Source organism: Mustela putorius, unplaced genomic scaffold, assembly GCF_011764305.1.
Source record: "Mustela putorius furo isolate JIRA1106 unplaced genomic scaffold, ASM1176430v1.1 tig00003858_pilon_pilon_pilon, whole genome shotgun sequence".
NCBI lineage: Eukaryota > Metazoa > Chordata > Mammalia > Carnivora > Mustelidae > Mustela > Mustela putorius.
This window is the reverse complement of record NW_025422010.1, coordinates 46391145-46535323: the sequence shown is the minus strand read 5'-3', so window position 1 is coordinate 46535323 and position 144179 is coordinate 46391145. Positions and strand designations below refer to the sequence as shown.

General features: G+C 39.2%; 4 protein-coding genes across 12 annotated transcripts in view; 1 reads left to right on the top strand and 3 right to left on the bottom strand.

Moving 5' to 3' along the window:
• Nucleotides 1-39097: 39097 nt before the first annotated feature.
• On the bottom strand, nt 39098-52454 carry LOC101677722. The gene is made up of 9 exons (XM_013052715.2): nt 52371-52454; nt 50937-51164; nt 50230-50436; nt 46035-46265; nt 44992-45145; nt 43612-43721; nt 42452-42565; nt 41059-41205; nt 39098-40190 (listed from the first exon to the last, which is right to left on the bottom strand). The coding sequence occupies exons 1-9, from the start codon at nt 52452-52454 to the stop codon at nt 40056-40058; spliced, it is 1410 nt and encodes a 469-aa protein (XP_012908169.1). The 3' UTR covers nt 39098-40055.
• A 24473-nt stretch (nt 52455-76927) lies between these two features.
• Nucleotides 76928-101664, bottom strand: CUNH18orf54 (chromosome unknown C18orf54 homolog). 5 transcript variants are annotated; one of them, XM_045065644.1, is made up of 9 exons: nt 101564-101664; nt 100635-100701; nt 98690-99015; nt 96630-97421; nt 96145-96295; nt 92918-93020; nt 87373-87504; nt 85189-85259; nt 76928-78961 (listed from the first exon to the last, which is right to left on the bottom strand). In XM_045065644.1, the coding sequence occupies exons 3-9, from the start codon at nt 98970-98972 to the stop codon at nt 78889-78891; spliced, it is 1605 nt and encodes a 534-aa protein (XP_044921579.1). In that variant the 5' UTR covers nt 98973-99015; nt 100635-100701; nt 101564-101664; the 3' UTR covers nt 76928-78888. The 5 variants fall into 5 exon arrangements, with proteins under 5 accessions (XP_044921579.1, XP_044921577.1, XP_044921581.1 ...); XM_045065642.1 differs by having other exon boundaries at nt 101391-101571; XM_045065646.1 differs by having other exon boundaries at nt 97116-97421; nt 101391-101571.
• STARD6 (StAR related lipid transfer domain containing 6) lies at nt 101507-140568 on the top strand. Of its 3 annotated transcripts, none has more exons than XM_045065649.1 (9): nt 101507-101596; nt 102392-102451; nt 103070-103153; nt 104754-104847; nt 105034-105083; nt 111375-111501; nt 114414-114531; nt 117418-117511; nt 121197-121571. In XM_045065649.1, exons 4-9 carry the CDS (start codon nt 104758-104760, stop codon nt 121396-121398), a joined length of 681 nt encoding a protein of 226 aa, XP_044921584.1. In that variant the 5' UTR covers nt 101507-101596; nt 102392-102451; nt 103070-103153; nt 104754-104757; the 3' UTR covers nt 121399-121571. The 3 variants fall into 3 exon arrangements, with proteins under 3 accessions (XP_044921584.1, XP_044921582.1, XP_044921583.1); XM_045065647.1 differs by lacking the exon at nt 101507-101596 and adding an exon at nt 138812-140568 and having other exon boundaries at nt 101669-102451; nt 121197-121443; XM_045065648.1 differs by lacking the exon at nt 101507-101596 and adding an exon at nt 101669-101876 and having other exon boundaries at nt 102160-102451.
• A 1335-nt stretch (nt 140569-141903) lies between these two features.
• Nucleotides 141904-144179, bottom strand: part of POLI (DNA polymerase iota) — a 24028-nt gene continuing 21752 nt past the window's right edge. For 2 of the 3 annotated variants that reach the window (XM_045065639.1, XM_045065641.1), the window contains exon 10: nt 141905-144111. In XM_045065639.1, coding sequence (XP_044921574.1) covers nt 143296-144111 — 816 coding nt within the window. In that variant the 3' untranslated portion in view covers nt 141905-143295. Of the gene's footprint in view, nt 144112-144179 lie in introns of all 3 variants that reach the window. The other variant, XM_045065640.1, reaches the window with a different exon arrangement.

The following is a 144179-nucleotide window of genomic DNA, read 5'->3' as shown; positions in this document are numbered from 1 at the left end:
TTTTGTTTTCACAGATGAAGACCAACTGATGGGTAAAGTTGTCAGTTTAGTTTTATATTTTCCTACAGAAAGCAAAAAAAGGTCAAAACTGATACACAGTGAATTCACGATTCTCTTTACCAGCACAAAAAGTTGTCAAATGTTGAAGACCAAAGTCTAATTGCTGTATGAGATCTATACAGCCTTGACATATTGAGACGCATATTATCACCTTTCTCCACAGCAAAAACTAAACAAGACAAACAAAAAATTCTGGCTATGACACCAGAAACTTTAATAGATGAGAAAGCTACTCTACAAGGAGTCATGCTATCTTCCATCTGAGTCAGTATATCTACTCTCCAATATGCACAATTTCCAGATTCAATTTGTGTACTACATTATGAGCAAAATTCAGCCCTCTGGAATCTTAGCACACCCCTTAGGTAATCAACAGAAGTCTCATGCAATTAACCAAGGACGGATTTTGGCAAAAGTAAATGATTATTTCAGGGTGTTACAGGAAACAACCCCACACCTGAAAAACATGTCCCTCATGATTATTATAAGTGATTAAAGTATTTTTCTCTCTTCCTTACAAAAAAAAAGTGTAGCTATGTAAGTAACACAATGTTATTTTCTTAGTGTTATTACTTTTGTTATTTAATATAAACAAAAATCAGTATGTCATAACTTGCTATAAAAAATAAGATCAAGTCTCCATTTTCACACCGCTTCATCAAGCAGAGAGAATGCCAGTCAAGTCAGAATTGCTTTGGAAAGAAGAACCCACTTGTTTTGCCACCAGTGTTAACGTTTTTGCTCAATTCAATCTACTGGAGGTCCTTTGGGGGCTCATGTTCAGCACACATCTGAAGCTAACCAAGGCATATATTACTGGTTTCATTATTAATTCAACAGCCACCAATTATGGAATATTGATTGTGTATCAGGCTTTGTCTTAGGCTTGCTGCATAAATGGTTATAAATCCTTACAACTATGAATGATAGGAGTTATGTAAATTTTACTGGTAAGGAAAGCAGCACAGGGGGGCTGATTAACTGCCAAGACCACTCAGCAGGAAGCAGCAGTAACAGGATCAGGCCACATGCCTGTCAGATTCTGTTCACATATCCACGGTACATAGCATGACACTCAGATGTGTTAAAATATAACATAAATATTTTTGCTTCTCTCGGATTCTTTTTAATAAGAGTTCTTATTTTGTAAAACACTGGCTTTTTGTTTTGTTTCTTAAGTGGGGGCACAAACAGGTTATCAGACTATTTCTTCCTGTGATATCTGAATTTTCCCCCCAGTGTGTTCGTCTTTTATGGATGCAGATGTTCCGCCCCTGACCACGGACTCCCGCAGGGGGTACAGCTGCTCCTGCTGCTGTGGCATCTTGATCTTCAAGTTCTCCCCCTGCTTGTTCAGCTGGCGGCACCCAGCATGTGTCTTCTGGGGCTGCAGGGCACTTGTACTTCCTCCCGTTGTAGAATGTCCTCAGTTCTCCTGAGGAGTCTGGTTGGTGAGGGTGAGAATCCTGGTGATGGGTTTGCGAACATTGGGGTCCTGGAAGGGTAGGAAGCTCGCCTCTTGTCACTCTGGTGGCCCTCCCCAGGACAGCTCCACCTTTAGCTCTTCTTGCCCTTTAAGCAGCTCCTCCATTCTGGTGTGTAGGTCTTAACTTTTGGCCATGTCTGTACAATCCACCACCACTACCCCTGAGGGAAGGAGCAGTATTTGAAATACTTCAATAGACACTAAAATAAAAAAAATCCTGATCAAAATGTTAAAACCCAAGTAACAGGAGACAGCTAATTTTTTACAACTGTAAAAAAAAAAAAAAACTTGAAAATATATGTTAGGTTTAAGAATAAGATGATTATTGAAGTGAGGTACTTAGTTCTGCATAAAATTGTTTACCTATAACAAGGAAGAGTCTGTAATTCTAATTATACATTTTATAAAAAAGAAAGTTTTCTTAGAAGAGTCAAGTATTTTTTTTCTGCCAATTTAAGTCTTAAAGGGATTTTTAAAAATTACTACTATCTAGTGTGTGTCCACTCTATGCTAGGCCCTGGGCTTGGCAGAATACCTATATTACCTTCAAAGAAGAACAAACATTATTTCAATCCTTTTGATAGACGCATGGAATAAAATAAAAGAAGATATCTTTGACTGTAGTTTTGCCATTGTTCTGATTCATTTTTCAGATGAGTATTTCTTATCTGCCTTGTATTTTAAAAAATACTATATAGCATTAACTATTAATGTAGGAAGAACACTTCTGGAAATTAAGACAAACAAAAGATGATGCAGCCTGGCAAGTTCTGATTTCCAAGGAGCTGGCCAAGGGCAGGAATAGAATGAAAGAATCTAGAGAGAGCGCGCGAGAGAGAGATAAATAAAGAAAGAAGGGAGGGAGGGAGGAAAGAAAATCCTTTGACGAGCTCCGTGAGACATTAAATACCTTAAGTAAGCATTTGGCATTTGCAAAACTGCCGTCAGTTTTCAGATGAATTCCTTAATATGTTCCTGTTTGGTGGTGCTCTCTGTTGCCAAAAAATCCCTGATATGCAAAAAGCAGTGTTAGAATTCTATGGTATTGCTGAAAATTCTCACGTGTAGAATCTGTCATTCTGCCTTTGTTTCAAATAAACTAAAGCTGTATTTTGCAACTTGGAATAGATAACATTCACTTTGGAACTTATAAATATATTACTGCTCTTAAAATGGGAAATATGATTATTTATGATATAATCTACATCACTGCTGGAGGTAAACTCTGAAGTTTGCTTTTGTGTTTTATAGTCCCCTTCAGGTTTTTGTTTTCATTATTTGAGATAAGCAATACCTATTTTCTGAAACTCTGTTTCTCTTTGTACTGTTTTAAATGAAATGAAGCAATAACTAACAAGGCACTTTTACTTTATGTATTTTTTGTACTGTCCCATTTTTAATGTTTATACCATTCATTCTGGTTGCAATAACTGGAGTGATTTGAACTCAGAATTTTATGAAGACTACAAATGGATAATATGGAAATAACTGAAAAATACACTATACTCTAAAATGTTACATATGTATGTGTGTGTGTGTTTGTGTGTATGCATTTATAATGCAGTTAATTTATACTCAGCATACATATGTATTTTATACACACACAAACACACACACAAAGTGTGAGATTCAAAGTGTTTAGTTACTGGTGAAAAGAAATCAGGACATCTTTGCTCCTAGGCATTCTAGCCTCCTCCTTTTTCTGGGTTCTGTAAATGTTTTCTTGCCATGTGGCTCAGTTCTGCATTTAGTGTTCTGACTTTTTACTAAGACCCTGTTACAATAGGCAGAAAACCCACAGCTTTTCATTATAAATTTGCTCAAAGCTCATTTTAGGTCACTGTTTGTAATTTATTATTGTGACAGCATCCTCCAGAAATCTCACTCAACTACCTCCTCCCACTTACCCAGGACCATGGTGAGCTATTTTCTCCTTAAACTGAAAACAATGAGTGTTGGTTGTATGCACGGTATTTTCATCTGTGAAGAGATCTCTTCCAGGTAGAATCTGAGCTGACATCAGATTATCTATCTGCAGAAACATGGAATCCTGACATGCCCAGGGAACCCTATTAAGTCCACTACTCAACGGGTCTTCAGCCCAGGGCATTCCTTTATAATGACTTCAAGCTCTCTGACTGTGATCTATCCCATATGTAACCATGTAAGAAGCATGCTCCTTGTGTTGCACTGAACTACTCACTGTAGCATTAAACTACTACTTACTACCTCATGTTGAAGTTTATATCAGCAACCCTCTGTTTCTTGTTTTCTTTTTTTAAATAATAAGTAAAATATCATTAAAAGAATCCACTGTTCATAGAGGAATTTAGAACACCTGTTGGCCTCTGTCCAGGAGAGGCTGCTGGGTATGAACCCCTCCCCAGTTACCAGAAAAAGCCCCTGAAGCCCAGACCCAATAGCAATCCAGCAAATGTAGAAAAAAAATCTTTCATTTGTCAAACTGAACATGAACTATGTACTACACCAAATAGCCCTGAATGATGGTTTTTATTCTTCCCATTTTGCCACTGACAACACCAAAGCTCAGGGAAACTGAGAGGGTTTATGTAATTCTCCTGAAGATGTATTATGAAGGACTAACCTGGGTTCATCCTGGGAAATTAAAAAACAAAAGCAGACAAACAAGAAAATGAAGAAAAACAAACAAACCCCCAAACCCTAACATCTTGATCCATCCCCATCCCTGAGAGATTCTTATTTAAGAAGTAGGGCCTGGGGCCCGGCCTGCATTCCTAATGAACTCTGCTGGTGGTTCTCCTATGTCGGCTACTCTTTGAGAAACACTGACCGATGGAGCTCACAGACACAGCACTGCTGTGGGTTAGTGTTCAGTTCTCTCCAAACTGGCCATTTGGTATTTCAGATCAATTCAAAGAACCATAAAATCTAGCCATCGTGCCACCCTCCCAGCTAGCCCTGCACCAGCAGCAACCCGGCAGCCCACTCTGCAGATTTCAGACTGGCCGGGCTCCATCACTCCGTGAGCCAGTCCCAAATGATACATCTCCATACACACACACACACCCCTTATTGGTTCTGCTTCTCTAAAGAGCCCTGACAAATCCACAGACCTTAAATAACAGGCCACATTATAGAACTTATAGAACCTTTCTTCTGTAGGTGACAGTAAGATTTTGAAGATTTTTGAGCCCAGGAATGGCATGGCCAAGGCTAAGCCAGGCCACAGGAATCTCGGAGTGATGGGTGGAATCATTAGAAAGGAGAGACCGGAGAGAAGATGGCGGAGGAACAGGAGGACCCTGCATTGGTCTTGTCCCCACAAACACAACTTGGTAACTACCAAATAATTCTACATACCACAGAAATCAATCTGAAGACTGACCCAACTAAAGGGAGGGTAAAAAGAAGAAATCAGAGGCCAGTTAAGAAGTTACTATGAGGGTGCCTGGGTGGCTCAGTGGGTTAGGCCGCTGCCTTCGGCTCAGGTCATGATCTCAGGGTCCTGGGATCGAGTCCCGCATGGGGCTCTCTGCTCAACAGGGAGCCTGCTTCCTCCTCTCTCTCTCTCTCTGCCTGCCTCTCTGCCTACTTGTGATTTCTCTCTGTCAAATAAATAAATAAAATCTTTTTTTAAAAAAAAGTTACTATGAGTGTTTAGGGTGGTAGCATTGAGACAGAAAAGAGGGGGATAGCTGGAAATTTTATTTTATTTTTTTATTTTTTAAAGATTTTTATTTATTTATTTGTCAGGGAGAGAGAGAGCACAAGCAGGGAGAGGAGCAGGTAGGGCAGGCAGAGGGAAAAGCAGACTCCCCTCCAAGCAAGGAGCCGGACGTGGAACTCAATCCCAGGACTCTGGGATTATGCCCTGAGCCAAAGCAGAGGCCCAACTGACTGTGCCAAGCACCCCATTTTTATATTATTTATCTATTTTCCAGAGACAGAGACAGAGAGAGAGAGAGAGTGCATGAGCACAAGCAGGGGGAGTAGCAGGCAGAGGGAGAAGCAGGTTCCCTATTTAGTGGGACTCGATCCCAGGACCCTGGGATCATGACCTGAGCTGAAGGCTGATACTTAACCAACTGAGCCACCCAGGCGTCCTGATGAAGATTTTTAGAAACAGAATCAACAGAACTTGGTGACTGATTACAGGTGGAAACTGAGCAAGGATGAGAGAGAAAGCGGTGAGGACAAAGGTTTGACCAGGGATCTAAAAAACGATGATGGCCTTAATCTAAATAGGAATGTCAAGAAAAAGAACTGGTTTGTGGGGAAGTGCTCATTAGTTCAGGTTGGAAATACTGAATTTTATTTGCCAGTGGGACATCTAGGACACCTGGAAAATTGAGGTGACTATTAAAAAGAGGTATCATGGTAAAAACATATTGAGAAATTACTATATGCTAGTACAGTGTCTCACACTTCATGAGCCTAATCCACTATAATATCTACAAGCATCATTAGACAGAAACTCTCAAATATACATATATATATGTATATATACATATATATATATATATATATATATAATATTTCCCTTTGTCCAAAGGAAAGTGGAGCTTCAGGAGTTTAAGTCCCTTAGGAGACAGCATGCACAGTGAGGAAGAGTAAAAGGCCAATGTGGCTGGAAAGCTATGAGCAAGAGATGAAAGGGGTAGAAAACTAAAGACATGGCCAGGAGCCAAGTCACAGAGGGCCTCTGCAAGGCATCTGCATTGCTTCTAAGGGTGATGAGAAGTCACTGGGGCAGCAGAAGACCAGATTCTCGGTATAATTTAATGTTTCAGAAGATTCATTCTGACTGCAATGTGGGAATAGATTGCAGAAGGCAAAAGTAGACTCAAGGCATCAAGGTAGGAAACCCAGCCAGAAGAGATGATGCTTTGGACCACAGTAGGAGAAAGGGGAGTGGAGAGGAAAATATTTTGAAATTAGAACCTCTACGTTATATTTAGGAGCTCCCTGGGGCAGTAGAGAAAGAAAGAAGTCAAGGATCACTCCAGGGTGAGTCTCTGGACTCAGCAAGTGGGTGCTCGGCAGTGCCATTTACCTCTGTGGGTAGCACAATGAGAAAGACGGAAAATTTAGAAGGGGACACCATGAGTTCTATTTTGGACATGTAAAAGTTAACAGCGTAACTTAGTAGAAGTAACAATAACCCAAATATGGACACCCCAAACATATGCTGACAGAGCAGAATCTGAAACACTGAACAGCGCTCTAGATAAACAGTATCTCCCTGTTATCCACGGAGGATCATCTTTTTAAGGACTTAGTTATTTAAAATCTGTAGATAGGTTCACCTATCTACACCTATCTAACCAAACTGCACTGCACGAACATGGCATATGCCGAGCCCTAAGCAAAGCCTTGGGGAAGTGCAAGAGATGCATGAGAGGCTAACCTTTTCCTAGTGGAGAGGAAAGCCAATGGAGACTCTGGAATAACAACATGGACCAATATCTAATAAGAACTTACTGTGCTAAGTCATCACCTGCAAGTTCCCTTTAACCATATGGGATAGGTAGTATTATGGCCCTTGCCGTATGGAGAATTCATCTAAGTCCCATTCTAGAGAGGTTTATTTGGTGGGCGTATGCTGAACAGAATAGAGGGAGAAAGATGACATCCGGGAAGGCAGTCAGAACTCTCGTTACAATAGGCCATGTTTATTCATGAGAGATGACAGTAAAAATGAAGAAAATGGAAAAGAGAGAGCTTGAATAGAATGTAAGCCCCAAAAGGGAAGGAACCACATCTACCTTGCTGCACTCGGACGGCCTGGTACAAATACTGCAATGCAACAGACGATAAACACGTGCTAAAGGAGGAAGCGAAAGGGAGAGAGAAGGGAAGGCCGGGGTAGGGAGAAAGGAGAGGGAAGGTGGAGGAACATCACAAGGACGGAAAACTGGCTTCTGACATGTCTGTTTAGGAAGTAATTACACTGGAAATTTTTGCTGCCGGGCTGCCCAAATTTTCTGAGAGTCAATCTAGTTCTCCTTAAGCAAGCTCCAGTTTCTTCATCTAAGCTCGCCAGCCAGTACGGTGATGTTTTGGTCAGTGTCACAAATAGGTGTTGGCAATTTAATAGAATTACCACCAGGTGTAACTTCTTCCTCATTCTTCAAAGTATTCCCCGAATGTTTAAAGGTATGTTGTATGTAAGGTATGTAAAGGTTGTAATGGCGAGAGAAAACAAATAATCATCACAACTGTAAAATTTTATTATTGTTGCTTATGTGACAGCTTTACTATAGACCTCCATGTTTTCTCAAAATGATATATAGTTCCATGTGAGTTTGTTTAACAAGTAGAAATGAATCATGAACAGACCCCTCTACTCACAGACTTAATATTTTTTATCCAACATTTTTGCTATATAAATGATTTATTTTTAGGTAAGTAAGTAGCTACTTTTGCCCTAAAGGTACGTATCTGGACATGCAAATACCTGACATAAAATTTTTTTAAATGAAAGGATATACAAATTGAAAAAAAAATCTCTGGAAATTCAAATACCTCAGTAAAAAAATGTTCACGATATGCACTGAATTCAAGTGAGTCATGTTAAAAAAAAAAAAAAGCTAGCAAAGTTGTTTTCCATTCTGTCTTTTCAAGACTTCATTCTGTTGTTTCCTTGTTTGCTTTTCCTTTTTTTTTTTTTTTAATACCCCCTCTTCAAATTGTCATTTATATATGAGTTTGGGACTTTGGAGTCCAGTTTTATCACTCTGGAGAATCCCCATCACAAAAGAAAGTCCTGGATATTCCTGGAATATTGTCTTTACTGCCTGTCCCTACAGTGAACCGACTGTCATAGATATTCTCCCTTGAAATGAAATGAAACAATGTTTCCAGAAAGAACTGTCCCTGAGAACTCTGGGTATTCTACACTGAGCACTGTATAAATGTCATTGTGAGCAAAGGTTAAGAAATCAGGGATGACTCTGTTTGGGTAGCAGCACAGAGTACTGGTTACTGGCAGGGCCCTGGAGTTGGGCTACCCAGCTTCAGGTTCGGCCCCCCTGCTTGCTCTTCATTTCTCTGCCTCAGTTTCCTCTCTATACCATGGAGATGCTGATGATAATAACGTCACCTAACTCAGAAGACCATTGTGAGAGAGATATAAACAGCTTAATTTATGTGAAGCATGATGATGCCTGGCACTTACTTATCATACTTTTTAAAACACACACTGCTGGGGCACCTGGGTGGCTCAGTGGTGAAGCATCTGCCTTCAGCTCAGGTCATGATCCCAGGGTCCTGGAATGGGGCCCCGCATCGGGCTCCCTGCTCAGCAGGAAGTCTGCTTCTCCCTCCCCCACTCCCCCTGCTTGTGTTCCCTCTCTCGCTGTGTGTCTCTCTCTCTATCAAATAAATAAATAAAATAGCTTAATTAATTAGTTAACTAATTAATTAAAACACACACTGCTGGGACGCCTTGGTGGCTCAGTCAGTTAAGTGGCCGACTCTTGATTTCGGCTCCGGTCATGATCTAAGTGTCCCAGGATGGAGCCCTGCCTCAGGATCCCCACTCAGCAGGGAGTCTGCTGGAGGATTCTCCCTCTCCCTCTACCATAGCCATTCCCCATCTTTTCTAAAAATAAATAAATAAATAATTTGAAAACACACACTACTTAGAAACAAGCCACTTCCATGAAATTTAAAAAAAAAAAAGAAGAAACCTCAGTGATCTTGGATTTAACCAATATGAAGATTCTCACCCAGAAAAGTGACACTTCCTCTCATCTGAATTCATCTGAGACCTGAAGTTTTAATTAGGATGGGAATTGTCTACTGCTATGATATACAAAGTTCCAGGAAAAAAGTAAAAATTAAGAAATATATCTGGGAAGATATATCTGGGTTTGTTTTGGTAGACATTAGGAGACCTGGTAAATAATTGTTATTTGCTTTAATTTCATAATTTTTTAATAACATATAAAACTCTGAGCCTAGGCCTAGGTCTTATCCTGCCCCAATAAATCTTTCTTAAAACTTCCCTCTGGGGCGTCTGGGTGGCTCAGTCGTTAAATGGCTGCCTTCAGCTCGGGCCATGATCCGGGGGTCCTGGGATCAAGCCCCACATCAGGCTCCCACTCAGCAGGAAGCCTGCTTCTCCCTCTCCCACTCCTCCTGCTGTGTTCCCTCTCTCACTGTATCTCTCTGTGTCAAGTAAATAAATAAAATCTTTTTTAAAAAGTAAAATAAAATAAAAAATTCCCTGTAGCTAAGTGTCCTCTATTTCACATATGAGACACTTCCTCTCATCTGAATTCATCTGAGCTCTGAAGTTCTGATGGGCTCCTCTCCATTTTTCTTGCAGACCCAACCACCATACTTCAGGCGCTCAAAATGTTTGCTGATCAATGGTTAATAAGTCCTTAAAGTTGTGTAGCACTTTATAATTTATAAAGCATTCCCACATATACCACTGCATTTTGTCCTCATAAAAAAATGATGAACATTTTCCAGTTTAGGAAACTGGGGCAGGAAAAAATTAAATAATTCACCAAAGATCATAAAAAATTGTGATCCTCAGAGCCAGTCCAGCATTCTTCACACAACACAGTCCCCACAACGTGCTCCCCATCCTCAGCCCCCACCAGTGGGGGCCTCTCAGTGCATCATGGGTTTACATATTCAGGAGTTAAGTGCTTATCCAAGGCCAAGGTTTGGATTCCAAGTCCTGATTCCTAGACCCATGCTCCTTCCAGAGATGAGAGAGTGAGTTAGATATGGAAGGAAAAGGACAGCTGGAGAGTAAAGTCAATGACTCCCTTTGGTGTGAAAGATCAATATTTTCCCCTCAGATCGATTAGCCACGAATTAATTCTAGTGTAGCCTATATGAATTTCAGTCCACAAGCTCAGGTGTTCTAGAAATATTGCCATTTTATTGCTTTTTAATCAACTGAATATGGCACCAAGTCTGCATTTTCCTCTAACTCATATGAGCACCCCTTCCCTTCCTAGGTTGCACGAGCATCAATGGGGTCCCACATGAAGTGCAGAAAAGGCAGGAAGAGACTGGGTGAACATCTTCATCCTCCAAAGCCACAGTGGTCCTGCAAAGGCAGAAGCCCTGGTCTCCTTGCCATGAATGGGCCATTAGGGATCTTCTCCCGGACTGGCAGGCCTCAGGCCAAAGGTCTCTCTTCCGTTAGGTGCCATTTTTCCGAGGTCGTCCCGTTCTCTCAGCCGTTGCCCTGAAGCAGAGCATTTACTCCCACTCATGTGAGACCTCAAACCTTTCTCATCAGTTTGGGGAGAAGCCTCCACTTCGATTTCTCCAGGACCTGAAAGGCCTTTCTGTTTCCCTTCTGAAAGGACATTAATTCTTAAATCATCAACTCTTTTTTCTGAAGAAGGGAAGGGGGGAGGAGGAGAGGGAGGGCGGAAGGAGGTGCTGCTCCTCCTTTCCATCCCATAAAAATCTCCGAGCCAAAACAAAACAAAACTAGACCAGGAAATATTCCTACAACAGAGAAGGAGGGGAAACAACAAGCTAAAACAAGCAGCTGCTTTTTCATTCCTGCTACACTACTTTTGTTCCTAGGGCTTGGAAATAAGTCAGGCATGGATGCTAAACAATTTTTCATAAAACAGGATTTAACAAGCCTGGATCCTCAAAATATGAAGGTAAGCACAATAGAAATCACACATTTAGAGGTACTATGCAAATACAAACTTTCAACAGGCCCCGTGGATACAGTGCAAAGTTGTCAGATAAACGTGATCTCTCTTGTGGGAGAGGAGGAGGATAGAGGTGGTGGCGGCTGAGGCCTTGCCCAACGAGAGAAGTCCCTGACGAACCCACAGCCTCCTCTCTCCCCCACACTCTCCCCTTCTCTCTCACACCTTCAAATGTATCCACCTTTTCCTGTGATCACCAAAAGGGGAGTCCAAAAATATCTGACCTTTAGCTAAAGGAAGAGTTTTCGAATACCTATAAAGTACTATTTAGGGGCATAAGGATAAGGATGGAGAGAAAGAGGAGGAATGACATTATCAAAGTCTATTCCCCTAGAAGTCAGCAAAATATCATTACTCCAGTCTCCTTTTTCTAAGTGAAAGGAAAAATAGAAGGATGCTAAGGAATCCACTGGAACACTGTACTACAGGATTCCATGCCGAAAAATCATTTAAAACAAAGGAAGAAAAACTTCAAGGGCTCTCCTTTTCAAAGACATAAAGTTACAGACATTGTTTTAAAGCTTTTCAAAGACAAAATATCTCCCTTTGATATCCTTAACCTCCCTGATGTGTAGTTCATTATCATTAAGTGTTACAAATTCCTTAGGAGGGCCTGGGCCTTATTTAAATTATTTTGTTTACCATAAGACAGTTTGTTTTAATCTGAGATTGAAAAGTGTGTTGGGGAGCATCTGGGTGGCTCAATCAGTTAAGTGGCTGCCCTCAGCTCATCCCAAGGTCCTGGGATGAAGCCCCACACCAGGCTCCCTGCTCAGAGAGGAGCCTGCTTCTACCTTTCCCTATGCCTCCTGCTCTGCCTACTTGTGCTCTCTTTCTCTCTTTTTATTTTAATAAATAAAATCTTAAAAAAAAAAAAAGAATATATTGGACTTTGGATTATAATTCAGTATTACTTTATTTTGTTGCCCAAATTATTCCAGTGTTGTAAAATACAGTTTTAAAAAACCAAGTAATATCAATAATTTTAATACAGCAATTAAGACTATCCTATAAGATAGATAAAACCCATTTTACAAAAAGGAAACTGAGGCTCAGATATTTTAAGTAATTTTTCAAACTACATGGCTCCAAAGCAAATAAAATTTTACACACCAATGCCTGCAATGGCTGACAGAAGAAACTGGAGAAAGGCCAAACTCAATGTTTATACTGCACTTAAATGAAAAATGAATGGTCTCTTTAAACAGATTATTACAAGGCAGAAATGTAATATAAGCCGGGCGCCTGGGTGGCTCAGTGGGTTAAGCCGCTGCCTTCGGCTCAGGTCATGATCTCAGGGTCCTGGGATCGAGTCCCACATTGGGCTCTCTGCTCAGCAGGGAGCCTGCTTCCTTCTCTCTCTCTCTGTCTGCCTCTCAGTGTACTTGTAATTTCTCTCTGTCAAATAAATAAATAAAATCTTTAAAAAAAAAAAAAAAATGTAATATAAGCCAAACATAATCATTTAATATCATTCTATCTAGACATACATCAGCTCTTACCAATCACTGAAGAGCAAGATGCAGAGAAACACCAAATAAATGCCTATAAAGAACAAAAAAATATCTTTGGGGAGTAAACATAACAATACTAATACTGTTCACCAAGACATCACCAGCTGGCCCCATGTCTCTAAATTTTCAAAAAGTGAAAATTTGAATTTTCTCTTGCTCTCCTGTACCTCTAACTGTCCCATTTTTAAAAGCTCCCTTTAAAATCCTTGGACTACAGAGATTAATTGAATCAAGGGGCAGAGCTACAAAAAGCCATTTAGGAAGGAAGATGTAAGAGTCCAGGACAAACATAAATGTGCCTCGGCTTGCTCAGGGATTGTCCATGGTCTCCAGTGGGACAGCTTGAAGAGAAGAGGGTGTGGGGCGAAGCAGGGTGGCTCCAGCCGGCTTTATCCCAGGCCCTTGGGGCACACGGGGCCAGCCAAGCAGCTCTCAAAGGGACACCTGGGAAAAGGGAAGTTGAATTCACTGTTGGGCCTGAGACTCCTCCTTTCCTGTGCACTTATCCTACACACACAAAAAATCTAAATCCTTACAGCCAAAATTTTATCTCAAAGCCTGAGTAGCAGAGCCCACCAATGGCTGGGCCCTAAAATCAACTCTTAAATCTCCAAGACCCAGGCCATGTTCAAGACTGAAGAATGTAGAAGCCCTGGGAGTGAGACTCAGGCACTGGCATGCTAAATATCTCCCCAGGGATTCTAACAGCCTGCTGAATCCGAAAACGACTGTGTGGAGACCGAGGACCAGCTGCCAGGGACAGAGTAACTGTCCACTTTTACTTTGCTTCTGAGAAGGAAAAAGCCGATGATGATGTGAAGCAAAAACCACTGCAAAAGCATTTGTTGCATTCTTCTATTACATGTGTAATTGGTAATTTTAATGACATAATCTTTTAGACCCAAATTGTCCATAAGTTCTGAAAACTCCATTGATTGCAGCTACATGACTCTTTTGCTGAGAAAAGCAGATGCAAGGAGAGAAGAGAAAACAGAGCTATTAACCTAATAGAACCAGCGGTTGTCACGGAGGTTCTATTTTTCTACATCATGTATCTGTCTTGAGATAGTAGGGTATTCTCTCTGACTATCTTAGATATTCATGCTTTGATTCTGATTTTTAAGGAACAGAGGAACAGAGCTGCTGGGGAAATTTCCGGAAGTGAAGGTCTTGATTAAAAGTAACTATTTGGCAGCTGGCAGGAAGGATTCAATGCAGCCTCAGCTGGAGGAGAGCTGGGAGTAAACGGTGGCAAAGGAGACAGAGGAATCCAAGGACTCAGAAGAAAACTGCATGAAGCCAGATGAACCATTACCACCAGAGGATGCACAAACTCAGAGAATTTGCAAATCATAAGCGAACATTCTACCAAATATAATTAGAAATACAAATTTAACTACCACACCCACACAGACCCTATGGTTTACTCCAAAAACAAGCAAATACATATTTATATTTTGTTTCATTATGTCATTTTTTTAAAAGATTTTATTTATCCATTTGAGAAAGAGAGAGTGAGAGAGGATGAGAGGGGAGGTCAGAGGGCGAAGCAGACTGCTGGTCTGGGAGCTGGGAGCCTGATGCCGGACTCGATCCTGGGTCTCCAGAATCATGACCTGAGCCAAGGCAGTCTTAACCAACTAAGCCACCCTGGCGCCCTGTTTCATTATGTCCTTAGATGAGTTTGGAGAAACAGAAGTACTTTTATTTGACCTAGAGAGGAAAAGGTTCAAAGGTTTCAAAGCTTCTTAAAATAGCATAACAGTAGTCATTAGGGACAGATGGCCCTGATGTTTGGAAAGCCCAATGATTCTCCAAGAATGAGGAGAAACTCATGCTACTCCATATTAAGTATAAGGCTCCCTCTGCGCTGTGAGCTTCAGCGTCTGTGCACATAGTGACCCTTCAACAACATGTCTCTTTGCTAACTTAGATTTAGACTGTATCAAATCTAAGAGGCATTTCTGTCCCTATGAAGTGGGATATGGGTGTGTGCCTGTGTGTCTGAGTACACACACACATCCCCTTAATTACCTGAGTAGTTGGCTGGAGAATGAAGAGGCACAGCTTCACCTCCATAAAAGCCAAGGCTGGGGTCTTCTGCTCATGTCGCCTGTAACTCTAGATAGAACAACTCGGCTTTGGCAAAGGCGCAGCTGTGGGTTACTGTGTCCACCAACAGTACAGCGGGGGAGAACTAATTCTGTGAATGGATTTCACAGTTTCATTTGAAAGAATGGAAATGAACATTAGGATATTTCTCACTCTCTCTCTTTCTGAAATAAAGAAGGCGCACCTGAAGTAGGAAAACAAAGATTGTAGCTGGACAATATCTATTCGATAACAGCACCCCTCCCAAAGAGATTTAATAGTTTGGTCTTCAGGGAACCTGGGTGGCTAAGCCAGTTAAGTGCCTGACTCTTGGTTTGGGCTCAGGTCATGATCTCAGGGTCCTGAGATCAAGCCCCACGTTGGGCTCCATGCTGGGCTTGGAGCCTGCTTAAGATCCTCTCTCTCTCTCTCTGCCCCTTCCCCAGCTCATATTTTCTTTCTCTCCAAAAAAACAAATAGTTTAGTCTTTTCTAATGGACTCTGGGAACAGCCATACTTACCATCCAAGTATTACAATTCTATCCATTTTTATAATTCTGAGGCCCAGATTGATAACTATCATTCAAAAGTCATTCTTTGCTTCTCACAGTAATAGAACCTTTGAGTTTAAACTGGCTACTTGGTCACCCAGAACATAGACAAGATTCCTCAGCCTTCCCTACAGCTAGCTAGGACCATGTGACTATGTTTTGGCTTAATAGGATGATTGTATGAGTGATGTGTGCAACTTCCAGGCTTCCTTTTAAAAGACTCTGCTAGGATATAGAATGACAGTGCACCACCTTGGATCGTACATGAAGCTGCCCTGAAATGGCCGAGCGGTAAGCGAGAAGTCTGGGCCCCTGTCCCTGTGAGAAAGGAGAGCTGTGTAACAACTCAGGACTGTTTATATGGCAGAGAAACACACTCCCGTCTCAGGTAAGCCACTATGAATGTTGGGTCTCTGTTTCCACAACTAAACCCACATCCAAACTAACATAACCTCCAGTTTATTTCTTCAGTTATTTTTTTGTGTTGGCGACATGGAAAAGAATTAAGTCACAGAGCAGGAAGCACCATGTCCTTCTCCACCTCCTCGTTCTGTGCAGCAGCATCATATCGCAAGGACTACAGCTGTAGTGTCCAGGCCACTGATGGCCTCTGAAACACGCAGAGCCCCAGGGCCTGGCTGAGAGAAGTGAAAAAGAACATGTGCTACAGAGCAACAACGCGGAGGAAACATAACGTAAACCCACCTTTCCCTGAATATACTAAAGGGAGGTGAGACTTGGAGAGGGAGACTGACATGTAGGTTCCATCCAGTTTGGGACCAGCTGGGAGGAGAGCAGATAGGTTAGTGCATGAACTTCTGGGAGGAGGAGAGACTGGAGATCGTGTGTCTCCTCTGCTGCCGCTGAGCTCTATGACCCTGGGCAAGTGACTTAGCCTCCCTTAGCCTGACTTTCCTCATGTGTAAATGAAGTTAGTAATAGCTACGCAATAGGGTTATATTAAGGATTAAGTTAATGATGTACCTAAATATTTGGCACAATGCCTGGCATGTAAGTGCTCAATAAATAACCTTATTAAGGGGCGCCTAGATGGCTCAGTCATTAACCATCTGCCTTCAACTCAGGTCATGGGCCCAGGGTCCTGGGATCGAGCCCCACATCAGGCACCCTGCTCTGCAGGAAGCCTGCTTCTCCCTCTCCCACTCCTTCGCTTGTGTTCCCTCTCTCGCTGTGTCTCTCTCTGTCAAACAAATAAATAAAATCTTTTTTAAAAAATACATCTTAAAAAAAAATACAATAACCTTATTAAAAAACAAACAAAACAAAACAAAACAAAAAAAACCTCCTCACTCCAACCAGGAAAAAAAACCATTACCTTTCCTTAAAAATTAGTCCTTATTCACTCCTGCTCCAGATCACAATATACCACTCCTAAAGGACCCTCTGTCTTCCCCTCTCTGCAGGCTAAGTCTGAGTAGAATCTTACCATCCTCATAAGATCTTAGCAGCTTACCTTCCTTTTCCCAACTCTACAGATGCATTGTCTTGTCTGTATCACTCATTGCCACTTAATCCCACAGTTTTTCATTATAACTTAAGACTCTCATCTATATGAGGTCTGTCCTCCATTAGAGTCTAAACTTCAGAGTACGTTCTTTCCTTTTAGATCACTTATCCTATTTAGCCCAACATGGTGTGCTCCCAAAATTCTCATTAAAGGAATAAATGATACCCTTCAAACAAATGTGCATGTGTAGCTTACAGAGAGCCAAGTAGAATAAATGTCATTCTATTCATATACTGAGTAACCAAATGGCAGAATACCTTAAACTTTAAAAATCAAATTAATGGAATTTTGACATTTGCAATCATGAGCGAAGCCAACACTATGTACTTTAAATTTTTTTCCTTGACAGGAATAGTTCCTTCCCCAACAGCAGGTAAGTTCTAGCTGCAAATTCAGCTCCCTGCACAGCTGTTTTCCCTGCCATTTCAATGCCCATCATGGTGCTGCTATATTTTGTTGGGCTCTAATCAAGTAACATTCATTTATTTATTTCTCAAACATTTATATTTCTCAAACATTTATATGCTAAGCAACATTTACGGCATCAAAAATAAATAATTCAAGAAACTTCCAATCTAGAGTAGTTTACTACTCACTCACTTCTGGGTGAGCTTTAGTATCTCTGCCTGATTATCCCAAGAACAAATTCAGGGGAGGACAAGAAACACCTGCATCCACTGTAGGTCTAACTTCGTGGTACATTATCAACTCTTACTCTCCACAGGACTAGACTAGAATTAGTTTTGCACATATAAGTCAATGTCCCTGGCCATATAGTTAAGTACTTAACAATTATTAGCTACTAGTAGTAGCAGCAGTAAGTGTTCATATTATTAGAATTAGCTAGATTTTAAGTCATAAGGGTCAATGTAATGTCAAAAATAATTCACCCCAGCTCTGAGGATGAATTACACTTGAAAGCTAGGAAAGGGTGAAGATAAAAAGCACAATGTGGTAAGTTTGGTGCAGATGCCCACAACTGGGAACTTGTCAGTTAGCCTTTCACAAGCTAGAGTTAATTAGAAATGCAAAAGTTAAAATGCAATAAATTTGTTGAGTAAATATATTCCTGATGTATCTATCATGTGTTTTCACTGTTGCCACAGAACAGTAAAAATGGTGTTTACTGTGTGAGCAAAAATGCTCCAGTGGGATACATTTAATGAGTGATATGTGGAGCCCTATATATTTATGAACATTAGAAATACAAAAACAAAGAAATGCATTTGGATTATTTAGCACAAATGTTTGGAGAATTTGAAAGGATATCCAAGCGGTTAAGACAGTAAATTGTATTTATATGTATTTTATGATTCTAAAAAGTTTTCTTTTCTTTTTTTTTTTTTTTTTTTTTTCAAAAGAGATCACAAGTAGGCAGAGAGGCAGGCAGAGAGAGAGAGAGAGGAGGAAGCAGGCTCCCTGCTGAGCAGAGAGCCCGAAGCGGGACTCGATCCCAAGACCCCGAGATCATGACCTGAGCCGAAGGCAGCGGCTTAACCCACTGAGCCACCCAGGCGCCCCTAAAAAGTTTTCTAAGGGTACACAAAACAATGCAAATATTCTCAAAAGGTGCAACAACCACAACGATGCCTATAAATTTTCATAACTTCAGTGTAAATGAAGTTTATACAAAAGTGTTAGCAGTCAGTCACAAAATGAACTAATTTTTAAACAAAACAGAATTACGAAAATTGACTTGTTAAAAGGAGAGAAACCTACAGGTATACACTCAAGATTTCCCTGGTTTTAAGAGGAAGCCCAACCCTACATGGATAGATAACTAGAAGCTTCTGTTTGGGGAAAAGATATGAAATATGAAGTCATAATATAAAAATGTCAGCTATTCAAAGTCATGCCTATTTAATAGTAAGATGAATGGTATAGATTCGAAGCACCACAGGAGTTTAGCATGAAGAATTATCAGTGGTAAGGCCCTGGGAAGTCTTCCTTCATAGTAGGCTATGAGCTGTGTCCTTGAGGCAGGAAAAGCAATGATACTGAACTTCAGGGAAAGGAGACAAGACAAAGATTTTCAGGAACAATAAGCAAGTAAAATAAACAGATAAAATCTCATGCTGGTACGGCTAAATTTATCGCCCACTTTCCCCTTGAAGTCATTTCTAGGGGATGTAATGAGGTCTATGTGGTCCTGGCAGAGCCACCAGTGGCTTGGCAATTTCCACACCTAACCCAGAAAACTGAAGAAGTAGACAGAGAAAAAGAAGAACATATGGTGAAATTCTTTACGTATGGTGTACTTGCCATATCTTACAAACCCAAATGCCGTTCATTGCTTCAATCAGTAATTTATTCATTTATATTACCTTAGAAATAATTTAAAATTGCATTACTAAAGTTAGCTCAGAGGCACAGTACTCCTAAAGAGCAAAGTAAAGAAGTCAGTGAAAAAGAAAAGAGGTGCTTTTTCATGTTTGTATTGTTTGTGACTAAACTATGGCTCTGGGGTCAGCTTCCTGTCTGACGATGGTTTCTCAGCTCCTCCAGGCAGCCAGTTCCAGAAGCCCACCTTGGTTACCCCTCAACCATAGCACTGTTAGACTGCAACTCATCTCTTTCCATTTCTGTTCTCCCAAAGAGGCTGTGAGCTCCTCAAGGGCAGGGACCCTATTAAGGCTCAGGTTCTACAGCCAAACTGCCCAAGTCTGAATCCTGTCACTGTTACTCCCTAGTTGTATGGCTGTAGTAATTCATCTAACCTCTCTGGACTTTCTGATTTATCAACAGGGCCTATGAATTAATACATAAAAGCATTTTGCACAGTAAGTGTCTGTCAGTAATGAGCATTCAAGATATGTTAGCTATCTGATTCCTCCAGAGCCTAACGCAACATCTGGAATATAGTGTATACCCAGGAAACACCTAGAGAAGGATGAATGAATGAATGAATTTCTTGGTGGGGGAAGAGAGGAGTGACTTGTGTCCTTCTTCGCATCTCTCTCAGAACCTAATCTAGCACAGTGATGGATTAATATATCTGTATTTAAAGAAAGGCTACAAGGCAAGGATTTTACCTGAAATAAAGAAACAAAGCCATTGGGGTAGCACTCCAGATCCCCACAAGACTTTTGACCAGAGATCGTACCTTCAGATTGTTCTATTCAGGCATCTCTTTGGCTAACTACTTCATCTACCAACACATGAGATACACATGAACTTTACCTCCTATGACAGAGGCGTGAATACAGATGGGTATGTGAAAGAACCCATCTCCCACTCCTAAAATACTGATTGATGTTCTACAATATATACAATGGTGTCACTCCATCTTTCTTGAGCCTTTGCAATAATTCTTTAATAAGTCACAGAAGCAACAGAATTTTAGAGTTAATCATTGGTTTGTGAACTACACCCAAGAATCAGCAATTGGCAGGTGTAAACCTGTCCAGAATTTTATGGGTGGAGTGTAAGTGGTGTGGATAATTCCACTTGAATTATCACGAGTGTTACCAAGAAACAACTCATTCCCTACAAGATTGTACTGGTTTTAGTCAAATATATGAACTGTATCTTGACTAAATACTCTTGTATATAGAAGAAAGCTTCCATAAACATAAGGATGAAACTTTAATTCCAAAGAATGAAAACTGAGAAGAACACTGAAGTAAAATATATATATATTCTAGTTCTTGTGACTACCTTGTGATCCACAAGGCTAGGGACAAGGCAATAAACATCCCTGAAATGGAGCAGTAATACCTGTCTTGCCCACAATAAGGGGCCATTGTAACCATTTATTCATTCAACAAGCTTTTAGCAGGCACCTCCTACAGACCAGGCTGAGAGTAAAGCTCTTGGGTAAAATGATGCACTTGATGCAATCTCCCAAGAAATGTGTTTACACAGACTGCAAGATGTTACAGGATAGTAATATTATATTATCATAAGCACAGTTGTACTTATTCTTTAAGGAGAATAAAAATCTCTCAGCAGGCATTCAGGGGCTGTCCCCTACCCTACTCCACAGGAAAGCATCTGCATTCCCTCTGTATTTTGATTCTGCCTTCCCAAAAAGGCCTTCCCTGACCATCCTAACTAAAATCTCTCCTCTCACTGTTATTTTTTTTTTAACCATAGCACTTGTTTCCTTCATAGCAAATATTACTTGTTTACAAGTAAACATAGCAAATGTTTACTTGTTATTTATTTCTGCCACTAAACATTCCATGAAGCCAGGGATTTTGTTTTCCTTGTTGTCACGGTCTCAGCAATACCTAGTACAATGCCTGGAGCACACTGGGTGCTCAGTAAATATTTGTCCCATAAAAGAAAGAACAGGAAAACAATCATGTCATAAAAAGCCAGCCCAACGGAAGGGAAGCAAATGTGATGGCTTAGAAGTAGCAAGATTGAACATGAATCAACAGAGATTTTACACTCAAATTCTTGGTTAGAGTTAGTCTGCATTTATTGTTTATTCAGAGGTATAAAAAAGCACATGACTGCCCATACATGTTATTTTATTTAATTCTTATAAAAACAACCTTTTCAAGTATGTATTGTTAACCTCACCTTACAGATAAGTAAACTGAGGCTCAAGAGGACACCAGCTCAGGTGGTAAGTGACAGAGTCTGTTTTTTGTTATTACTGTTTTTATCACTTCATCCCTGCAGACTAATGATGGAGGAGAGAAAACAGCAGAGAGATTATGGCACAATGGCTTTGCAGAATAAGGAGATGAGAGGTGACGAGACAGTAAGAACTCAGCTCCCCAGAGATCGGAGCCCTGAGGCAGTGTCCTCATTTCATGAATGAAGAAACCCAGGCTTGCTCACTCAGGGAGAGTGATCTGCCTAAGTATTTGCATCCCGGGTTTCTCAGAAGGTCAATGGTGATTCCTGAGAATTCTTTCTCTCTATCTCTCATATACCATTTCCTTTTAAGGAAACTGTTTGAAAGGCACAAAGACCACACAGGAAAAGACAATGTCACTGCACTCAAAGAAATGGGATCTGGACTTTAGTACAGCCTGAGCTGGGTGCTTTACAACCAGATTTTCATGCGTGTGTATTAAACCCTTCTTTGGAAACTACAGCAATGGCCCAGAAGTCTGCAGGAAATTAGTTTGTTGCAGAATTTCACAGAGAGCCAGAGCCATAGCAATCTCCTTCAGTAAACACAAACTTGAGACTAACTGGTTGCAAAACCTTTTCTGGCGGTGTGTGAGCGCCATCTGGTGCCCAGAGGCAGGATGTCAGAATTCTGGTTTCAGGCTTGACATCCTAACCACAAAATGCCATCAAAATGGTCGAATCACTATATTGTACACCTGAAACTAATATAACAATGTATGCTAACAATACTAGAATTAAAATAAAAACTTATATAAATACAGAGCCACCTATTCAGATTCCATGAATTTCCTTGTCAATAACACATAAGCAAATAACATCCATTGTAACTACTAAAAGCCTCAATTGTAAATCTGATGTCCACATTTTCCTTTATACGAATTTTTATAGTTGTGGCCTGTGTCTTGTCAAAGCATAGCTCATATATTTATATTTATATTATGTCATCTCCAAGTTCCTTCGATTCAACTAGTATTTGTTGAGCACCTCTGTCTTGGATACCTCATGCCTGGTACTACGGAGGAAAAATGAAGGAGGGGGAAAAAACCCTGCCCCCAAGGAGTTCCCACTCTGGCAGTGGAAATAAAACATCCTGACAACTTAGGCCAGCAAGGTTAACATTGCAAGCATTAGATGAGAGATTGCAGGAAGCTAGAAGAGTATCTAGGAGGAGGCCCACTTTCTGCAGCTGAACGGACCAGGGAGATTTTACTGAATGCGGGCGGGCATGAGAACGCTTGTGGCCACTACTGCCCTAACTCAAGATAGGAAGGTAGCAATCCTCTCCTTCAGACTAGTGGGCTCAAAAAGGGAAGGATTATGTAGGTAAGACGGGCCAGCTACACTGAAAGATGGAGGTCAGGGAACGTCGAAGGGACCCAATAACACAGGGACCCAATAACACAGAAGGGTAAGAGAGAAGAATGCAACTCAGGCACAATAAGAATTTCCCCTTTTGTGACAGGATAACCCCCCAGGTGCTAATGATGGGACCCTCCCTCCTAATCCAAGGCAAAAATAATACCAATTATCTATGAGCTCCAGGTTCCTTAGACTGCAGATCCATCCCTGCAAGCGGGCTGGGAGTGAACTTGAGATATGAATTTAATAGTGCCTCCCTGAGAAAGAACAGAAGCCCCCTACCTCTGCACTGTGAGCTTAATTAGACATGCCTGTGCCTTCTTTCGGTCTTTCCGTTGCTTTCTGGCTATGGACCACAGTTCAGTAGTGGTCTTTTAACAGGTTCAAGTAAGCTGGGACACAGCAAGGCTTTCGGGGGACACATGGGCATGGATTCTAGTTCCCAAATGTCCATGTCTTTTCCTAAAAGTGAAAACCTTAGCAGGCCTCTGATGCGGGACCGGGCCTCCTACCACCTCCCCTTTGCCAATCCTCCTTTCCCTCCACACAAAGCAAAGACACAGCCTTCCCCAGCCCTGCCTGGGTTTGTCCTGGGTATGAAACACTTTCACTTCATTAAAACCATAGTTTGAGAAAGTGTCTCTCCTGAAACAGAATCCTGTGAGGACAAAGCAAAGCAAGTAAGGTAGGAAATAGTGGAGGTAAAGCCTTAGTCATTCAGTGACACACTGAAGGCAGTCTCAAGCCTTTGTCTTCTCTCTCTTGCTGATTTTCTACTTTAGGATGAGAATTCAGAAGTGGGATGGCTGTTATAGGAATGTATCTGCATGGAATTGAAAAACTTTAAGAAAGAAAGTCTTTGTCAGAAAGGAAGTCTGACTTGGCTATTTGGACTGGCAAGAAGGAAGTTTTCTTTAATTAATTATGTGGTGGGCATATTTTATGAATAGATGACTTAAATCTGCAGTTTCTAAAATATATTTGAAGCACATTTATGATATGCAAAAATCTGATAACTGTTTCATTTACAACTACTTAAGCTTATGATAAGATGTTTTTTTTAAATATCAACTATAAATGTGAAAGAGGAGATAAAGGTTTCCAAATTACTTGGAGATAGTGCCTACAAAACAAACAAACAAACAAACAAACAAAAAACAAGAGAGAGAGAGAGAAGTACTGTAATAACCCAAATTAAAAATTACCTAAGTCAAGTACTGGTAGTCATTTCTCACGTCCTTGAACCTGGACCTGCCTCTGTGTGACTTCTGCGCATCACAGGGCCTGCAGTCCTTCACAGAATGGGAACAACTGAGCTCGTGTGCAGAGGTCCTTCTCAGGGCTCTGGAGGAGGCGGGCCAAGCACAATCTCCTTCCTGTCACTTAACCCCAATTTGGGATTTGTTGTTCATTCATAAACACTTTCTATGGTACATAGTGTTTCTTTCTTTGTCTTTCATTTGTTAGTTTAATGTCCTTTGCTTAGAGACCAGATGGCCGTACCAAACCCTTCCAGCTTTCCTCCCTGCTTCTTTCCCTTTGATGGGGCATGGTGCGCCCAAGCTACACTCCACACAATGTGAGAGCTGCTAATCCGTGTTCCTTCAGAAGAGATTTCATGCTGTAGACTTGAGAAATGCTGAATACCTGTCCCCCTAAGATTCACAATTTATATTAGTACTGTCTCACCCATGTACACTGCTGGGACCTTGTCTGTGGTATTCACCTTGTCCACTTGGCAGGTGCTCAATGAATATGATTTGAATAGACCCGGACACCAGAGACCCTGAATGAAAGAGTCTATTAAGAACATCCATTGAGGGCGCCTGGGTGGCTCAGTGGGTTAAGCCGCTGCCTTCGGCTCAGGTCATGATCTCAGGGTCCTGGGATCTAGTCCCGAATCAGGCTCTCTGCTCAGCAGGGAGCCTGCTTCCTCCTCTCTCTCTCTCTCTCTCTCTCTCTGCCTGCCTCTCTGCCTGCTTGTGATCTCTCTCTCTGTCAAATAAATAAATAAATAAATAGGCACCACCACAAGGCACCACCACACTCACTGAGAACTGCCTCCTCTGGAAAGCACGTTATCCATTGAGGGGTGCCTGGGTGGCTCAGTGGGCTAAAGCCTCTGTCTTTGGCTTGGGTCATGATCCCAGGGTCCTGGGATTGAGCCCCACCTCAGGATCTCTGCTGGGTAGGGCGCCTGCTTCCTCTTCTCTCTCTGCCTGCCTCTCCACCTACTTGTGCTCTCTGTCTGTCAAATAAATAAATAAAATCTTTAAAAAAAAAAAGAAAAGAAAAAGAACACCTATTCAGGGTCACCTAGGTAGCTCGGGTTGAGTGCCCAACTCTTGGTTTCAGTACAGGTCATGACCTCAGGGTTGTGAGATGGAGGCCTGCATCTGAGCTTCCCACTCAGCCAGAGTCTACTTGAGACTGTTTTTCTCTCTCTCTCCCTCTGCCCCCCTCCCCCTGCTGGTGTGCTCACTTGCTCTCACACACTTCCTTTCTCTCTCTAAACTTAAAAAAAAAAAAAAGGAACACGCAGTAGGTATTGTTTAACCCACTGTTACCCGGATTATTTCATCCCAGAAATGTGTGTGTGGTATGTGTGTGTGTCACTAAAATGAAAAGCACAGACAATCCCAGAGACGGTAGTAAATTGTCTTGCTCTGGTAGGTTTCCTATGGCCTGGTTAAGAACAATTCCTTCTCCTGGCAACCCACGCTGCCTTGAGAACACTCTAGGTCAGCGGTATACAAAGGAACACAGGAAAACCCATTACCTATATTTTGCTGGCCATATAGAATTCTAAACCCCTCAAAGTCCCTTGCAGATTTCCTGAGAAACCCCAAGGACTGCTTCAAACGGACTAACAAACACGCTCCGGTCAGGTGTCATGAGGACCCACGACCACCATCTCCTCTCCTGTCATAAGGCACCACCACACTCACTGAGAACTGCCTCCTCTGGAAAGCACGTGTCATTTCTTCCAGGGACCTCTGCACCCTTCAGCCACTGCTACTGACATGGTTATGCCTGGAACCAACAATTCTGCTGCTGGGTACGAGCCCATTTGCCACACACTGCAGCCTATGCTGCTGATAAACACCTTGTCCGCTGGGCTGATGTTCTAGAGACCCTCTACACCCTCCGCAATCCTCAGTGTTACTGCATTCCATCAGTAAGTAGGGAGATCCTCTCTCATTGGTACTTACACTCTGTTAGCTACCGGCCAAAGGGGTGTCTCAGGCCCTATTAGAAATGGGCTTTGTTTGTAGCCACTAGGGAAGACTTTTCCGGAGACACATCTGAACCCGCAACAATGCATGCCCGTGGATAGCGATGCACCTCTTTCTGTCCTCCCAGGAGAGCTCTTCTCTCCTTTCTCACCTCCCACTTGCACCGTAATCAGGCTCCCACTCACCCCCCTCCAGTGCAGGGGCTTCTGAGAGAGCAGGGTGACCTTCTGAATGCTGACATCAGCACACTTTGTCGTCCACAGCAACCTGGACCACTCTATGACACTTGCCTCCCCTGATAATTCCCTCATTTTGAGATGCCTCCATTATAGTGGCTTTCTACCCTCAGTTTAGCTTCACAGGCATGTCCTCCCTAACGTGTCCACCCTCCAAAACACCCATTTTGTAATGGCAAGAGTAATTTTCTTGGCCTTGAAACATTAAGGACGTAAGTAACACAGTCATAAATTTAAATCTCTCCAAATTCCAGATCCATACATTCAACTGCCCAACAAAGAACTTCACTGAGAGTTCCATACGTGCTTAAAACTTAGCATGTCTAAATCTGAGCCCATACCAACCCTCCCTGCCACACCTCACACCTTGGCTGCTTTTCCTGTATTTCCTATTTCTGTTCATTTACCCAGAACTTCAATATGCTTTTCTGCACAATTATTTCAGTCTTCCCAACAGACTCACAGGCACATTACTATTAACTTTCAGATTTTCAGGGAGATAAAACTGAAATTTAGAAAGGAGACATACATTTTCTGAAGTCCCACCACTGATAAGACACAAAGCCAGGGTTTGGCCCTGGCTCTATCTAATTCCAAAACCCATACAATATAAATGGACTAAAAGAGCCCTGAACCTGGGGAACCTCCTCTTAATCTTCACACCCCCATTACCTAGTGCAGTGTCTGACACAGGGAAGGTCAGCAGTAAGTGTGTGATCCTTGAATTACTAAATACGTGTTTATCATCACATATTAGCAAGGCCTTGTGCTAAGAATCAAGGGAGAATGAATAAAAGACCAAACACGGGGGGCACCTGGGTGGCTCAGTGGGTTAAGCCTCTGCCTTCAGCTCAGATCATGATCCCAGAGTCCTGGGATTAAGCCCCGCATCAGGCTCTCTGCTCAGCGGGAAGCCTGCTTCCCTCTCTGTCTCTGCCTGCCTCTCTGCCTACTTGTGATCTCTGTCTGTCAAATAAATAAATAAAATCTTAAAAAAAAAAAAAAAAAAAAGACCAAACATGGACCCTGCTCTCAAAGAGGTACTGTCTTATTTAAAGAAAACAATACAAGTAAGATTCAGGAAAGCGTGACCCTGTCATCACTATTCTTTAACATTATTCTGTGATAGCTAACCAAATATTCAAAAACAAAATAGAGGGGGAAATATTGAAAAGCAGAAAAAATATTATTTGCCAAATGATGTGTTTAGCTGAAAAACCCAACTTTAAACATTTTTTTCTTCAAATAATCAAAGTTGAGGAAGGTGGTCAGTTACAAAATTAATCAAGGTCAACAGTTACCTAAATATCAAAAATAATAAAAATAATAATGAAAAAATAACTATATTTAAATAAAATTAAAAATACAAAAGACCAGCTTAATGAGAAGTGTGAGAACGCTACATGAGGAAAGCTATAAAATTCTTCTGAAATATATAAAATATTACTTAAATGGTTCAAAATATTGTGTTTCTACAGAAGGCAGCTTAGTACTTTCTGAATGTCAATACCTTTCAAATAATATGTTTAATACCACTCCAATTGAAAGCCCAACATATTTTTTTGAATAAGAAAAAATACCAAATTCATCTCGAAGAATAAAAATACAACAGCAGCTAAAAATTGTAGGAAGAAAGAGTAACCAAGTGAGACCTATCCTTCAAGATACTGAAACACATGGAGCAAGGCTATTACACAAAGGACAACCTAATCAACAGAATATAATGGAGAACCTGGAGGCAGAACCAAGACAGTGTACTTGGAATAAAAGTGACATTTCAAATCAATGAAGAAAGAAGAACTATTCAGTGATGGTGTTAGACCACATGCTAACTGATGAGATTCCCTATTTCATGCATCAGTTACCTTTTGCTACCTAACAAGGCAAGCTCCAAACCTGGGAGCTTTAAAAACAACAACAATGTATCTAGTCCACTTTTCTCTGGGTCAGCAGCTGGGGCTGGACTCAAAAAAGCAGCTCATCTGGTCTTGGCCGCACCTCTGTGTCTGCAGCTGTCAGCTACCACTCCACTGATGGTCTCAGATAACCCGACTCACTTCTCTGAAGTCAGCTTGCGGTGAGCTTGCTTGATGGAAAGCCAAGGGCCACATGCATCCCCTCAGCCTGCAGGCTTCCTCACAAGGTGGCTGACAGAGCAAGCAGAAGCATGGAAGGTCTCTTAAGGTTGAGTCTTGGAACCAGCACATCGTCACTCCCACTCCATTCGACTGGTCATAGTGAGTCACAAGGTCAGCCCAGACTGAAGAGGCTGGGAAACAGATTCTCCCTCCTCTTGGGTAGAACTGCAATAACTTACAGAAAGGGGTGTCTGCTGGGAAGGGGGGAGAGCTGTAGCCATTTTTGCAAGCTAGCACACATATTAAGTCTGAATGAACTCCAGACTACAGAACTGCAGAACTGCAGACTACAGAAACATTTCAATGTAATTATAAAAATCATAGAAAACTCAGAAGAAAATATGGATAAATATTCACATGAGAAGGGGTGAGAGGTACTTTCCTAAGCAGACTTCCCAACAGACTCACAGCCACAAACTCTATCTCATAAAAGGTTGACACAGTTGACTTTCTAAACATTTAAAACTCTCAAGACTAGCAAAACACCATAAAATAAGATTAAAAAGTTGGGGGGCCTGGGGTGGCTCAGTCTGTTAAGCATCTGACTCTGGCTCAGGTCATAATCTCAGGGTCCTGAGACCCAGCCAGAAAAAGGCTCTTCCTTCACAGGGAGTCTTTTTGTCCCTCTTGCCTTCTCCCAGCTCGTGCTTGTTCGTGCTGTCTCTCTCTCATCCTCTCCCTCTCTCTCAAGTAAATAAATAAAATATTTTTTTAAAAAGACAGGGAACAGTAAACCGGGTGCAAAGTTTAATACTAAGAAACGGTTAATTCAAAAAGAGTTTTTATAAGCTCTATGACAATTTAAAAATATAGGCAGAGGACAACTCATCGAAGTGAAAATCACATCCATAAAGATGTAAAAAGATGTACATACTCAATAGTAACTAAAGACATATATACTAAAACAATAATACCTAATTGTTTGCCTATGGGGTCGGCAGAGAATGTTCTCCATGATAATGCAGTGTTGTCAAAGAGTTTGGAGTCAAGAACACACTGGGGGTGAGAATGGAAATTAGCAGAATCCTTCTGGATGGCAGGTTTGGCAACAGCGGGGAAACATTTAAGTAGGCATCCCCCGAGCCCAGCGATCCTCCGCGCCCTTCGCCCACGAGGCCCCCCACTAACCCGCACCGCCTGTTGTACTGCGCGATTACCTGTCCCGCCAGCCTGCCCGGCTCTCCCTTGGCGGTCAGTTCGCAGCCCCCATCTTCGTCCTTTCGCATCATTTCCAGCCCCTTGCGGGGCTTGGGGCGTGCGCTGAAGTGGCTGGGTATGTCGCAGTGTCGCTGTCGCTCCCCCGCGGGCCCCGGGCCCCGAGCTCCCGCCAGCGCCACCGGGGAGGGACAGGTGCCGCGCTGGGCACGCAGCTCGCACGCCGAAGCCGTCCTCACGACGCGAAGCCCGTGCCTTAGGCACCCCGCCTCCCGCCCACTCAGGGGCTTTCAGCTTCCCCGACTCTTCGAGGAAGGCGGCCAGCGCCCTGAGGACTCCTGCCGCTGGTTCACGTGCCCACACTGACTGCAGGGACCGTGTGGCCCACAAGCCGGCCCACAAGCCAGCCCGCACGCCGCCAGAGCGAAGGCGGCCACGGCGTCTCCCGGCATGCAATTCGGGCGACAGGTCTCGCGAGAGTTCTGGGAGCGTCTCGAGAGTCTGCCCACTTGGGAATATTCCCAACATACCCGTATGCAAGAACGGGTGCGGAGAGACGTGTGGGGGGTGGCAGGTGTCTTCCCCTGTTAGCTGGAATGATTATTAAGAAAGGGAACTCTGGGCAAAATCCTGAAGGTGTGAGGGGGTTAGAAATCTGGTTGGAGTTATCCCCGCAGAGGGAATCCCCTGTCAAATGCCCTAATTCAGAAGCAAAAACGAGGGAGTTTGAGGCTCAGCCCAGAGGCTGGCGTGGTTGCAGTGGAGTGAGGAGGAGAAGTAGTAGAGACAAGGCCAGAGAAGGGAAGGGGTGAGGCGTGGAGGGGGAGACCAGGAAAGAGGAGGCAGGAAGGGCCAGGGGGGTGTGGCTGGAGGGGGCGGCCTGAAGGGCTGGGTCTGGGGTCTGGCATTGGAGGAGCAGATCCACTCTGACTACTTCGTAAAGAATAGACCGAAATGAAATGGAAAAGGCAGAAAGAAAGCCAAGTTAGGAAGATCCTGAAGCAAGATAGGAGAGAAGTTCTAGTGGCTCAGACCAAGGTGGTGACAGTGGAGCTGGTGAGAACTGGTCAGATCCGGGATTTTCTGACCAGCATTGGTGAGGATCTGGAAGGCAAGGAGTCCAGGAGACATAAGGGGCCTTTGGTGAAGGAAGTGGGATCACCACAAGCAGGAATTCTCTAAAACACAGTAATAAGTCCTATGGCATTCCAAGTGGTGATGGAGATGCCATAGCAAGTGACAGAGTAACCTGGACTGTGACATTAAGTGAGTAAGGTTTTTCTCTCCTTTAAACAAAGGTACTTGGGGAAAGGCTTTGGAGATTAATTCAAGTTCATATGCATTTCCTATTGTGGCTGCATCACTGATGGTTAGAGCCCCAGCCGTTCATCTAACCCATCATTCAGATTAAGCTGCCCTTACCAGCATCTGTCCCAAAATAATTAAAATTTCTCACCAATATTCTGCTCTTCAGACTTCAAACAATGGATTTTCTAATCCATTTGACTTTAATGTGTGGTATTTGGGGGATTTTTAGTGCCTGCATATACAGAATTTTCAACATTTTCATGCTGCAAGTCAAAATGGCTCCCATGCTCCAAGAAGAGGAGAATGGAAGAGACTTCCCTGAATGAGCTAAGCCTCTGGAGTGGTTTTTCCAAACAGTCAGCTAGTGTCACTGAATGTTAAGAGCAGACCCGCCAAAAGGATTCATACTCCTTGTATCATATTACACCACCCTGACTCCCCCTCCTGCAGTGACTGAGTTACAGGAGGGTCTGTATCTCCCTTAGCATTTAAAATCACAGCCACCTTTAATGACTCTGATTCCTCCTAAATTTCTCCCTGTTCAGCAAATACTATGATATATAAAGAAGTATCAGAAGAAATGCAAAATTATCTTGTAAATACCTTGTTTTATAACCACTTTTGCTGTAACTTAAAAATTTGAGTTGATTTCATTCCAGGGAATATTCTCCACCTTTGAGGCCAGCAGGATAAGTTACAAGAGTGGGGAGACACCTATTGATTTTCCTGATACTGCATTAGCTTTTGAAGTTGACTAACTCATACAGCTATTGGCTTTATCTCTGCATAGTACGGGAAGATGAATGAATTTGACTAGTGCTTAGTAAAAAGATGACCTAGTGAATTACAGAGCTACTATTATAAATTTCATACTGCAAAGGGACCTGAAAAAAAAAAAACAACTTTTTAAAATCAATTGCCCAGGGGCGCTTGGGTGGCTCAGTGGGTTAAAGCCTCTGCCTTGGGCTCAGGTTGTGATCCCAGGGTCCTGGGATCCAGCCCCACATCCAGCTCTCTGCTCAGCAGGAAGGCCTGCTTCCCTTCCTCTATCTCTGCCTGCCTCTCTGCCTACCTGTGATCTCTGTCAAATAAATAAATAAAATCTTTAAAAAAATAAAAAATAAAATCAGTTGCCCAGACTTGAATGGATCAAAGCCCTTGAGTTGTTTCATCTAAGTTGTGTGCTTATGCAGTTTAAATCTCTCTCACAAAAAATGTCAAAGTTATTCATGTATTTTAAAGCGTTCTTTCATTTCTCATGCACAAGCTCACCAGAAGAAGGAAAAAAAATCATGGACAAATTACCAGCCAAACAAACCATTCCTTTATGACAGCTGGTAATGGGTTCCTAGACCACATCCCTCCACAGCTCCCTCCCTAATTAGATAGGAAAGTGAGTCTTGTTTGGAAGAGTATTGCCATGGAATCTAACCCAGTTGGTGAATGGGCATCTACCACACTTCTGCTACCTGAGGAACTGGGCTGGGATGGGTTGGAGAGAGGAGAAGAATGTTAAAGAAAAAGATGCTACAGGGAAGAGTTCAGCTTGACCTCCTTTCTTATTAGTTCTGGGTTCTTCCTGTTTCTGAAACCGAAGTTCATCTGCTCTTGGCTTTAATGGCAATACTCAGAGAGACAAATGTTGATTGGAAAGGAAAGGTTGCTAAATTCAGGAAGCCAGCAACCTGGAAAGATGGCAGACTAATGTCCAAAGATCATTGCAGAAGTCCCAGACCAAACAGTTTTTTTCAGGGTAGGCCAGGGAGGTGATGAGGGTCAACGTGCAGGAGAAGAAGCATTCTCTACATGATCTCAAGCACACTTGCTGGTGTCAGCGTTGGCAATTTTCTAGCATGGTCAGGTTTGATCTGGGAACACCAAGTTCCTTGTTTCCCCAGCGTCAGTGTTCCGTTGAAATCTCAAGGAGGCTACAATTAGTCAAACTATAAGCCAGCGGGCGCAGATTAATGAGTTAGATAGACAGCCTTTGGGCTGCTTGGAACACAGTTACATTCCAGATAACCATGTAAAGCTGAAAGCGGGGACAGCATCAGCCATCAAAAATCACCAGCAAGATCTTAGAGTCACTCTGTGTACATGTCATGTACTGCCAGTCCTGAATTGAGGAGGTGAGACATCAAAGCCAAGGGTTTATCTGAAGAGAAAGGAAAAAAAAAATTAAGAAGCATAAAAATTAAGGAGAGGAGCCACAACATGAATGAGTTTCACAGAATATACAGTTGAGCAAAAGAAGTCAGGTACCAAAAAGCACATACAGTATGATTCTATTTACATAAAGTCCAAAAACAGGCACAAATAATTTTGCCATACTGGGGGCAATGACAGAACCTGATATCACCAGAGCACTTGCTTGAGCTGTTTGGATGGGTATGCTTGGTAAGCAGAAATCCATCAAGCTATAAATTTAGGATATGTACAGTTTTCTCCATGTATGCTATATTCAAAGAAGTTCAAAGTTAAAAACCTAAGGGGTAGCATCTGAAAATACGGGCCAAAGTAGAACGTGGCTGGTTAGAAAAGTATTCCATCCAAAAGCAAATACTTTATGGGGAACATTCAAGATAACTCATTGGAAGAAAGCTTAAGACTTATGTTCCAGCCCTTGGTCAAGTCAGAACATTTTAAAAAAACAAAACCAAACCACTAAACTCATACCTTTCCATTTTGTGTATTCCTGCTTCTCTCTGTCCTGTGGCTGTCTGTATGTTAAGAATTTTTTCCCTTACCAAGGCCAAGTGGGGACTATTGTACTATAAACCTATAAACCCATCTCCAAAGGCTTACTTTACAAAATAGGAGAAGGTATATTTGAGAGGACAATTCCTGACTAACAGGAATTTTTCTTCCCAACTTTCACCATCCATAACTATCTATGAACAGAGACAAATCATCTCCAGGGACAATATCATCTGAACAGTGCTCATACTCAGTAATATAAATAATTGTTCTATTTTTCACTTAATTTATTCCTTATGGTACTAACACCTACAGTACACTGCATCCTTAATATCAAAACAAAAACAAATTTAAAACCCTGCCTCCTGTGCTGCTTGGGTGGCTGAGTCCACTGAGCATCTGCCTCCGGCTCAGGTAATGATCTTGGGGTCCTAGGATTTTGCTCCATTCTAGTTTCCTGATGAGGGGGGAGTCTGCTTCTCTTGTTCCCGCTAATAAATAAGTAAAATCTTTAAAAATAAATAAATAAGGGTCACCTGGGTGGCTCAGTGGGTTAAGCCTCTGCCTTTAGCTCGGGTCATGACCCCAAAGTCCTGGGATCAAGCCCCTCATCAGGCTCTCTGCTCATCGGCGAGCTTGCTTCCTCCTCTCTCTCTGCCTGTCTCTCTGCCTACTTGTGATCTATCAAATAAATAAATAAAATCTTTTTAAATAAATAAATAAAAATAAAAATAAAAACCCAGGCTTTTGGCTGCTCAATTTCCTAAAAAGAGAGCCAAAAACAATGATGGTTACAAATTACTTTCCAAATTTTTTCGGGTGATAATTTAAAATTTTGAATCTTTTTATTGTCCTGATATCCACAGTGGGCTTTTAGATGTGTGCTAGTGCCTTGCCTGACACTGAGTGAGTCCAGGGCCCCCTCACTACTGCTGGATGGTACAATATCCCCATTAGCCTGCAGGTTGCATCTTGCTTGCTCTCAGGGGGAGCTACTCTGAACTGAGGAAAAGTCTGAAAGCAACAGGCTAAAATAAGAGTAATATATTGCCAACAGGATGAAACTTGGCATTACTGAACCAAGACATCTGTTGAGGCCACTTAGGGTTTCTTGTTAATATTTTTTAAAAAGTAGATCAAAACAGTTTTATCTGGATGTTTAAACTTTGGAGACTAGAATGAAGCCATGAACCCTCTCCCCACAGACAAAAAAAAGGAGGGGAAAAGAAATTTTACGAGAGTTGTGACAAATTTAAGCACCAAAGGATTAAAGACCCTGGAATGGGAATCACCAAAGGGGCTGTATGTTGCCTTCTCTGGAAATATGGCAGCGAAGATAGACTCAAATTCTCCACATCTTGGGTCTCTTGCGTATCTTACCACAATGCTAACCATATGGTAGAGGCACGGTTTTTTTTTAAATAAGCAAGAATCTCATAAAAATGAGCCTTGAGTAATATTTTAGGATTCCATCTATAGGAGGTACCTGAGAACAGACAAATTCATGGAGACAAATGACCAGGAATTGGAAGAAGAGATGAATGGGGCGTTAGTGTTTACAGGAGATAGTTTCCGTTTGGGATGATGAACAAGTTCTGGAGATGGATGGTAATAATGGCTGCACCACCATTTGAATGTCCTTAGTGTCACTGAATTGTACACTTAAACATGGTTCAATGGTAAATTTTATATTTTGTATATTCTAGCACAACTTTTTAAATTTTTAGTAAAAATTTAAAATGCACAAAAAGTTTAAAATAAAACATAAGCATTGAGTATTTGGCTACATAAGGATAGTGACCTGTGACCTCAGGAAGCTCTGGCCTCTTTATGGAAGTAGCTAGAACCTGGGCATCTGGTATGTGGAAGCCCCACAAAGGAGAAATCCTGGCATCAGGGGCTGCCTATCCATAGGTGACAGAAGCCATCTCTCCCATTTGAAGATGGTGTGTTTTCTAGTATCTAGTTCTGCTTCACGTGGAAGAATCTTTCATATATCTGAAGACAGTAACCAATAAAACACTACACAGGACAGGGGGTGTGGGTGAGACTCAAAAGTTCTGGACTTTGTTGCAACCTGGCTAAAGAACCCTTCTCAGGACTCAGTTTCCATTTCCACAAACTAAAGCAATGAGACCAAATGACACACGGCCTCTACCAGCTCTGTGATTTCATGGTTCTAAGTTATACTTTAGCTTCTTTCTCAGACAGTTCCAGCGTAAGTGCAATTGTAAGGGCCTATTTAGCCAGAGTGATGCCATCCGGTTAAACAGTGATTTTGTTGTTTATGCAGTAAAACTTAATCTGACCCTGCCCCCCTTCAGGGAACTTAGTTAAAAGCAAGTCCAGGAAACCAGTCCCAGGTAACAAAGCCCAAATACAAGGGTGGGTCAGGACAGGTGGAGACATCCAATCAGTGGGGGCGCATACTGTCTCCCTAGCTACCAAGGAGTATGGGCCCTGCCCTTTGGGCACCTTTTGGAGGCCAATTCTGACCAAGGTGATAGGCCAGTTTAAATATCTACTATAGGGTAAGTTGTAATTCAGTTGATTCAATTGGTCACTTATGTGTGACCTAGCATGACTGTGCAGCTTTCTCTGTGTGTTACAATCTCATTGGCCTCCTGTGCATGCCCAGGTCCAACCACATGGCCTTTGCTCTTAAAAGCTAGCCTGTAAGGCAGAGAGAGGTTGCCTCTTTGTAAGGTGCGGTCCCGGCCGGTCGGATTCTCGATGCTTGGCGGGAAATAAAGCTTGGCTTGACCTTCACTTTGTATCAGTCTCACTTCTTTGATTACGGACCCAACACAATGAAGAAAACAGGTTCCCATCTCATTAGTCGTCACTGTTTTGCTCTGAACTTTCAAGGGTCTTCTTTTCAAAGGAACAGTGATCCAAAATGAAAACACACCAGGTTCATAAAGCCAATATGAGTGCTGACTGTGGAGGAGACACCACTTGTGACTTGTAATCATAGCACAAAATCACTGTGACTTTTTTTGGAGGCTTTCTTTCTTTCTTAGTTTTTCAATTGCAGTATAGTTAACATACAGTGTTATATTAGCTTCAGGTGTACAATACAGTGATTCAACACTTCCATAAACCCATGGGCTCATCACGACAAGTGCACTTTTAATCCCCATCACCTATTTAATTCTTACAACCATACATAAAAACACATTCGAAATGGATTAAAGACCTAAATATGAGACCTGAAACCGTAAAAATTGTAGAAGAGAGCACAGGTAGTAATGTCTCCAATATCAGATGTAGCAACATATAGTATTTCTAGACAGGTCTCCCGAGGCAAGGGAAATAAAAGCAACAATAAACTATCGGGACGACATCAAAATAAAAAGCGTCTGCACAGCAAAGGAAACAATCAACAAAACCAAAATGCAACCCACTGAATGGGAGGGGATATTTGTAAATGGCATATTCGATAAAGGGTTAGTATCCAAAATATATAAAGATTTTTTTTAAATTTTTTAAAATATGTATTTATTTATTTGACAGAAAGAGGGACACACACACAGCGAGAGAGGGAACACAAGCAGGGAGAGGAGTAGAGGGAGAAGCAGGCTTCCTGCAGAGCAGGGAGCCCTACGCTGGGCTCAGTCCCAGGACCCTGGCATCATGATCTGAGCCCAAGGCAGACACTAACGACTGAGCCACCCAGGTGCCCCATAAAGATCTTTTTGTTTTTTAAAGCAATAATATACTGCTGAATCATTTTCGAACGTTAAGAAAATACAGTCATTGGGAATCAAGTTGTATAGTAACATTGAACTATTTTCTTTTTCCTTAATCAGCCGGGTGATAAAAAGCAGCCTGATTGCTTTTCAATAGGGAAGGATGAGAGTATGAACAAAGACACTTTTTATAACCACCTCCACGACTTAGAAGCAATAAGGAACATTCAGGGCTGTTTACCTAACCTGTAGGTCCTCTATTCAAATTAATTCATTCCATTCAGTTATTCAAAGTGCTGTTAGAAAGGAAAGCTCTTTTTAAAGATTTCTTAAAACAGTTAAGAACAACTGACACCACTTCAAATGAATTAACTCTGTCTATATTATAGACTGTATATATAAAATGGTTAAGATGGGTTCAGGTTAAAGAAGTTTTCAGATGTCTGGGTTTTGCATGAATGATGCCAAATGATCAGTCTAATTGAGCAGTTCACTCTTTAATCTATTGATTTGGTAATTAATAAAGTTGATATAACAAAAAGCTTAAAAGCACTTGAGTGTAAGTGGACTAAGTCACCTTAGAGAATAAAATGGTATGAAAACTAGAAATCAGCATCCCAATAGAAGTTAAAAATACATCCCCCCATAAAATAACATACTGACAATATTCCAATTGAATTGGCTTCATTAGATGTTTTTATTTTTAAGATTTTTCTTTTTTAAATACATAGTGGATTGGATTCCTAAGTCATATTTCAAAGATCCATACAGGGAAACCAATAATGCTTCAAATACATAAGACCTTAAGAACAGATTTCCTTCAAAATTACAATGGCAAAATATACAAAGATGTGTAAAATCTTTATAAAATAAAACCTAATACAGTATTTCCTGGTATAAGAGAATGGATTATGAACTAGTTTATAGTATACAAAACAGTTCCTAAAGTAAAACAAAACTTATATAGATAAAATCTGTCTACACACATTGCTAGTTTCCTTGTATGACTATTTCCCCTCTACCTGGACAGCCTCTTTCCATATACCTATTTCCTTGTGCTGTTCCTTGCATCTTCTCAACTATGTTCCTATTCCTGGACATGAACTCATTCCCTATAAAGTCTCTTCAAAACAATACTGCCACCACAAAACTCCCATTGCTACCAAGTTCTGATCTTGCCTGCCTCTCCCAGAAAAAGGCAATAGGGAAATACACAATAGCTCCAAGTGGTAACGGGCCTTCTGTTGTCTGATTAGGTACATTATGTAGATGGCTACTTCCTCATGCTAGAAGTGAGCTATTCCTGATTTTCACTGAATTCAGTACTTGTAGGCAACAGAACTAGCACTCCAGACAGGAAGATACAGAAATAAAAAACAAAGACAGAGAAAGAAGGGAACATATAGATCTTTTCAGCCTGGCAACAAACATCCTAAGACATCTAAAAGTTCCATTAGGTATCAGGAGAGTATCTGAAGGGGGGGAGGGGGTCAAAAGCATTAAAACTTAGTTACAATGACTTGAGAATTTTATATCGGACTAACGCCAGTTAGTCTACAGTTTATATAGTTAGTCTTAACTGGCATTAGTTTTGTATACTCCAGAACTAACAGCTGTACCCAAGTATAATGCAGGGGTACCAAATGCCTGTTAAGGGTTGCCTGGGTGGCTCAATGGGTTAAAGCCTCTGCCTTCAGTTCAGGTCATGGTCTCAGGGTCCTGGGATCAAGCCCTGCATGGGGCTCTCTGCTCAGCGGGGAGCCTGCTTCCTCCTCTCTCCCTGCCTGCCTCTCTTGACTACTTGTAATCTATCAAATAAATAAATAAAATATTTTTAAAAAACAAAAACAAATACCTGTTAAAATAAATTGTAAACAAAACCCAGCACAGATTAAATCTGAACAAGTTATTTTCTACTTAACACAATGACCCTCAACTTGGAGACCACCAGCCCCTACCAGCTTCCAATGAGGGCAAGAGGTTCTTGAATCCACATACATAGCCAGCATTGCCAATGGACTAAATATACCATATGCTTCTCAAATATAGGGCTGACTGCTCCTCAAATGTAAATAGTTGCTGATGTGATTGATGAAATTCAATATATTCAAAGAAAGTATTGAATTTATAATTAGTTCATCACTGGATATTTTATTTTCTCAGCTAATATACAGAAAATATACAACCAGTCAAATGAGTGAGTCATTGAAAATTTTGCCATCGTAAAAAGTTACTTCATACAACAAAAGGGTTAGGGATCACCAGCCTCTGAACTCTCCAGACAAGGTTTGAGGTATCTGATTCCAGCACCTTGTACATAGGCTGAATTCCTTTCATGGTGATGAATGACAAAAATACATGCATGGTAGTAAGACTTGCTGATAGGGATAAAAAAATGACTTTTCACTTAGAGTAATAAAATTTGAAGTAACAAAAGGAAAACAAATAAATACATACACATACACTAAAACCCATACAAAAATATATGAATTTAATATATTGGGTCTCCTCCATAGATCTACTAATCTACACAGAGGATACTGAAATGCTCCCTTAGCATCCACTGCCTAGCATCACTGTCAGCTAAATGAGCTCACAGGGCTGTTTTGCACCTGCTTTCCCACTTCTGCTCTATAAAGAGCTTCAGGTTTATTAGCAAAGTGGTCCTTCTTTAAAAACAATAAGAACAAATGAGGAAGGAAGAATAAGTATGAACTCATTGGCAAATCTACGGCAGGTTGATTGCCTGGTCCTCCTTGAATTTGGGGATCTTCTTAAATTCACTTTGCTTCTTGAAGAAAAGTTGGGCCAGGATGTGGTCTGCTGTGGCCTGGAGATAATCGTCCATGTCAAGAGTTTGCAACTGGTAGTGGAAACCAAAACAGGATACATCAGCACCAAAGTACTCAGATTCCTACAAAGATCTTACAGCCATCATGGCACTTGCAAGCCAGTGGGGTACTTGGCTGTATAACTTTATGGCCACCATGAACTCCTGGGAATGGTCACCTTGTAAGCCTGTCTTCCTTTGCCCCACAGAGCTCAACTTTTCAATTCCAAGAATAAGGAAAGTCCAGTTGATGGCTAGAGGTGTTGAGGCATTGGAAACCTTCTCTGGACGGGATGTCTATCCTACTGAAAGGGAGTTCCTTTGATAAGGGAAGACCCTCTCTGTCTTCCCATGAGCAGGGACTAGAAACAAAAGGGCTTCTCAGGGTTCCATGCCCAGCAGCCCACAACAGAGGCAAACACTGCTGCCAAATAATGGGCCTTCCTACTCCACAGCCAGACACAGCCCACCTCCTCTGGGTTGATAATGTCTGCCTATCTGGCCTGGCTGTCCAGTGGGTTGGGTCTGACCATCTGTCCTTGTTTTCTCTATCAAGCTCTTTCCTCTCTGATGCTAACTCTCTCAGTCAGCCTCTCTCAATTTGGCCTTCTGGAACTATCTCGCTGTGTGTTTCTGTCTCTCTCTCTGTGTGTCTGTGTGTGTGTTTTTCTCAGGTGGTTTGGAACTTGGGGAATTAGGAGAAAATGTGATATACATAATCCCTTTATCACCAGATGAGATTATTTGGTTCTCCTCCTCTTCACATATGTTCTGCCTTTCATTCATTTATTCATTCAGCTCACGTTTACTGAGGGCCTCCTGTGGTCCAGATACCTTGCTTAGCAGGATATTTTGCCATCAGAGACACTCACCAGTCTCTCTAGAACTGTCTTATACTCACCTGGTCTCCGGTGCTGAAGGCAAGAAGGAAAAGCAAATCCTCATCACATGTGCTCTTAATGTAATGTTGGGTTCCCATGGGGAAAAATACCACATCTCCAATGTGAACATCAAACTCCACGATACCCTGAGTATTAATAATGCCCACCTAAAGAGGGGGGGACAAACTGTGTTGAAGTTAAGCAAATAGAATCAAATAATCATTAAAGAGAAGTATTAATAATGAAGAATAAATGAATAAAAACATTTAGTTATAAAGGGACTTCTTAGGGAGGGTAAATAGGACAAAATAGAGGCCATCTTTTACATAAAATCTCCTGTTTCTGAGATGTAGCCCCCCCAGAAGTCAAAAGACACTCTATTTAAGTAGATGTCCTCAAAACGCATTAGTGAATTCAACACTGTGGAACATCGTGCAATAAGAGCATCGATCACTATGTTCTAGTGAAGAATTATAAATCCCCTAATCAAGCAGAAGGCTCACATCTCACTGTTTTTCTGCCCTTATGCCCTCCTCCTGACTTGCTCAGGAAAATTCAGCCTTCCAGCACAGCAGCACCCTAATAGCTCCCCTTAAAAGGATCAGAAATGAAATGTGCACACATATGCACGCCTGTGAGCATACAGCACACCAAAAATAACATCTGATCCTTGAAACAGAATTTGGGAGTGACTACAATGCCCTTTTCCAATGTATCCAAGCCTTCACCTATAAAAACAAAAAACTTTTGCTAAGGAAGATCTAGCAAGTGCAATTCAGTCTGGTTTGGTTCTTTCCATCAGGATAGAGACAGGAACAAGCTAGAAGTCCACTTAGACCTGGGTAGGCCATCGCTGACTTCCCCAGGGAGCCCTGTGATGGTCCAGAAGAACTACGGTCAAGTCACTACCATAATGTGCTATTCAGTTTGGCTTTTCTCATGATAACCATATAACTGACCATCCAAACCAAGACTCTCTGAAGAGTCACCAGTTTCACCCAGATAAGTGTACACCAGGAGGATCCTGCATAAACAAAGTACGTGGCCACCCTTAGTACGTCAATGTACGTCACACTGAGAGGACGCCAGTGATGTCACAGTCCCCAAAGAGCAGCACACTAAACCTTGTATTCCCTAAAAATGCGAAACTCTGAAAATGTAAAATGTTTCAAACCCTTCACCCTACGTGATAACTTCTTTCTCATTTCTGACACGGGCTGAGCCTCTTCTCATGCTAATATCAAAGTCAGAAGCTATCCAGCATGGCCTGCATGGTATTTTCTATGGAAACGGTCTAGAAAGCCATTAGCACCAAGTCTTTCAATGTTACCAACCAAAACAAAGAAAAACCTCCTGTTTGCTTCTTTCTGCATTAAAAAGGAAAGTTCAAGAAGTTGTCCATGGAGAAATTACCTTTGCACATCCACTTATTACATATCCCATTTCATTTGCATTAAAATGAAAATGCGGCTGTCGTAATCCGTTGTTATAAATTCTGAGTGTACACAAAGTGAGAGCATTCTGATGCTTGAAAAAGGAAAAGACATACAAATCCAGTTATTTAGCAAACATCCCACTCAGCAACTTAACCATTCAACTTAACCATCCTAATTACAGCTTCTCTTTCTGCAGCCCTCACTGAGAACATGACAATTTTTTTTAATCCCTTATATTTATTACATCTCTTGTTCCTTAAAACAACCTTGTAAGGTTGGTAGTGTTCATCCCTCCTTTTTTGCAGGTGAGGAATTTGAAATATAGATTGGCTAAGCCATTTACTTAGGGTTGGACAGTGGTGGACCTGGGATTTCAATCAGGGGATTTGATGGCCCCGTTGAACTCATCGTCATTATGCAATGCAGCCAGTTGAGCTTTTTTTTTTTTTTTTAAGATTTTCTTTATTTATTTGACAGACAGAGATCACAAGTAGGCAGAGAGGCAGGCAGAGAGAGAGAGAGAGAGAGAGAGGAGGAGGAAGCAGGCTCCCCATAGAGCAAAGAGCCCGATGCGGGGCTCGATTCCAGAACCCTGGGATCATGACCTGAGCCCAAGGCAGAGGCTTCAACCCACTGAGCCACCCAGGCACCCCCAGTTGAGCATTTAAAAACAAATGAAAGAGAAATCTCACAAGCATCCAGTCTTTTCATTAATGTAACTATCCAGACCAGGAAGTTAGGCTCCCCAATTCACACTATGGTCTCAATGAATAGTTTCCATTAATCAAATCTAGTAATGTTTGACTAGATTTTTCCTTTGCCTTTCTTCCAAAAGAAGGCTGAATCTAATCTAAATCTCATATTTCCATCCATCTTAGTGATCATCAAATTTTTTTTTCTTGGGGCACCTAAGTGGCTCTGTTGGTTAAGCATCTGTGTTCAGCTCAGGTCACGATCCTGGGGTCCTGGGATTGAGCCCCAAGTTGGTCTCCTTGTTCAGCAGGGAGTCTGTTTCTCCCTCTCCCTTTGCCCCTCCCCATCGCTCCCCCTGCCAGCCTCTACCAAGCTCTCTTGCTCTCTCTTTCTCGGACAAATAAGTAGAATCTGTAAAAAAAAAAAAAAAATTTTCTCAATTACCTGATTCAGGAATTCACCAAAAATTTTTTCATGGTAGCTTAGTTCGCTTCCATTTTTCCAGTATTGTGCCAGTTGTATTACTCCTCCTGGAAATTGATATTCTTTTGAACCTGAGTCAGAGGAAGTTTAAAAAACAAGACAAAAGTAAGGCATCCACAAAGTGGATGAAAGGAATCAAAAGGTACAAACTTCTAGTTATAAAATAAGTAAGTCACAGGGATGTAATGTACAGTATTCCAACTATAAATAATAATACTATACTGCATATTTGAAAGTTGCTAAGATCTTAAAATTTCTCATTACAGGGGCACCTGGGTGATTCAGTCATTAAGTCTTCGGCTCAGGTCATGATCCCAATGATCTCAGTCCTGGGATTGAGCCCCATATCAGGTTCCCTGCTCGGCAGGAAGTCTGCTTCTCCCTCTCCCACTCCCCCTGCTTGTGTTCCCTCTCTTGCTATGTCTTTCTCTGACAAATAAATAAATAAAATTGTTTTAAAAAAATTCTCATTACAAGAAAAAAGATTCTATGTATAGTAACTTCAATAAAATAATTTTTTAAAAAATACAAAACCTAATTTAAAAATTTAAAACTTAATTTAAAATCTCCTATTTGAGGGGGGCCTGGGTGGCTCAGTGGTTTAAAGCCTCTGCCTTCCCCTCAAGGTCCTGGGATGGAGCCCCACATCAGGCTCTCTGCTCAGCAGGGAGCCTGCTTCCCCCTCTCTTTCTCTGCCTGCCTCTCTGCCTACTTGTGATCTCTGTGTGTCAAATAAACAAACAAAATCTTTTAAAACTAAAAATAAAATAAAATCTCCTATTTGAAACCCCTTAATTGCTCCTCTTTCCCAACAAAATGAAGTATAAACTCCTCAGCATGGCTTCTGAAACCTGCATTCTTTTTTTTTTTTTTTTAAAGATTTCATTTATTTATTTGACAGACAGAGAACACAAGTAGACAGAGGCAGGCAGAGAGAGAGGAAGGGAAGCAGGCCCCCTGCTGAGCAGAGAGCCCGATATGGGACTCGATCCCAGGACCCTGAAATCATGACCTGAGCCAAAGGCAGCGGCTTAACCCACTGAGCCACCCAGGCGCCCTGAAACCTGCATTCTTAAACCCTCTTCTCTCATCAGCCTCTTCTCCTGACGCACCTCCAGTCCCAACACACACCCCTCACTTTGAAATCTTCTACTACGTTCTCTTTAGCTTCCATTCTTTTTCTCTCATTTCCTATTCTTTAAAGAAATGTGTTTTTTCAAACTCCTCTTTACTTTACCTACTATAAAAAACAAAACAAAACACATTACATCAATCCAACGCCTATGTAATCACATATACCAACACTTAACTAGAAAGATTTTGCAAAATAACATACTATACCTTTAAGGTCATAAAAATATCTCCACACAAGACTCTCTGGAGACTGAACATAACTAGGATTTATAACCAGTTCTGCCAAGTTGGGGGGAAGGTTGACACCCTGGTCCTCTTTCTGCTTCTGGAACGTTCTAATGAAATTAATTCCACCTTCAGGCTGAAACACATAAGAAATCATACATGGTATTTGTGAAACATTCCACAAATTTTAGTAATAGAAGGGTAGGTAGCTGAGGATAGGGCACCATTGTGGTTTTCAGTGGTCCAGTCAAAGAAACTGACCTCAGTCAACCTGAGACTGTGATAGTCATAAAAATCCTCCAAGTTTTCAATGCATGTTGGTTTTTAATGTGTTGATGTTTTATAATCATTATAATCCTATAAAAATACACACTCATTTTCATATTTACAAATATTCTCTTAATGACTCATTTTTTCCACTTCTCCCTATAACATTCAATCAAGATCTGCTGTGAGGTCAATTTCAAAATCTCTAGATAGATTTCTAAATCTGTCACAGAATTTCTTCCAGTTGCTACTTATGGCCATTACCAATTCTTCTGATCACCCATTTGTATCGTTAGCATCTGCATCTGGCCCTCTCCCTCTACACCCAGCCCTATGAGCAGCCCCTCCATGATAACTGAAGTATTTAGAAAGACCAAAGCAGCTTTCCTTCAGGAAAACAATGGGCTTCTCTGCATTGAATTAGGAAAACACAATTACATCATCTGCAGCAAACTTCTCCCTGAATGAGCGTGTATCTTTTCAGAGATCAAACTACAGTCATTTTTATTAACGCTATCAAAACTTTTCTACCAATTCATTATAGTTTCCTGTAGAACTCCTTCATAAAGGAAAGTAAAAACTAAGTCAGTTTCAACAAGTCATGTATCTTTAATAGGAATACAAGTTATGTTCTTGAGTTCATTACCCAAATCTTACCCTACTAACTGCTACCCTAGAAACACAAATACTCATGCTTTCTTTGTACCTATGTAATGCAAACCCTCAAAGAAGGATTTGTGTTCAGTAGTGGTACAGACCTTAAGTGACCTGGAAGCAATATCTTCAGGTACAGAAAAAAATACATCATCAACATCCAGTGTCTGAAGTTCATCATGTGTGGAAAAGAAGAGTAAGAAAAAGCAGTCTTCGTTCCCCACATTCTTGATCCAGTGTAGAGTATTTTTAGGGAAGAAGATCACTTGGCCAGCTGTAACATTGTATGTAGTAACTACACCACCATCATCAACCACCCCAATCCATGCCGTCCCCTGAAACATAACAGAAAACACGTACAATGTCACTTTAGAGCAATGTTTCTCAAATCTTTTTCATTACACCTTTTTTTCTCAATTTTTTAAAATATATTTTTTAAAGATTTCCTTTATTTATTTGAGAGAGAGAATGAGAGAGAACATGAGACGGGAGAAGGTCAGAAGGAGAAGCAGACTCCCCATGGGTTGGGAGCCTGATGCGGGATTCCATCCCCAGACTCCAGGATCAGGACCTGAGCTGAAGGCAGTTGCTCAACCAACTGGGCCACCCAGGGGCCCTCATTACATCTCTTATAAGGTACCATTTTAATCTTTTATAACTAATTACCATCCTATGAAATTTTGACACTACAGATGTGCTATTAATCTGGGTACACCTTACATTCATCGTGCTTGTGCACTACATGCATATCTGACCTTTACACATAAAAAAAGTGAGGCGTTTTACCTTCTAAAGTTTTTGCTCCCCTCCCCAGGGGGCAATATCACTTCTATTGAGAATTTAGAATTCTAAGTTCATGCTTCAGAGTTTGAAAAGACTACAAGCACATGTGTGCGTATTCACAGGTGGTCATGCTGACGTGCACGTCCGTTTATGTCCATGTTTCCATATGTATGCATACGGATGCACATTATTTCCTAGATAAAAAGTCTGCACACAATTTTAATAATAATACTAATAGTAATAACACAGTGCTTTTACTCTGTGTCCAGATATTCTTCTAAGGCACTTTACCTGTCTTAACTCAATCATCCCTTGTATCAACGCTATGAAGCAGGTACTATTATTATCCTCATTTTATAGAGAATCTGTAAAGAATCTGAATCTGAATACTGAATACTGAATAAATAATCTGAATACTGAATCTGAATACTGAATACTGAATACTAAATCTGTAAAGAATGACCAATATTCCCAAGATTACTCTGCTAGTCAATGGCAAAGGTGGGAATTGGGCCTCCAGCAGTCTAGCTACAAAGTCTACACTTTTTTGAATTGTGTTAAGAACATTTAACATGAGACCAACCCTCTTAAATTTCTAAGTGTTCAATACAGTATTGTTAATGACAAACAAATTGCTGTACAGAAGATCCCTAAAACTTAATTCTCTAGTCAAAATATCTAGAAATAGAGATAGAATGGTGCTTGTCAGAGGCTGGAGGGAAGTCTATACTTGTAATGCATACTACACCATGCTTTGATTCCACCTATACAAAATCCTTTTTCTCATTCTTTAATCATCTCTAACAATATTATTCTGTAAAGTAAGTAGAAAAGTTAATATTATTTCTTCCAGAGTTGGTCATTAGGGAAGCATCTACAAGAAGTCTTTTGTGGGGCATATGCACCCTAATGTTTATAGCAGCAATGTCCACAATAGCCAAACTATGGAAAGAGCCTAAGTGTCCCTCAACAGATGAATGGATAAAGAAGATATGGTGTACACACACACACACACAAACACACACACACACACTGGAATACTATATAGCCATCAAAAAGCCCCCAATCCTGCCATTTGCAACAATGTGGATGGAACTAGAGGGTATTGTGCTAAATGAAATAAGTCAATCAGAGAGGGACTATTATCATATGATCTCACTGATTTGAGGAATCTGAGAAACAAGACAGAGGATCATAGGGGAAGGGAAGAAAAAATGAAACAAGACAAAACTAGAGAGGGTGACAAATCCTAAGAGACTCTTGGTCTCAGGAAACAAACTGAGGGTTGCTGGAGTGGCCGGGGGTGGGAGGGATGGGGTGGGGGGAAATGGACACTGGGGAGGGTCTGTGCTATGGTGAGTGCTGTGAATTGGGTAAGACTGATGAATCACAGACCCATACCCCTGAAACAAATAATACATTTTTTGTTAATAAATAAATAAATACACTATCTCTGAGAAAGGCAAAAAAAAAAAAAAAAAAAAAAAAGGAGTCTTTGTTGTATCTACACAGATGTGTACAACTCAGTTCCAGATGAGTGTTAAAGAGACAGGAGAAAGGTGAACCTCTAAAGTGCTCTCTCCAAGTCCACGGCAGCAGTGTGTCTCTATGCATACCAGGGTACCAATTACTCCAAACCCACAGCAGAAGCAGCCCCGTGGCCAATGGGCCATGCACAACAGGGCCATGCACTCTGGTCACCCCAGCGGCCCTGAACCTGGTGGCCCTGCCTCCCTCCGGGCTACTCCTTTCACGGCTTTCATGAAGACACTCGGATACGAAAGCAACATCCGTGGGTGAGTATGCAGTAGAGAGACTTCCTTCACATCCTATTGACTGGCTCCTTACCATGTATGTGAGGGATCCTACAATTTCTCTGGGATCTAAACAATATTCTAGCCACATTTATTTCCTTTCGAGTTGAACTTTTTTATATTTTTGTAAGTAAGATGTAATTGACTCACAACATCCTATTAGTTTCAGGTGTATGACACAAAGATGTGACACTCATATTACACTGTGAAACAATCCCCACCAGTCTAGTTTTAACATCCATCACCCTCGCTAGAATTTTTTCTTCTGATGGGAACTTATAAGATCTACTTATTTGCCCACTTACAAATTTACAATTCAATATTATGAAATATAGTCACCATGCTGTATATTACATCCCATGATTTATTTATTTTATAACTGGAAGTTTATACCTCTTGACCACCTTCTAGCTCACATTTAGGAGATCACATTAGAAACTCTCTCTGGACTTTCCAGAACAGTTCTCCAGACTGAGCTGGATTCCAGGCCTGTTATCTACTGGAACGTGCTCCGGGCTAATTTCCACTAATTTCCCTACTTGAGATTTGTTTTAATTTAAGGGTCTCCTTCCACTTACGTGCCTTTCCTTCCTCCTGTTATTCTGCCACTGCTCAGCCAGAGCCATGGAAACTAATCTTTTGGAGACTGTCCTCTTTTTTTTTTTAAGATTTATTTATTTATGGGGGATGGGCCAAGGGAGAGAGAGAGAGGGCCTAGCAGACTCTGCACTGAGCGCAGAGCCTAACAGAGGGTTCCATCTCATCCCCTGAGATCAAACCCTGAGCCAAAACCAGGGGTTAGACATTTAACGGACTGCACCACCCAGGTGCCCCAAGACAGTCCTCTTTTACATATTCTGTATATGTGGAAAAAGACAAAATGGCAGAAAACATGGACTTGTCCCAGGCCAACAACTACAATTTATCTTTAGAAAACTCAATCCTTCTGAGCCTCTGTTCATAAGAAATAAGAAGTTTGGTCTCAGACAGATGAAACTCTAATCTCTCTTTCTGTTGTAAATTCTAAAACTGAATGAATTGCATAAACAAGGGGTATTACTAACACCAACAGAAATATGTCACTTAACACTGGCTGATCTATTATTAGGATCACCAGGGTAAAACCAAAGTCTGAAGTACCGTGAGCAAGCACTTAGTCACTATCCCTCTCCCAGTATCTGGACTACAGAATGCAACAATCAATACTTTCTAGAATTAATGAAATATTTGAAATTCAAGTGAGAACGCTCATTTCACCTCTAGCTCTCTATCACTTGACTCCTAGACAGTTCTATCAAGTCTGAACCACAAAAGTGCCTCTAATTGGCCTGATCTTGGGGACTCCAGGCTGAACATCAGCAAACTGCTTTTTTCCTTAGAAGAAAGCAGCCATCTCTTTGATCACTGGATCAGAGCTACAAGTTTTAGCTTTGGCTCAAAAGATGGAAAAGTGATCTTATTTTAACAATAGCAAATGAAAAATTATTTCATGCTGAAGAAAGAGGTTCACAGTGATGCCAAGAATAATTACAACAAACAGGTTAATGCTTCAGGCCATTGCTAACAAATCTAATTGAATACACAGCCCAAGCCTGGGTGTTGTCTGTCACTTAGCTAAGTAGGTTTTACAACAACTAAAATAATAGCTTGAGGACACACAGCATAAACACTGAGGCGCAGAACACAGGCAAACTGGTTATACCTGTACAAGGTAGCCATGTTCATTAGCATTGAAGTGCCAGTGAGGGGCCCGGAGACCGTTGCTTTTTATTCTCAGGGTCCCCAGAGTCATCTGTGATCTCTGACTGTTCAAGCTGCTGCCAAAGGCCTCTTCTTCAATGCTGAGGTAGTCTTTGACATTGTTCCTATACCGGGCCCACTGGATTGCACCGCCAGGGAATTCAAAGACCTGAAATGTCAGACAAGCAACCGTCAACACGGAGGTCATCTGAGGAACAAGAGGCCACTGTGGCCTGCAGAGTAAGAGGCAGGCAAAACAGAAAAGACAGTGGTGAGCGGATGAAGACTGGAGGCCCAGAAGAGAAGAGGAAGAATAGGTCTACAAGACTCTAGGAATGACAGTAGTGCCTACAGAATGGTGGGTTGAGACCCTGTTAGACATGAAAAGAACATGTATCTTGACAAGAGAATAGAGAGCTTTGCATTTGTCTGTCTGCAGTCCTCCCCTCTGGGCTGACACAGAGCTATCAGTGACAGAAAATCTCTTCCTGGGGCCAGTGTCAAGCCAACACTTCTCTCCTCTGTGGCTCACCTCCCTTCCTCTAGATGGCCCACAGTCCGTTCCTTCCAGTGAAAAGAGAACAAAGCTTAGTAAACAGGCAATGGGAGGTTTGTTTTGAAATCACTGTTAGAATAGATGATCCTTTTTGCTAAATGTGTGATTCATACCTTGGATTTAGGCAAATGATTAAGAAACTGGTATTTTGGATCAACAGCCTTTTGCACTACGGGAACCGTTGTTTGCAGAGGCCGGACTTCCAGGTGGACTTGTGAATGTGGCTGAGAGTTGTGAACATAAACCAAGGAAAGTATCAGTACTCCTACTGCCGTGGTGACGGTACAGGCCAAGAGACACACCAGGAAAACGCTCATCAGTGACCACTGCCTCTTCTTCTCCTAAGAGAAATTTTAAAGCCATTATTTTCCACTCTTGATGCATTAAAAATATTGCATCCTTTCTCACTTTGGCTTATATTTTCTTTTACTTAAAAAATGCACTTCTGGGATAAATACACTCAGTAAAATAATACATGTGTAAATATGAGTGTAAGTAAATACAAATGTACACACACACACACACACACACACACACATCCCATTTACCTTGCCTGACACCCAAATAAATAAGAAAAACAATAAACATAGGAAAAGCTGAGGCACAGAATAAATGATTAGAAAATTAAGGAGCCAGTTAAGTTTGTACAGAAAATGCGTTCGAGTGCAGCCAATCAGCTCCTGTTTACCAGTCCCTTCACCTGAAAATTAAAGAGATTATAAAGACTAGATTTCAAGAATCGTTTAGTTCCAGAATAATCCATGCAATCACATGAACAGGTAATAGGCCTGGGGAAAGTAACGTACCAGTAAACAACTGGCCTGATAGATCTTCGCCTCACTCTCCCTCCCTCCTTCACTTAAATAGCTTCATTAGACACCCCCTTCCATGGATGACCTGTCTCAGCTACTACTAACTCATCTACCAAGTCCAAGTCCAATATTTCCATGTACTGCTGTGTTACTATTTCCTCGTTATCACATTACAAATACATGCTACAAACAACAGTATTATTTCTGTGAGTTACCATCCACATTGCTGAAAGCTACCAAAAGAATACACACCTTAACTTTTGAACCAATTTGCCCTCATTCCTCTGACCACAAAATGGCATTTATAAGTGCTAATGTCATGGTTTCCTGTCCACTGCCCTCTGAATTCCTCTCTAAGCAGGCATAGCTTTGATTACTAATAAATCGAACACAGATGTTAGCATGTCAACATCCTTAAATGGTATATTTTGTATAGTATAATCATTGATTAACATTCGCAATTTTACATTGTATGAGGATATTATACTGAACAATAACCAATTCACTAATACCATGAACAACAAATTCATGAAAAGTTGAACCCCTTACAAAGCTAATGGAGATGTGAGCTAGGAGTTGATAAGACGGAAAGCAAATCAAGAAATGTCCAGAGCAGGAGATGCTACCTTTCAAAAGAGGGTCACTTGAGGAAAGCTGGTCTAAAAAGGGATTCTTTCCTGACCCTGCATAAAGGTTTGGAGGGAGCTAATCTCAAGGTGTCAGTCTGAACCTTACCATTCTGGAGATGGTGTCCATCTTCCTCGTAGAAAAAGTATTCTGTGCTGCATCTTCATGCATCTCAAAGGCTGAGTTGTCCATTTGTAACAGAAGCAGCCAACTCACTGAGAAAGAAAAAGGGGGAGATAGAGCTTTAGTCGATGGGGAGATCCCTGAGAGGTAAGGAATGACAACTCTCCAGTAAGGGACTACTAATATATAGCTGAAAGTTAAGGAAACAAAATAAGGAAGTTATAATCTCCGTTTAAGGGAAAAACACACACACACACACACACACACACACACACACAACACACACAGAAAAACCCCAGAAAGAATTGCCAAATTAGAGACCAATAAAATACTTTCGTTGGTCCTCATGTCTTTGCCTACTGATGACGCAAACACAGATAATGATAACTGACATTTCCTTCTCTCACGGTGCGCCAGGCACTGTACTAATCACCTCCGTTACATGACTGAACTCTTACAGCAACTCTCAGGTACTCCCAGCCTTCCTATTTTGTGGACAAGGAAACTGAGACAAGGAAACACAGTCACTGCCCTGTTGATATCAGCATCGGAGCAAAGCATCATCTCTCGGAAGATTTTTCATGACACTGGTTCTCTACAGTTTCAGGGTGGGTGCATTGTCTAGTACAACCTTTTTTCACCCAAATCGGTCCTGCCTCTAAAACAACGGACTGATTTTCCCATGTGCTTTCTTGAATAATTTTGTTCCCTGAAAATTAAATCTTCATTCACAATTAACTTGCATCATATTTTCTGGTGATGAGGGGTGGCCCGAGTCACCTAAAAACCATTCCTATAATCCACAAAACATTAACCATCCTTCCTTCCTTTCTATCTTATCTGTCTTCCTCCAGTGGATGTGGCTGAATGCCTACTGTGTTCCAAGCTGTTTACCACTCCTGTGAAACAACACGAGGCCTCTGAATAGCTTCTAGTAGGAGAAATGGAAAGGAAAACACTACCAAAGACTGTGCTGTGCTCTGACAGAAGTATGCACAAGGCTCTGTGAGGATAGAGAAGACAGTGATCGTGTTTGAGATGAGGCTTCTCCAAAGTCAGAATTTTGAGCTGAGGCTTTGAGTCCCAACACGGCTTCACTAGGTAGGCCCAGTTAGTCCATCACATTCTAGTCCATATTTCTGGCTTGTCTCTAAGAAGCTCCGGAATATGGGATAACAATGTAGACGCTCTCTGGGTTAGCCAGCTCAGGCTCTGACAAGGCTGCAGGTGGTCACTCTTTGAGGCGATGGACAGCTGACACTGGGGCCTTCCTATCACATCTCCTCAAATCTAAGATCCCCCAGGGCACCATACAAGCTAGCCTTTCCCCACCAAGACCTGGAACTGAAATGAATGGTACTGATTTTGAGGTCATAAAGTATTTCAAATAATTATTTTTCTGTGGAGCCAGTAAGGTGATGTCATCGTGTTATCGGGTTGTTGTATATCTTGTTATATATTTTGTGTACCATAAAATACAGTGTTTTTCCTGTTCAGTGTTCCCTGTGCATTTGTTAACTGGAATACATTTCACACCCTAACATCTCTGAAAATGGGATGTGTTTTACAAAGGATGGTCTCTAAGACTAAAGGAAAGTATGCCAGTTTTCCTTCGTCTTATCAGCAAATGGTACTATATGATCTTCAAAGCAAGTTTTACACAATTTTTTATTTTACCATCTTTCTTTCTCAGGAGTATGAAAACACAGTCCTCTGTCACCAGCAGTATCTAGGAGCTACATTTAGCATTTATGTAAATGGCAAGACAAGCAAATCATCAACCAAACTATATGAAAACTCACTTTAGCACTAAATCAAAGAATGCTGAAGCTGGATGGGGTCCTTTTCCTCTTTGAAGATAAGAAAACAGAGGGCTGGGACCTGGGTGGTGCAGCTGCTTAAGCACCAGACTCTTGGTTTGGCCCAGGTCGTGATCTCAGGGTCCTCGGATTGAGCCCATGTTAGTCTCCACATGGAGTCTGCTTGAGATTCTCTCTCCCTCTCCCTTTGCTCTTCCTGCTCATGCTCTCTTGCTCTCTAAAATAGATAAATTAATTGGGAGAAAGAAAGTGAGAGAGAGAGAGAGAAAGAAAGGAAACAGGGATCCGAGAGACTAAGTATTTTTCTTAAAGTAACACAGTAAGTCACTGGCAGACCCAGAACAAATGTCCTTCTCTCTCAATTTCAGCCAAAGATTTTCCTGTTTCGTTTTGCTGTAGGGGAACTTCGTGCCTTTGATATACATGTAAATAGCGAATTGAACCAAAAGAGCTAAAAGGCGGAATATCATCAAAATTTTAAGATATATGAATGCAACTCTGTGGTGCAGAACCTCGGTGTGAGTATGCTAGCCATTCACATAACCCTCAGAAGTGGGGTAGTTTCTACTAAACCAGAAATTCTTGGCAGACTGGGAAGTAAGTAGGCAGAACTGCTCACTGAAGCGGAGTCTACAACTAGTAGCCAAATCACCAAGCCAGTGCCAGACAGTCATTAAAAGGGAAAGACTGGTGACCCCATTTTTCAAACACCCCATTTTTGTAACATACCTAATCACACATCTAATAGTCATTTTCATTTTTTTTTTAAAGATTTCATTTATTCATTTGAAGAGAGAGACATATCGAGAGAGGGAACACAAGCAGGAGGAGTGGGAGAAGGTAAAAGAAGCAGGCTTCCCGCCAGGGGGAGAGTCCCCTGTGGGGCTGGATCCCAGGACACTGGGATCATGACCTGAGCCGAAGGCAGAGGCTTAATGTCTGAGCCACCCAGGCACCCCTAATAATCATTTTTAAATAAGAGCCATACTACTTGGGGTGCCTGGGTGGCTCAGGGGGTTAAGCCTCTGCCTTCAGCTTAAGTCATGATCTCAGGTCTCAGGTGGTGGGATCAAGACCTGCATTGGGCTCTCTGCTCAGCGGGGGGCCTGCTTCCCCCTCCCCCTCTGCCTGCCTCTCTGCCTACTTGTGATCTCTCTCTCTCTGTCAAATAAATCTCTCTCTCTCTGTCAAATAAATAAATAAAATCTTAAAAAAAAAAAAAAGAGGCATACTACTTACATGTTGTGGTCAAAGACAAACATGGGTCAATGCCACACAATTGGGAGGAAGAGTTAACAAATGCATGCCCAAGTCACTTTTGCCGTGACTTCAAAATGTTTAAGCTATTGTACTTCCAAACATAAGTACCTGAAAATATTTCCTAAGGTTCACTTATACTGTCAAATATAATAATTGCTCAATTGAAACATAATTAGGAGATACAAACATTTGTTATTCACCAGTGGGCAGGATTATCCCCCAAATATTTGACCACCTGTAGGGCACAGGCAATGAGCAGTTAGAAGAGAAGCAGTTAGCTGGTGTGGCCACCAGATAAATGTGTACTAGGTGAACCTCAGTCCTGCCAATAGCTACAACCAGGGCACGAGTTTATAGTAGAATGGTTAAGAGTACACATTCTGGAGACAGACCACCAAGGTTTGAATCCTCACTCTGCACTCACTAGCTCTGATATGATGTTCCAAGGACAGATTAATTCTGGTCTATGGTAGCCTTCCCAATAATGCATAACCCTCAGTCGAATCATGACAAAACATCAAACAAACCCAGACTGAGGGACATTTTACAAAATTACGGAGTATAATCACTGACTCTTCAAAAGTGCCAAGGTCATAAAAGGCAAGGAAAGGCAAGAACTGTCATAAATGGCAAGAGACTAAGGAACCATTACAACTAGATGGATTGGACCCTGGAATAGAAAAAGGACATTATGGGTTAAAAACTAGTGAAATCTGAATAAAGTCTGTAGTTTATTTAACGGTATCATGTCAGATTTTGAAAACTGTTCTCTTGTTGTGTAGACGCTGATAGAAGGAGAAGCCAGAAGAAAGCTGCTCAGGGGATATCTGCAACTCCAAAGTCTAGAGTCTATGATTATCTTAAAATAAAAAGTAAAAAAGAAGAGAAAAAAAAAGAAGGGAGGAAGGACAGAAGGTGGGCGGAAGAGAGAAAAGAAGGAAGAGGGAGGGAAGGAAGGAAAATCCTGAAAAATAACAATTACCTCTTTATGGGGCCATGGCTAGTTTATACTTCCCAACATCCTCAACAGATGTGGTCATGCAACTGAGTTTTAGTCAGTGAGATTTGAGTGGAAATGCTGTTTGTCATTTCCAAGCTCAGACTTAAAAAAAAAAAAAAAGGTTTGAGCCCCCCCAGCCCATCGTGCCTTTTCTGCCTTTCACCAACTGGATGCACAGATGCCCTTTGGGATGGCAAAGCCACTAGAGGGAAGGAGTCTAAGTCCCCAGTTCACTGTGTAGATAAAACCACCTACCAAACAAGAACTCCCATCTCAAGCTCTTGCATAAAAATAAATAATAAAGGTTTCTTTTCCATTGCACCAGGATACATCTAGGGCAGTCTATCTTTTACCAAAAACTAAGACAAACATATTTATACCCTTCCAAGCCCTTATTTTCACTGAGGTTTGCTGCCAGGTTTACTTTTGCTTGATGTTTATCTCCATCCCAAGGGCTGGGAGCACACGAACAATCAATCTGGCAAGGGCTAAGTCTGCTGACTGCACCATCAAAGAGGAGTCCTTGGGTGGCTCATTCAGTTGGGTGTCCCACTCTTGATTTCAGCTCACATCATGGTTTCTAGGTTATGAGATCTTGCCCTGTGTCAGGCTCTGCACTGGGCATGGAGTCTGACTGGGATTCCCTCCTCCCTCTGCCCCCACTTCTCATTCTCACAAAAAAAAAAAAAAAAAAAAAAATCTATAAAGGGACAAACTGAATATACATTAAGATACATAGGTGCCCGGGTGGCTCACTTGGTTAAGCATCTGCCTTTGACTCAGGTCATGATCTCAGGGTCCTGGAATCAAGCCCTGCATTGGGCTCTCTGCTCCCTCTCACTCTCCCTCTGTGCTCTTTCTCTCTCAAAAAAATAAATTAATTAAAAAAAAAATGAAGATACAACTTTTCATTAAATAACTTGAGTTTATTTTCCTGGAACACATCCAATCAGAAAAGAATATTGTTTTCCTTCGATAAACTGGGCCAACTAGATTTTGCATGCTGCTCTGGTAGGAAGAAAAGACAGGGCCTCTAAGTTCCATTAAGAACGTTTCCCCAAATTCCCCCCGAAGTTATCTGTCTTCTATAATCATTGTGGTAGAAAAGACTGATAAGACAGTGTTGGGCAATTCTTTCTGATTACTTCTTTTGAAATCTCTACCAGTAACAAGACTGATCCTTATTCTCATTATGCAAATGAGATATCTGGATATCAGAGGTATATGAGGACATGCTATATCCCAGACACTGCAGAGATTACCAAAGTCATACATGACATAGACCCTTGCCTCAAAGACTACAATGTAATGATTCATTCCAGCCAACAGATGCAGAAGGAAGATTGAACTGGGAAAATGTAATGTTTTATGGCTCCCTGATAAGACAGGGAAATCACCTTACTCACCCCACAGATAAAACTTCTACAATTACCTTAAAATGCTTTGTATCCTCAAAATTAATGCCATCCACTTAAATTCCAGATCTTAGTGGGGAAAGGCTCAATACATACTCCCCCGCTCCCACATCCCACCATTATCCATCCCAGGATGTTCTCAGGAAGAACTCTAGCATTACAGGTGTTATGTGGGTATGAGCTTCTACAGTAAGTGTCAGAGAACACTGGAAATGAGCTCTGAACTTGGGAAGTGAAGAAAATGAAAATATTCTACTCACTCAACTCTACAGGACAATCTGATCTTGGACTAACCTCACTAAATCAGTTTCCCCATGTGTACAAAATTAAAGACAGATTAAATGGTTTTATGACAATCTGGCTCCACCCACTTGAATTGAGGATATAATTATTTTGAACAACAGCATTAAACTGCTAGCTTCCAAACACTCCCATTTTTTCAAGATTCCATTGACATAATGATTCAAGATATTCAACATTCCGGGCCGCCTGGGTGGCTAGCAGCCCCACATCGGGCTCTCTGCTCAGCAGGGAGCCTGCTTCCCTCTCTCTCTCTCTCTCTGCCTGCCTCTCCATCTACTTGTGATTTCTCTCTGTCAAATTAATAAATAAAATCTTTAAAAAAAAAAAAGATATTCAACATTCCAAGTTTTCTGCAAAATAAATTGCTGCGTATGTAATTTATAGTGCCAATCTGTGGAGGCTGAGAAAAAGGGCCATCCCACCTCAGGTTTAGCCGTAGCATAAGCACAGCCATCTTAGCTCCGGCAGCCATCTCAGACTCCTGTGCCCAAGGGCTGAACTTTCCCCTAATTTAGTTTAGTTCTAAGGACCCCCATCCTGCTTTGGTTCCAGAGACCCCCACCCTGCTTTAGTAACAGGAACCCATAAATACCCCTGCCTTAACTAAGATCAGGGTCCAAGTCCCTACTCTGCTGTGTCAGGTATACTTGGGCCCAAGCTTAAGCTTGTCAAATAAACCCTCGTGTGATTGCATCGGTGTTGGCTCCTTGGTGGTCTCTCGGACCGAAAACTCGGGTACAACAAATCTAACAGAATATTAACAGAGAAAGACAACTCCAGGAAAGCCATCAAGTGATTATATGACCAACAAAATCAACTGAATTCAACTCCAGAAAACTTGTTATAGCTGAAGGGGAGCAAATTTTGCCACCCCAAGATATGCCTCTTTGGCATATTGGTTATTTTAAGCGGGTTATTTTTTAAAAAACAGTGGAAGTGAGAGAAACTGAAAACCAAGTAGAAGTTACCCTTCCTAAAAGGTATTTACATTCGTAAGGGAAATCTCATTTGGAAGGGTGTTTCTCCCTTGCTATGCCAGGAAGAAAGGGGATGACTCAATCTTTAGAAACTCTTATCAAGGAGAAGGCTTGGAATTAAATTTGCATAACAATCTTACTCTTCTTTACTTTGTTTTTCCTAGTTACCTCGCATAACTGACTTGCCACCCCCAACATCTTCTTTTGTCTTTAGCTAAAGATGGTATTTAAGTTGATGGTTTCAGTCATTATGGGGAGTTACTCAGTTTTTCTGGGTTTCTCCAATGTATGTTGGAGGTATAAGTGTTATTATAAACTTTTGTTTGATTTTCTCCTATTACTGCCTCATGTTAATTCTTAGCCCAGCCAGAATGATCTTGAAGGGCATTCATTCAACAAATATTAAGTGCCCCATATGTGCCAGCTGTCCTTCTAGTTGCTTGGGATATATCAGTAAATGAAAAAGACAAAAGTCCCCTGCCCATGTGCAGAATCAGAACAGATCTTTAAAAAAAAAAAAAAAGTAGTAATTGACATTCTACATTAGAAAATGTTAAGTGTTACGAGAAAAAAAAAAAGCAGAGGAGAAGCAAAGTGTGTGCTATGGAAAGAAGCAATTTTAAGAAGGTAATCAAAATTTCCTTAAAAAGGGAGGCTCAGCTTTATTGGTGCCAAGCTATGTGCCTATAGGAAAGGAATATAAATTGTGTCTTTTTTTTTTTAAAGAGTTTACTTATTTATTTGACAGACAAAGATCACAAGTAGGCAGAGAGGCAAGTGTTGTGCCCAAATTCCAAGACCCCCCAAAGACGACCACCAGAGTCCAGAGTCAAAGCCAAACAGCAAGGGTCGTTTATTACGAGTTCAAACCCGGATCTCCACGCACTCGTTGCCGGTGACGCTAAGAGGTCCCGAGCTCAGGATCACAGCACTTTTTATACACTATTTTTGGGGAGGCAGGGACTTAGCATACATCATAGTATCTTGTAACAAATCGCCACATACCGCGGGAAAATCAAAAAGGAACTCTATAATATAACTGATACGCTACAGAGCGGGAAAAGGCTGGGAACAGATTATTGGTTAGGTCAAAGGGCTGTCATTCTTCAAATTGTTTGGTTGGCACCGCTAGGGTATGTGTCACCTCAGGATTGGCCGGGGTCTCCCTGTCAAGCTGCGGGGCGCCCGATGGTTATTATCTCTTGCACGCAGAGCTGGATGGGGGGTCTGGGAGCAGTCATTTTGTCACGTCCAATTCTGGGTGGGGGTTTCTCTGGCGCCAGATGACTGTTCTCTCTCGGCCCAGAGCCGGGTCGGGGAGCAGCCACTCTGCCAGGTTCAGTTCTGGGGGGGGGATGTGTGGTTACAGAGTGCCTATAGAAAGTCTGCTGGTATTTTTCCATCTCCTCATGGGTTTGTAAGCGAAGGTACAGAAGCAGAAATAGCGGTAATGGTTATAATTTAGGCATCTCACAAGCAGAGAGTGAGAGGGAAGCAGGCTCTCCACTGAGCAGAGAGCCAGATGCGGGCCTCCATCCCAAGACCCTGGGATCATGACCTGAGCCAAAGGCAGAGGTTTTAACCCACTGAGCCACCCAGGTACCCCAAATTGTGTCTTTCTTACTGTTAGGGTAAATGTGTGTTAAAAAACAAAATTCAGGGGCCACTGGGTCGTTCAGTGGGTTGGGCCTCTGCCTGACTCTCTGCCTACTTGTGATCTCTGTCAAATAAATAAATAAAATCTTAAAAAAAAAAACACCGAAAAACAAAATTCAACAGAGTGAATTTTGAAGATCTATTTGGCTTTATTAAATGATTCATGAATAGGCAGCACCCCATTTGGAAAATAGCTTCACTGTGCTAAACAAAAGAAAGGTTTTCAAAGGCAGAGAGAGGGCATAAAAAAAGTAATTTATTAGCATGGAATGCATTGTTCAGGCAAGGTTGCCCTCTTAAGGGGAGCTTAAGGGGTCTTATCAATAAATTTTCCTTGTATTATCCAGAAAATTCCATGCTGATAGTGATGAGGGAGCAGGAGGCTGGCTGAGGAGGGAGCAGGGGCTGGCGCCTTGTACCCGCTCTCCACCCACTCCCCTTGGTAATATGTGTGACATTCCTCAGGCACCCCAGACTGCCCTAAAAGAACAACAAATGGTTATTTTGCAGAGATCACAGTCCTGTAAGGCAGGAGTCTCCCTTGGTTTGCAAATGTCCTTGAGATTTACAACAAAGAAGTTACCTTATCAATAGCCCAATTTCCAAGGACACATAACTCAGTTCCTCAAGCCCTAACATCACCCTCCCCTCCATTAAAAAAACTGAAGGAGGCGGAGGTAGAAAGAAAAGTAAATAAAGTTAAATTTCGTCTAAACCTAAATCTCACTCACAAGGACCCTTGATAGCAGGAATGTAACATTCCACCAGGAGACTCCCAGTTGTCTTTATGGTAATGCCTCATTAGAGGGAAAGTGGCCTTGGCTTGATAGTAACCAGGCCTTCAATATCCTGATAGTTTTCTTTACCCCAATAGCCCTTCTGAACACCCCTTTGTCCTCACCTACTCAACTCCTGTGTATATAACCAGCCACTCCTCACAGGCCCTGGGCAGTAGCTCTTCCTGCCCACGGGTCCTGTCCCCGTGCTTTAATAAACCACCATTTTGCACCAAAGATGTCTCAAGAATTCTTTCTTGGCATCGGCTCCGGACCTCAGCCCACCGAACCTCACCTAGGTTCTAGAACTTCATCAATAGGGTCAAGGTTACATTCTTGGGGGGTGGTGGCTGAAACTATAGTTAGGTTAGGTATTAAGTCTTAGTTTACTGACTTGGGGCTTTTACACAAGTGATACTGTTTTTGGGCTGTGGTTTTCTTTTTACCACAAACTTTAATCTTATGATCCTTTTTTTTTTTTAAACCTTTTAATTCACAAGGCTTTGGTAGAAAAGTATAAATTATTTCTTTAAAAACAATAAGCCTTCGGGATGCCTGGGTGGCTGAGTTGGTTAAGCAGCTGCCTTCGGCTCAGATCATGATCCCAGCGTCCTGGGATCGAGTCCCATCGGGCTCCTTGCTCAGCAGGGAGCCTGCTTCTCCCTCTGCCTCTGCCTGCCATTCTGTCTGCCTGTGCTCGCTCTCTCTCCCTCTCTCTGACAAATAAAATCTTAAAAAAAAAAAATAATAATAAGCCTTCAATAGCTACAATTTCATCTCCTGTCTACGTGGGCCCTTAGTATCTCTAAATACAGCAAGTACTTTCTGAATGCGGTTCATTGTTCTTTACCATTCACCACCAAGTGCCCCTTCCTAGCTCCCTTCTATCTAATATAACACCCCCAGAACTAGTAAGTGCTCCTATAATACATTACGTATGCTTCATTTGAAGTTCTCGTTTCAGCCAATGGTTAAATTATTTGTTACATGAATGCCTCCACTACCAGATTATAAACCACATGGAACAGAGACTCATCATCAAAGCCTAGCATACTACCTGGGTATTTAGTAGGCATACATGAATAAATGACTCATTCTCACATGCTCTCTTACATTCCATGCAATCATGTCTCGTCCCCCAAACCATTACCTACTAACGACCAATGTGCCCACCCTTCATCAGCTCCCTGTCTTAGCCTTCTAGAATACTGTTAAAGAGGAGGACATCTAGGGGCGTCTGGGTGGCTCAGTGGGTTAAAGCCTCTGCCTTCGGCTCAGGTCATGATTCCAGGGTCCTGGGATAGAGCCCCGCATAGAGCCCCGCATCCGGCTCTCTGCTCAGCAGGGAGCCTGCTTACCCCTCTCTCTCTGCCTGCCTCTCTGCCTACTTGTGATTTCTGTCTCTCAAATAAATAAATAAAATCTTAAAAAAAAAATAGGAGAACATCTAAGTGGTCAATGAAATCATATACAGAACTGTTTTTAAAAACAAAACATAACAAAACAGGTATGGTATAGCAATACAATTAGCTAAATAAGAAACATCTGTGTAAATTCGTATTACATTCCGAGCACTGTCACTACTAAAAACAGTCCAACAACATCTGTAGTTGTACTTTTGCCCTGCATCCATTCTTGCATTCTTCCCTAGTGTCCAGACCTTGGTCTCTAGTAACAGTCTCTGCTATTAAGAACAAGAACCCTTGATTCCTTGAAAGGAGGTTATGACTATGTCTCATGGCGGGGGGTGAAGAACGATCTGGAACATCCTTTGTTTCCAGAAAGCAATGATGTTTTCAATAATGCCTTCAAAGGAGGCTTTCAAAAGCCAGACTGTGATCATTTGAGCTTCAATTAAGTTCCATTGTGGTTAAGGGGAACATACTGTACCTGTAAAATGTTCAGTGATACTCTGATACTCAAAGATAAAAGGCAATATAAAGGGTGGATAGAATAGTTGTAATATAAAAGGATAATTAGAATATATTCTGTATTTTAATAAGTAGAAAAAGTACTAATATATAGGGATCCTTTTCTTCTGTTAATATCTGTTTATAAATTATAGATATGTGCATATTTCTATGTAGACACCAGGGGAAGGGAACAGTGAGTGAACTTAGTAATCCTAGGAAAAGCAGATGCTATACCCCAACCAGGAAGGACTGAGAGCACACATGTAAAACTAGAAGAGGGGCCCAACACTTAATCAGCACCTATGCTTACATATACTTATGAAGCAACAGAAGGGTTCACATGTGTCCCAAAAGGTTAAATTACCTAAATTTATAAGCAGAAGGCATAATTTTACAGCCAATTGTCATCTCCCAGGAGAAAAGAACTTCTAGATGATCCTACTAATTATAATAAAACTCTTTAAAGAATGCGTAGAGGCTGCTTTTAGACACACAGGCTTGAGCAACGGAATGCAGAAAAGGCCCCACAGGGACCACCTGACTGTTTACAGACAGGGTCATCAGGAGACCCATCTCAGAATATCCATATGCCTTAACTGATCAGTGGGCTGCTTTCAACCAGGAACGGTTACCAGAAAAGGCAGAATTCTGTCTGTCTCCATACCTTCTCATCTTCCTCCTTTAAAAACAGCCCCCACCCACTGCCTTGCAAGCAACCTCTCCTCTGCTGTCCTGCCTGCTGTTCCCTTGCAGCATATTCAATAAACTTTCATCTCCTTCGTTCTGCCTCAGGTGAATCCTTTCACTGCCTACACCACTGGCCTCTACTCAAATCCTCACAGCACATTTGGGGGCCCCCATCTGATCAGACAGACACCACCTTTTAGACACCAGGGAACACATACATTTTGAAAAACGCCAACACAGCAGGTCAATAAAGTATAACAGGACAATGGCTCAGGCATTCTAGGCCTTAGGCTGCAACTGAGTCCTGATAGAGCTATAGGTTTTCAATATACACTCAGAGGGTTACTCCTCAAGGCTATATTCCAGAAACATTCCTAACTCTTCCTGTAATGGGATAGATAGTACACATTTTAGTCTTCGTGATCCAAGAAGCAAAGTCAAAGGTATTATGTAAGTTTTCATCTACCAAGAAAGAAAATAAATTTCAAACTTTTTTTAAAATTAAAACTCAAAATAAAATAAAGAGTATAATTTTTTAAATAATTAAGTCTATTAATTGTTGGGAGCCATGAGGCCTGGTCGAGGGCATTGCCCCACTAGGTTAAGGTTTGAACTGAGGCAGGCCTAATCCAGCCGAGGGCCTGATAACCCCGCAGGTAAGCATGGTTGATAGTCTCTTGCCTTTTTCTCTGATCCCTGTAACTCTCTCAAATAAAGAACCCCTTGCTAATCTGCTGCAAACATCTCTCAGGCTTGTGGGCCGGAGCAACTTCAAGGAGGTAAATTATTCTGTATCTAGGACACTGGAGAACTTTAGATGTGTACCTCGATAGCTGATTCCTCCCTAGGCTGATGTTTGTCCAATGCTTTCACAGCTGAGCCATTGATATACACCCTGCTTCCTGCAAAGGTAATGCTTTCCGGTTCCTACTTCACTCCTATATACTTAGTTCCTCCATATAGCTTCTCGTTTTCCATTAACCTATATCCTGTTTTCCTGGAGACCCCAGAATAAGTTACCAAAAAGCACATATTTGTGCTATCTCCCACGGCTTTCTGAGGGACATGATTACTGAAGAAGCAAGACCCTGTCCCCCATCCCTGGCACCAGTCTGTACCCATTATAGCTTAACTAGAATAACTTGTGCTGAACAAAGAGAAATGATCTGATGAGTGCTTGAGTCCTTTGATGTCCTTTGCATGAATGTAACTCCCTACCCCCAAGTAAACTGCCTATATAAGAAGCTCTAAAATCAGAATAGAGTAGAGATGTACTCTACTCTATAATCAGAATCTATTCTGATTCTAAAATCAGAATAGAGTACAGTAGAGCCTGACTACTGACCAGAACTCACTCTGTGGCTCTCTCATTCCCCTCACCGACACCGTCCATCCTTTAGGGACACCTGGACCTGCCAAGGCTGGACCCCGGCAATTAATGAAGAAAACTGAATTCTTTGTAGGGAGATAACATTTTGCTTAATTGGGATTAAAAGTGAATGCCCCTTATCATCAAAACTAATCGTACGTGTTCATCTATTAATGCTGACCCATATGAGATTTTACACATCTCATCCTTGAAAACCCCTTTTCACACAGAAAGTGACTGACAGACACTGATATCAGCCCACAAGCATATTATTTTAGTTGAGCATATTTAACATTTGGGACACATTTACAGAATTCTATTAGATTCTTCACTGGATATTTGCCCTTTGTAGCTTGTCATTAATCACCTCCAATTGAAAGTAAGGTGAAAGTTCTTCAACTACACATGAATAGATTTTTTAATATGTAAATCTTCTTTGTATTTGCTGGGAGGTCCAAAATATGTTGCCAAAACTAGTTTGAGCTTCACAAATACATTCCCTGAAAATGTGTGTGGGAGTGGAAATCTTGCTGCTTATTTTAACATTTGGAAGTACAGAAGTGTTTGACATTACTTAAGATTCGAACATGAATTGTTATCAAAATGATTTGACCATGGTATATGATTTGCATATAATTGATGTTTCGTCCTGCAGTTTTAGGTTGAATTCATTAAGAAACATTCTGAAGTCTGCCTCAAAACTAACTTCCAAAGCCATTTGTTGTTCCATTACATTTGAGGCTGGTTCTTCTCATTAAGAAATATATCAATTTTGGTCCCAAGATCAAAAAAGTCACGAGAAACCTTTACCACTGCAGAGCCATCAAATTCATGTGTGGCAAAGCAAGAGAGAAGATTTAGCTTCAATTTCTGACATAAATTCACAGAACTGTTGGGTAAGCCCACAAGAATAAACAGATGCACCATAACATGGCTGGTTTGGTAACACATGGTAGACCTGCACACTTCCTGCAGAGCACCTGCTTATGCATAATAACCAAAAATAAGCTTTAGACATCTTACATTTTCACAAGATTTGTAGATTTGTACTATTAAGCTTTTTCTTCCCACTTCAAGCATCTTTTAAAGTTGTAATTCATCTTAGCAGATTCCACTTCATGTTTAACTATCATGATTAATTATTGTTTCTTTGAAATATTCCTCCTTTATTTACAACACATGAAGACTCTTCATGGAGACTAATTCTTTTGTCACTTCAAAGTCAGCACTGACTTCTGGAATAAAAAACTTAGTATCGATTTCATCTTTTGGACTCCTCAAGAACAACAACAAAAAAACCCATTAAAATCATTTGCCCTTATTTATTTTTTCCTGAGAGGCAGCAGGGGGGCAAAGAGAGAAGTGGGGGAAGGGCAAGGGTAAGGAAGAATCTTAACCCACCCCAGAGCTGACATGGGGCTCCGTCTCATGATTTTGAAATCATGACCTGAGTAGAATTCAAGAGTTGGATGCTTAATGGACTGAGCCACCCAGGTGCCCATCATTTGCCTTGATTTTTAATTTATTATTGATATTGCTCTTAAAGTCATCAACTCTTTGATCAACTATTCCCCCCAAAGGCAACAGTCTTACACAAGTTTATTTTCTCTGGACACATCCCTTCAGTTGCTGGAATCAATCACGATTTAACGAACCCGCTATCAATAAAGAAGTTTCCTTTATTTGGCTAACAAATAAGCCACTTAAAACACCATGGCTTTGGGGTGTCTGGGTGGCTCAGTGGGTTAAAGCCTCTGCCTTCAGCTCCGGTCATGATCTCAGGGTATGGGATCAAGCCCCTCATCAGGCTCTCTGTTCAGTGGGGAACCTGCTTCCCTTCCTCTCTCTCTCTGTCTACTTGTGATCTCTGTCAAGTAAATAAAATCTTTAAAATAAAAAAAAATGGCTTCAACCTCATTTTATTTTTGATTTTTATGAAGAAATTTGCTGTAGTTATTACAATTTTTTTTCTAATTTGACAGTTGCGTTTCAGTGAATTAGAGATATTACAATGAGTAGTCAATAATGTTGACGTAGATTGCATTCCTTTACTTGTCATAAAATACTCTTTTCAGTTTTATGCAATCATTTAAAAATGTGAAAAACATTCTTAGCTTGTAGACTGTACAAAGGTCACCAGCAGGGTAAAATTTGACCTGTGAGTCATAGTTTGCTCACCCCTGCTCTAGAACACACTTATTTCTCTCCATCATCTAGAAAGGTATATTACAAGAATCAGTTAGTCACCATTTATTGGGGAAGTCTGGGTGGCTCAGTAGTTAAGTGTCCAATTCTAGATCATGATCTCAGAGATCGAGCTCTACAACAGGCTCTGTGCTGGCCTGGAGCCCACTTAATCTTCTCCCTCCCTCGCTCTCTGCCCCTCCCCCAACACTCAATCACTCACTCTCTCCCTCTCTTTAAAAAATCATCATTCATTGCTTTCTCCTTCAGGAGCGGTAGATCCTGCTTCATTAAAAGGATGATTATTTCTACTAGATTGTTTATACTCTAGTTCCTGCAGAAGCAGTGGTTGTTCCCTTTTGAGTCAGTAGCTTTCAAGAAACTCCTTAGTCAGGGGAGCCTGGGTGGCTCAGTGGGTTAAGCCGCTGCCTTCGGGATCCCGCATCATGCTCTCTGCTCAGCGGGGAGCCTGCTCCCTCCTCTCTCTCTCTGCCTGCCTCTCTGCCTACTTGTGATCTCTCTCTGTCAAATAAATAAATAAAATCTTTAAAAAAAAAAAAAAAAAGAAACTCCTTAGTCGTTTCTAATTTTATCCCTTATTCAATTGTCAATATTAAAAGCATTCCTACCTTGCCCTTTTCGGTTGAGGTCAGAATGTATGGTCCTTGGATGCGATATTGTTTCAATTGCTGAACCAAAGCCCTGGTTTGGGTCATTCTCGACAAGTGAGGCCTTCCAACAGCCAGAGAAGCCCCTGCTATGTTAATGCTAAATTCAGACTTTTTTCATTTGACTCTGACACTGTGGGTCACAGAGAATGTTGTGAAAAACATATGCTATGAAATCTAGACATTTCTAGAATGTCTAAAACTGGGCTAGAGGGACTCCAGCTCCTAATAGGATTTTACATTTCAGGACCATACAAGGTGACTCAAAGGGGAACCCCTCCCTCACCATTCCCACTAGAGAAATCCCTAGCAGTCCCGTCATCCTGGCAGATCCTCCAGTCTCCTCCTCCTCCCTTATCTCTACACCTGACTCACCCTTTCATGTTTAGGGGCTCCCTCTTGCCGCCATCGCTAAGTGGAGGCCCCCGCACTGACATCCCACTGTATACAGACGGACAGAAGGAAATAGGGAGGAAACGATAAGTCACACACAGGCTAGGATGCATATGTTACATCATCCTCTGCAAAGCTACTTTGTAGACACAGGCACCAGGGAGCAATCTAATCCATGAAAAGATTAACCTAAGCAGGATCTGTTAGTTCAAAACAACGATGTTCCCAAACTTTGTATTTCACTTTTCGTTGCCCCTTCCCACCTTCTTGCTCTTTCCCCACTTCACCTCTCCTCTCCTCTCCCTGACTTGAAATGAAGAGGGGTTGGGAAAGTTGGCCACCGGTTTAGTCAACTAACTGCTCTATAACCATATGCAGAGGGAAGAGGCTTCCAGGATGATAAGTAACAAGAGCACCTCCCTTGGATCTCCACTCCCAGTTCATGATGTCGAGCCGATGTCTTGCTGAAGACCCAAAGCCAATTTTCTTTCCAGGGCCACCCCTTTACAATGGCAAAAGTATGTGCCAAGGCTCAAACACTCCTCCGTGATGCAATTCTGGGGAGGGTGACAAGGAAGAGACCTGGTACGATACATGTTCATGAGTGGTCTAAAGGACTCCTGGGGCTAACCTATACTGAAAAGAAGAGATTCAGGGTCAGAATCATAATTTCTTACGTCTAAAGAATATATCCAGTTTACAGAATGGAGAAAGATGCTTCTCCCTCCTTAAAAAAAAAAAAAAAAAAAAGGAAGACAAAAATTATACCTTGAAGTGGGAAGGAAGGGGAAGATAAGATCATTTCTTTTTATTTTATTTATTTGACAGAGATCACAGGTAGGCAGAGAGGCAGGCAGAGAGAGTGAGAGGGAAGCAGGCTCCCTGCCGAGCAGAGAGCCTGATGTGGGACTCAATCCCAGGACCCTGAGATCATGACCTGAACCGAAGGCAGCGGCTTAACTGACTGAGCCACCCAGGCGCCGCGAAAGATCATTTCTTAATGTACTCCCACACAGTCTTTAAGAGTTTTAACTGGAGAATGAATGCCAGGGGTTGAGCTCAAAACCAGATTAGGGGCAGTAAACCAGCCAGGCAGTTTCTTAATCTTGTCTTCAAAGGACACAGTGCCTCCTAGTGGGGAAAAAAATTAAGCAGCCCTTATTACTAACACTGAGCCTTAGCTATTTCTACAAAATATCCACGCAGGCAGCTAAATGGCAATAATTGTGATCCGCGGAAATTCTGAAATAATTGTATTTACCAATACAACCTGACGCGAGACACTTACTACGTGTGAGTCCCTGTGCTAAGCAAACATTTTACAAGGTATTACCTCATTAAATGCTGTGTGAGGTAGGTACCATTAACTCTGCTTTCTAAACTTAACTTAAAATGACTTGCCCAAGACACCCCAGCCAGTAAGGGCAAGGGGGTGGGGGGCGAGGGACAAAATTATTTTTTTTTTCAAAATTTTTAAATTTTAAACTGTCTTAAGAAAACTACATGCTCACAGGGGCGCCTGTGTGGCTCAGTGGGTTAAGCCTCTGCCTTCAGCTCAGGTCATGATCTCAGAGTCCTGGGATCGAGCCTCGCATCGGGCTCTCTGCTCGGTGGGGAGCCTGCTTCCTCTCCCCAGCTAGAGGTATCATCACATAAGCAGCTACTATTTACTGTGTCATATGTGCTAGGCATAACTGTACCGTTTAATCCTTAAAACTACAAAGTAGCTGTTACAAATGGAAGAGAAAACAAAAAAGACTCGGGCAAAGTCAAGTTGCTTGTTCACAATGAAGAGCTAATAAATGATGGAATCATATACTTGATAATACCGTGCAGGTTCCCCCGACTGTTCTTCCACAACATACGCTTCCAAGTCCGTGAATTCTGAATCAGACTATTTTACCGCTTAGGTACATTTGCACATTACCCTCTGCCTAGAATACTCTTCCACCCAATTTCTTTGATGACAAACTTGTTCATTTTTCTAGATCAACACAATTTCCCTCCTGAGTGAAATCATTCCTGATCTTTTCCAGGCCACTTAGCTGCTGCATCTTCTGTGCCTTTACAACAGTTTCTCCATCTTCATTTCTCTGAAACAATACTTAGTGGTTATAGTATAATTGTGTCCATTTATATCTTCCCACCATTGAGCTCCTGACAGACTTACGCCTTCTTATTCATCACCTCTCCCGTCGCATTCCTACCCTCCTCCGTCCACCTCCACACACATCTCGTACAGTGCCAGGAGCCAAATAAATGCTCGCTGGAGTAATAAACTATTAAAGAATCAAATGTAGAGTGCCCATTCTACTCTTTGCATCTTGCATACTGGTGCCACAATTAAAAAATTTCACCCAAAAGGGGAAAAAAAAAAAGATAAATATGAGATGGTGAACTCTTCATAATGTGTATGTATATCAAATCATCAAAATGCACATTTCAAGTATCTTACAATTTTGTCAATTATACATCAACAAAGCTTTTTAAAAAATTAGTCAGAGAAGGCAAGAAAAAATAAAGTGAAAAAAAGAGGGACAGAAACCAAGAAACAGACTCTTAACTGTAGAGAAAAAACTCAATTGTTACCAGAGGGGAGGTGGGTGGGGGGATGGGTGAAGTAGGTGATGAGGATTAGGGGTGCACTTGTCCTGATGAGCGCAGAGTGATGAAATTGTTGGATCACTATACTGTACACCAGAAACTAATATAACACTGTATGTTAACTACACTGGACTTAAAATTCCAAAAAAAAGGAAAAAAAAGTGTATGAGTATTAACTAGACTTATTGTGAAATACACATATATCAAATAAATTATGTTGTACACATGAAACTGTTATAACTCAATTTTTAAAAAATAAAAAAATAAAGCATATAATCTAGTTTTGCTATTAAGAAGGGCTCTGGATCATCTGTAAAATATAGGCTTTAAAAAACAAAATACTGAGGGGTGCCTGGGTGGCTCAGTGGGTTAACCCTCTGCCTTCGGCTCGGGTCATGATCTCGGGGTCCTGGGATCAAGCCCCGTACCAGGCTCTCTGCTCAGCGGGGACTCTGCTTCCCTCTCTCTCTCTGTCTGCCTCTCTGACTACTTGTGATCTCTGTCTGTTAAATAAATAAAAATAAAATCTTAAAAAAATATATTGAAAGCTAGAGAACATCCAAAAAGTGAACAATGAAGAAAGAAAACTTTGTCCAAAAAAAATACTTTAGAAATTAGAAACAGCCTGAAACATGGAAAGAGCACCACTCTTGTTGATTTCAACACGTGGAAGACTAAAATATCCATTGAGATGGTCTTGAGTGGCAAAATTAAAAGCAATATGGAGAAGACACAGCAAAGCAAAAAATAATTTAATTGAAGCAAAAATAAGACTATAAAATAAAGCATTCCAATTACAGGAAACTCCCCATTTCCAGAAAAGTTAATGTAAAAGTTATGTGGCTACCTTGATGAAAAATAATGGAAGGAATATACTAATTCCCATCTCTGACATTTAAGAGTATAATTCATGTAATTTCAGAATACTTATAATAGCCCAGATCTCCAGTTCAGAACTGTTTCACAGTTATCAAATTCATTAGATGCTTAGGGGCGCCTGGGTCGTGCAGTCAAATGTCAAGCTTGGTTTAGGTTCAGGTCATGATCTCAAGGTTGTGAGACCGCACCCCATACCAGGCTCAATGCTCAGCAAGGATACTGGTTAAAATCTACCCCCTCTGGGGTGCCTGGGTGGCTCAGTGGGTTAAGTCTCTGCCTTCAGCTCAGGTCATGATCTCGGGGTCCTGGGATCAAGCCCCACATTGGGCTCTGTTCGGTGGGGAGCCTGCTTCCCCACCTCCCTCTGCCTCCCTCTCTGCTTGCTTGTGATCTGTCAAATGAATAAAAATATTTAAAAATTCTCTCTCCCTTTCCCTCTGACCCACTCCCCTACACTATCTCTAAAGTAGATAAATCTTTTAAAAGAGAGATGTTTAAAACCTTGGCCCAAGTTTTCTTTTTGCCTATTTTCTAAACAACCTGACATTTTTGCTACCTTACCTTTATGCCTCCTTCTTGGTTTGAACAGGCTATGTAAGACATTGCAAAACAGGGAAAGCATATTTTCTGTATGATGCTCTCTCCTACCAAAACCTTTCTAGAATCTACCAATTTACAATCTCTCAGCTCCAAATTCACCCTGAAGGGGCTCTCCCACTGCATTCTGGCAGCTGCACAATCAGTAAACTGATTGGCGATGCTCTTCCCCAGTCATGATCCCAGAATATATGTTTCTCCTTGACACTCCTAAACCTGGGCCAGGCTGGTGATCACCTTCTTTCAACCCTTCCAGCACAAACACCTCATGCTCCCGCTCACCCTGAGACCCCTCCCTGTCTCTGTGTGCTCAAACACCCAGTAACTAGCTACAGCTTCCCTGAACATTGGAGGGTGGCTTCCTACTTGCCTAGTGACCAACTCTGGCCTAGGCAAACCAGTAAACTGTCACCCTGTGGGCTGTAGCTACCCCTTCTTCAGGGAAACCTGAACCCAAATCTTAGGTCCCCTGCTTCCAAAAGGTACTCAAGTACCTCTTCATTTGGTACTCTTCCTTAGCTCTGGGTTACCATATAGAATTCTCTTATCTTTTTTCTTTTGCCACAATTTAAAACTTTTTTTACATTAAGCTTCCCTTGTTATAATCACTACATGGTTTGTTTAGATTGGACGCAGACTGAGTTTCCTATCAAGCCAGGCTCAAAGAAGCAACACAATGAAAACCAGCCACTGAAAGTTTTCCTATACATAGTCCTAAACCTGTAAAATAATTTTTATATCTGATGAAATGCAAAATATGTAATATATATAAAATAATGCAATATATATATATAAACTAAAGTCTTTAGTTTTGAGGGTCAAAGGTTAGGTTTATAGATGTCATCCAAAATACACATATGTTGATACTATCTGATAAACAGTGAAACATCTGTTTATAGGTAAACTAAACCTATCAAAAAAATAGGTTTAATTTACTTCATTTTAAGGATTTGCAGAACACCACGTAAATAAAAAAATCGGTTTCTCCTTTCTTGAGCCTATAATCTTACAGAGATCTAGGCTTAAAATCATGAGTCATTTTAAGTTTACATGCTCCTGGTTATACAATGTTAAGAGGTGCTATCATTTTTTAAAAAAAGATTTTATTTATTTGACAGAGATCACATGAGGCAGAGAGGGGGAAGCAGGCTCCCTGCAGAGCAGAGAGCTCACGGGGCTCAATCCCAGGACCCTGAGATCATAACCTGAGGCGAAGGAAGGGACTTAACCATCTGAGACAACCAGGTGCCCTGAGGTGCTATCATTAAAGGAGATAAAAATCAATCCTCTGCTAAAATTAACAAGTCAGGAAATGACAGATGCTGGCGAGGATGCAGAGAAAGGGGAACCCTCCTACACTGTTAGTGGAAATGCAAGTCGGTGCAACCACTCTGGAAAACAGCGTGGAGGTTCCTCAAAAAGTTGAAAATAGAGCTACCTTACAACCCAGCAATTGCACTACTGGGTATTTACCCTAACGATACAAACATAGTGATCTTAAGGGACACGTGCACCCGAATGCTTACAGCAGCAATGTCCACAATAGCCAAACTATGGAAAGAACCTAGACGTCCATCAACAGATGAATGGATAAAGAAGATGTGGTACACACCACACACACACACACACACACACACACACAGTGGAATACTATGCAGCCATCAAAAGAAACAAAATCTTGCCATTTGCAATGACGTGGATGGAACTAGAGGGTGTTATGCTTAGCGAAATAAGTCTTTCAGAGAAAGACAACTATCATATGATCTCCCTAATATGAGGAAGTAAAGCTGCGGTGGAGGGGGGGTAGGGGTAGGAAAAGAATAAATGAAACAAGATGGGATCTGGAGGGAGACAAACCATAAGAGACTCTTAATATCACAAAACAAACTGAGGGGGGCCAGGCGGCAGGGGCTAGGGAGAGGGTGGTGGGGTTATGGACATTGGGGAGGGTATGTGCTATGGTGAGGGCTGTTAAGTATGTAAACCTGGTGAGTCACAGACTTGTACCCCTGGGGCTAATAATACATTATATGTTTATAAGTAAAAATTTAAAAAAATTAAAAATATAAGTATCATACAAAAAAAAATATCCTCTAACTTTTGAGACATTTTCTCCCTTGGAGATACAGTGTGGTAAAGAGACACAATTTAATACAAGAATAAAAAATATAATAGCTAAATGAGTGATGGGTATGGAAAAAGGAAAGCCTACCCATCAAGTCTTGAAAATTAAAGCAATGGTAGAGTAAGATTTACATAACCAGAATGAAAAAAAAAAAAAAAAAACTGTTTCAAGTATAGGAAAATATGCCCAAAGGTGAGAATACAGCCAGAAAGTCTGGGAGAATATGAGTAAAGCAATTTAGCTATAGGAAATTCCTGAAATAAATTAGTAATGTTATAGCAGTGGTGTTACAATAGTGTCTTGAAAGACCAGTCAGCCTGTCTCCAATGCAAGGGGTGAAAGTGAGGGGAAAGAATGTTTCATGTTGAAATAGGTATTAGGCAACAGGCACCTCTTAGTTAAGGTAATGAAGGGTGGATAGCTGTTATATTTGTTACATCGTTAGCAAAGTTACTACATTGTGAGAAAAGCTGTTATACAAGTCTGGTCTAGAGTAAGAACAATACAGAACAAACTGGGAGGGTAGAAAGATATTTTTCAAAATAGGAAAATGATCTTAGTCACAGGTGAAAATAAAGAAGAAAAAACCAAATAGGAAAAGAATAATTTCAAATGCCATGGGGGAAATGTAACAATATAACCTGAACATATGTTCAGGTTTAGGCCTAGGTTTGCACCAATCATTATATGACAGGCACTACAACCCAATAGGACACACAACCCTGTATAAAACACCCAATGGATACATAGAATGATACAGTCTTTCACTTTTGAAGAAACTTCATTTGCTCAGAAATTACCAATTTTATTAGCCTTTTGTTTTTGTTTGTTTTGTGTTTTTTTTTGTTTTGTTTGTTTGTTTGTTTTTGCCTTTTGCTTCTTTTGTCTCTTATCACAATACTTGCCTTTTGGCAAGTTCACTTGTCCATAGTACATCTCCATACAGCTCCATAATACATCCACCAAATGGGTTTTGAGACAGTTAACATCGGAAAAGGAAAGATGAAACAAAAGTTCAAATCCATGAGTGATTCCATGCATTCAAAACATGGGGGTGGGGGGGATCATGTCATGATTTATTTATCTTTTAAAAATATTTTGGGGGGCGCCTGGGTGGCTCAGTGGTTTTAGCCTCTGCCTTCAGCTCAGGTCATGATCTCGGGATCCTGGGATCGAGCCCCACATCAGGCTCTCTGCTCAGCGGGGAGCCTGCTTCCCCCCTCTCTCTGCCTGCCTCTCTGCCTACTTGTGATCTCTCTCTGTCTATCAAATAAATAAATAAAAATCTTTAAAAAAAATATTTTGGTAGAACTGTATATAATTTAATAAAATGTTATCCTAAACATTAAATATAACACCAAAAAAACACCCCACATTTATAAATTTCAACAAGAAATAACAAAACTTGGGGCACCTGGGTGGCTCAGTGGGTTTAGCCTCTGCCTTCGGCTCGGGTCATGATCTCAGGGTCCTGGGATCAAGTCCCATGTTGGGCTCTCTGCTCCGTGGGGAGCCTGCTTCCCCCCTTCTCTCTCTCTGCCTCTCTGCCTACTTGTGATTTCTCTCTGTCAAATAAATAAATAAAATCTTAAAACAAACAACAAAAAAGAAATAACAAAACTAGGCAGACATATAACCCAAACAAACTCAAAACAGTGCTCCTCGATTTTGTAAGAACTCTCTATGAAGCTGAAATGTGCTAACACAGAAATACTGAAAGTAAAGTTCCTACTGATAAGAACATACAACTGAGTTTTGAGTCTTTATATACTCATCACACCTTTACCCTTTGATCTCAAAGGAATTTTGGAATTAGGTTTGTCAAATTTTTTTTCATACTCAACTAAAAATTCCTTTTCTACCTAACACTTTGAAATATACCTAAAAGGGGTTGATAAAAAATTTATATTCTCACGGCAATTTTAAAAACCTTTAATTGTTCCATAGTCTGCTTTTAATTTTCAGCTCAGCAATCTAAATACTGTTGTCACCCTTTTACTCCTGGGAAACTCAAAATAAAGAATACTAAAATATTTCACATGTAATTAAATCAATTCTTTGGAGAATTTCATGACCATTTATCATTTAGATTTTTCTAAGTTGACTCTCCTATACATTTCTTTTTTTAAAAAGTTGGAATCAATCATTTTAAATTCCCTTTTTAGGTAAATGACTAAGCTTCCATATTTAACACAAAAGGAAAAATACTCCTTTAGTAACTACAATCAAGTTTCTTAAAATATTAGGTGTAATATAAAAATTTAGAAGGCTTATCTTATTTACAACTGGAGATATCTTCTCGCAAATGACAGTACTAACCAAATCAGTGCTGTTCAGTATTATAGCATAATCCCTTTGCAAATGCTTTTTAAGCATACTAATAAACATATATGCAATTAGATGTTTATTATGATGCATTCATCTTCTCTGCTTTCTATAGAATTTGTGTCACAGTGGATTTGTCTAAGCCTGGAACATGATCAACCCAGACCCACCTAGCATTCATCTACTTAAAATCTGCATTTTTTACAGCCACCATACTTTCATTGTCAAAGTAACATCTTATTTGATTACATGCAAACTGTATGTTTTGAAGCAATAATCAGAAAATAGAATGTTGGTAGCAGAAATACCTCCAGAGTAAACAAAACAAACTTAACGGCCAGTGAGTCTCAAACTGGGCAAAAACAATTGCATGGTGGTAACTCTGACTCACTGGTCAAAAAACAAAAAAACAAGGTTTATTATTGTATCTTTGCTAGATACTACAATTTGGGCAGTGTTAATTTGTACTGTTTGTATACAGACACTCATTCTTTCATTTCATCAGGCTTTTAAAATATGCTTTATGATTTAATTCCTAGTTTTGTTAGTAAAGGTGTTTTCTTGCTTATTAGTTTAGTTGGTTAGAAAATGCGAAACTATAGAGCTCTGTTGAGTTCCAGCTAAAGACAAATTTTATAGATTGCTTTAAACCATGTTTAGCTCTTACAAAATAGCCTTATAATACAGAGCTGCTTCTGGATTTTCCACATTCATTTTAAGTTTACTTAACAAACTGCATAAAGCAATTGGTCACTGATCTTAGAATTTTTACTAGTTTGAGCTAACCCCAAAACTAAAATCTGAGAATATCAAAATATTAAATTTTCAAATGTACTCCCAAAAAATATTTTGTAAACTCTTATGTGATATCAAGATTATCTTACACACACAAAAAAAAGAAAAAAAAAAGATTATCTTACACAGAATCAAAATCAATGCATTAGTTAAATGAGTTTTTCTTTTGGATTTCACAACATAAAACGTTCCTTTTGCACTGTATCATCCCATTATTAAACTGTTATTTGCATGTACCACATACCTTAAAATATTTATAAAAATTAAAGGTAACATATATGGAGAAGTTACACCATAACAATTTTGATATTCCTTTAGCCAACTTAAAAGTAGATGCTACTTGTATCAAAAAGTCTACTTAAAGAGATTCTGTATAGAAACCAGGAAGAGTTTCCTAATAATCCAGAGCCAGAAGATAAAATGATGCAGATGCTCAAGAAGATTAAGTCCACATAAGCTTCAATAGCAGACAACATCCATCTTTGAATATTGGACATTTGCTGGCCTGAAGACCAAAGTCAGACTGTAGGACACAGTGTGGGTCCTCTCAGTTCACATTCTGGTATCTTGGCATAAAATGAGGATAGGTCACAAAACCTACACACGTTTTCAAGTTTGTTTTTTAAAGAATATATAATACTTGAACCAATCACAGAATAATGCATGGCTTATAATTTCTTTGTCAGTTTAAGCAACAGGAAAAACAATACATCTTTGCTCTGTGATGACTATTTGTTGGACCGTTTTATTTTCCTCTTCACATTTTCGGTGACTGTTTCCCACTGGTATCATCAACCAGGTCTCTCAGGCGAGATAAATGGTGCAAAGCCCTTCATTAAAAAGTATAAAACACATTATAAACCAATATTAAGGACTGAAGAGACAATGCAGACAGCAACTAATGGTGGATTACATTGTTTATTAACTTCAAAATTAGTATGAAAAATGAATTTATAGAATAAGTATCAAACATTTAGAACTTTTCTTTATAAAACCTTGAGATCTGAATAACTGAGGGCTAAAATAATTCATTTAAATTTATAAACATTTACTTAAAAAAAAAATGTTTTTTGACATTCAAGGGTTTTTTTTTTGAATGTTTGCCAAGAAGTTTAATAATAATAGGTTTTGTTTGCATAACACTTAACATTTTGTTCATGTCATTTTTACAACAGCTTTGTGAAATTATACCTTTTCTTTTGGAATACTGTTTGTATCATTTAAGAAAGTACATTCATTAAGACGTATATTCAGGAGAGCTAAAATTTAAAAAATAGCACTGAATGATCAATTACAGTTGAGGAAAACTCATTTTTAATGAGCATAAAGGGAATCAAATGAAAATTTCATGGTATAATACCAACAACCTGGGTTTTTTCCCTCTAAAATAAAGCTAAGGGGGTGCATGGGTGGCTCAGTTGTTAAGCGTCTGCCTTCTGCTCATATCATGATCCCAGGGTCCTGGGATCGAGCCCCACATCAGGTTCCCTGCTCAGTGGGTAGTCTGCTTCTCCCTTCCAGCTCCCCCTGCTTGTGTTCCCTCTCTCATTGTATCTTTCTCTGTCAAATAAATAAAATCTTAAAAAGTAAAAATAGGGCGCCTGGGTGGCTCAGTGGGTTAAGCCACTGCCTTCGGCTCAGGTCATGATCTCAGGGTCCTGGGATCCAGGCCCGCATCGGGCTCTCTGCTCAGCAGGGAGTCTGCTTCCCTCTCTCTCTCTCTGCCTGCCTCTCCATCTACTTGTGATTTCTCTCTGTCAAATAAATAAATAAAATCTTTTTTAAAAAAAAGTAAAAATAAAAATAAAATAAAGCTAAGATTATAGGTCAAGTCTCAGTGGAGAAAACTTAATAATCTATCAAATAAAACCAAGAAAAGAGGGGCCCTTAATTTTCTAGTCTTGCTCAAAAAATATTCTTTTTTTCCTCTCCCCTATTATTCATTCAGATCCCTAAAGACCATCCAGAAAATGTCAGTTAACCATTTTTCAGGTCTCTGACAAATAAGAGACCAACAAAAATACGTAATGTAACAACTGTTAGTAATTTCTAAATTGAGTTAAAAGGTGATGACTACAAAACCCTATTTTTATGGTCTCTAACACAGGTTTCGTAAATGTGTATTAAATAAAATACTGCTAATTACTGCATTATATATATTTCCCTGCACCTTACTTCTTGGACAACTTTACTCAAATGTAACAAGAATCTCGATTTGGGGGCATCTGGGTGGCTGAGTGGGTTAAGCCTCTGCCTTTGGTTCAGGTCCTGAGCTCAGGGTCCTGGGATTGAGTCTCGGATCAGATCGGGCTCTCTGCTCAGCAGGGAGCCTGCTTCCCCCTCTTTTTCTGCTTGCCTCTCTGCCTGTGATCTCTTGTGATCTCTATCTGTCAAATAAATAAATAAAAGCTTTTTAAAAAATCTGGATTTTGCCACCCTTAACTTCAGTTAAGTTTTGAGATTCTCATCTTCATTAACTAAATGACAACAAATTACCCAAAGTTACTATACAGTCAGAGGTAAAATTAATTAGACTATCATTTCTACAGCCTATAGTAGTATCTCTTTATCAAAAATTATTTTCTTCCTAGAGACATACATTTATCAGAAAGAAGATAATGCATGAATATGCTTTGGACTTAGATTTATCTTTTTCTTTTCAGGCATATCATTTAGCAACCTATGATTCAAAAGAAGAAGGGAAGGGGCGCCTGGGTGGCTCAGTGGGTTAAAGCCTCTGCCTTTAGCTTGGGTCATCTCAGGGTCCTGGGATGGAGCCCTGCATCGGGCTCTCTGCTCAGCAGGGAGCCTGCTTCCCCCCTCCCCCCCGCCTGCCTCTCTGCTTATTTGTGATCTCTGTCAAATAAATAAATAAAATCTTAAAAAAAAAGAAGGGGCACCAAGTTGGCTCAGTCAGTGGAGTGTGGAGTGTGACTCTTGATCTCAGGGCCATGAGTTCAATCCCCACACTGGGTGTAGAGATTGCTTAAAAATAAAATCATAAAAAAAAGGAAGGAAAGAAAAGTGAGAGGGAGGGAGGTGTAAGCAGCTAGAGTCTTACCTTACTGTTTACAACTCTGAGGGCCACAGACCCCTTGGATTTAGAGGGTTTATGAAATTGGATGGGGGGGAATCCTCATCTTTATTTTCACGAAATGCTATCTGTAAATTAGCATTTCCTTCCATTATGAATGTAAGCAATAGACCAAAATCTGTGACCTCATGTCACAGAAATCAGAGGTATTTTTTATCACATGTAGTCACTGCAGGTATCTCAAAATACCTTTTATATTTACCACTACTTAAAAATTATAATAGTCATATATAATAGTTATAAAATTACATTGATTATTAACCCCATTGCTAAAGCATATATATTCTAAGTCTTTCTCCCTATAGTCTGAAAGTTTTTATGACACAACTGGCCAACTATTAGACAACTCTGAACCTTGTTGTTCATCCATTGAAGAGTGAAGTCTTCCTGGTGACCCTGAGATTGATGCTTTCCAATATTCCCTTACTCTGTTTGCTGATCAACATGTGAAAGGTAAATAAAAAACCACAGCATGGTTTAACACTTTTATTCAAGTGATGTAAAAGGCCCTCAAACTAATAGGTTTTTACAAAATGAAATTTAACTTATCTATATTTTAAATATCTTATTTAAATACATTATTTATGTCTTTACAAAACAATGTTAGGGAGAAAGAAGAACAATGGGAAGGAAAGGGAAGAGTGTAGTATGATGGGAATAAAAAAAAAAAAAAGCTACGTAGAAATGTAGCTTCAGTCCCCCTACACAATCAGTCAGCAGTTCCTTTGGTTTAACCTCTATCTACTTTGCTAAGAATAAGGCAATCAATCTACTTAGACAACAGGCTATCAGAAGGGATTTGCTATTATGTGTAGGGACAAGTGCAGAATAAAATTATAGAAGGAAGTTATTCTTGAGTTTCTTCTCTAAAAAAGTGAAAAAGGTAGTTAATGGGGGAAAATATCAATTTAAGAGTCATGTTACATACAACATTGAATAGTCATTCATCTTAGAAGTTGAAATAAAACTCATGTCTTATAGTGAGAAAGTATCTATCAATGAGCATTAGAATAAACAGAAATCAACCCACCGAAATCCAGTAATGGACTGATTATATGAAGGCAATTTAACTATATTTCAACTTACTCACTGATATCTTACATGAGGTTTCCTATTAGTACTGCTATATTGGCTGCTCTTAAGTACTGTTTACTGGCCTATATTCAGCCTAGTGTCCAGCAACAACTGAACAAACTGCCGACAAGTCCTAGGTTTTAGTAGAGTACATTAGAATAAGAGAGAAATCTTTACTCTAGGATAATGTTTTGCAAATCTGAGAGATAATTCTGTCTATTTCTAGCATATAATGAAGACTAGAAAATCGAGCAAGAGAAGAGAACTGAGAAACAGGACAACTTTCTAGCTATCATTAAGTCTTCAGAGCATGGCCCTTAGTATTGAGAACTATAAAATGTTACACATTCTTTTCTAAATTATATATAAAACAATATATTCCAAAGCCAATACAAATTATTTTTGGATGATTGATGATTTTACAATCCTTTATAGCATATAAGCAATATGCTATTACTCATTCTTCACAGCCAACCTGGGTAGAGCAGCTGGTGGCTTACATGACATATAAGATTCTAGAAAAGTCCCCTACTCAAAAACCACAAGTTTTTCATTTGCTAAGATGACAAGCTTCTCTTATTGAGGTTTTAGTTAATAAATTTTATTTAATAAATAACAGTTAATAAGGTTTTAGTTAATAATATGAGTTCCTAATATGTAATTGCATAGGACAAAGCTAAGAATTATAAGGATACAAAACAATTACAGTTTATATTCTTACTAAAAGCAAAATCCCTCCGGGAAAAAAACAAACCATTTTAAGCTACTCAATCATTTATACTTCAAGTCCAATCAGTCTTCCTAGAGAGCAGTTATTTCTAATGGAAGAACATAAGAAAACTGAGTGTCCAACAGAGTAAACAGAACCCATACTAGAGAGCTTGACGTTTCATAAGGCTAACGAAAGACATTTTAAAACTGGTTAGCTATCAAACTGTTAAAAACAAAAACTATTACTTGAGGGGTGGGGAAAGACCTATTTAGACTTTCCTTCTTGGGAGAGGTCATTAAAGCACCCAAGGTACAATCTGCAACTTCTGAAGAAGCTGAGTCTGTTTATTTTGAATTACGAAAAGATGACTATAAACCTAACCAGAAATATTTGAATTTCAAATTGTCCTCAAATTATCTACAGATTAAAAATAACGAAAACATGTACTAATATAACTTTTAAAAGTTTAAACTGACTTCATAACAGTACAAATGTCTTACAGATAATACCTTTGAAATGTAAGTAAAAACCAAATTAAGATTGCCCCAGCTTATCCACCAGAATCAATAGCTAAACAAAATATGAATCTTACGCTCTGAAAATGGCATTCTATATATAGGTAAGATTATTGGTTGTGTAAGCTAGAAAAAAGTTACTATTTTTTAAATGATTTTATTTATTTATTTGATAAACAAAGATCACAAGTAGGCAGAGAGGCAGGCAGAGAGAGAGAGGCAGAAGCAGGTTCCCTGCTGAGCAGAGAAGGATCCCAGGATCCTATGATCATGACCTGAGCTGAAGGCAGAGGCTGTAACCCACTGAGCCACCCAGGTGCCCCAAAAGTTACTATACTATTAAAAAAAATTCTGGAGGGGAGGGTTGCCTGAGTAGCTCAGAGGGTTAAGCCTCTGCCTTCAGCTCAGGTCCTGATCTCAGAGTCCTGAGATCGAGCTCCACATTGGGCACTCTGCTCAGTGAAGAGCCTGCTTCCCCCTCTTTCTCTGCCTACTTGTGATCTCTCTCTCTCTCTGTCAAATAAATAAATAAAATCTTAAAAAAAAATTCTGGGGCACCTGTGTGGCTCAGTCATTAAGCCTCTGTCTTCAGCTCAGGTCAAGATCCCAGGGTCCTGGGGTGGAGCCTCGCATGGGGCTCCCTGCTCAATGGGAAACCTGCTTCTCCCTCTCTCACTTCCCCTGCTTGTGTTCTCTATCTCTCTGTGTCTCCCTCTATCAAACAAATAAATAAAATCTTTAAAAAAAAATTATTTTAGCTAATAGTGAAAGTATCTACAATTAATACCAATTTTTATGGTAATTTAATTACTTATGGGCCAGTGTTCATCTTCACCAAGAAAAACATCTTCTAAGCTATGTACTTTAACTCAGAAAACACATTTAAGTCTGTGACACGAATTCAATATAAATGCTTTTAAGAGGGTCGCCTGGGTGGCTCTGTCAGTTAAGCAGTTAAGGTTAAGCGGCTGCCTTTGGCTCAGGTTATGACCCCAGGATCCTGGGATGGAGGCTCCCTGCTTAGTGGGGAGTCTGTTTCTCCCTCTCCCTCTGTCCCTGCCCCCTGCTTGTGCTCTCTTATGTTTGCTCTCTCTCTCTCAAATAAATAAATAAAATCCTTTTAAAAAGTGTTTAAATAAATAAATAAATGCTTTTAAGAGACTTGGAAAGCCTGAGGTCATCCACGAAGTTTAAATTTTAAAGCACAATGAGGTCTTTATCCTAAATAATCAGTTGAGACTCTGCACTAGCCTAAATGGATAATGTACCACTATCATTAATAAAAGGAGTGTTAGGAACACATGCTATAGAATCAAACTATTTGTTTTGAATCCCATTGCTACCTCTTACTAGCTATGTGACCTTGGATAGTTACTTTATTACTTGATCTTTATTACCTGATCTGAATTATGAAAATAATGATAGTACTTACCATCATAGGGTTGTAAAGATCACATGAATTATATTCAAAAGCACTGACACTGACACTTGGTAAGTGTTCAATAAATGTTAGTTTCATTATTCACTGATTCTTACTAGATAGGAACACTATACCCAAGGACTATGGGTATTTAATTCCACCTATCATCTTCTGATTGCAAAGAAATGGATAAAACCGGTATGTATCCATAATATATTCAGAAAGTAGTAGAGAAAACTTACTTTTGAAGTGACCTAGTAATAGGAAGCATACTTTCTTTCAACTGTAATTTAGAGAAATTATCTTCCGAAACCTATAAAAACACCAAATATAACAAGATATTGAAAATATTATGTAACTATAAACTTAAGTACCATTTAATATGAGAATAAAAAGAACAATAAAAAATATTGTCCGTATTTCCAAGGAAATAATTCTAGGAAGTAATTTTCAATGAAGCATTACCTATTTTCTCTTTATTCTAGGGATGCCTGGGTGGCTCAGTTGGTTAAGCATTCACCTCTGGCTCAGGTCATGATGCCAGGGTCCTGAGATCAACTCCCATGTTGGGTTCCCTGCTCAGTGGGGAGCTTGCTTCTCCCTCTCCTCACTCTCCCCATTCCCTGCTTGTGGTCTTTCTAATAAATAAAAACCTTTTATTTATTTTTAAAGATTTTATTTATTTTACAGAGAGAGGGACAGTGAGAGAGGGGGAAGCAAGGGGAGTGAGAGAGGGAGAAGCAGGCTTCCCGCTGAGCAGGGAGCCCAATGTGGGGCTCAATCCCAGGACCCTGGGATCATGACCTGAGCTGAAGGCAGATGCTTAATGACTGAGCCACCCAGGTGCCCCTAAATAAAAAATTTTTAAGAGATTTTATTTATTTATTTGACAGAGAGACACAGAGAGAGGAACAGAAGCAGGGGGAGTGGGAGAGGGAAAGCAGGCTTCCTGCCAAGCAGGGAGCCCAATGTGGGGATGGATCCCAGGGTCCTTGGCTCGTGACTGGAGCCAAAGGCAGATGCCTAACGACTGAGCCACCCAGGCGCCCCCCCTAAATAAAATGTTTAAAAAAATAAATAAATATTTGCTCTTGATTCTAAAAAGTAACTACTATTTAAGATTCATCTTTCAAGTATGCTTCTAAATGTATGTCCAATAAAAATAAAACCTTGACTTGAAATTATAACTGTAAGAACAAGGTTACATCTCAATGATGTCTAAAAAAGGATGGAATACACTCTATTTGTTAATCATTCAAATGTATAGACAAAAATTAAGTTAATACAATTCAGGGTGTGACAGTTTCGAAGAGGTGATCCATTAATTTGTAATTAAAACTGAATTTCAGGGGTGCCTGGGTGGCTCAGTGGGTTGGGGCCCCTGCCTTCGGCTCAGGTCATGGTCCCAGAGTCCTGGGATCGAGCCCCGCATCGGGCTCTCTGCTCAGTGGGGAGCCTGCTTCCTCCTCTCTCTCTGCCTGTTTCTCTGCCTACTTGTGATCTCCATCCGTCAAATAAATAAAGTCTTAAAAAAAAAAACTGAATTTCATAAAGCTCTAATGAATAAGAATAACAAAACAGTGACAATAAAAATATTTATTAAGTATACTTATTAATATACTTATATTTATTAAGCTATTTTTTAATCAGGTTCTAAGTACTACATAATAAGTACTTCACATAGTTTATCTCAATTTATCTTCTCAACTTCATTTTACAGAAGAGGAAGCAGAAACTAAAAAGGTTAAGTGATTTGTACAAATACTGCACTTGCTAGTTAAGTGGTAGAATTAGAATTCACAATCAGATTTGGGAGAATATAAACCCTCTGTAAACACTGTACTACTGTGAAGAAAATTCAATCCCTAGAGAAGAGCAGTCCAAAGCACAAAAATTTCTAAGTTCCTAGAAAATACACAAAAACCCAATGGTTTTAAATGATAAAATTTCATATCAACTATAAGAAAAGCCAAACTCATGGTAACAAAACAAAATTTCAGAAAACAAAAGTTATGTGGAGAAGTATAAGTTGAAAAGGTTTTCTAGGCCTCCCCAAATATAAATACAAAGAGTTGGATTATACAAATAATTTTGTAGAACGTTAAAAAACAACTCCTGTAATTCTCCCATACTACAGTTGTAACATTGTTAGATCTAAATAAGATGCTGTATTTCTAACCAATCATGAACTAAACATAACAATCCATTTAGGGTTACACACAACTACAGAAATCTATTAGTATTAATTTGAGTGAGTTAATTTCTGAAAAAAATAACAGCACAACTCTACAACATGTGTTTTGTGGCATGTTTATTAACATAAAACCATAGTGGTCAAGCTGAAAAAGATCTAGAACAAAATCATATCTTCATAGATCTCAATTCACATTCACAGGTCTCAATTCATAAATCAAGTTTGTACTTACTTGCTTAATCTCCTCTTCCAGTTCTGCTGTTTTATTCCGATTAAAACTTTCCTGTACTGCTTGAAGATTAAATAACATTTGTTTCAGGGCTTCAACAGGACCATGATGTTTCCCTCCAGAAAGGGTACAGCTCTGAGATTAAAATAGATGAATTTATGAACCAAGCAATTCAGGGAGGAAAAAGTCATATTTTGTATTATTTTCCCCCAATATAAAATTAGGTGCAAAAAAACAAACAATAAAAGTCAATAACATATTTTGAAAAAATCAAAATTATAACTCAACACCTCCCCTTACCCAGTCCCCAGATGAGTTACTTACAGACAACCATTATTAAAGTTTGGCAGTATTCTTTCTAGTCTCTGCTCTTTTCAAAGAAACAGTACACCTTCACATTTGCAATGCATTTATTCATACATTTAAAATCATAGATTTTTAGAAATGAAAGATCTTCAGAGCTCAGGTAGGTCAACATGCTTTTTGGGTATGTAAATGAAGGTGGTTATCAGCGGAATGAGGACTAGAATTTCAAATACAGCATTCTATAAACAATTTATGTTTTCACACAAAGAATGCTAGTTTATCACCTATTCATTGACCACACATTCCTCACTACCTAAAAAACACTCATATCTCAATTATCACTGATTTTATGTGTCCAAGGAGGGCAACAGCACTACAGGTCAGGATTCTTTTAAGAGAATCTATAAGGGATATTTTTAAACTTCTTTTTTTAAAGTCTTCTTACCAAACAAATATTTTCCAGAGTACATATTACATATATCTTCAATATTATGCTATACATATTTCACCAAAATTTTTTAAATAAAGGAAAATAAACGGGGCTTAAAGATCCAACAAGCCTTGGGGCACCTTGGTTGCGCAGTTGCTTGAGCATCACACTCTTGGTTTTGGCTCAGGTCATGATCTCTGGGTCACGGGATTGAGCCCCCTGTGTCAGGAAGTCTGCTTGGGATTCTCATCCTTCCTTCTCCCTCTGACCTTCCCTACCTCTATTTCTTTCCTCCTCAAATAAAAATAAATCTTTAAAAAACAACAACAAAAAAGGATCCAATTAGTCTTATACTCCTGATTCTGATTCTTGTGGACACCACCTGAAGCATCATCTCTAAACTACCTCCAACTAGCACTGACTTAGAAGAATTTCTAGCTGCCTGATGCCAACCATAAGGGTCACAAAAGCTTGCCTCTGGAGTGAGTTTTTCATGCAAACTAGTGATCAGAGTTCCAAAAAAGAAAACAATGAAACAGATTATAGAACTGTACTATTCACTAATGAATATTTAATAAATGTTGCTATGACTGACAGCATTTGTCCTGAGGGGTGCCTGGGTGGCTCAGTGGGTTAAAGCCTCTGCCTTGGGCTCAGGTCATGATCCCAGGGTCCTGGGATCGAGCCCCGCATCGGGCTCTCTGCTTGGCCTGCTCTCTCTGCCTGCCTTTCTGCCTACTTGTGATCTCTGTCTGTCAAATAAATAAATTAAAAAAAAAGAATTTGTCCTGAGAATCATCATTAAAACCTGGTAGTGAATGTCTTAGCTTTTTGTATAGCTCTCTCAGAACTATAGTAATGTTTCACATATTCTAATAACCAAATAATTTAAACCAAATACAATGTGGTTTAAACTCGATATATACAATAAAAGTGAACCACCTAATAGTACTACAATTGAACAACATGACCACAATGAAATGGGTTGGAAAGAAAATAATTAACCAAGGTAACTTTGGAAAGCAATACTTTGACTGGATATAGTAAGGCTAAGATAAAAAGAACTATACATAAATAATGTGATCTAGTTAGTAAATTGTTTCTTACAAGTATATGGATTAACAATTGTCAAAGTAGGTGTATGCTAAGAATACATGAATAGTTAAGGGATTATGGATAACAGATGGGATTCTCATCAGTGGAAAGAATTACAAATAAGGAACAGGAAAGGCTAAAATCCCCGTAGAACTGGACTGGAGTCAGAGGTATCAGTATGAATGCATGATTTTATACATACATATAAAATATACAGATATAGAAATCCAGATATGCATACCTAGATTAGTAAACATACATGTTTCAGATCTGCCTGCTGAGAAAGTCTAGAATGAATAACATCCCAGTAGCAATAAGCACATCTAGTGCCCAGATCTGTTTCTAACTGCCATTTTCCAATTAAAAAAAAAAACAAAAAAACCACCATGGCCCCACAGAGAAGTGCTCAAAAAAAAGGATAAGAACATGTCAAAGGACACAGGGGCCAACCTGAAGTAACTCAGGAACTCCTTATGGCCCAAACTGGAACAATTTGAGCAACAAAATAACAATATTGTATTAAAAACTTAGAATAATTATAATATATGGGGAAAAAAGGAACAGGTCTTCATTCTACAAGAATTTCAATTAAAAGAAAAGAAGATCCACCAATGGGTGCTAAAATTAGTGAGTGAAGTTTTGAGACTCTTTGCACAGTGTCAAAGTATCTCCCCATATTTATTAAATACAAGGAGAAACTAATTTTACTAGAGAGAGGGCCAGTAAACACCAAGTATTCAAGGTTAAAATCATAAGCATTAACATAATTTCATATATTATTACATTAACACATTGCTGTGGACTGAATGTGTGTCCCCCTAAAATTCTTATGTTGAAGCCTAATCCCAATGCAATGGTATTTGGAAAAAGGAATTTTGTGAGGTAATTAGGTCACAAGGGTAGAGTCCTCATGAATGGGATTAGTGCCCTCATAAGAAGAAACACAAGAGAGCTTGCTTCCTCCCTGTTCTCTGCTTGTGGGAGAGCATACGGGGAAGATGGCCATCTGCAAACTAGGAAGCAGGACCTCACCAGACACCTTGATGCTGGACTTCTCAGCCTCCAGAACTATGAGAAATAAATGTTTAAGCCACCAGGTCTATGCCATATTTATTACAGTAGCCTGACTAAAACACATATCAGTAAATCAATGATATCAATGTATTGTGAACCCTCTGGTATGATGTACTGAAAAGGGCATAGCATAATTTCTGTTGCATTCTTGCCAAAACAATAACCTCATTCTAATCGAGAAAAACCTTCAGACAAATCCAAATTGAGGAACTATCTACAAAATAACCAACCAGTTAGTACTCTTAAAAACTGTCAAAGGCATGACAGACAAGGACAGACTGAGGAATTGTCACAGACTGAAGTAGATTAAAGAGACAAGACAACTAAACACAATGTTGGACCTTGGAACAGGACACTGGTAGAAAAACTAGTGAAATCAGAGTAAGGTCTGTAGTTTAGTTAATAGAATTCTACCTATCTTAATTCCTTGTTTGTGATCATTATAGTATGGCACGTGAGATAACATTAGGGAAGCTGAAAGAAGGGTGACAAGAACTTTCTGTACATCTAAAATTGAAAATGAAATGAAATAAAAACATGAAATAAAATGAAATAAAAACAACCTGGCAGTGAGATTATGTGTGTAGTGGCAGGGGAAAAGGGACCAGTTGGTTAGTATTTAATACTCATCCATCTTAAACTTAAAAGAACTGCCAATCTGTTCCTCTATCAGTGCTCTTTACCTAAGTAAATGCCACCACCCAATCTTTTAGCTGCTTGACTAAACACCTTGGATTCATTCTTTGAATTCTATCCTCATCCTACTAGGTCTACCTTCAAAATACTTCCAAGTCTGCCCATTTCTGACTTCCTTCAATGCACCCACCCTACGCCAATCCTATCCAGAAAGACTAAAGTTTCCTAACTGGGTTCCCTGCTCCTTTACAAGCTCCTTCTCTGTACTCCATACAGCTGCCATTTTATATATATATATATATATATTTTTTTTTTTTTTTTAATTTATTTGTTAGAGAGAGAGATACAGAGCACAAGCACAGGCAGACAGAGTGGCAGGCTAGAGGCAGAGGGAGAAGCAGGCTCCCTGCTGAGCAAGGAGCCCGATGTGAAACTCGATCCCAGGACGCTGGGATCATGACCTGAGCCGAAGGCAGCCGCTTAACCAACTGAGCCACCCAGGCGTCCCAGCCATTTTATATTTTAAAATGTAGATCTCATCATTTCACTCCTCCACTCAAAACCCTCCAGTGACTTCTCATCTCACTGAAATAAAACATAAAATCTTTATTTCATCACTTATAAGACCCTACATAATCTGGTTCCTGATCACCTCTCCACACCTTACCTCTTACCATCCCTTCCCTTGTTCATTCTGATTGAGCAACCCTTTTGGACTCTAATATTCCTTGAACATGCCAAATGCAATTCTGCCTTGGGGTTTCTGCACTTACTATTACCTCTACATGTAAAGATATTTCCCCCATGTGTATCTGGCTTATTCACTCATTTTAGATTTTTGCTCAAGTATCACCTCATTAGAGGTCATCCCTGACAACCCTAGCTAAAATTATACCCTCATTTTCCTGTCCGAACTAATTTTTCTTCACAACACTTACAGTATTCCCTTATATATCACATATTATATTTTTGTTTAGTTTTTCTAATTGAAATAAAAAATCCAAGACACAAGGATTTCCTCTTATTCACTACTAGGGATACAGCTCCTAAAAATGTGCTTAGTACTCAAATATCTGCCAAATAAATACTTGATAATTAAGCTTAACTTACCCAATATCTGCTGTAATATCTTACACAAAGTTCCAGGGTCAAACATATTATGACAGCCTCTACTTTCTCTAGTAAATTCCACAGAAGGAGTTCATTTTAGTATATTTTTCGGCTAACTTTTGAGGACTTAACCTCTCAAATCTTCCATATTTTAAAAGTATGATTTCAATATTTAACAGCCATGGCTATATTTCTATGTCAAATGATATATACTTTCATATGTGCACATATACACATTTATACTTTATTTTAGGGTTACTTACAAGATGCACATATGCTGATTTTGCAAAACTGGACAATAATTTTCCTATTTTAAATTTTATCATGATAGATTTATCATATTTTCTTAGAAACAGAACTCTCAATAATTAACAGTTGTATGGTAAAATATAACTTACTCTATAATGATACGCTTTATAAATTGCCCCCCCCAAAACATGATAATTTAAGCTCTCCATGATAATTTAAGTTCTCTGTAGAGTTCAGTCCCAGGTCCCTCTACTTTAGAATATTAAAACAAAATTATCAATAATTGTAGGAGTGATGGTTTTATGCATTTGTGTTAAAAGAGGGAATTTGGGTGACTGGGTGGCTCAGATGATTAAGTGTCTGCCTTTGGCTCAGGTCATGATCTCCAAGTCCTGGGATGGAGCCTTACATCAGGCTCGCAGCTCAGCAGGGAGTCTGCTTCTCCCTCTCCCTCTGCCTCTCCCCCAGCTCTCTCTCTCTCTCAAATAAATATATAAATCTTAAAAAAAGAAAAAAAAGAAAAAGGAAATTTTAATCTTTTTTTGTTTTTTAACAGCTTAGAAATTAAAATTTGTATATTAGTCATAAATCCTCTTTTAATAATTAAAAAAAACTTTTAATAAGTTAAAAAGATTTAACTTCACCTACCTGATTATCATTATTTAAAAAATCATCAAGGAACCCTTTAGCACACTTTGCCCTTGAAGTTTGTTGAGGACTATCATCAGAGTTAACAGGAACAGGAGATTTGCTAAATAGGATTTAAGGATATAAGATAGTAATTTAATTAAGTACCCAATTTATAAAAATTCATGTATAACTAAATGGTTATCATTTAAACAGAAATAGTCACCAAGAAACAACCATTATAGATATGATTCATATTGACTTTGCTTGGTAATTCCCTCATCTTCTGTCTGAACTCATACGAAAATCTAACCCTTCCTATCTCCTTGTTTCTCCTTTAAAGCTTTAAGTTAAAACTATAAAGAAAGTAAAAAACATTAGTCTTTAAATAAATAAGCCTTCAACTATAGGCTATACTCTAAAAGCTGTTTGGTTCAAAATAAGCAGTACACTTTCCTAAATAAACACAGTTAGTTACCCAATGATAGTAAAAACCCCCCACAAATATATGAGTTTCTACTGGAATGGCAGGTACATCCTCTTCCATGTCAAATAGGACTTACCCTCCAGAATTAGCATTTACAAAGAGGACAAATTACTTTGGGAAAAATACTAATTTTGAAATTAAAATTCCAAAGTTCAAATCCCAATCCCACTATGTGATTACATAAAATTTATTTATCTAAATTTCAGTTTTATATTTATAGTCCCACTTATCTTACAGAAGTATTGCATAAATTAACTCTATGTACCTGTAATATGTAATAAATGCTCAATAAATATGTTTATTTCTTGATGTTTCAAGGGACAGTAGAACAAAGGATAATCTCAGCAAAAGCCAGAAATTTCCCAAAACAAATTCTATTAGTCACAGAGAATAAACAAACTCATTCTCTCCCTTAATTCATATATCAATATAAACTATGTTTCTAGTAATGCTTGGGTGGCTCAGTCAGTTAAACGTCTGCCTTTGGCTTAGGTCATGATCCCAAGGTCCTGGAATGGAGTCTCACACTGGGCTTCTTGCGCAGCAGGTAGCCTGCTTCTCTCTGTTCACCACTCCCCTGCTCCCCTGCTCATGTGTGTGGGATTGTTTTCATTCTCTGACAAATAAATAAATAAATAAATAATCTTTAAAAAAAGAAAAAAAAAGTGTTCCTAACTCAAGTGCTCAGATACCTAAGAATCCTTCTCTAACATTTAAATGTCACAATTCCATTTTTTTCTTAATGATTAACAGTGCTTCATTATTGGCTCATTTGATTTGTAACTTACTATGAGCTTTTCTTGCTCCTAAGTAATCTTTTTGCCCATCCTTTAGGAAAGGAGTTTGCACATCCATCCTACCATCAAAAAGCATTTACCAGATTACTGAAGATGAGTGTGGGGTACATAAGGATTCACTATACTATTCTTCTACTTTTGTATTTTTTTGAAATTTTTCATTTTAAAAATGTTAAATAAAGAAAAAGTAATTATCTGATTGTGGTTATGTTCTACCTTCTGGTATAATCCTTGAATACTTCCTAGACAATTTTTGTTTTGATGATAGATTGACAATAAGTTGTCAACATGACACTTGACTGAGGTCAGGTCTATTCCTTCTCCTCACAATCCATCATTCATTTTATGTACAAACATATCCATCACAATACGAATTCAATCTTCCAAAAGTCAACATCTATACATTAAGTACTGGACCAAACCAATGATTGTAATAATAATCATACAAGCATAAATTATATATTCTAATTACATAATGCACTACACACATTCCAAAATTTTACTGGTAAATACCTCTGATACTGTTTGCTCACCTATTTGAGTGCAAGTGAAAGCAAAGTACTACAGTTATAGTACTTTACAAAGGCGACCTCACGAGAAAGTAAGAAATTAGAAAATAAGTTTAAGAATTAAGTGAGCTAGTTAATAATCCAAGTTTTAAAAAATAAAGATACTATTGAACCAACAATTGAGAAATGAAGCGAAATATGGAAAAAAATATTCTGGATAATCATCGCCACTATTAACAACTACAAGAAAGCCTATCATAAGTCAGAAATTGTCTTAAGCAGGGGTGCCTGGGTGGCTTAGTTGTTAGGCATCTGCCTTCTGCTCAGGTCATGATCCCAGGGTCCTGGGTTCGTACCCCGTATCAGGCTCCCTGCTCAGCGGGAAGCCTGCTTCTCCTTCTCCCACTCCCCCAGCTTATGTTCCCTCCCTCGCTCGCTATGTCTCGTGACAAATAAATAAAATCTTTTAAAAAAAAGTGTCTTAAGTACCTTATATATATTTTCTAATCAAACGAATTCTCATAGCAACACCAAATAGAAAAATAATTTATATAAGGTCTTATACAAGGTAGAAGTAACTTGTACAAAGTAAAATTTGTACAAAGCAGTAGTAATTTGTTAAAAGCAGAAGTATAACTTATACAAGATGTTAGCAAAGAAGTCACAGAGCTGGGATTCCAAACCAGATTTATACTGAGTGTCCACATTAAAAAAAAAATAAGATGTTCCTGAGAAGTGATAAAAAATGGATACAGGAATTAACAGACTCTGTCTATAACAGACTATAAAAGAATGAAAGTTTAGACAACAGAAGATGATAAATTTTCAGAGCCTAAAGCAGGATACAGGGTTACCAAGAATGCATTTCTGATGAGTTCAGATGTAAAAATATTACTAGGGAAAAAACTCTCCTACTTAAGCTCAATTCTTACTCCACACTCATAGGTATCTAGGTAAACACTGCTTTTAATTACTCTGAGAAGCTATGCAGGAAGGTTAAGCATACAAATGAAAATAATCTTAGAAACTATAAAAATTTATACCACAGACCATACAAAAATTACACTGCTGTTTAAGGAAAATAACTAAGCAAAAGTAAAAGGTAAATGAAAACAAGTGGATAGCTGCATAACTCCACATATGGAGAGAATATAGAAGGAGAAAGAACTTATTAGCTATGATTCTTCATATTAAACATAAATCACTATTTTATAGTACAACACAAGAAACATGTAACAAAGACAAGTTATATAATGTGCCTAAGGTTATGAAACATTACACCATCTTGTGGTAACAACTGAGAAATGCAATTTAAAGAAAACACAAAGCAATGTTCTATAAAATTAACATTCATTATTATTAATTATCATCCATTTATTTATAAAATAAATAAGCTGTTCACATGACATTTTTCATTTGGAAAACTAAGAAATTCTTTCATCGTAACTTACGTACAAAGTAACAGGAATATTTTCCCATGATCTTTCTGCTTCAAGTTTATCTAATGAACAAGGACTATCATCCTTTTTTGTAGACTTCGGTAACTCTTTGGTACAATGCTCTAGATTTCTCTTGGCCTTCAGGATAAGCAATTCAATTTTGTCACCTAATTTAAAAGATCAAATTCTTTAAGAGAAAAAAACAAATAGCACAGCAAACTCTAAAAGGCAACAAATAATTCAGACTAATTTGGAATATACACATAACTGTAACAATAAACTTTTTTAATATGACATTTCGAAGAAGAAAAGGGGAAAAGACATTTCCTAGGCACAAAATGCTACACGAAAGAAGACCATTAAGTGTTCAAAAGATTTATCATTTCATCATTACATCAAGAATATAGCATAAAAGCTCCTAGACATTAGGTCAAATTTACAGCACTTCCTTTGATTCTTAAAAACAAAGCAAAGCAAAACAAAACAAAACGAAACAATTACCACTGAATGGCTTTTTGGTTTGTCCTGGGAGAAGTGGATTCTCACACTGACACTGGCTATGTTCAGAATCACATTTATATTCATTAATTAATCCTTTATCAGCACTCAAGGAGTCTGAAATGTTTGAGGGTTCAAAAGAATATTCAAAACTATCTAATTTATTCATAAGCCGAGAAGTTCTTTGTGCCTGGTAACTATGTCTAGGGGAACACTGATCTTCTTTAAATATTTTAGAAATCCTTTTTTGACTATTTGTGTCGGGTAGCAAGTCTTGATGGTGGAGCCAGACTGGGTATGTGAAATCAGGTAGACTAGTTATTCCTGAAACATTAAGGTCAGATTTCTGGCTAGTGAGCCATCTTGGGTAATTCTTTTCAAGTTTGTGTTCTGAACTGTCTTTGAAAGACAACTTCTTGGAAAATGATAAAGATGGATCAGAAACGTATTTATTAGTCTTATTCACAAGTTTTGGGTTTTTTAGCCTACCACGTTGCTTTCCATTTTTATTTATGTATACAACAGGAGTAACTAAGTTATCTTTGCACATGGGAGTGGAAGGTTCCTGAAAATTTTGATTCTTTTCAGTATCCAATGAGCTCGGTCTTCGAATGCATTTCTTGTTTTTCTTGCTATTTCGGTGACTTGATCCAATGCAAGTTAAAGAAAATGACCCATCTGCTGGAAGTTTTAATAGATCATCAGTTGTTAGGCTAATGCAGTCTATGTCATTAACAGTCATTCTTCTACAAGATAAGGACGAGAAGCTTTTTTTGGGATCAAGATTTTCAAAAGCTGAAAAACAAAGCGCAGTTGTTTATTTTCCTCATTACATATAACAATACTTCATAATACTCAAAAGTAAATAGAATTAAGAATTTAAGAATCAGGGGCGCCTGGGTGGCTCAGTGGATTAAGCCACTGCCTTCAGCTCAGGTCATGATCTCAGTGTCCTGGGATCGAGCCCCGCATCGGGCTCAGAGAGCCTGCTTCCCCCTCTGTCTCTGCCTGCCTCTCTGCCTACTTGTGATCTCTCTCTCTGTCAAATAAAATAAATAAAATCTTTAAAAAAAAAAAAGAATTTAAGAAACATTTTTGCTGCTTCCCTTTATCTTCACTAAAGCTTTGATTCAAAATATAAAAGATATAGGTTGATGAAATACAATGTGCTTTTTCTTTATATCTCTCTAATTTACTTTAAGTTCTATACTTTTCTTTCCAACTCCTAAATTTTCCCTCGTTCTTTAACTTACTGTTTCTTCAACTTTTCTCATCATACCTGATGTACTAATACACTCACATTAATATTGGTCACTTAAAATTGGCTGTAACCTTGAAGAAAAACATGAACTAAACTAGGTGGAAAAATGGTTTGCTTTCTGCCTACAAAACCTGCAACAGCATTAACACAAAGAGAACAGCTGTTCTAATACTCTTCTGGAATATAGTGCCCACATACTTCTAAGAGTTGAACGCAAATTTTTTCCATACAAGGGCCATTCCATAAGTACTTATCTAAGTGTTACCTGGGTTATCAACAGATGTATTTTCCAAACTTGTCTTTGTGGAAGACTTATCAAGGTAAAACTCTTAACATCTTATATATTATCCCACAGAATACAGATCAGGAAGACTAATAGAGTCTTATTAATTGGGATTAATCAAGAATGAATTCAGAAAGACAGGTTTGTTTAAATTAGTTAATTTAATTGGTTTGTTTAAATTAGTTAAACTAGATAATAAAACCTAGAACCACCATGTCAATGCTATTTCCATTATGCTGTAATAAAATAGCTTAAGGGTTTAGGATCTACCACCTGCTGTTATTAGTTGTATTCATCACCCTCCCTCCAAGGTCACAAGATTTCAGCTGAAAATTCGTGAGACTCAAGAGAATTACAGAACCATTTAAGAAAAATACCCAGACCTCAATATTATAAAAGTCATTTTTACCCTGAAGGAAGAAAAAAGTGTCTAGCTTTTTAAGACTACAATGCATCTCTCAAATACTTCAAATCAGTGTACTAAAATAAAATAAAATAAAATAAAAAATAAAAGCATACCATTGTTTGGTCTATAAATATAGTTGGAGAATTCGGGCATATTAGCAGAACATCTATCAATGTTAATCTTTCCAGTGCTTGCACCAGGATACATTTGGCTTAAATCAAAATCATCAATATAGGCCTGTAGAGCCTGAGAGGCAGAACTGTACAGTTTATCCTTATACTGAAAAGAGTCATCAGATTTAGAGGAATTACTACCACTCAGGCTGCAGCTTGCTAACAGAGAAGATACTGAAGATTGCTGAGAACAAACTCTGTGTTTTGTAATTGACTTTGCCATGGCTTCCTCAAAATGGGTTATTTCTATTCATTTCTCTCAATATCTGTAATACAAAAACAATAGGTTAAGGTTCCATTAAAAGGAGTAACAGCCATACAGAGAGAAAATTACTAAATATGTAAACTTTTTATAATCTTTAAAGAATAAAATCCATTCTATCACCCTTTTAAGGCAATGAACATTATAGATTTTCTATTATTGTCATTATTGTGAGCTCCCTCATCATTGATTTAGAAACATTTATTGAGTACCTACTATGTTCCTGGAATTTTGTATACATAATTATCTGAGAATAGTACCAAGGGAAGAGTACTCACAATTTTTAAGCCCTAAAAACCTCTGAGGTACAGTATTTTCTTATGGGGATAGATTCTATGACATCACAATACCTAACATTCCCTTATATAAAATATTTTTCATTTCATAAGCCTACTATCATGCATTACAGATAGGTGCTCAATAAATTTTTAAAGGCATCAGATGAGGTATTAGAAACAAGAAAAGAATATTCACTTTCAATGTTGTAAATGTCAATATGCAACTTTAGCCAAATCTTTCCCCCAGCAAAACTCAAGAACAAAATAATTTATAATATTTAGTATAAAGAAATAAACTACCAAGTTTATTGAGCTAGCAAAATGCTCTTTTCCTAAGACATTATCATTGTCTCACCATTTATGGCAATACTCTTACCATTTCCACTTATGTTAAACACATTCACCCTTTCTTTCAAAAGAGACTTAGATAATTTGGAAATTGACAACATATTCCTCTCACTGGAGAGGAATTACTAACATTGAGAGAATTCCTGCCTACCTTAGGATAGTAATAGTATCTACATTTGAAAAAGTAAAATATAACAAGGCTTCAGTACATGATGTGGCATTCTTTTAAAAAATTAGACCAGTGGAAATGGATCTTCTGTATTAAAAACGAAAAATTATTGTCTAGGACTTAATACACCCTATAAAGCTTTAAAGTTACAATGTTTAACTTTCGGCTATAATTTTAGGAAAAAACGTTTAAGTTATAACAACTTCTAATGGAGTCTTAATAACTATCAAATTTGACTTTAAAATACTGATAGTCTTCCATTCAAAGACAGAGTAAAACATCATCCTGCCTCAGCTTTAGAGCGTGCATCTGCCTCTGTAAGAGAGCTGACAGCAGCCAGGGGCAGCAGCAGCAGAACACAACAGTTATTTAGCCTCTTTGATTTCCTGGAATGCTGCGATGTTGGTGTATCTCTAAAGAATAGCTAGACTAAATCAGCTTTGTTCTTTCTTTACCCCTTACACTAATGATGTCTAAATTTTCTCAGGAAAACATCGCTTTACCAAACATTTTCTCCCTTATTCCAACACAGTACAGGTCACCAATTTAGTTTTGAAAACAAAAGTTTGTTTTAAGCTGTTGGATTACACTTCTCAGTAAGTGGGTAATCACATTTATTTTAATGCACAGGAGGCAGAAAGAAAATCCACAGTCAATTTTGATTGTGGAAAGCTTCCAAAAGTATACAGAAGTACGACGGAGAGTTTGGTAAAACCTCATGCACCCATCACCCTTCCTCAAACAGTTACTAACACACCCCAACTTTATCCAGCCACTTCTCCCCACTTCCGCCACAGGATGATTTGGAAGCAAATCCGTGTATCTTACCATTACTTCCGCAAACACTTCCGTTCTCATCTCCAGAAGGAAATCCATCATTCCGAAGAATAAAATGCTAAACGTATGGCAAAAAAAAAAATGTCAACTACCTTTGATTCAAAAACAGAATGTTCAGTGTTAAACAGTGGGTACAGCTCACCGGAAACGCGCACCTTCCTAAAAAACAACAGCTCCGTGATTTCTGTTTTGAAACCGAACATTTGTTTATTCGACAGCAAAACGACAAGCCTTCTTGAGCCCGGAAAGCGAGAATCGCCGGCGGCCCCGCACCAGAGCGTCTCTCCTCACCCGACGCGTTGGGGTTCAACCCTTCCGCCCTTTCCGAGGAAACACCCCCCGCTCCGGGATTCCAGCACCCCCGGCAGTCACAGACACAGGCTTCCGTTAGGTACTTCCACTCAGAACCATTGATTCGGCAGCAGCCGAGAGCTCCCCCGTGGGCGGACGGAGTTTTTCCGAGGTGACCCCGCGTAAAGCCCAATGCCCCCCGCCCCGGCCCCGCCGTCGTCAATAGACGCCTGGAGTCTCAAGAGGCCCACGTCCAGTCCCCTCCGTCTCGTTCCGGGACCTTGCCCCGCTCGGGAGCTTCCCGAGAAAGGTGTTTTCTTCCCACCCGGAACGTCCATCGCGCTCTCCCTCAGGAGACTTCCTCTCCCCTCCGCGCCACCCTGATTCTAGCCTTTCCCACGGGCTGTGGCATGGGGCGCCTCTCGAAAATACACCCCCTTGGGGGGCCACACTCACCGACCAAAAGAGAGAAAAACGCACACGTCCACAACTCTCCACCAAAAGTCCGCGCCTGTTACCGTACGGCGGTACGCGACAAAGCATCCCCGACCCGGACACCGCCCCGCCTCAGGCTCTGCTTGCTGGAAGCCTCCTCCGCCGTCACAGCGGAGCACGACGCCCGCGCTCACTTTCAAACTGATCCAACATGGCGCTGGCTTGCGGTGCGCATGCGTGGCGCTCGGCGCCTGGGGCAGCTGGGCCAGGGGAGGAGGCCGCCAGGAAAAGTGGGAGCTGCGGGGCGTTTGGTAGCACTCCATGCTGGGAAGTGTAGTTTCTCCCGCCTCATCTTTCTGGATGCGGGTGGGGATGGGGATCTCCGGACTGCTTCCCTGTCGCTCTCCCGCACGCTCTCCCCACCACCGTCATCCCTCCTCAGGGCCACTCAGCGCTGACGACAGGCTGAGCTTCCCTCCGCGCGCTCCCCGGGAGTAAGGGGATGAGGTGGGAAAGGAGACTGAGGGGCTCTGGCGGCTGCCATTTTGACCTCAGCCTTCCTTCCGGGTTTCGGAGCACCCCCTCCCAGGATAAGACACCATCTCCAGCTGGGTTGGGAGTCCCAGATCACTTCCTTACCCCCTTCCTCAGTTGCCTCCCACATCCCATTCCAGAGACCGGCACTCCTGGGCTTGCAGCCAGTCCCTCACACTCAGCAGATGCGGGTTTGGAGGAGGGAGTTTGGCCAGGGACGGGATTTAACAAATTCCTTGGGGACCTTGATTCCCAGGGAAGAATGGCAGTGACCCAGCACGGATTGGGGGACCCAGTCAGGCAGCCCAGAAAAAGGGAGATTATACAAACAGATGTAAAGACCCAGTAACAACATGTGTGAATCTGTCTACGAGGCTGGGACAGGAGATGAGGTGCGAAGAATCCAGTTTCAACCAAGTGGTGTAACCAAAAAAGTTGCCGTCTCAATATTGGTTTATGTTTATTTTCCACTGACCCTATGGGTGAAGATACCCTTGACCATTACTCCACCTGAATATGTTCCAGTTCATCCGACGTTACATCACCAGGTAATGCAACTGTAGTCTTGCTCTTTGTTCTCTTCTCACCCTCTCTAGCCCACTAAACTTAACCTTTCCTTTTTTTTTTTTTTTTTTCTTAACCAATGAAAAAGTCCACAAGCTATAATATTCAGTTAAGGGGTTCAATTAAAAACATTTATTGTGCAAGTAAGTGCTAGTGATTTGAAAATGAGTAGAAGCCCCTGCAGGAGCTTATAGTCTAGTGCTGTGTGCCAGTAATTGGTGCCTTTTCTAGATCACTCAATATCAAGATTGGAAGTAAAGAACTGTGTTTTATGTGCTGGGAAAAAGCGCAAGTCAGGGACTAGCCCCGACTGTTACTGGCATGAGCTTAAAAAGTCAGACTTCTTTATTTACATTCCCCCTGAATGTCTTTTTAACCTGTCCTTCTTTAAGATAATTTCTTAAAGGTTCTTTTCATAAACACTATTATTAACATTTCTCTTACTATCTTTTTCTTTTATCATGGACATATACAGCAAATGTTTCCTAATGAGGACATAAAGTAAAAATAAAAGACACTGAGAAAATGTAAAGGAAGTGATCAAATATATTGACCTAATTCATGGATCAAAATAATTCTACTTTGTTCCTTCTCCTTCACAGGTTAAGAGATATGGAGATCTCCACAAGGATTTGGAGAAGAGTCCCAATAATTATTAAAATTCTGGACTAGATCTATTAGGAAAGGTAAAGAAGCCTAAAGTCTTACTAGGAAAAAGGAGTTGTAATGGTTTACTAAAGCTTTTCAAATATTGATGTCAAGTAGATGTTACACATTGCTGGAGAACAAGATAAAGTAGATTTATGATGCAACCTAGAGCTTTAAGTGAGAGTTCATTAAGACACTGTTTTGGTAATTAAACTTTAAGGTTTATTGAGGCAGCCCTTTGGAGAGTTTTTTATTTTTATTTTATTTATTTATTTTTTAAGATTTTATTTATTTATTTGACAGAGATCACAACTGGGGAGAGAGGTGGGGGGGCACTCAGGCTCCCTGCTGAGCAGAGAGCCCTATTCAGGGCTCTATCCCAGGACCCTGAGATCATGATCTGAGCTGAAGGCAGAGGCTTAACCCACTGAGCCACCCAGGTGCCCCTGGAGAGTTTTTTAAAAGTTGGATTTAAATGTGTCATTTCGAGAAAAGAAACTAATGTTTCTGGTCATCAAGGAGTCCCACACTTTTTCAATCACTTTTGCATATATTAACTCACTTAATCCTTATAATGACCCCATGAGGTAGGTATTACTATCCCCAATCTATACATGTAAAAAATTGAAGTTCAAAGGTTAAGCAGTTTATTCAAAATAATATAGTTGGTGGTGAGTGGCGAAGTTAGGATTTGAATCCAGCTGTGTGTTGTCACATTCCTTCCATCGTCCAAGCCAGCTTCCCCTAACTGAAAACTAGATAATGAACCAAAGGACCAATGAGACTCCAGTTTTCTGAACTCTTTCAGAACAGAAATAGTATCTTACTCAACTCTTTTGCCACACCTACCTAATCATTAGTAAAGAGTTTTGTAAATATGTTCATATTGAATTGATTTGAACTTGACCTTGTCTGAAGAGGAGACATTTAAACAAAGATACCAATGAAGAGGAATCTGTCATTCATATTTGGGAAGAATGTTACAGACAGAGGGAATAGCAAGTACAAAGATCCTGAGGTAGGAAGATGCTTGGTTGTGTCTGAGGAACAGCCAGGTCAATACGATTGGAGCTGAGTTGCCTTTGGAGTGGAAGCCAAACGTCAGATCATGTAGTTCATTGCCCTCACTTTTAAAAGACTGATTCCGAAGAACACATGATTAACAGGTTATGATGCTTTATAAGAGAAAAGAAGCATGATGAAGCTGTTGGAAATATTAATGATTTCTTGAATAACTATTATGTGCCAGGTATTGGGATAGGACATTTAAATGCATTATCTCATTTAATCCTCACATTAATTTTACAGTTAGTTATTGTCCCAGAAAAGGGAAAAATGGAAATATTAAGTAATGCGTTTCATAATTAGTGACAGAGACAGGACTTGAGCTTGATCTTCTTGAGTCCAAAACCTACTCTTTGTACTATACCACATTTTCTCATTTGAAAGATTATGATTAGGGAAGAAGCAATTCATTCATACACTTAGCAATTATTAAGTAAAAACTTAATAAAAATAAGTATTGTTCATTACAATGTAACCGATATTATAAAAATAGTATCAAAATGTAATACAACATTTTAAAATTGTTTTGTATGGCTATATTCTTACCAGTTGTCTGTTTTTACAACTTTGCAGATAGATGGACTATAAGGCACTTGCCCAAGAAACTGCTCGAGAAGTTTTAGACTACAGTCAAGACACATCAGGCTGGAAAGTGGTTAAGACTTCAGTAAGAAAACAAGTTAAATATATTTCAAGAGTTTATTTTTTAATGAGAAGCGATTCGTAAAGACTTCTAAAAATACTTTCTTTTATGAATCAAAAAATGTATTTTTACTTTTTGTTTGTTTTTATTTTTCTTTTTTTTTCCATATCTGCCAGCTAATTTATTTCTGGATTTTTATTCCCCTTTGAGAAAAAGATAACTGTTTCCAGCAAGGCTTCTAAAAAATTCCATGGAAATCTGTAAGTACAATTTCCCTTTTATAGCCATTTTGAATTTGGTGGCATTGATATAGCTAGAACTCAGTGCTACTCCATTAGATATAACGTTGCTTGATAGTGATCAGGAAATATGAATTAATTATGAAGTCACTGGGTTGATATTAATACATTAGAGCAATTATATACCAACTAATCATTTTCAAACTTGAAGACAATCAGGAAAAAAAGTCAAGTGAATAATTCATTAAGATAGGAAATTTCTAACTCAAGAAATAATCACTATAAAAGCAGATTGGTATTTTCTTGATCATAGGAGTATTTTGTGGCCCTTCTAACATTTCACTTTCCATTAAATGAACCACTAAAAAACAAAGTTTATCCCAATTTACTTCTCTGGCTGATCTATGTATTGTTTTCTGAAAGCTGCTTTTAAGGATATTTTTGAGGATAATGTTATTTCAAATATAATTACACCGAGAGAAATTGTGCTGACATTTTTAATCTTATTCTTTTTTTTTTTTTAAAGATTTTATTTATTTATTTGACAGAGAGAGAGAGATTACAAGTGGGCAGAGAGGCAGGCAGAGAGAGAGGGGTAAGCAGGCTCCCTGCTGAGCAGAGAGCCTGATGCGGGGCTCATCCCAGGACCCTGAGATAATGACCTGAGCTGAAGGCAGAGGCTTAACCCACTGAGCCACCCAGGTGCCCTTTAATCTTATTCTTAAGAGTTGTTCATTCACTGCTCATGATATCACATTAATGCAAATAGATCATATGTTATCGGAATCACTTTTTCCCTTGTTTTTATCTTTTTATCTTTTTATCTTTTTATCTTTTACCCTATAGGAGGGTCAGCATAAGCTGTACTGATCACAAGTTCACAAGCTGTGCTTCAGACCCCGGAACTGATAAAAAAAATTTTACCCTTTACAGGTGGATCTGTGTGTGGCTTACAGCCTGCTTTCACAATTCAGTTTTATGATTTTGTCTTGCACTTAGCCAGGGACAGCTAGCTTGAAGTTCTGTAGCTAGTCGCTCCTCAGAAGGAACAGTCCTGGGCATATAGATAGTCTTTCAGAACAGCAGCAAAGAGTATGATTTTATTTTAAAGTGGTCAGAATTTTTATGTGTCAGAGATTATATTTCAGTCTCTTAAGCCAGTAAGACTTCAGCTCTTTGTTGATTAATCTGTATTCAGCTTGGAAAATGCTTGTAAGTCACCAACCCAGATCTTGCATTGAATGCTTCTAAAATAGACAGTCTAGTACATTCACTCTGATTGTTTATGAGCAGGGGTAGCCTAGTACATCCAGTATGATTGTTCTGAGTAGGGGCAGCCTAGAACATCTGGTAGGATTATTCCTAAATAGGAGCAGTCTGGTACATCCAGTATAATTATTCTGAGTGGGCAGTCTTTTACATTCACTCTGATTATTCCATAGTTGTGGCAACCTGGTACATCCAGTAAGAATGCTCTGAGTAAGGACATCCTAGTGTATACACTCTGATTATTCTGCAGAGAAGCAGCCTAGTACATCCAGTCTGATTGCTCAGAGAGGGGCAACCTAGTACAACACCCTTCCAATTCTTTTAATTAGGTACATCCTGATTGCTCTGTATGGGACAGCTTGGGACATACAATCTGATAACTCCTAATGGGGGCATCCTAGTACCTCCATTCTGATTGCTCTGAGTAGGGGCTGCTAAGTACATCCCCTCTTCTTTAGGTAGACACAGCCTGGTACATGCTCTGTGATTGTTCTGAGTAGGGGCATCCTAGTACATCCATTCTAATGACTCTAGTAGGGGCAGCCTAATGTGTCTGCTCTGATGGCTCTGAGTGAAAGCATCCTCATACCTCCATTCTGATATCTTGAATAGGTGCAACAGAAGATATCCACTCCTCTTGCTCTGAGTGAGAGCAGTCTGCTGCATATGCACAGGCCTTCCACACCCCAAACCCCTGCCAGAGATGAGTGTGATCTTATGTTGTTCATCTAATTGTATCTCTCCCTACTTCTGGTCTTCATGTGCTTTTGCATTAGTTCCACGTAATTCTTCTGATTGTTCACTAACAAAAAAAAATTTTTTTTTTTTTTCAAAAATTTCTCCACATTTTATTCCAAATGAAATCCATTTTCTCAGGCACAGCTGAGATGCTGCTGGCTCATTTTGTCTTGCCTTTGACCCTGAGCAGAACCTAAGCACTACTGCTGGAGCTGAGTGACACCTCCATCCATGAGCAGAAAGGGGACGTGAGGGTGGCTTTAGGGAGAAGTGGTACCATAGCTTCAGCTTGCCCCTCTTGTGGGGGGAAGGGGAAATAAGGCCCCAGTATTGACTGCCTTGGACCTAGCCCTCACCCTATCAGTAAACTCTGGGTGGGGATAAGGAAGCTCCAGTCTTCTCAGCAGTGCCTTCTGGGTATAGAGTATAATAGCATGAGATGAGGGTGCAAGATTGAGAGATGTCAGTATCCTGCCTCTCCTAGGATGAAACCATAGCCCTAGACTGGGAGTTAGTAGGGGAGGGACGGCCTCCTTAGCTTCCAGGCGTGAGGAGGTGTTGGCTAGAAGCCAATTGTGGCTCAAATGCTACAGTCTTTTCCTACCTAGATTTAGTAGATTTTCTTGAATAATTTTTTCTCCATTTCTTGCATGCCCTTAGGTCATTTTCTAGAGAATTTAAATAGTTGTTTCTTTAATTTTCATCAGTTCTTTCACTAGGGAGGAGGGTTTACTAAAATCGTTACACAGCTATTCTGGAACTCCCATCTCCAACCCTAATAATCACATAGGATATGACAAAAATATGATCACTAAAAACCTGTGACTATTTTATCATCTTTCCGGCGCTTCCCCAAGTTTACAATTCTAGTGTGCCAAAATAGCCCCTTTACATTATTTTTCCTCCTCCCTCATCCTCCTACTTACTTTCTTGTCATTCATTCACAAAAATCATAAAAGACTATAAAGAGCCTTGGAGACATTAAAATTAGTATGTTGATACAAATCCACACATTTGAAGGTTTCCGCTGCAGCCTGAAAGCTTCGTGAAATGTATGGTCTGGGGCGCCTGGGTGGCTCAGTGGGTTAAAGCCTCTGCCTTCGGCTCAGGTCATGATCCCAGCGTCCTGGGATCGAGCCCCACATCGGGCTCTCTGCTCAGCAGGGAGCCTGCTTCCTCCTCTCTCTCTGCCTGCCTCTCTGCTTACTTGTAATCTCTGTCTGTCAAATAAATAAATAAAATCTTTAAAAAAAAAAAATTAAAAAAAAAAAAGAAATGTATGGTCTGTAAAAAGTATACCAATTTATGTGTACCAATCTATCAGTTATTCCATATACTAGCTAAAGTATTTTGGAAACTGTAAAAGACAAGAGAAAATAGTTAAAATATTTTTAATTTGACCTGAAGTCACTTCACGGTATAATGAGAACAGAGCTTTATTATAGATCATAATAAAATATCTAATGAGCTGTTCATCTTAATGATCAATATGTATAAGAATATAGTTCTTAGATTCAAGTATGACAAAATTGATATTTCTGAAGAGCCTTGAACCCAGTAGATACTGAATTGTTCATTGATAGACTCAAGTATTCCACTTGATCTTAGCCAAAAGGCCAAGAAGCAATTAGACTCAAGTACTCAATACACATAAGTGTTCTGTGTTTTCAAAGAGGCTTGATATTTACATATTTTTAAAAGCCACAAACTCTAATATACCTCCAATTAGTGAATTAAAAAAAGGTAATTTTTGAGTAGAAGCCTATCCTCTGCCCAAGACACAACTTTAACTATGTTTTATAATCTTCCAAAAAGCAAAATAATTTCTGCCTTATAGTCATGTAATACCTGTAACTTATACTTTTCTAACCTTTATGAATGACTGGAAAATGAACAAATCAGCCATTGAGTAGACTGCATAAGCCAGGGGTAGAAAGTAAGTAAATATTTTAGGCTTTGCAGCTGCTCTGGTCTCTGTTGCAACTACTTAGCTCTGCCATTATAGCATAGCAGCACAATGCATAAATGGATAATATATTTTTGTGCCTTATAGCACAAAGGCACTAACATTAGTAGACAACCAATACATTAATGAATAAGTATAGCCGTGTTTCAGTAAAACTAATTACAAAAACAGAAAGTAGTCTAGACTTGACCCATAGACCTTAGGTTGCCAAACCCTGTCCTAAACAGTAGATATGAAAAATCTCAAATCCTCGAATGCTGATAAACTTACGTATATGTTAGGGACCCTTCCCTAAATCACATGAGATAGTCAACACTGTCTTATAATACAGGCTTTGTGTTAGATTGCCACAAGTGAGCCTAAGCTATGATGTTGGTTAGGTGTAGTAAATGTGTTTTTGACTTAAGAAACTTTCAACTTAAGATGGTTTATCTCAGTGTAACCTCATTGTAAATCAAGGAAGATCTGTATATATTAGTTAGAAATATAAAAAGGTAAAAAAAATACAAAAAAGTTCAAAACTTTTTATCTTCAAAGTTTATAGTATAATTAAAGAGAGAACAGATTAATAAAAAAATCCATAGTAATATATACAAATCCCTTCATAGTTTTGTACTTAAATTTTACCTGTATTATATTTGACTTCTTTTTCACAGGACCTAATAATTTTTCAGGTTGTTTTCTCACATCTTACTCAGAGCTTAATAATAAACTACTAAAAACGTTATAGATCTGAAGAAAGGAAACATTACAAAGTAAGGAAATTTGAGGGGTGCCTGGGTAGCTCGGTGGTTAAGCAGTTGACTTCAGCTCAGGTCATGATCCCACGGTCCTAGGATCGAGTCCCACATCAGGCTCCATGCTCAGCACGGAGCTTGCTTCTTTCTCTGCCTGCTGTTCCCCTGCTTGTTGTGCTCGTCTCTCTCTCTCTCTGTCAAATAAATAAATAAAATATTTTTAAAAAAAGGAAATTTGAGGCTATCTCATAAAGAAAATTAAGGACTAACAGATTTAAAGAGAAATTAACATACAAAGAAATAGTCAAATGAATTCCTTATTTGTTTGCCAAATCATAAAAACAAAGTTTCAGTTTTCATTTACAAATATGACAATTATTTAGACTAATACTAGTATTTGGTTTTTGTCTCATTTCCCCTTTTAACATTTTAGAGGTTTAGGACTTTTAACATTTTAGAGATTTAAAAATTTTGATTTTACTTAAACCTATCCTCTCAGTTTGAAAAGAATCATTAAAAGGGAGAAAAGGACAGCCAGTAGCATTCAGACTTCATTTTTATTGAACAACCTTCTGCTAAATAGTGAGTTTTAATCCAGTTTTCTCACATTGTCTTAATTCCATTGATGCATAACCATATCTAATTTCAGTGATGGACTTATCCAAGTCCTGACATCTTAAAAATGAATGAAATTCAAAAGTCTCTGTCTATAAACAAGGTTCAGTTGTAACACAGGCATGCCCATTCACTCTATATTGTCTCTGGCTACTTCACTACCACCCTACAAAAGCTGAATAGTTGCAATACAGATCATGTGGCCTGCAAAGTCTGAATTATTTACCATCTGGCCTGAAAAATTTGCTGACTACTGCTTTAGACACATTACATCCTTAAATTAAGAATTGGGGCTACAAGATAGTGTGTAACCACACAAACTTCTCATCAGTTACTTTGGCTTATGATAAAATACGGCAGGCAAATATTTATGAAAAAGATTTTAGAAAAATCCTAAAAGAAAGTAGCCCCCTCTAAAAAGACAACTATAAACAGTATAAACAAGATTTGTAGAAAAATACATTTTGAAATAGTTTATATTAATTATTACAGTGATTATTTAAATAAACCTGGCTACTTCCAGTTGAATATTAGTGTTTTGAATTGCTGATATCACTTTCAAGTGTCCTTTCCTGTTTGCTACATTAACCTTTTTTTTTTTTTAAGATTTTATTTATTTATTTGGCAGAAAGAGAGCACAAGTAGGCAGAGAGGCAGGAAAGGGGTGGGAGGAAGCAGGCTCCCTGCTGAGCAGAGAGCCTGATGCGGGGCTCGATCCCAGGACCCTGAGATCAAGACCTGAGCTGAAGGCAGAGGCTTTAACCCACTGAGCCACCCAGGCGCCCATAATTTTATTTTATTTTTTTAAAGATTTTATTTATTTGACAGACAGAGATCACAAGCAGGCAGAGAAGCAGACAGAGAGAGAGGAGGAAGCAGGCTCCCTGCTGAAAGCAGAGAAATTAGCCTTCTTTATACTATAATATTATATTTTGAGCTTAGGCAAAGCTTGTTTAATTTTGATTTTCTCTATTTTGTTAACTGCAGATACCGTGTCGAAGGGATAATTCCAGAATCAACAGCTAAACTGTCTGATTTCCTCTACAAACCTGAAAACAGAGTTACATGGGATAAATCACTGAAGGTGTACAATATGGTACACAGGATTGATTCGGTAATTTGTTGTCCGATATTGGATTTTTACTATATCAGTATATGTTTAGTTTTATTAGTGATTTGAGCATATCAAACCTGTATGATGTAGACACTGATTTCTACATCAGTGTGATGTAGACCCTTCATATTTTATAGGCTCGCATTGAAAGCTTTATAAAAGTCTTAAAACTTCCCTCTTTATTAGTCAAAAGTTTAATTCTAATTAGCTTGATTCTGTTGTAAAGGCTTAGCACGTCCTGAATCTAGCTGGCTTTTGCAGATGTGTGTCTTTGGTCTCGAGGGGTTTGAAATGTATGTATTCATCTCCTCCATTCGGTGGAAAAACATTGTTGATTTTCCTATCCTTGTTGATGGGAAGTCAGTAGATTTATCTTAATTATAACACATTAGATAACAGGAATAATGCAGACACATACTGTAGGGACTTAAGAGCAAATAGCACGTAACTTTTCTCAAGAGTAAGGATACAGTATGGAATAAAGTAATATGATTGTAGTTTCAGCAATGCTTTATCTCAAATACTTTATCTCAAGTAAATAGTTGAAGAGGAAGAATAAAAACAAAGAAAAAAATACAGGTAATTAGAGTAGAAAGTTTAAGTCATAGAGGTGAGAGAAAAGAGTGAATTTAAGAGAGAATTAGGGCAGCATGCTACAGACCTTATTTAATAAGACTGCTATACTTTGTGGTATGTACATTATACCTCAATAAGCTGATTTTTTAAAAGATGGTATTTATTTGGGACAGAGGGAGGGAGCACAAGCGGTGGGAAAGGGTAAAGGGAGAGGGAGAAGCAGACTCCCCACCAAGCAAGGAGCCCGGTGTGGGGCTTAATCCCAGGAACCTGAGATAATCACCTGAGCCAAAGGCAGATGCTTAACCAACTGAGCCACACAGGTGCCCCTCAATAAGCTGTTTTGAAAAATTGAATCATAAAGCAAACTTTTAGGATTTTCACAAACAATTGCATTTGTAAAATTCCAGGTCTTTGGTCCTTTATGTCTCCAAGCCATGTTCCACACATCAAACAAATGTCTCACATATCTGCCATCACCTTATCATTTACTTAGATTCTGTAGGTGAGGGCGTCTGGGTGGCTCAGATGGTTAAGCAACTGTCTTCAGCTCAGGTCATGATCTTCGGGTCCGGGGATGGAGCCCTATGTCAGGTTCCCTGCTCAGCAGGAAGTCTGCTTCTCCCCACTGCTCCTACTCTATCTTCTTCTCTCTCTGTCTCAAATGAATAAATAAAATCTTTAAAAAAAATTCTGGGGACGGCTGGGTGGCTCAGTTGATTGGGTGGCTGCCTTCCGCTTGGGTCATGATCCCAGTGTCCTGGATGGAGTCCCACATCGTGCTCCTTGCTCGGTGGGGAGCCTGCTTCTCCCTCTGCCTCTGCCTGCCACTCTGCCTGCGCTTGCTCACTCTCCCTCTCTCTCTCTGACAAATAAAAAAAAAGAAAAAAGAAAAAGAAAATTCTGTAGGTTACCTTTGCCTCCTTTTATTAAATTTATTTTAAAGCTTGGGAGTGGGGAGAGGTTATAGAAAAGCCAAGGAAAGTAAATGTTTCATTTTGTAGGAGGATCCTGAAGTTCTTGTCTACAAAAAAACACCTTTCCACTACCCTCTTGGGATTTAAACATTCAGTTTGAGAAACATAGTCCATCAGAAGTTAAAATTCAAATGGACTGTTTCTTTCATGACTGATTGTACAGTTCAATTCATACTTCATATATTTCTGCTATTGCTGCAAATCAGCTTTAATAATGGAAAGAATACTAGATTTGGCATCAGAAAAACCTGGCAACAGATTCAGAGAAATTATGTGATTTGCCCAAGGTCATCACAGCCAGTACGTAGTAAAATCATGGCTTAACACTTGATCTCCAGATTCCAAATTCTGTACTATTTGATCTCCAGATTCCAAATTCTGTGCCGTTTCCAATATACTACGTATCTCTAAGTAGTGTTACACTGTAAGAAATACTTTACCTTCCTATGAATATAATAGTATGAGTCTCCAGGCGTGTTTTTCAACTGATTCATTCACCCCCATTGGTGAGGGAAGGATTCCTGCTCTAGGGCTATGGGGGTGATCAAACACTTGTCATCCAGCACTAGACAAATCCGATCAGCAGTGCATTAATCCTTAGTCACAACCTGGGAGAGGAGGACTGTTCCCACTTTGTTAAATTGGCATTTGTTAAATGGAGCAGAGGGTGCCAGATGGTGAGCCACGTTTCAACAAAAGACCACAAGAGAAATCGAAATGAGAAGTTTATTACTCACAAGTCCATGGCACACCGCTAGGAGCCACGTGGGGAAGTCAAGACAGGGTGCAGGCAGAGAGGTAGGATCTAAGGCACCACGGTGCTAAACCAGTGTATTTTTCAGAATATATTATGTAGCCAGTGTGGACTGGTAGAAATAGTACTGTCCTGGGAATCTGGAACAGGGTTCTAATTCTGGGTTTACCTCTAGTTTTGCATGATTTAATCTCTTAGTCTTCGATTTCTTCACCTAAAAGTTTAGAGTAGATGACAAGATTCCGTTCTAAATTTCCTGTACTTAATTCCTGACTAGATACATGATTTGCAAATCATATTTCTCCCATTCTGTACATTGCCTTTTCATTTTATTTATGGTTTCCTTTGCTATGCAGAGCTTTTTAGTTTGATGTAGCCCCACTTGTTTATTTCTGCTTTTTTTTTTTACCTTGCACTTATAATTATAGATCTAATATTCCTCTAACACAGAAAATGCAAGCTGATTTGATGATAAGTTCTTATAGCTTCAAAGCCCTGCTTTTTCTGAATAGTAGATAACCATATGCAGTGAAATTCTTTGGGAAGCGATACAAAGAGTAGATATCAAATAACTGTTGGAATCTTTATGGTTTAATTTGTTCCAGGACACAATCATATGTCATACCATTACACAGAGTTTTGCCATGGGCTCAATTTCCCCCCGAGACTTTATCGACTTAGTGTACTTCAAGCGCTACGAAGGGAATATGGATATTATCAGTTGTAAGTTGAAACATTTTGCCCACATTTGGAATTAGTATGAGACATTAATAAATGTGTTTTCCTTTAACCCACAGTTTGGAAAATACTGTGTTTTCAGTTTTTACTTTTTTATTTACTTAGTGAGACCAATAAACATATGTATAATACAGACAAAGAATCCTAACATTTTACCCAATGCTGGAGGTGCCATTTACATCAGTCAGTAATTATGGCATCTTTTGCTTGGTAGTTTTGTATCTTGTATCTTGTATCTTGTATCGTGCTACACTGGGTATAGACAGATACTTGCAGGCAAAAAATCTTACAGCATATGTTTAAAATCTAATAAGACACAAAGTTAATCTTTGGCTATATTATGTTATATTTGAATATCCAGTAAGTAATAAAATTCCTGAAGAAATTTTCATTAGACGCGTCTTTACATAAATTTGTATGTTTCTTTTAGAAATTAGAGGTTTTGATATATCCTTTGCCCTCACAAAAATGTATCAAATGTATCACTAGGTAAAATGCAAAAGTGTAATCATTTCCGAACTTGCTTTATTCACTTAAAACATACCAGTTCACACCACAATGTTCTTTGGACTCAGAGAAATGCAGTAACTCCTGGTGAAAGGACTTGGTAGGACAGTAGCTTAGAGATACTTTCTTAGCCTAGAGCTAATTTCTTCAGATTTCAGTTAAATGTCACCGTCCCTGTCTGAATAGCCTTCTCTAGTGTAAACTTCTTGGGGATAGGACAGTTAAGTGCTGTTAATTATTATTTTCCAGCAAGGTTTCAGTTGCTCTGCTCTGTCTCTGAGACTCGAAGTTTCAGAGTCCAGACTGCGTCATCGTTCTGCTAACGCGCTCACTCAAACACAGTTCTGGGGACAGCACGCCAGTAAGGCCTGAGATTCAGCACTTCTCTGTAGGTGTGTCTTGTAGTTTCTCAGTTTTCATTGAGCTGTCTCCTTCTTATCTGAGAGCACATAAATTTTATTCACCGCCTACAGCACAAAATACTATGTCTGAATTGTAGATCTGTTATTTTCCGTATTTTGAAGCAGACCATTTCAATCTCATTTTTAGTATCAAAGGGAAGGTAAGAAAGAATTATGGAAATTAAAATAACCAAATAGTGGTAGTACTCAATGACTCAGTACCAAATCTGCTTTGAGCAATTTTTCTTTAAATGAATTTTTGATGAATACTGAGTTTTCTTCTTAATGTTCTTCCATTTGTTGTTGTTGAACTTACTCTGCAGCTTGCTTTGAGCTCAATATTTTGTGTGCATTATTTCACCAGTTATGAAACTAAAGTTCACAGAAATTAAGTTACATAGCTAATAAGCACGTGAACCAGAATTAATTCTCAAGTCTTCTGACTTTCCAGAATCTGTGCTATCATACCACATGTCTCACAAAAGACCCATACTTGTTTGTGGAATATAACAACAACAAGTTTTAAAGAAAAACAAGGACAATCTCCATATTTTAAACAAAGAAAAAAATACGTTAAAATCACCTCTTGCAGCACCCCTATGCCAACACAGTAGGCTCTGTTAAGATGATAAATAAGTCATGAATGTGGAAAATGCATTCAGCCACATTCGTCTCTTAAGCTACTCCTAAGCTAGTGTTTAACATTGCATTTCCCAGAGAATTGATTGCTTATATTAAAATCATATAAAAAAATCCATCTTCTCTGACAAAAGCAGGATTCAGTTGCACAGAAAAAACAAATATTTATATATATTTTAAAAGATTTTATTTATTTATATGACAGAGAGAGATCACAAATAGGCAGAGAGGCAAGCAGAGAGAGAGAGGGAAACAGGCCCTCTGCTGAGCAGTGAGCCTGATGTGGGACTCGATCCCAGAACTCTGGGATCATGACCCGAGCCAAAGGCAGAGGCTTAACCCACTGAGCCACCCAGGTGCCCAAAAAACAAATATATTTTTAAAAAATAGTTTTAGAGTGTATGTAATTATCATAAACAATCATAATCAAATCACCTCCCTTTTACATTCACATACAATATAGTTATGCTGCGTAATTCCTAAAACAGGCTGTACTGATTTTTAATTATACTTTGAATTAGCTACAGGAAATTGGCAGGAAAGAAGTTTTTGATTTTTTTTTTTTTAAGATGTATTTATTTATTTATGTTACAGAGAGAGTTCAGGGGGAGGGGAGAAAAAATCCCAAGCAGATTTCATGCTGGATTTGGAGCCTGTCCCAGAGCTCGGTCCCAAGACCCTGAGATCATGACCTGAGCTGGATGCTTAACCATAAGGTGCTCCAGCAGAAAAGAGCATTTAAACTATCCTTATTGATAGACAAAATAGCCATGTCAAATATTTTATTTAGAAGATGATTAACATGTTGTACATAAATGTTGAGTCACATATATTGTACACCTGAAACTAGTATTTCACTGTATGTTAACCAACTGCAATTCAAATAAAAACTTAAAATATAAATAAGTAGGTTAAAAAGAATCTAGTCTTAAAAAAAAAAAATGATTAACCAAAAAAAGTATCTCTAATCCCACTCTCCAAATGAAATAGTCTTCTCCTTTGTGATTTCTTCTTTTGCTTCAAATCTCAGAGAGTAACTACATGATACTTTTAATACTTTTTCTTGTATGTAAGAGATAACAGTATCTTTAGAGATAATAGCATGAGAAAATTTGAGAGGACATTAGTGCTTATACTGGTATTTTCTCAATTTTGGTCTATATACAAGCATATTACAAACATGTAGGTATATATGTATAAAACAAATATCGGTACTGATAATAACTAAATTAAACTAAATGCTATATCATCTATCTTTTAAAATATGCTACTTGAAATAGAATTTTTGAAATAGGCTTCATTTTAATTTTTTTTAATCATGTAGCTAACAGTGTGGATTTTCCAGCATATCCTCCATCTTCAAGTTATGTCCGTGGTTATAACCATGCTTGCGGCTATATATGTTCCCCTCTGCAAGAGTAAGTGTTACTTGCATTTATTTATTTTAACAAGTTTTTTAGCTCAATTTGTTATTTCTAACTCATTGGTAGAAGTACATGCCAGCATATTCTGTTAGGAAAAAAAAATTTCCCCTAAATGCAATTTAAAAAATAATTTTTATAAGTATTTTCATCACCAGAATGGTTAATTCCCTACAAAGTATGATTTGAGGTCTCTGGGACTAGTCACACATACACATTCTCTCTATCCCCTCACCCCCAGTGAACCTTAACCTGATGGCTTTTATTTCTCCATTTGAGTTACTTCTGTGAATTTTTAAGGACTTTTTGTAAATTAAAAATACATATCCCTAGAATCATAATACACTCACATTTATCAGCAATGAATGCTTTACCTTAAATGAATTATTTCCAGTGGACTGCCTACAAATACCTACAATAGGTAAATTTGGAAAGAGCTAGAGAAATCAGAGGAGTCACTGCCCATCGGTGACCAGCCTAGGGATAAATGGTAACATAAAGTACATATATTTTGTAAATGTATGTACATTAATTCATACATTCCTTAAGTTTTAGTTTTTGCTAAATGATTTTATACAAATAATAGCTATTGGCACATAAAATCATATAAAATTTTATATTGGCCAGATATGAACCTCTCATTTGGAGGAGAAAAAAAAAATGTAAAGAAAGTAAAAATCAAACTACATTTTAGGCTGTATTCCTTAATGTTTTCTCTGTGAATAAGAGAACTGAAAGAAATTCACAATCACATACATTAATGGACAGGATCATTGATGCAGATGGTGACATTGGTGGTCTTTTTACACACCTGTCAATTTTGAATCTATGGTCAAGACTTTATTCTTCACAGCAGGAGAAAACAAAACAAGGGAAGGATTACTGCTTCAGGTCAGTTGGATAAATTAGTGGTTGGCAGGGACTGTAGCTGGAAAGCTACACATTCTGATGTGTTTCACAGGCTAAGTCCCCTTCTTGCATCTTGTCAACTTTCCCTTTCCACTGCAAAAAACATGGGGCAAAAGCTCTGAAGTGGATATCCCATCAAGGGTGGGAGCTCTGCCTAGCATGCTGTTAGAGGAAAAGATACAGTCTCATCCGTGGTCTCAGAGAAAGGTACTGACAAATATGATTCTCTTGTACCTTCTCTTTCCCTGCAGCACAATATTTTGGGCAGCCAACATTTGTAAACAAGTTATGTAGTAAACTTACAGAACTTATTATCAGTAGTAAAGGTACTGTTTAGTAAATACTGGAAAGGTTTTTGAAGCATGTAAAGCCCTAGCAAACTCAAATAGAGATTTAAGACCTTTTCAACAGCTAGTGAATATTCATAATCTAGCCACTTGAGGTGCTGTAAAAATAGTCTACACTCTCCATAGACAAGAGTATAGGAAAATGGACACATGGTTTGCTGGAGGAGTGATCTTCATATCCCTGCAAAAGAATTTTGTAAAACTGTACTGTGCCTTGCACATTTTTAAGTTGATATTAAAATTTTTCATAAGATTAAATTATGAGGGTGCAATTTTCAGCACTCTAAATATTGACACTCTAAAAAAAAGTGTTCTGCCATTCTTGTAAGCATACCCAATAAACTCTAAATACCATAATAACTAGAAACCTAGATAACTATCAATTTCAAAATACATACAACCTCAGTCAAAAATTTACATCAATTTCTCCTTCTTCCCACATTCTTTCTTTTTTCCTCATATAATTTAATCCTAATAGAATATATATTATTGAGTTCTCTTATTCTTTTATTAATCACCCTGTCATTTTTCTTTGAAAAAAATGTTTAATTTTAAAAATCCATTTTATTTCCTGTGACATTAAGTATCTTAATGTTACAAAATATATGTGTGTACTAGATTAAATTATTATTACATGATCAAAATAAAAAATATATTACCAAATGTGATGTGACTATTAAGTATAAAGGCAAAGTTATGGAAAACACATTTTTTATTATTAGCAAAACTTAGATAGCATTTACGTTGTGCCAGGAACTTTATAAACAATTTACATATATTGATTCATTTGGTCCTCCCAATAACCTCATAAAGTAGGTAGTACTACTATCTCCATTTTGCAGGAAAAAAAATGGAAGTCCAGAGAGATTAAGTAATTTTCTCGAGGTTAAACATAGGTAATAGTAAAGCTCAGCTTCAGACCAATGCAAACTGGTTCCAGAGTCCATGCTTCTAACAATTACAATTCATTTAATTGTGTATTAGTAATACTAATAAAATAAGATAGCTTGGGTGTGGTATAAAAATAATGAATCTTGGAACATTGAAAAAATAAAAACAAAACAAAAAAATGAGCTAGCACTTACTATTGTCTATTCCTACGTCACATTTCTATGAGTGTAAGCAGTAAGAAAATTTGTTTGCATAAATAAGTGGGTTAAAATGAAAAGAGTATAATTCCAGGACTTTCATTAAATGCTTTGAATTCTTTTGTGTTATATACCATAAAGTACATAGTGACCTATAATCAAAAAATATTTTTAATGACCTGTCAGCTGACAACCAAGTTAGATCCTTAAATTTTATTGAAAACAAAGAATTGACATGACTTGGTAAGGATTTGTTACCCAATCATTAGTCCTTCACTTTCTGTCGTTCATTTTTTTATATGTCAGAGTAAAACACCGTAGTATCATTTGGTACTCTTCAGGGAAGATGACGGTACCTTTGTTCTTTAAAACAACAGAAGGATGATGAACAGGCTAGTGGGAAAGAAGAAGCCTACATTTCCATCAGAGATGGTCTCAGATCAGTTTAGGGAAGAGGTACATATGGAAGTTAGAGATTTGAAAATTTATTCCTTTAAACGTTATTCATCCTCTTGTACCCATTGGAAAGTCTTCACATACTCCAGTTTAAAGGTTACTGGGTTAGAATATAAAATACTACAGTCTTCCTAATGTCATTTGGAAAGAATATTTCAAAATGTTAAGTGCACGAAACCTTTGACCTAGAAATTCCATGTATTTGTAGAAGTGAAAATAGATACATTACAAAAATGTTTTATTTCAGCTTTATGTATAGTGGAGAAAAGTGAAGAAAAAACCCAAAAGATAATCAATAAAGGACTGATTACATAGAGAGTGAAATACTATATACACTCATAAAAAACAAACAGATACATATGTATTAACAGAAAGAAGTGCATGATATCTTATTAAGAGGGAAAATAAAACTAGTTGCAGAAATATATTATCTCATTTTTGTAAGAACAAAAATATATGGGGTAGATATACATATATATGTATGCTATCTTTGTATATACAGAGACAATCTAAAAAAACACAGTTAAAAGTATAAATAGTGACTAGCTCTGGGGAACAATAATTATGAAAGTTCTGTATTTAAATTTTAATAAGCAAACATTAATTTTGTAATTTGAAGAAGTTAACAAAATGACAAAAAGGAAAAGATGACTTAAGACTATAACGTATAAGCTGACTAAGTAGTTTTATGTAAAATGTCTAGGAGTGCCAATCACTCTGCTCTTTTTTGTATCCTTCCTCCCTCCCTTCAGTAACTGTCCTATCATAAGCACTTTGGAGGGAATCCATGGTGAATGAGACAAGAATCCTGCTTTCTGTCAACTTGTAAATTCAGTAGATAAATCTAAAAATCTCTATTTTTAACTCTTCCTTTGTTTACAGGAACCCAGCGCATTCCAAACTAGTGATGTTTATCCAGACAGAAATGAGAGGAAAATTGTCCCCATCAATAATTGAAGCAACCATGCCTTCCAACTTAGTAAGCTTCATCCTCAATGCAAAGGATGGAATAAAGGCCCTCAGATCTCCAGCAGGACGTGGATACCATCAGAGCGGTCACTCATCATTCCTAAAGAAGAAGTGAGGCCATAGAAAAGCACGTGTGGCAGTTACAGCAGTTTACTTCCAAGTCAGTATGCATAAATCCTGTTAAACTATTCTAAACAGTATCCTTGTACAAATTACAGAAGGTGCTTTGTGGAAATAAGAACTCATAGTTGTACAAGAGAACAGCATTAAATATAGTTTTTAATCTCATATAAGAATGATGTTCATAACAAGTGTTCTTTTTTTTTTTTAAGATTTTATTTACTTATTTGACAGAGAGAGAGAGATCACAAGTAGGCAGAGGGGCAGGCAGAGGGAGAGGGGAAAGCAAGCTCCCTGCTGAGCAGAGAGTCTGATGCAGGGCTCTATCCCAGGACTCTGAGACCATGACCTGAGCTGAAGGTAGGGACTTAACCCACTGTGCCACCTAGGCGCCCCCATAACAAGTTTTCTTAATGTCCTTTTATCTATTGCTTTTTTCCCCTGGAAAATGCTCTGCAAAAAGAACAGTAAGAAAACATACACAGAAGTCAGCACTAATTAAAAATTAAAATATATTTTAAGTTGTTTTTTCTTTGCTTACTGCTTAAATTGATCAATGTAGGAACATGAACATAACACTTGAAAAGAATTCCAATAGAATGTATGAAGAATGATACCTGAAATTTAAAATTGAATGGGTCATGAATCAGTTTCTTGTTCTGGCCAAGATGTAGTAATCCATTCTTCCCAAATCCTTCCTTTTTTTTTTTTTTTTAAAGATTTTTATTTATTTATTTGACAGTGAGTGAAGGAACACAAGCAGGGGGAGTGGGAGAAGTAGGCCTCCCGTAGAGCAAGGAGCCCAATGCGGGGCTCAATCAGAGGACTCTGAGATCAGGACCTGAGCTGAAGGCAGCTGCCTAACGACTGAGCCACTCAGGTGACCCCAAATCCTTCCTCTTAAAACCAAAAGACTCTGCATGTAAGCATAGGAAGATTAAAGCATATATTAAAAGAAGAAGGCAAACTGCTTAAGGACCTTAGGACTTGAGGAATGACATAGCAGTCATTGTCAGGGTCTCCTTATTGCCTTCCATATATTCCAGACAGCAGTCCGGAACCACCACCAGGCAGGAATGACAACAAAAGCTTCAAGAAAAAGCCTGTTCCTCATAGCTATTCCTCACAGCTGTAAGAGTAGCTATGAACAAAAGGGTGGCCCAATGGAACAAGATCTACAGCAGCCAAACATCAACCTAAAAACTGCGCCCACTCCCTCTTTGATTTCATTCGGGCAAAGCAGAGAGATGATCTTACAGCCAGCTTGTTTCCACCCCACCGAAGCAGCTGGTGGTGCTCTGATAGAGTTGAGAAGTAGCATTATGACACCCCTGCCAGGTGGTTTAGGCTGACCAAGCAGGGAGCTGATTTTCCATCTTCCTCCCAACAAAAGAAGGTAGTGTATCTCTCCTGGGTTAGTGTCAGTTTGGGTCCCGTGTCTTCTTAGCCAACTAGTACAAAGAAGTGTGGGTCACTCTTCACTTCATTGCCTTTCCCTGATCCCCAGTGTCAACAGGACCCAGGATGCTGCACCTCTGTTCCCACCTGGTATAGTCCAGTGTGTTGAACGATGGCCTCTAAAAGACACGTTCTTCAAATCCCTTCAAATCCCTGGAACCTTGAATGTGACCTTATTTGGAAAAAGGGTCTTTGCGGGCACCTAGAATGGAGGACCTAGAATGAGATCATACTGGATTATTTAAGTGGGTTCAAATCTAGTCATTAAGTGTCCTTTTAAGAGGCGCATAAGAAAGACAAGTGGTGGGGCGCCTGGGTGGCTCAGCGGGTTAAGGCCGCTGCCTTCGGCTCAGGTCGTGATCTCAGAGTCCTGGGATCAAGTCCCGCATCGGGCTCTCTGCTCAGCAGGGAGCCTGCTTCCCTCTCTCTCTCTGCCTGCCTCTCCATCTACTTGTGATTTCTCTCTGTCAAATAAATAAAAATAAAAATCTTAAAAAAAAAAAAAAAGAAAGACAAGTGGTGGAGGCAGAAGAGAGTCCAAGATTGGAGCTTTGCAGCCACAAGCCAATCAACACTGAGAGCCACCGGAAGCTGGAAGAGGCGAGGAAGATTCTTGCCTAGAGCCTTCAGTGGAGGTTGTTGACGCTTTGATTTTAGACTTCTGGTCTCCAGACTATGAGAGAATAAATTTCTGGGTTTTTTAAGCCACCAAATTGGTGGTAATTTGTTACAGTAGCCAGTTACTTTAGTCAAAATTTAAAATGTATACTCTAGGAAGGACCCTGTGAGGTAAATGAAAAGACAGGCCACAGTCTGGAACAAAATATTTGCAAGGCATTTCTATCAAGGACTTGTATCTAGAACATGTAAAGAACCTTCAAAACTTGAACTCAACAGTAAAAAAAATCCTATTAGAGGGACACCTGGGTGACATAGTCGGTTAAGTGCTTGACTCTTGATTTCAGCTTAGGTCATGATCTCAGGGTCACGAGATGGAGCTCCCCCATTGGGCTCCATGCTCAGTAGGGAGTCTGCTTGAGATTCTCTCTTTCCCCCTCAGTGGCCCCTCCCGCATCTTGAAAATAAATACATCTTTAAAATCTTACTAAAGAATGAACAAAAGAAATTTCAGTGAAGAGTACATGTAGATGGCATGTAAGTTCACAAAAAGATATCCAACATCACTGGCCATTAGGTAAATGCAAATAATAACCACATTGAGTTATCAATACACACTTGTCAGAATAGCTAAAATTGAAAAATAAAATAGGGATTATATCAAGTGTTACTAATGAGGTTGTAGAGAAACTGGATCACTAATACATTGCATGTGGAAATGAAAAATGTATAGCTACACTGAAAAAGACTATAGCAGTGTTTTACAAAATGAAACATTGCATTTACTATGCAACCCAACAGTAACATGCTTTATCCTGAGACACACAAATGCTCATATGAAAACCTGTACACAGGGGCACCTAGTGGTCCAGTCAGTTAAATGTCTGACTCTTGACTTTGGTTCAGGTCATGGTCTCAGGGCTATAAGATTGGGACCCATGTCGGGATCCTTTTTAGGGAACCTGCTTGAGATTCTCTCTCCCTCTCTCCCTTCCCCTCCCCACTTCAGCTCTCACTCTCTCTCTTTCTAAAAACAAAAGCTATACACAAATATTCACAGCAGTTTCATTATAAATAGCCCCAAACAGGCCAAAAGTCACATATCCTTTAAGGGGTGAATAAACGGTAGTAATATGGATGACTCCTAAGCAATACAAAAGAACAATCTATTGATACAATTTAGATGGTCTCAAGGGAATATTGCTGAGTGAGAAAAGCCAATTTCAAAAGGTTAATTAGTATATTATTCCATTTATGACATTCTTGAGCTGACAAAATGATGGATATGGATAACAGAACTAGAGATTTGTTGGATCATGGAGGTGAGGTCAAGCAGGGTAGTGGCTGTGGCTTTGAAAGGGTAACAGGCGGGATCCTTGTGATAAACTTGTTCTGTGTGTTGACAGCGATGATGGTTGTATGAATCTACATGTGATTAAACTGCACAGAATTGAACACACACACACATTCATGCACATACACATAAATGAGAGCACATAAAACTGGAAATATCTGATTAAAATCAGTGGATTTTACCAATGTGGATTTCCTAATTGAGATATTATACTATAGTTATGCAAGATATTACGATTGGGGGAAACTGGGTGAAGGAAATATGGCATCTCTCTGCATTATTTTTTTAACAACTACATGCAAATATACAACTATCTCAACATTTAAAAATAGAAAAAAATGTAAAAACCTATCCAAACTTCCCCCAAATTGAATGGGTCATAAAATTATAAACTATAAGGCTATCTCATAGTATCATTTGTTTTTAAATTTTTGATTTTTAATCTATCACAGGTCTCATTTTTTTTTTTTTAGATTTTATTTATTTATTTGACAGAGAGAGATCACAAGTAGATGGAGAGGCAGGCAGAGAGAGAGAGAGGAGGAAGCAGGCTCCCCGCCGAGCAGAGAGCCCAATGCGGGACTCAATCCCAGGACCCTGAGATCATGACCTGAGCTGAAGGCAGCAGCTTAACCCACTGAGCCACCCAGGTGCCCCAAAGGTCTCATTTTTTTACCAATATAAAGTTGGTATGTTTACATTAGAAGTACTTGTTAAACACTCTTTTTTTTTTTTAAGATTTTATTTATTTATTTGACAGAGAGAGAGAGATCACAAGTAAGCAGAGAGGCAGGCAGAGAAAAGGGGGAAGCAGGCTCCCTCCTGAGCAGAGAACCCAATGCGGGGCTCCATCCCAGGACCCCGAGATCATGACCTGAGCTGAAGACAGAGGCTTTAACCCACTGAACCACCCAGGTGCCCCTGTTTAACACTCTTTATAAGCAATTCCTCTAGTCGAGAGTTTCCAGTCTGGTTGTATGGAATGACTGTTAAGGAGATATTTAGCCCCATGAAAAAGTCTGGTTTTGTTTATAAATATTATATTACAAATGTCAAATACAGAGAGAGGTACACACCTTTTGGGGAGTTGTGGCTTGAACAGTTTCTGATATTTTACAGAAAATTGTGTCAAAATTCAAGTGTAAGAAGATGCAGAAATACCATTCTCATGAAGAATGATTAAATTTTTCATAGCAAAGTAACTCCTCTAATAATCAGTCACCTTCTAGCGTCAGAAGTCCTTCTAGCCTCCCTTGTGTGAGAAAGGATGCACGGAAACCTGGCGAGGAGGAGGACGGGAGGGCATAGTGGAAAGACTGGGAAGTGTGGAGAAAACCACTGTGATGTTGAAGAGCAGCTTACCTAAAGGAAGTCTCTGACCTCTGTCCCCAGTTCCTTGGATGATGGTCTCCCTAAAACTTGGCAGGTTCTGAGTATTTTTCCTTTCCTAACAAAGTTTTCAAAAGACATAAATATGCAATTATACTATGATTTAGAATGTGCCTTATTTTGTGAATATGCCACTTTTACTGTTTTCCAGTTTAGACTGTACTTTCAGAAGAATGTGAGCCTTTTAGCCATAAACACACAAATCACAAAATTACACATTTTAGTAAATTTTTCCAAGAAAGACAAATGATTTTTTTTTAAGATTTTATTTATTTATTTGACAGAGATTACAAGTAGGCAGAGAGGCAGGCAGAGAGAGAAAGGGGGAAGCAGGCTCCCTGCTGAGCAGAAAGCCCGATGTGGGACTCCATCCCAGGACCCTGGGATCATGACCTGAGCTGAAAGCAGAGGCTTTAACCCACTGAGCCACCCAGGCGCCGCGACAAATGATTTTTTAAACTGTTTCCCCATTACACAAACATAAAAATAATATATTTCTGAACTTGTACCCTATTTAAGGTAAAATGTAAATAATACCAAAGAAATAATACTAAGTACTATATCTTTGATTTCTTCTCCTTGTCCTGTCATTATCCCCATATATTATGGTGTTTTAACATCTTGATTTACCTCTAAATAGGTAGGAATCTTAGAAGGTACCATCTGTAATAAAAAAAATTTCATGTAAAATTTGATGATAACACCATCATCCAAATAATATGAAAAATAAAAATAGTTTAGCAATTCTGCACTAATAAGTGTTAGTGAGGATGTGGAGAAAAGGGAAACCTTGTACACTGTTGATGGGAATGCCCACTGCTACAGCCACTATGGAAGATGTATGGAGCAGCCTCAAAAAATTAAAAATAAAACGATCATAAAATCTAGTATCTCTACTTCTAGATATTTTCCCCAAAGAAAATGAAAACACTAATTTGAAAAGATATATGCACCCTTTTGTTTGACTGCAGCATTATTTATAATAGCCAAGATATGGAAACAACCTAAATGTCCTTTGAGAGACAAATGGATAAAAAAAGATGTGGTATACACACACACACACACACACACACACACACACACAGGACTATGACTCAGCCAAAAGAAAAAAGGCATGAAATCCTCACTTTTGTAACATGGATGGACCTTGAGGGTATGCTAAGTGAAGTAAGTCAGACAAAGACAAATGCCATATGATTTCACTTACATGTAGAATCTAAGAAACAAAACAAATGAATGAACAAACAGATACATAGATACAGAGAACAAATTGATGGTTGCCAGAGCAGAGGGGATGGAGAAATGGACAAAATAGATGAAGGGAATTCAGAGGTATAATATCCCAATTATAAAATAAATAAGACATAGAGATGTAATGTACAGCAAGAAAATGTAGTCAATAATATTGTAACAACTTTGTATGGTGACAGATAGCAATTAGACTTACTGTGGTGACTTATTTCATAATGTATGTAAATATTAAATCACTGTTATACATCTAAAACTGATGCAGTATTATATATCAATTATTCTTCAATAATAAAAAATAAATGTTGGCCAGTTCCTATTATCACCATCTTAAATGAAATGGGATCTAATGATAAATCTAAGGTTTTATCCAAAAATAATTACAATTTTGTTTAAAGAACTTAGAAGCCAACACTTTAAAGTTTGAGAGAGTACAGGGGAAAATAATTTCTCAGTATTGTCAGCTACTAGATTATACCTGCAGACACTACATATTTGATAGTATAAAACACATAAGATCAAGTGGCAGTCTACAATAATCACTGTAATAAATTTTATCCTCCATTTAAAGTTTGTTTTGGGATTTAATAGGTCAGAAGAAAATATGTTTTCACTACCACTTTTTTCACTAACACTTTCTGTGTATACTCTGTGCTGAAGAGGATTCATCAAGTATATTATAGTCAATTAATATACCAGTTACCACAGTAATAATGTATAATAGACAATCACAAAACCTTAGGGGCATATAACCGTCACCTTTATCTGTTAAGTCTGTGGGTAATTTAGGCTGGGGTCAGGGGGGCTCCTTTTCATGTCCAATAATTGGCTCTTAGTCGTCTGAAAAAGGATGGGCAACCGGAGAGCCTGGGCTGTGCTTCACCTCATCCTCCCCCAGCCTAGCCCAGGGATGTTCTAATGATGAAGGCAAAGGGAAGAAGTGGAAACATTGTATTTTTTCAAGTCTAACATCCCTTTGGCAAAGCAAGTCACATGGCCAGACTTGTAATAAATAAGCAAAAAAAATCAAATCTGTCCTTTTAGTGAAACTGTAGAGTCATATGGTAACAGAGTATGAATACGAGAGGTGGAGAAGTGAGACCATTAATACAACTGTCCCAGGATGGTTCACTCACTCTCTGGCCATAATCATATCCCTTCCACATGCACAATATATTCACTGTGCTTATTCCAAAGTTCCCATAAAATCACAGCATCAGCCCTCAAATCTAGGATTTCGTGATATATGTCAGGCCCAGATGCAGCTCCTCTTGCCAAGTAACCTGCCCCTCTGCACGTGCGCGCGCAGACGCGCACACACACACACAATATATATATATATATATAATAATTAGAATAACCGCAATAAGTAAATAGTTCACTGGAAAGGGGAAAGCAAGGGAAGCATATCGTCGCTGCTAGTTCCTCACAGTTCTGATACCCTACTGGGCCTACTTCTCTGGCAATGGGGAAATGTTTCCTGATTGGAGCCCAATCTCTAATTGCACTCTGGGAGTTGCCCCCTTACTCACTGCTCCCCACAGTTTGGCTATACTATCTGAGACTGCCTTCTTTTTCCATCACCCTCCTTTATTCTTTGAAGAAATGATCTTTATTAGCAACTTAGTAACTTTCTCAAGCTGCTTCCTGCCAAAGAAAGTCAAGGGCCAAGAGACATTTTTAGAGCGCAATCATCTTTTAGTTTAGCCCAAGCAGTTGTTGTTTTTGCTAGTACAACATTCTTTAAGACTTTTGAGCTTTCTTGTCTGGAAAGCCATACCTGTAATTGGTATCAACATAGCGTCTTTAGATTTTCTTATTGCTCTTTTTGTATCAGGCTCTGTGGGATGACACCTTTAGGCTTTTGTCCACCTGAGATCTCCTCAGTACCACCTTAACTTAGCAGTCTTTTTCTTTTCTTTTTTTTTTTTTAAAGATTTTATTTATTTGACAGAGAGAGATCACAAGTAGGCAGAGAGGCAGGCAGAGAGAGAGGAGGAAGCAGGCCCCCTGCTGAGCAGAGAGCCCAATGTGGGGCTCGATCCCAGGACCCTGAGATCATGACCTGAGCCGAAGGCAGCGGCTTAACCCACTGAGCCACCCAGGCGCCCCTTAACTTAGCAGTCTTATCAAAATATCTGATAGACCCAATTTGATGTTGGATGTAAGCCCATGTCTTAATTTGAGACTTTGCTGAGTTGGCTGGAGATAAGACAACAGTTTCATTTTCCAGTTTAGTAGCTCTGGCTCTCTATGTAATATAACCTTTAACTTCTACTTTTGCTTGCAACCTAACCGGCCGCTTCCTCTCTTCCTCCCTTCCTAGCTCAACTTGCTTGTAGTAGTACGTTAGCCCTTGCAACCTAAAACCACCAGGTGGCACTTTCTTCACCTTGCCTGGAGACATCCTTGCCTAAAGCCAAAAAGTTCATTTGGTTTATTTTGTTTTCTAAGATAGGACTAACAGCTGTCTTATCATATGCATGGTTACAGCTTCTTCTTTTTTTTTTCTTAAAGATTTTATTTTATTTATTTGACAGATCACAAGTAGGCAGAGAAGCAGGCAGAGAGAGAGGGAGAAGCAGGCTCCCCTCCGAGCGGAGAACCTGATGCGGGGCTCTATCCCAGGACCCCGGGATCATGACCCGAGCCGAAAGCAGAGGCCTCAACCCCCTGAGCCACCCAGGCGCCCCATCATTACATCTTCTTAAGAAAGGAGTTTCCTCACCATTATTCCAGCCTCAGCAGTTTTCTCACCTTGTCACCATCCAACAGCCAATAGCATAGACTTCAGGTTTTTGTTGTACAGCTCCCCGACTTCAGTCCCAATTTGGGTAGCTGTAATCGATTACCCAAATAATACCACAACACAAATAACCACATATTTCTTTGTTGACTCAAAAAGAATATATGTTCATCACAGTTACTGAGTACATGTACTCTCTCTATCCGTATTAACTCAATCTTTTAAAATGTTTATTATTGAAGTACTGTTTACATACACGGCTATATGTTTCAGGTATCCAATAGAGTGATTCAACAATTCTATACATTACTCAGTGCTCACCATAAGTGTAGTCACCATCTGTCACCATATATTATTACAATATTATTGACTATACTGCCTGTGCTGTACATTTCCTCCCTGTGACTTATAACTGGCAATTTGTACGTCTTAACCACCCCCCCTTCACCTATTTCACTTATTCTCCAAATCCCTCCCCTCTGGCAACCACCAGTTTGTTCTCTGTCAGTCTGTTTTCTTCGTTTGTTTTGCTTTTTTAGGTTCCACTGTAAATGAAATCATATGGTACTAGTTTTTCTCTGCTTGACTTACTTCACTGAGCATAATACCCTCTAGGTCTGTCCATGTTTTCACAAATGGCAAGATTTAGTGCTTTTTTATGGCTGAGTAATAATTCAATATGCATACTGTATACCTACACACACACAAACACACATACGTCTTCTAATTTTTAACCTCTTTCCCTAGTCAATAAGTTGAAAATTATTTTGTTTTGTTTTTTTTTTAGGATTTTATTTATTTGACAGAGAGAAAGAGATCACAAGCAGGCAGTCAGGCAGAGAGAGGGGGAAGCAGTCTCCCCACTGAGCAGAGAGCCCAATGGGGCACTCAATCCCAGGACCCTGAGATGAGGATCTGAGCCCAAGGCAGAGACTTAACCCACTGAGCCACCCAGGCACACCTGAAAATTGTTTTCTACATAAAATGGTTTTCATACTCATCATTTACTGCAACATTTTACTTTGCAATAACAATTACAAATTTATACTCTGATGGAATTACAAGAGGAAGCTCATGAGATTTTATTTGGTTGTATCTGGAAAGCTTACTTATATTTGAAATTGAACATTCAGATACTAATAATAAATCTAAACATGATGACCTTATTTTTATGACTAGAATCATTTACAATGATTAAATATGACGACAACCTATATAATCATATGGTAACTTTATACACAATTGCAGTAGAGCAACAAATGATGCTAAAGCAGTTGATTATTCAACTGCCCAAAAACCAAATAACTGAATTTGGCCGAATACCAAGCCTAAAGCTAAATTCTTGTATCCCTAGTTAAATAATACAAGATACTGGGAGTATCTGGCTCCCCATTCTTTTTACTGCTAGGGTATTATATCAAAAAAGTTGATGACAGTTAACTAGAATACCATATATAATCTGGCTAAGTGTAAAGATTAAATATTCTATCAACTTCTCAGGTTTTTCTACTTCAGTATATCTGTAGCCACACAGTTTGGTTTAGATAAGTCAACTGCAGGCTGAATTTTATCACAGTACGGGTTTGTAGTATGATATTTAAAAAATTGCCAGGGACACCTGGGTGGCTCAGTGGATTAAGCCGCTGCCGTTGGCTCAGGTCATGATCTCAGGGTCCTGGGATCGAGCCCCATATCTGCCTCAGCATCCCTGCTGAGCAGAGAGCCTGCTTACCCCTCTCTCTCTGCCTGACTCTCTGCCTACTTGTGATCTCTCTCTGTCAAATAAATAAAATTTTTTAAAAAATTGCCACTATGACACAAACATATTGTAGTAACCACTTCAAAATTCAATAAAATTCAATAGTGTGTATAATTATTATATATAATATACATATATGTATATATAATTTATATAATTTATTATATAATACAATTATATATTCCATAGTAATTATATAATTTTATATATGAATTACTATTTATATATATATATATATATATGCACATGAACACACAGACACACACACACATAACTGACAGATCCTGTGTATTGGCTTGCTCATCTTTATTCTACCTCCCTTCTAATCCAAGAGGATGGAATGCTAAAAAAAGCATGCATCCCAGGAGCTGACTGCACCTAGACTTTAGTAGCAAATTAGGTTACATCCATTGGATGAAGTCGTGAGAGTTGAGTGAGGCAGAGGCCATTTTTCCTATTTTTTTTGTTTCTGCTGGCCACCAAGGATAAGGACAAGGACAAGTGAGGCTTTTCTTCTGTGTTCTAGTGTCCACCTGCCAGATTCTTCGGTGCCAAAAGGTGGGTGTGTCAATGACAGAGGCAGCAGCATCTTCTTGATTTCTTGTTCCCGATTACTGGGACACAATTGTAGGTAACCATTCTCCAGCCTTCCAGATGTCAAACAGTGGCAGTGGTGGCAGCCTATTAATTTCAGCTCCCTGAATTCATAGTTTCACCAGTGGCTTCAAATAAGACATCTTACCTGGTGGACTGGTTCTGTCTGGCTCTCAGATGAGTTTCTAGAGGCCAACCCCAGAATCCACTCCTTCAGCAATGCAATGATTTTGTAAGCGTCTAATATACTACATTAAATCTTCTTGCCTAAAATATCTACAGAAGTTCCATCTTCCTGACCAAAATCACATCTGAAAGAAGTTTACAGTTTCCTCAAAATATTTTAGCATATTTAAAAAATATTTTTTCAGTATCTTAAATTTAATATATAATAAATACAATTTAAGAAAGAAAGGATACCCAAATATCACCAGATTATGAGAGGCTCACCTTTACATATCAAAAGCAGAGCTCTTTGTAAGACATTTTTGTTAATGTCAATCAACTTTATAGGAGAACAAGGGGGATTATATCTCATTATATATGGGAATTATATCTCTTTGTTTAAAAAAAAAAGACAGTACAGGTAATACAGTGAGATAACAAATGAGAGTGAATTTCACACAACTCATTCATTTATTTATAAGTGGAAAGAGTATACAAAAGAGAGACCTGTGGTAAACAAGAAAACAAAATAAATCAATCTAAGTTTATAGACAAAGGACAAAACCTTGGGCCCATCCAAGGCAGGTAACTGGGATGAGATGGGCCGGGAACCTAAGAGGACTATCCGCTCAGTAAAACCATGAATTGGAAAAAAAATATTCCAAACATAAAATAAAAGACAAATGAATGCGTTTAGGGGAAAAGGCAAAAATATCCCCTGCAAAACCATATGCCCACAGTCTGTCCAGATCTAGGGTTTAACTGTACAGACGAGAAATTAAAATGGTCCAAGGTTATGGTTTCTCAAAGGGCTGGCAGAAGCAAGTACAAATATTTTTTGGAGGGACACACTGGCCTTTTAGGAGTTCCACAAATAAAGCCCAACAAGTGTGAGCCCACAATCCAAAATCATAGAATACCTGAGAAAAAAGACAAGCATGAATAGGTTGCCAGGAGAAACAATAAATAAGACAAAGAATTAGTCTTCCACCAAAGAATTCAAACATTTGTACTACCTAATAGAGAATTAACATGGCTATGTTTAAAATAAGTAAAATAAAGACAAGACTAATAAGCTGATTTAATACAGAGCATAAGAAAAGGTTCAAGTAGTTTTTAAGAAAATGAAATAGAACTTTGTATCATTCTAGGAACAATACAGAAAAGAAACAATCTAGGTATTTTAAGTAGAAAAGGATGGATTTAAAACAGCTAAATTGGTACCGAGAACATTGTTGGATGGGCAGGTTCTTGGCGAAGGAATGTCTCCTAGAATACTAAGGAGGCATCTTGCCAGAAGAGCTACTACTTCTACGTCTACACTGGAAGTATCATGTGCAAGAACATATATTACAGCTGTAATTCAGACATCAAGAAATCATTAGTTTTACTTCCGCAAATGCTTCCTGATATCTATGAACTGGTAACTGGGCACTGGAACAAAGATTCCAGTCACCATCTCCATAAAAATTCCATCTCCAGAAAACTAGAGAACAGACTGAGCAATATCATTATAAAAATGACTCGTGTTTGCAAAGCCTTGTCAGCAGAAAATATTCAAAATAGACAGGACTCCATCTCACCCTCACCATGTAAATTTTGTCACAGTTTTCACCTTTCAAAAATCGTGAGATTACATCTAACTGATAAAATCAATTTTTCCCCAAAGGAGTCATGCTGTATTAACAATATGATGCATTGGGTAAAGAGGAGTAGGTAAAAAGTAACTGAAAATTATATCCTGATATTGTCTTCATTCCAACAGAGAACTGGAGGTTTATTCTGTAAAACAGATGTTCTCTTGAACTGGACAATGCCTAGTTGAGAACCTAGGAAGTATACAAAGAACAGGATTAAATAATCCTATGTAGACTGAATGCTGAAATTTTCAGTTCATCCTCCCCAACTTTGTTCCTATAACACAGGCAGCCAGGCAGCCTTAAACTAAGCAGGATACCTTAAGTATCATCTTTGAGAAACATAACCCAGCCCCAAAGGAAAGATCTAGTGATACTGACATCAAGAGTTCCCCCCAAAAATGGCCCAGACAGATCATCCTGCATGGAACTCAAAGTCGATGAAGTCCTATCAAAACTAGCAGAGCTTCCCTTAGGCTTTTAGTCCTGTACACTTAATCAACAAAATCCACTTCAAGAGAGATTAGGTAGTAAAACAAAATCTTGGAAAGCTCTATCAGTAACAACTTTAGAGAGATAAGAGGATACTGTATCCAAGAAACAAAAACAGGAGACTATAGAAAGGAACATTTAGAGAATGTGAAATTACTCTCAAAAAAAAAAAAATATATATATATATAAAAACAGCAGAAATGAAATGAAAAGTCTGCAAATGAGGCCTGACAACTGCCTTAGCTTACTTTTCTAAAGTAGTTTCCAAGGTGGAGTCCTGGAAGGGGGATGTCAGAGATCCTAGCAGTCTCCTGTGAGCTGGGAAGACAAAGTTAGGAGTCTAGAGGCACCAAGGTGACTAGAGTTAATAAAGCAGAGTACTGGCAAGAGCTGCACAGAATATCTCTTGAGTCTTCGATTATACTGATTAGTATATGCATATGAAGAAACTACCCAATGCTGGGAAAGGAACCACCTGAAAAAAGCAGAGGAAGCTATTTCCTGAACCGACACAGGATCAGAAATATTTTATGTTATGACAAGTCAGAGCAAAAAACCTCCTCACAAATCCAAATTTGATGAAAACTATAAACTAACAGATTCCAGAAACTTGACAAATATTTAGCACAACAAACATAAATAAAACTATACCAAAGAATATCACAATCAAATATCTTAAAACCAGTAATAAAGAGAAAATCTTAAAGGCCACCAGACCCCTTCCTTCTCCCATTAAAAAAACACATACAATTTTGGGCGCCTGGGTGGCTCAGTGGGTTAAGCCGCTGCCTTCGGCTCAGGTCATGATCTCAGGGTCCTGGGATCGAGTCCCGCATCGGGCTCTCTGCTCGGCAGGGAGCCTGCTTCTCTCTCTCTCTCTCTCTGCCTACTTGTAATCTCTCTCTGTCAAATAAATAAAATCTTTAAAAAAAAAAAAAACACATACAATTTAGAATTCTACACCCAGCAAAATTATCTTCAAAAAAAATAAAGGTAGGGGCGCCTGGGTGGCTCAGTGGGTTAAGCCTCTGCTTTTGGCTCAAGTCATGATCCCAGGGTCCTGGGATTGAGTCCCACATCAGGCTCTCTGCTCAGAAGGGAGCCTGCTTCCCCCCGTCTCTCTGCCTGCCTTCTGCCTTGTGATCTCTTTCTGTCAAATAAATAAAATCTTTAAAAAAATAAAAAAGGTAAAATAAAGACAAAAGAAAAACATAAGTCATAGGAATGCTGAAAGAATTCATGTCCAGCAAACTTGCATTAGAAAAATATGTTAAAGAAAGTCTAATAGGGAGGGAAAAAAAGATAGCAGATGAAAGTATGGATCTACACAAGAAAATGAGGAGCACCAGAAATGTGGGTATATGTAACAGCATTTCCCCCCTATTTTTATTTTTATTTTTTTTTTTTAAAGATTTTATTTATTTATTTGAGAGAGAGATCACAAGCAGGCAGAGAGGCAGGCAGAGAGAGAGGAAGGGAAGCAGGCCCCCTGCTGAGCAGAGAGCCCGATGTGGGACTCGACCCTAGGACCCTGAGATCATGACCTGAGCTGAAGGTAGTGGCTTAACCCACTGAGCCACCCAGGCGCCCTCCCCCCTATTTTTAAATCTTTTTAAAATTTGATTGTATAGGGGTGCCTCAGTTGGTTACTCCAAGTGTCTGACTCTTGGTTTCAGCTCAGGTCATGAAGTTAAGACTGTGAGACTAGCTCCATTGTGGATTCCATGGTCAGTGTCAAGTCTACTTAAGATTCTCTCCCTTCCCTACTCTCTCCCTCTCTGTCCCTCTTCCCTCTCTCCACCCACACACATGCTCTCTCTCTAAGACAAAGAAATATAATCTTTAAAATTTGATAGTATAAGGCAAAAATACAAATAATAAAAATATATATTATGGGGTTACAATGTGTGGAGGAGTAAAATGTATGGTAACAATAGCATAAAGGCCAGTTGGGGAGAAATGGAAGTATATTGGTGTAAGTCCCCTAAACATAAGGTAGTAGTTAGAGATCTATAATATCCACACTAAAGCAACCACTAAGATGGCAAAGGTAACAAGCCAATTAAGGAGATAAAAGAATGATTAAAAAAATAATAATCCCAGTAAAACCCTAAAGAAGAAAATAAAAAAGGAGAACAAAGAACAAATGGAGAAAAATAGAAAATAAATAGCAGACTGGTAGATTTTTTTTTTTTTTAAGATTTTATTTAGTTATTTGACAGACAGAGATCACAAGCAGGCAGAGAGGCAGGCAGAGAGAGAGAGAGGAGGAAGCAGGCTCCCCGCGGAGCAGAGAGCCCAATGTGGGGCTCCATCCCAGGACCCCGGGATCATGACCCGAGCCGAAGGCAGAGGCTTTAACCCACTGAGCCACCGAGGTGCCCCAGCAGACTGGTAGATTTAAACAAAATTATATTGGTCACCATGTTAAATAGTCAAAAACTTCAATTAAAAGGCAAAGATATCAGACTGAATGACAAAGCAATACCCAACTGTCTGTTGTATAATCCCTTAAAATATAATTTTTTAAAACACTTTATTTTTTATTAACATATAATGTATTATTTGCCCCAGGGGTACAGGTGTATGAATCATCAGGCTTCACATTTCACAGCAGTCACCATAGCACGTACCCTCCCCAATATCCATAACCCAGCCACCCTACCCCCCCAACCCTGTTTGTTTTGTGAGATTGAGTCTCTTATGTAAAACTTCATTTTTTACATAAACATACAAATACCTTAAAAGCCTAGGAAAAGACACCAGTCTGACATTACTTTTTTAAAAAGCTATAGTGGCTCTTACAAAGAAACTGGTTTTTAGAGCAAAGAATTTATCAGGTTTAAAGGTCATTTCAGAATGATAAAGGGGCATTTCCTCAAAACATAATAGCCCTGAACGTGTCTTCAAATAACAAGAAGCAAAATTGATTAAAAAAATGCAAGGAGAAAAAAGATACATTTATAATTATAGTTGGAGATTTAAATACTCTTTTCTCAATAATTAATGCACAAAAATATCCGTAAGGATACAGAAGACTTGAACACTAACTAAATAAAACTAATTGACATTTATACAATATTCCATCCAACAGCAAAGCACACATTCAAATGTACACAGAACACTTACTAAGGTAGGGCACATTTGGGGTCATAAAACATCTCAAGACTTATTTCCAAATATTCTGCAGTAGAATTTATCTGGTCTTGTCCAGGGTTCCTGGACATGGAGCTCCTAAAGCCCTTAGAATTTCCCAAATAATGTATCTTTTTTATTCATCATGGTATACGCGAATGAGGTGACTCACTGGGGGGGCCCTAGACAGTTTATGCCACATGATTAGAATGTTGAGACCTTGAGCCATCCTGACATCCTGGGAGGGTATGAGCCCAGACGAATTGGAGACTGAGTTTAACCACAAGGTCAATGATTTACTAAACCCTCCCAACATGATAAAACGCTAAGAAAAACTCTGGACTTCCTTAGATCTTGAAAGTTCTCATTACAAGGAAAAAATTTTGTAACTATGAATGTGGTAGATGCTAGACTTACTGTGGTGATCATTCTGCAATATATACAAATACCAAATAATTGTACTGCACCCCTGAAACAACATGCCAATTAGATGTAAATTTAATAAGAAAACAACAGTTAGGTAGGATGCATTGGAAAGCTACTCAGAGAGCTCAAAGCTCTCCGCAGAAAGGAGGGGGAAGGGACAAAAGCAGGGAAGGAGTATGTTTTGTTTTGCAGAACCAACAGTTCCAGCCAAGTTTAAGCTGGAGTAGGTGTTTCACCAGACAGCCCCTTGCTAGGTGTGTCTCACTTGTGATCTCCGTATCTGAGCTAGTTTGCGCTGGACTGGAGCTGAAGACCAGGGCAGAAGCCTCCCTGAGTTGTCCTAAAGTTACCTTTAGTTCATTATAATACTAAGATCTCCTTCTATAGGTGGAGTTTCTGCCATTTTTGGAACATATGATGTATGCACTAGCCCCTGGACGTGCTAAGCATGAGCAATTGAACCAACAGTGCCTGCGCAAGCTCCCTGCTCCCGCCCTTACACTGAATAAACGCTTCCTGCACTAACAGCATGGTGAGACAGTTCTTCGTGAGCTACTTCCCTGTCTTCTTACATGTAACAAGCAATAAAAAGTTCTTTGCTTTTATCATTTCCTCAGGTTGTGTTCAAAGTGATGTTCAACCCCCAACAGTGAACCCCTTAAGTTCAGTTACATAACCAAAAACAAACAAAAACCTCTGGAATTCCCGATCACTTGGAATGTTTTATTTCTTGACCTAGTTACATAATTTTTGCTTATGATTACCCATTAACTTACTTACGCACTTTTCTGCATAAAAACTTCACAATAAAATATTTTTAAATATTGAAATTAACCCAGATTTGATGAAGGCATACACCTGCAGATTCAGGAAGTACCTAAATCCCAACCATCATAAGAACAAATACGTAGCTAGACATGTAATAAAAACTGCAGCTCTCCAAAGATAACAGTGAATATCTTAAAACAGTCCAAAGACGTCAGCTCAAAAATCGCAGTTTTGAAGACATAGTTCCAGAAAGTGAATTCTACTTGGAAGGAATGAATATATGAGATGCAAGTAAAAAAGGTGAGCAGAAAAAAAAGATAATCATGTTCACAAACCTAAACATTAACTCTATAAAATACTAATAAATCCAATTGGAGGTTAATAAAGAACTAGAGGAATTAAAATTAACATATTTTAACATCTTTATCTTGTTTGGGAGAAGGTACATCTATTTACCATTTTTGGATGTTAGGCATGTTCAATTTTTAAGGGTAATCAAGAGTACTTAGAATGTCTACATCTCAAATCAGTCAAGGGAAAATTTATTGAAAAAATTCAAGTAATCTAAAACCAAGATAAGAAAAAGGGTGGGAAAGAATCATAGCATAGAAAGAGAGAAAAACAGGAAGCACAAATAATATGGAAAAAATAAATCCAAACAGATTTGCGCTTCTGCACTATGGTGGGACAAATACTCTTATTAAGAGTTCCTTCAATACAAAATACTAGATTCCAGAGAAAAGACTTTTTAATTCATTGTGGGTTGAACTATATAAGGGAAATCTCCAGGCCCCAATCCCCTACAGTCACGGGGGGAAAAAATTGAGCTGAAACAAAAGCAGGAAAGGAACAGGAAGCATCAGGCAAAAAGCAAACTTGAAAGATGGGGTTCTCCCTGACAGCATATGCCTGCAATAAACATTTGGAGACAAAACCTTAGGACAGTAGCAAGGTCAGGGAGCTGAGAATAAGACAAACTAAAACAACTGCATTCAGCAAGGACCTTCAGGGGCTACAGTGATACCAAATGGGTTCATGCTGACTCACTGGAAGCAAATGCAAATCCTATCTGGAGGGAAGCACCGCACAGTTTTAGTCCTTCATCTTCCCACAGACTAAGCTCGGCCACAGACTCCAGGAAACAGGCTAATCAACAGGTACACAACAATATCCAAAAACTCAGACTTAAAAAAAGATTTAAAATATTGAAATTATCAAAAATAGAATATAAAATAGTTATATGAGTTTTTAAAAATTAGAAAGACTTATAAAAGGCTATAATGAATAAATGGGAAGATTAGAAAAAGAATCAGATGAAAAATATAATTATTAAAATTAAAACCATCATTAGTATTTTATTTATTTTTTTTTAAAAGATTTTATTTATTTATTTGACAGAGGGAGATCACAAGTAGGCAGAGAGGCAGGCAGAGAGAGAGAGGAGGAAGCAGGCTCCCCACTGAGCAGAGAGCCCGATGCGGGACTCGATCCCAGGACCCTGAGATCATGACCTGAGCCGAAGGCAGCGGCTTAACCCACTGAGCCACCCAGGCGCCCAGTATTTTATTTTATTTTTTTAAGATTTTTTTCTTTATTTATCTGACAGAGATCACAAGTAGGCAGAGAGGCAGGCAGAGAGAGAGGAAGCAGGCTCCCTGCAGAGCAGAGAGCCCGATGTGGGGCTCGATCCCAGGACCCTGGGATCATGACCTGAGCCGAAAGCAGAGGCTTTAACCCACTGAGCCACCCAGGTGCCCCCCATCATTAGTATTTTAAACAGTAGACCAGATAATGCTGAAAAACAAGCTAATGAATGAGAGAGCTGATGAGATTAACCAAAATGCAGCAGATAAACAAGATGACAAAAACTGTGAGATTAAGGGTCATGAAGGATGTAATAAGAAGTCCATCATTTGTGCAATCCTAGTGGCCAAATGTTTTACAGAAATAACGTGAATTGAAAGAAACAGGAGCCAGCATATACTGAGGATAAAAAGGAAATACACATCTGCAAACATTAGAGTAAATCTGTAGAACACCATAGAAAAAAAAAAAAAACAAGGATTAAAAGGATATGGAAATATAGACTAAAAAGTCAGAGTGCAGAGGCACGCGAAGATGTTGAAAGGCTAAGTTAAAGCCACAGAATAAGTAATAAGGCTGTGATAATATCCACCGCATGCTCACTTCAAAAAATGTACTTTTAACTACTATTTTATTCCCTTTTTAAACTGGCCAAAACTGTTGAGTACACCAGAGCCTACTGCAGTGCCTTACTCTTAACCTTTTTTTAAAACCTTTCTAGCTGTTTAATAATTTCTGGCTGAAATAATACAAGGATTATTAGAAAATTTTAAAAAATGTATTATCTAAAAAAATAATATATCCTTTTTACCAGCTTAACAACCTTACCAGTATACTACCTGTAGAAAATTCCATACTCCTTGATCCAGGGTACTAAATATTTGCATATGAATCAGTTTTGATGTTCTTGCTCTAAGTTATTGTTTTTGATAACACCAAACTCTTAAAATCCTCAGGAAATTGAAAATTTCAAGAAATCTAAAACTAAGTTAAAACTTCTTACCTAAAAGAAAGTATCTTTTCATTACTTTTTTTTTTTTAATTTTATTTATTTATTTGACAGAGATCACAAGTAGGAAGAGAGGCAAGCAGAGAGGGGGGCTGGGAGCAGGCTCCAGGGAGCCTGATGCAGGGCTCAATCCCAGGACCCCAGGATCATAACCTGAGCAGAAGGCAGAGGCTTTAATTTAACCCACAGAGCCACCCAGAAACCCCTTTCCATTACTCTTTATTCACATTTGTATACCTTATTTTTATTATCTTTTCTTTAGATTGTATCTGCAAAGGTTATAAACTTGAGAACAGGACTCTTCTGAATCAGTACTGTGGTGTACTTCGATGTGTTCTAGAAATTTACATCTTAAAAATTGTAAGATGTCCACAATCTTATTCCCAATTTTTAACCTTGCAGGCAAAAGGGGAAGGCAATTAACAATGGGAAAAAGAGAACACCTATCGATGTAGTAATTTTGTATATTTGTTGTGGATATGATATCCTTAATCTGATCTCCCAAAATAAGAAGATACAAAAACATCTAATCATTACTTTAAAACCCTACAAAGACTAGCCAGAAGGAAATGGGACTTTTCCCATTATCCAGCATCTTTTTAAAATATATATATTTATTTATTTGACAGAGATAGAGACAGAGCACAAGTAGGCAGAGCAGCAGGGAGAAACAGGCTCTCTGCTGAGCAAAGAGCCCCATGCAGGGTTTGAGCCCAGGACTCTGGGACCATGACCTGAGCCGCTTAACCAACTGAGCCACCTGGGCACCCAATTACCCAGCCTTCTTAAAAACCTATTACGTTGCCTTTCTAGTGTCCATCCTTCCCTTAATCTACCTAGATGGAGAGTTCTTTCTAGTTCTCTACAACATGTACACTATCCTGCCCAAACTCCCTCCTGGCCCCTGCCACACCATTCATTCAATAATTACGGAGTGCTTTCCGTGTACTAGGCACTGCAGTAGGCTCTGGTGTACTCAAAAGCATTAATAGGACATACACTGCTTTTTTTAAAAACGTATTAAATGGTACAGAGTACTTCAAAGAGATCTGTATTTTTAATAGTTGGCAGCAGAATTTCTTATTTGGAAGTTTCCTAATGGGCTGAATTTCTTGAGACATTCCATATTTCACAGAAAAAAACGATTCTTTGCTATGTCATAGCAATGATTTGGCTAGTCTATTTGTTTCTACACACAGGTGTATGTATCTTCCCCTCTCCCCCATTTATGGGAAATGTAGTAACCATGATATTCTTTTTATTGAAAAGCAATATAAAATAACTTTAGAAATAAGAGGATAATTTTACATTATTTCTTGTTATGAGTATTTTTACGCTTTGTGCCAGAATTTACTTCCCATAACTACACTTGCTTTTATCTAGAACATTGTATATTGGATTCTACATTATTGAATATCTATTAGTGTTTAATTTAGAGGAGCTTAATAAACTGCTAAATCTGAGAACAATGGCCTTTCCTTTGCTTTCTAGACCTTTTTTCTGAACATGCTTATTTATGTACAATGGGGAAATCTGATGCTGCTCTCTTCCAGTCTGCTAACAGCTCTTTTTGTACCTCTTCTGGTAATTCATAGAAAACTTCAGGATCAATGTCAGAAGGAAAGGTAATTTTCTCATCACTAGAATCTTGCTCTTTATTTTCTGTAAGTCTTTCATGATGAGAGACTGTTACTACTGATTCCTTATGGCTATCTGTAGTGCGGTTTTTGGAGAATAGTTGCTCACTCTGCAAATTTGGAAATGAATGGAAAATAGATACAGTAGGGTTTGTATTTGAAAAATGAAATCCTTGGGATTCTTTAGGTCCTTGACTCATTCGTTCATCTTTTAATCTACTGTCTATATAATGTGAATAATCCTTTTGGCTACATGGAGAAGAAGAACTACTGCTATTTAAACCTGATGTTCCTGGTTCACAGGGAGATACAGGTATCTGTTTACTACTGGATAAATGATCTGTAGGATTTAAGGGACTACTTTGCATTTGTTTGGTAGAAAAGAAAGATAATACTCCTCTAGAGGCATGTAATGGACAACTTAAGCTTCCTTTGCCTTGAACTTTTTCTCCAGATTTTCCAGAAAGGATTTCTTCTTGAATATCTACTGGAAGCTGTTTAAAGACTTCTTGGTCAATACCTTCAGGAAATGAGCAGAGTGGGGATTCATCACTGTCTTTTTCTTTGGAAAAATTAGGATCTAGTGGAGCCTCCCCAGTTCTTGTACTTTCAATTCTTCCTGATGGTAGAAAATTCCAATTTGTTTCTTTGTCTTTGGAAAAATCCTCCATATGACTATCTTTCATTTTCTAGAACACAAGAATAACAGAGTAATTAAGATATCTGATATCTTTGAAATATTCATGCCACCGAAGAG

Bases quoted from the DNA above. Each gene is read 5' to 3' on its own strand.
- LOC101677722 (XM_013052715.2), bottom strand. From the start codon at position 52,454: ATGGACAACTCAGCCTTTGAGATGCATGAAGATGCAGCACAGAATACT. The intron at 50,437-50,936 runs GTATGAATCACA...CTGACATTTCAG, and splicing joins ATCATTTGCCTAAATCCAAG to GTCTTTGAATTCCCTGGCGG. The intron at 40,191-41,058 runs GTGAGTATAAGA...TTCCACTACCAG, and splicing joins CCTTCAGCACCGGAGACCAG to TTGCAAACTCTTGACATGGA.
- CUNH18orf54 (XM_045065644.1), bottom strand. From the start codon at position 98,972: ATGGCAAAGTCAATTACAAAACACAGAGTTTGTTCTCAGCAATCTTCA. The intron at 96,296-96,629 runs GTAATTGTTTCG...CTTTTAAATTAG, and splicing joins AACCAAAAAGCCATTCAGTG to GTGACAAAATTGAATTGCTT. The intron at 87,505-92,917 runs GTAGGTGAAGTT...TTTTAATCTCAG, and splicing joins TTTTAAATAATGATAATCAG to AGCTGTACCCTTTCTGGAGG.
- STARD6 (XM_045065647.1), top strand. From the start codon at position 104,758: ATGGACTATAAGGCACTTGCCCAAGAAACTGCTCGAGAAGTTTTAGAC. The intron at 105,084-111,374 runs GTAAGTACAATT...TGTTAACTGCAG, and splicing joins AAAAAATTCCATGGAAATCT to ATACCGTGTCGAAGGGATAA. The intron at 117,512-121,196 runs GTAAGTGTTACT...CTTTGTTTACAG, and splicing joins ATATGTTCCCCTCTGCAAGA to GAACCCAGCGCATTCCAAAC.